At 53.0% G+C, this 120969-nt stretch overlaps 1 protein-coding gene across 5 annotated transcripts; it reads left to right on the forward strand.

Annotated features, from left to right (window-relative positions):
• The first annotated feature begins 27230 nt into the window (after positions 1-27230).
• On the forward strand, positions 27231-90688 carry SHF (Src homology 2 domain containing F). Of its 5 annotated transcripts, none has more exons than XM_074965980.1 (7): positions 27231-27650; positions 54514-54643; positions 62269-62487; positions 65978-66115; positions 74353-74506; positions 76178-76297; positions 89586-90688. In XM_074965980.1, the coding sequence occupies exons 1-7, from the start codon at positions 27231-27233 to the stop codon at positions 89770-89772; spliced, it is 1368 nt and encodes a 455-aa protein (XP_074822081.1). In that variant the 3' UTR covers positions 89773-90688. The 5 variants fall into 5 exon arrangements, with proteins under 5 accessions (XP_074822081.1, XP_074822083.1, XP_074822084.1 ...); XM_074965982.1 differs by having other exon boundaries at positions 27327-27650; positions 90391-90688; XM_074965983.1 differs by having other exon boundaries at positions 27327-27650; positions 90394-90688.
• Positions 90689-120969: the final 30281 nt, after the last annotated feature.

Consider the following 120969-nt stretch of genomic DNA (forward strand, 5'->3'; position numbering starts at 1 on the left):
AAATCCCCTAGCTACCACCTGAGCTGGAACAAGGGTTGTACCAGGGGAAAGGATTGTGCCCAGACTAGGAAGGTGTCCAGTCTGTGAAAGAAACTTATTGAAACATCTCTGAGGGTGAGATTTTATCTGTATTCAGTTTTATTACTGTACTAGACTTAGACTTGCATGTTTTATTTTATTTTGCTTGGTAATTCACTTTGTTCTGTCTGTTACTACTTGGAACCACTTAAATCCTACTTTCTGTATTTAATAAAATCACTTTTCGTTTATTAATTAACCCAGAGTATGTATTAATACCTGCAGGGGCAAACACCTGTGCATATCTCTCTATCAGTGTTACAGAGGGTGAACAATTTTTGAGTATAAGCTTTAAACAGGGTAAAACGGATTTATTTGGGGTTTGAACCCCATTGGGAGTTGGGCATCTGAGTGTTCAAGGCAGGAACACTTCTTAAGTTGCTTTCAGTTAAGTCTGCAGCTTTGGGGCATGTGGTTCAGACCCTGGGTCTGTGTTGGAGCAGACTGGCGTGTTTGGCTCAGCAAGACAAGGTGCTGGAGGCCCAAGCTGGCAGGGAAAGCAGGGGCAGAAGTAGTCTTGGCACATCAGTTGGCAGCCCCAAGGGGGTTTCTGTGATCCAACCCGTCACACAGGTTTCTCCCTTTGTAGGAGCCTTCATCCTGGATCCCCAAAGAACTCCATAGCAATTAGCCTGGAAGTCTCGGCACATTACATCAAAATGCCTGGATAAGCTCTGCTTCCTTCCAGCCTGATGTGAGCCAGTGAATCTCTGTGGCAATGATTATGGAGCTCAGAATACTGTAAAACTCACAATTTCCTAACTGCTGTATGGATCAGAGTGAGGGCTTTGTAACTGTCAGAACACAGGAGTAAAGAGACCCTTCCAAATCCCACAGTTCTCCATGGAAGACAGAGATTAGCTGTAGGCAGATTTGTTTGCAGGTGCCCTGAGAGAGAAATTAATGGGAAGCAGAGAGCTGAACACCTCCAATCAATGCCCGCAGTTTAGGGGATCAATGTGTCATCTCTCCCTGGATCTAGTGTGATTAATGAAGCTCTCTGTTTATTATCAATTAATCCAAATTATAACCATCATCTTGCGCCTCAAGGAATGGTATTAAGCTTCCTTCATTGGTTTGCAGAGAGCAGTTATCCCTGCATGCATGAGCCAGGTTTAGCAGCAATTACAGCAAAGCCTGCATGCTTTGTTGCCAGAGGAAATCTGGTTAATGGGGCTTTGTCAGCCACATTCCCACCATGTGGTTGTCCTCCTGCCTGGCCATGGGAGTGCACAGCTCAAACTGCTCCTTCCCCTGGCTCCACCATCACTGGGCTAGGTTTGTGTCTGCAAAATCCAGGGGTCCGGTCCAGGGGGCTTTACACTGAGTTCCCTGCCTCATGTTTTCTTCTGCTGCACTGCTGAGAACTCACTGCTGAGACGCTGCCACAATATTTCATTAACAAAGAGTGAAGCCGAATGCAGGTTGTCATGTGGGCTGGTAACAGAGCTTCCACCCCAGAGAAAGATTCATGAAGGTGTGTTCTCTTTAAGAGCTCTTTAATACACTGCGGGCTCTAGCTCTGAGCAGCTCAGACAAGGAATGCTACACAGGGCACCACCTAGTGGCGAATGGTATTATACAATTTAGTGTGTCATTACATCCTCTCCCTTAAGTTTTACATTACTGCCATAGGTGGCAGGTATAATAGGACAAGGGAGGCTAAGCCGCCCCTGGCGCATCTGCTGCCGACCCGCTGCCAGTCGCCTGGGCCATGGTGGCTCTGCCTGCACTCCGCCTCTTCCCGTCTCTGCTCCGCCCCTTCCCCAAGGACCCGCCGCTGCCTGGCTGAGTCCCTCCTCTCCTCCACTCCACCCTACCCCTCACCTTTGGAGGTCCCCGCTGCTTGCCACATCCCTCCTCTCCTCCATCCCCCCCCCCCGCGAGGCCCTGCTGCTCACTGAGTCCCTACTCTCCTCCATCCCCTTCCCCCATGAGGCCCCACTGCTTGCCATGTCCCACCTGCTGCCCATGATTCCTACAATTTACAAAATTTTTCAAAATGTACACTCATGCTATCTTTGAAGTTCAGTATGTATCAGTCTATTAAGTGTCTCTGAATCATACTGGTTTTCTAATTACACAACCAGAAAGTGTAACAACTTTGTCATCTGGCTGACCATTAGTTGCAATGAAGGGCTGTGGTCATTTTGGAATCTTTGAATCTTCTTCTGCATCTATCATCTGTAGAGTTTGCTCTGATGGTTCTTTCTGAGGAACAAACTGTAGATGTGGACAGTTTCTGCTGAATTCTCCACTCTTGGTCTCAATCACATATGATCTGGGTGATGAATTCTTTTTCTTTGTGACAAAGCTGGTGTTCTCCCTCCATTTCTCCGTCCAATTTGACATGAACACAGTCACCAGGTTCTAGACCCAGCAGCCCTCTGAGTGACGTCTGTTGTAAAAGTGTTCATACGCAATTTTTGCCTTTTTATCCAATTTGGCTACACTCTTCGTGTCTGGCCACTTTGGAGATTGGTTCTTGTCCCAAATCGTAACAGTAGTTCTGAGCTGTCTTCCCATCAGGAACTGTGCTGAACTATACTCAGTAGCTGTTATCGGTGTTGATCTGTAGCTCAGAAGAGCAAGGAATGGCTCTTCCTGTCGTAGGATTTTCTTGGTTGTCTGTATACCTCTCTCAGCCTCACCATTTGCTTGTGGTTAATGTGGGCTGCTAATAATATGATCAAAATCATATTTCATTTGGAATTACTTAAATTCCACTGCAGGGAATTGTGGTCTATTGTCCGTCACTAGTTGTTAAGGAATGCCAAAGTGAGCAGAAGTGCACTTCAGTTTCTCTATAACACTGTGATGTGTTGTGTGTTTCAAGTACATTATTGCTATATACCTGGAAAAGTAGACCAATGTGTTCAGGTAATGATGTCCTCTGAATTCACTTACATCTGCAGCTGGTGTCTTCCAACATCTGTCTGGTAAAGGTGTTGTTTTTAAAGGTTCTTCGTATTATGTTGATTTGTTAGTTCTGCAATATTCATCTGCAGATTCTTTATGTCCTTGCTGATGCCTGGCCACCACACTGACAGAATGGCCTGTTCACAGCAGTCAGTTAGTCTTTGATGTCCTTCATGGAAGAGGTTTAGGATTTCTCATTTAATTTTGAAATTTATGAGGCACTTGCCTTTAATCATGAGTCCATTTGACTTGCTTAATTGTCCATGTACCGCAATTGTCACTTCTTGAGATACTTGGGCCAGGTGGCTCTAATGTAACTTAGAACTTCTTGAAGTTGTGTGTCAAGGTTGTTTGTTGTACAGTAACTCCTCACTTAACGTTGTAGTTATGTTCCTGAAAAATGCGACTTTAAGTGAAACAATGTTAAGTGAATCCAATTTCCCCATAAGAATTAATGTAAATAGGGGGAGTTAGGTTCCAGGGAAATTTTTTTTGCCAGACAAAAGGCATTATATACATTTTAAACAAGGAATTTAATACAGGTATTAAACAGGCTGGCCGCCCCCCTATCAGCTCCCCAATGCCCCCCCCAACGCCTCCTGCCCGCCGGCGGACCCCGTGGATCAGTGCCTTCCCCTGCTACCCTCACCCCCTGCCTGTGGCAATCAGCTGTCTTGCAGCGTTGGGGAGGCTGGGGGGAGGAGTGAGGACGCGGCGTGCAGCCTCCCCCCTGCCTCCCGCCCATGGCAATCAGCTAATTTGGTGTTCAGGAAGCTGGGGAGGGATGGGGGAAGCTGTGCTCCACGTCCTCGCTCCTTCGCCAGCCTCCCCAATGCTGCAAGACAGCTGATTGCCGCAGGCAGGAGGCAGGGGGAGCAAGGGGAAGGCGCTGATCCGCGGGGTCTGCCGGTGGGTGGGAGGCACTGGGGGTGGGGCACGTGGGGGGCTGCCAGCCAGGGACAAAGCTGGCGGCCAAACGACGTTATAGGGGAACATTGCATGTTCTGTAATGGAGCAGGGACATAAGATGGAAACAACATTAAGCAAGAAGACGTTAAGTGGGGAGTTACTGTAGCTGGTGTAGTGTCTTTTGTGACACTGGTCTGGATGCATCTACAGCAGCCACATGTCTTCATGTCATCTTCGAGCTCACGGGTAGTTGAGTGCAATGTTGGGCTCTGTGACAATGTCTGCTATTACCATATTTTCCCCAGGAACATATTTAGCAATTGGGTTAAATCACATTAACCTTATTGATAGACATGGGCATCTTAGGACGTGGCTCAAGCACTGCTTTCCATCGATGAAGGTGATAAGCAGTTTATGGTCTGTTGTCAGTGTAAAGGAATCCAGTTCACACAGATATCTGTCAAATGGAATGTATGCCCTGTGCTTGACAGGCACTCCTTTTCAATCTGTGCATGTTGTATTTCTGTTTCTGAGCACGTGCGGGAGCAAAATGCAACTAACTTCCACTCACATCCATGTTGTTGCAACAATACACCACCTAGGCCATAGCTGCTTGCATCCGCACCAACAGTTGTGGGTTTGTTCACATCATTGTACTTGAGAACTGGAGCTGTTGAAATAATTTCTTTTACCTTTTTGAAGACCAATTTTTCCTTTGGCCCCCATAGCCATGATGCGTTGGACTTCAACAGATCATTCAGTGATTTTTGTCACTGTAGTAAGTTCTTGTAGATATTGACCAATGTAATTTACCATCCCCACTACTTGTCTCAGTTCTGGTATATTCGTTGGTGCATTCAATTCTCAAATTGCTTTAACTTTCTTGGGGGCTACGACTAATTCCATATTTGTTTATTGTCTGTCCTAAAAGCTCGATTTGGTATAGGTAGAAAACACACTTTTCCTTGTTCAGCTTCAGTACAAACTGACCGATTAAGCTTAGAACTTTGAGGGTTTTGTTCTGTCCCCTGGAACAGCCCAGACATAAGAACGGTCGTACTGGGTGAGACCAGTGATCCATCTAGCCCAGAATCCTGTCTTCTGACAGTGGCCAATGCCTGACGCTTCAGAGGGAATTAATAGAACACGGCAATTTTGAGAAATCCATCCATGTTGTCCAGCCCCAAGTTCTGGTAGTGGGAAGTTTTAGGGACATCTGCAGCATGGCCCTAATCACCTTGCCTATTAGCCATTGATGGACCTATCTCCATGAACTGCTCTATTTCTTTGTTGAACCCAATGTCATGGATCCAGAAGGATCTGTGCTATGCCCCAGTTTTTAAACAGCCTCTGGGAGGAACCCCTTTAGTGTGCCAAGGAGTCTCACACTTCCTTCACAGTAGGCCACCCCTGCCTTCTAGACTTTGCTATAGGGCTCCAGCATCCCTGGTTCATGCCATCAACTCTGTTCAGCAAGTCCAGCAGAGACAGACTTCTGGTAGAGTCTTGTACACTCTTCAGGGCTTAATTTGTGCCAGGGCTTAGCCCTGGGACCTCTAAGCTTGGCAGTTCCTAGCCCTGGAACCTCTAGAATTTGCGCTTGCCTTTGGGCTTGCCACATCAGTTATGAAAGTAAAAAAACTTGCTTGAGCCCCGGCACCTCTTTCGTAACAAATTAAGCACTGGGACTAACGCCCAGGGCCCGCTCCAGTGTTTTTGCCACCTCAAGCAGCAAAAAAAAACAAAACAAAAAAACCCTGCCACCGAACACGGAGGCAAAGCGATGGTGCGGCCGTCGAATTCCCGCTGCCACCGAGGGAGGTTGCCGCCCCAGAGCCCGAACTCCTGCCACCCCTTTACATTTGCCGCCCCAGGCACCTGCTTGGTTCGCTGGTGCCCAGAGCCGGCCCTGCTAACGCACCCAGCCAGTATTTTCAGTGACACTCAAACACCATTTTCAAATCAGAGTAGGATTTATTAGTCCGCTGGAACATGGCACTGGAAGTCCTTAGGTTAGGATAGAGAAATGAAGGTTAAAGCATAGGCCATTCTGGTCAAACCAGAGCAATTCACTAGCAGCTGTAGTGAACTCCATTTTCAAGTTCTGTGTCTCTCTCTGACTTCCTTAGTCAGTCCAAAAAAGAGCAACCTATTTCTTCCAGAACCCACGTTTTCACTGCTGGACACATCTGCCCTTTGCTCTCCAGGCAGGGCCATGCTGAGTTCACAACCCCCCTTGGCCAGAGCATCCCGCTGTTGAGTGTTGATTCATAAGTCATTGGAGGTTGCATTGTCTCTCTGGACCACTTGTTCATCTTGGTTGATTTCAGCCAGTTCTTTAATGACTCTCTTCATTCCACCCAGACAGGGATGCAGGTGACACACCCCCACGCCTCTGAGACTTTGTCTACACTACCAAGTTTTGTCGACTACACTTATATCGACATCCAAAAGTCAACTTAATAAAAATCGGAAAAGCTTGTTCACACTAGCCCCTCTGGCGACAGATCACGTCCACATTGGGGGCACCATCATCAACAGTGTCAGTAATGCACTGTGGGTATGTATCCCACAGTGCAGGGTGACACCTTCTGTCGCTAAATGTTGTGGGAAGGCGGAGTGGATTGCAGCACATCTTGGGACCGTGCTAAATGTCCCATCATGCATTGCTTTGTGTCTCAGCCCTCCATTGGCTTCCGACTTTCTTTTGTGCCAGTGGACAGCTTTGCAGAGATGGATTTCCCTAACTGGGGAGGGGCAATAGATGGCACACTGTGACTGGGGTCCTAGTGGGGAGCCAGCTGTGGTCACTCAATTAGGGTGAACTGCAAAGAATGGGGCACACAATCCCCATAAAGCTCGTGGATATTCTAATACTTAGATTCACCAAGCCAGCATAAAACAGCTTCTTTATTACATTACTGGTTACTCAGAAGTCCAAACAACACAGTTCCCTTAAAGTGATCCAGCCTCAGGCCTCCATACAGGTACCCATGTCAAACATGATGAAAATTTCTGTAAATCTTATTTCATCATATAAAAGAAAAGGTTCTACCAATCCCAAAGGATCGGACACATTACCTCCCACGTTAATGAATGTTTCAGATTTTACCCAAATACGTGCTACAGCCAATTCTTATTAACTAAACTAAAAGTTATTAAAAAACAAAAGTGAGAGTGTATGGTTAAAAGATCAATATACATACAGACATGAGTTCAGTCGACTGAGGTTCATATTCACAGTACAGATGATGAGCTTTGTAGTTGCAAAGAGTTCCTTTAGAATTCAGTTCATAGGTCATAGTCCAATGTCCAAATCTCATATTCAGGATGTACCAGCATAACCGGGACCTCAGTCTTGCAACTCAAACTTCCCCTGATGAAGTCTAAGCAGTCTGAGATGACAGACTCAGGACCTAAGGATCTTTTATACAATTTCATGTCTTTTGACAAGTTGAAATTCCTCAGGGAACAAAAGGTAATTAGGACGACTTTGAAGAAGATCCATCACTCGTACTTAGCTATACGAATTAACATACGGCCATTTGCTTGTTCCTCCACCATTCACAGTACATTTCAAAGAGAGATGAATACCAAGATATCCCATGTTTACAATTCATTTAAATGATAGGATGTTCTTTTGACCTCTGAATTATCAGAATACAGCATAGACAGGGACTGTTGATTACACTGTCGACCCTACTCATACATATGTAAATACACAAAAACAAACATTATCTCCCCACATATCTTTTGAGGGTGATTTATTTTGCAGGATGTTTAACCCTTTCTAGCCATGCTTCTCTCACACACATATTCCAATTTTAGCACCAGACCACCTTGCAATAGGGTACATCAATAGGAAGGCGTACTTCTCCATGGTGTTGCAGGTCCTTGTGGATTACCGTGGGCATTTCACAGACATCAATGCGAGGTGGTCTAGATAGGTGCATGGCACATACATCTTCAGGAACACCGGCCTGTACAGAAAGCTGCAAGCGGGGACTTTCTTTCCAGACCACAAGATTACAGTGGGGGATGTAGAAATGCCCATAGTGATCCTGGGAGACCCAGCTTACCTCTTACAGCTGTGGTTCATGAAACCTTACTGGACAGCAGTAAGGAGCATTTCAACAACAGGCTGAATAGGTGCCGGATGACAGCTGAATGTGCCTTTGGCAGATTAAAGGCATGCTGGCGTTGCCTTTATGGCAGGTTAGACCTTAATGAGGAGAATATTCCCATAGTTATAGCCACATGCTGCACTTTGCATAATGTCTGTGAATCTAAGGATGAAATATTTGCTCAGGGGTGGAGCGCTGAGGCAGAGCGCTTGCCTGCTGGGTTTGAGCAGCCAGATACCAGGGCTGTCAGAGAAGCCCAGAGGGCGGCAATTGAAATCAGGGACGCTTTGTGGAAGCACTTTGACAATGAGCAGCAGTAACGTATATCTTTCTTAGAGTAGCTTCCATGGTGCATTCCATGTTTTTTTCCTAGAGGCTATGCTGACATTTGGGGCCGCATATCCCAGTAAGAAAATGATTAAAATGCCTGTACATGTACTCGTAGTGATTGCAATGTGAATTTGTAGAAAATAAAATAAAGATGATTTATCATTATAAAATTTTGCCTTTATTGATAAAAAAAAAAAAGCACAGTGACATTCACCAAAACACAGATATTTGCTGGGAAAGGAGGAATTGGGAAAGAACAGGCCCTCACAACTGTGTGTAGGTCCAGCTATCATTGTGAAAGTAGTGGAGTGAAGGGGAAACTGAGGAGTCCCAGAAAGTGGAAAGGAATGTGCAGGTGGACTGGGGGGGTGGGGGCTGGTAACAAATTGTGCATGTGCTGCAGTGGAGGCCGAGTCCGGACCTGCTCACTCTGCAGCATTATTAAAGACTTGAACATTTCTGTTTGCTCCTCATTACTTTTATCATCTGCTCAGTTGTGTCCCTAGCAAATGCTTGATTGTCATTTCTGTCCTGCCTTTTGGCTTCCCAGCACTCCTTTCACTCCCTTTTCTCTGTACTGGAGCACTGCAGGACCTCCTGGAACATGTCTTCTTTGCTGCGTCTTGGCCTCTTTCTTATCTGGCGGAGACGCTCGGCAGGGGTGCATGGGGTGTTCTTCAAGGCCACATCTGGTGATGCACAGGGGACGATGCACAGAAGTGGGATTGTTAAATTCAAGTACATCATTGAAACATTTCACTTATATGCACCTTTTGCAACATACCAATCACTTTCTCATGGACCCTTGCCAGGCACGTATCTCTGCAAGCACCCAAATCCTAGTGAGTGTTGGCCAGGGGAGGGGGGAAAGGGGTCTGGACCCGGACAGAAGAACATACAGGTGTTGTGATGGTTTTTGCAGGGGTTGCAGTGCAGCTTTACAGGGAAATAATTTTAAAATTATCCCACACGTTTCCACAGGCAGGGATCATTCTAGCAGACATCTCACTGCTGGGGGTAAGCAAGGAAACCAGAGTATATCTACTCCATGTTTGTGGCTTCCGTCCCACTCTATATACAGCTCACCTATGTGCCGCTTTGGTCCTTGCACAAGTGATTGCTGAATGGCATGGGACAGCATCCTACAATGGGGGAAGGAACAAAGCTGCACTGCCATGCAACCTGCGGCAGAGAATTACCGAGTACCTCCAGGAAAGTTTCCTGGAGATCTCTCTGGAGGAATCCCCTGAGATCTCAGCATGCATCAACACCCTGTTTCGTCATACCAATTAGCTACACAGGGAAATGTCCAGCTCACAGAAACACAGCCAGCCTCCCACATTTCTATGCCCTGAACCCACCTCTGCACTACACAAGCCACAGCCACTTACCAGGTATCTCCTCTCCTGCTTCTTGCTCACCGGAGAGCAACTGCTGAGACTGGCTGGGCACCTCTGAAATGGAGAACAGTTCCTGGCTGTCTGCCCCACCGGGCGACCCCTCCGGGAGCTCCACATCCTCGTCTAGCTCCACCTCTTCATCAATAACTTCATCCTCCAGGTTAGGTCCTCTTTCTGCCACCTCCAGGCCCGCCGAAGTATCCATGAGGCTCTTGGTGGTGGAGGTGGGGTCACCACCAAGTACACCATCCAGCTCCCTATAGTAATGGCAGGTCTTAGGTGCAGCACCGGAGCGACGGTTTGCCTCCCTTGCCTTATGGTACACCTGCCTCAGCTCCTTTATCTTCGCTCTGCACTGCAGTGTGTCCCGATCATAGCCCTTTTCGCACAAGCCTCAAGAAATATGCCCATAGGTATCCCAATTCCTATGGGTCAAGTGCAGCTGGGACTGCACAGACTCCTCTCCCCATACACTGATCAGATCCAGCAGCTCCGCGGTGGTCCAGGCAGGAGAGCGTTTGGTGCCGTGGTCACCTGGAAAGACACAATGAGATCTTCCCATGCCGAGCCAGGAAGCAGGAAATGGAATTTAAAATTCCCAGGGCTTGCAAGGGGGAGGGGTGGATTGTTGTTTACCTGGCTGCAGGGCAGCGGAGTTCAAACTGCTGACCAGAGCAGTCAGGATGGGCATTGTGGGACACTTCCTGGAGGCCAAATAAAGTGATTAAAGCAGGTGTGGTGTCTACACTGGTTCTTTGTTGACATTAAGGGAAGGAAAAAGAAAAAAGTCTCTCGTAGGGGTGGAAGTATTTTGTCATTAAAACCGGGCATTTTTCCCAACAAAAGTTGCATCACAGTGTGTATGCATTCACTGTTTTGTCGCCAAAAGGCAGTTTTTGGCAACAAAACTTGGTAGTGTAGACAAAGCCTTAGTCTGCCAGGAGAGCAAATGTAATCCTTTTTTCCCACACTGGGTAGCAATGCAAAGTAATGGGGAGAAACTAAGGCATGCATAGGATTCATAAAAATATTACAAAAAATTCCCACTTTGTCACACCCAGTTATAATTTTGGCCTTGGCTACAAGGCCAAAGGTATCAGGTATATTTAGGATACAGAGGTGAACTAGAACATTAACTAATGTCTTAATACAGGGCCTACACGGCCAAACAATAAAGCTAATTTAGCTCCCAGAAAGGGATGTAGGAGGTGTGATATAAACAGGCTCTCACATTTGTGAGCCAGCCTATCACTCCCAGTTCAATGTCTTTGATTAAGGGAAGTCAAAAGGACTTAGTCCCTGATCTGAAAGCCCTGCAAAAGGAAAATAAAAATATTGTAAAACCAATTCAGCGGTTAAAACCTCGGTGTAGATGTTCCTTTTGAAAAACACCAGGGAACTTATTAAATCCTCCAAACTGATTTTGTAGGACCACTATCTCTTGCACAAAAGGTATGCAAGAATGTATCTCTTTTTCAAAGTGGGTAAAAACTTTTCCCTTAAAGGTTAACCCAGCTTCTGCCACTGCTAAGGTTCTGATGTTTTCTCTCTGAGGTGTCTCATCAAATATAACATTAAAGAAAAAAAAAACCTCCCCACTTAATTGGTTAGAATATCATTTAACAAAAGTTCTACTTCCCTTATCACCAACAGTTTTCAGAGATAGTTGAAAGAACAAATCCAATTATCAAATTGAAAGATGATAAATGACCGTGGCAATTTAGGGTGTTGGAATTCCTGTCATTTTAATGGCTTTTAGAGTAACTCCTGCTGCCTCACTTGGCCGATCACCTTTTTGAGGTGACGACCAAAAAAAAAAAAAAATGGAATTATGGCAAACCAGTGATGTCCAAATTAAGAAAATGGATACATACTTGCAATCCTCACACAAGGGGGTGTACAATGTGCATTGGTATGTAGCTGTTTAAAATTGTGAAAATCCAAGAGAGTCAAACTCCTTCTTTGATAAAAAACCAGTGAGGAGTTGGAGATCTAGTCATGCCTTTATCACATTAGTGCCAAAGCATGGCTATGTAACCGATGGAGAGGGCTTTACCACATCATTGATAAACTCATTTCCTCAGTGTATACATTCAGAAGAACAGGTGGGAAAAGAGAGGTGGATAAAATCTACCATGCTAATTAGCTAAAGTTATACCAGGAAAAAGGTCTTTGCAGGTCTCTAACAACAATCCAAGGTACTCTGAGGAGGCCAAAGTCAGAATTGGGTCACAGCAAAAAGTGCCTCGTGACATTGTTCCTCCTCTGCAGAATCCTAGATGTCCTGAGAGATGCGTCCATGCTGATGACGGGTTTTGCTCAATAACGATCCAAACCAATACGGACCGACGGATGTTCATTTTCATCATCTGAGTCAGATGCCACCAGCAGAAGGTTGATTTTCTTTTTTGGTGGTTCGGACTCTGTAGTTTCCACATCGGAGCGTTGCTTTTTTAAGACTTCTTAAAGCATGCTCCACACTCGTCCCTCTCAGATTTTGGAAGGCACTTCAAATTCTTAAACCTTGGGTCGAGTGCTGTAGCTATCTTTAGAAATCTGATATTGGAACCTTCTTTGTGTTTTGTCAAATTTGCAGTAAAGGTGATCTTAAAATGAACAACTGTGCTGGGTCATGATGATGTGCTGGGTCATCATCCAAGACTGCTATAACATGAAATATAGGGCAGAATGTGGGTAAAATGGAGCAGGAGACAAATTCTCCCCCAAGGAGTTCAGTCACAAATTTAATTAATGCATTATTCTTTTAACAAGCATCATTAGCATGGAAGCATGTCCTCTGGAATAGTGGCCGAAGCATGAAGGGGCATACGAATGTTTAGCATATCTGGCACGTAAATACCTTGCAATGCCGACTACCAAATTGCCACACGAAAGCCTGTTCTCACTTTCAGGTGACATTGTAAGTAAGTAGTGGGTAGCATTTTCTCCTATAAATATAAACACATTTATTTGTCTTTGTGATTGGCTGAACAAGAAGTAGGACTGAGTGGGCTTGTAGGCTCTGAAGTTTTACATTGTTTTGTTTTGGAGTGCAGTTATGTAACAAAAAAAAATCTACATTTGTAAGTTGCACTTGCATGATAAAGAGATTGCACTACAGTACTTGTATGAAGTGAATTGAAAAAATACTATTTCTTTTGTTTATCATTTTTCCAATGCAAATATTTGTAATAAATAATAATAATATAAAGTGAGCACTGTACACTTTGTATTCTGTGTTGTAATTGAAATCAATATATTTGAAAATGTAGAAAAAAATCCAAAAAATATTTAATAAATTTCCATTGGTATTCTATTGTTTAATAGTGCAATTAATTGCGATTAATTTTTTAAACCACGATTAATTTTTTTGAGTTAATTGCATGAGTTAACTGTGATTAATCGACAGCACTAAAAACAACTCAAAGTAATTTTTATATATATACACACACACATACATATTTATCATGTATATCCCTATGCTTCCATTTGTCCCTCACGAAACAACCAGCACTTAATATAGTCATGTGTGATGGGGTTTTTTATAGCTAATCAGCCCATCAAAGGGGACAACTTGTAGCCAAGGATAAAAGATCAGGTATATTGAGGATATAGAGGTGAAATATAAGTATTAATTCATGTTGTAACACAGGGCCTAGAGGTCTTAGTCCTGTAAGATATTTAGTTTAGCCAAATTAGGCTTTAGGATTAGGCTAAATTAGCTATATTATAAATATAAATTAAATTAATATCTGCTAAGCATGGCTGTTTGTGACAGATTGATAGTTTGAAAACAGCTGCTGAGTTTGGATAATAATGTCTACTAGAGATCAGTAGACACCATAAGATGACCTTTGCAGATGGGGTGAAAAGTTGGAAACTTCCTCGAGGTAACTGCCTATTACTATGATGATAAGGGAAGGTAAATGTTACTGAGTATAAGGGGAATTAATGAGTTAGCCTATGAAAAACAGAGCACCCCAAAAGCAGTGGGGTGTGGAAGTTCAAATAAGGAAAAGGCATCAGCATAACACATTATCAAATCTGTATCCCAGCCTGTGTGCCTTGGGAGGGATGATGCCAGGGTGACAATCAGTGGTGGTGAGAATGATGACTAAGACTTCAGGTTTTTCTGCAAGGCGTGGTGTGAGTAATGCAAATACTGTGCTTTCTGTATTGGTCTCACTCTCCTTTGCCAGCTTGCAGTGTGTGGTTGACTAATGAAAGTAATGATTATAGAAAGAGCACTATGTAGTCTCTGTTGCATGTCCTGGTGTCCCCCTTCTATTGACTGTCTTCCCTGAGTGCTCCTTGATCACCTCCATTGTCCAATAGCCCCACTGACTCTTTGGCAGGCTTTCTGCTTCTGATGTACTTAATTTTTTATTTTTTTTTTATTTTTTGCTGTTAGTTTGTGCCTTTGCCTAATAGCTCTTCACATTCTTTCTTGACCTGCCTTATTATACCGTGACACTTGACTTGCCAGAGTTCATGTTCCTTTCTAGTTTCCTCAGTGGGATTGGACTTCCAATTTTTAAAGGACACATTTTTGCCTCTAGCCTCCTCTTTTACTCTGCTCTTTAGCCATGGTGGCATTTCTTTGGTCCTCTTACTGATTGTTTTTTTTCATTTGGGTGATACATTTAGTTTGAGCCTCTATTATGGTGTTTTTACATAGACTCCAGGCCACCTGCAGGCATTCCACCTTTATGACTGTTCCTTTAAATTTCCATTTAACTAAGCTTCCTCATTTTTGTGCAGTTCCCCTTTTTGACATTAAATGCTACTGTGATGGGCTTCTTTGGCCTTTTCCACCTACAAGGATATTAAATTTAATTACATTATGGTTGAAATTACTGAGTGGTACAGCTATATGCACCTCTTGGACCAGAACCCATGCTCCACTTAGGAATATATCTGTCCTGTACACAGGCCTCATGCTGCCTTCTGACCCAGGGATGTCATTCTCACAGAATTGCAGCTAGAACGCACATAGCACAGCTGTAAATTGCAAATACCAGTAACTTGTGGTTCTAAGTCTGCAGGGCTGGGGATGGCAAAGTGCCAGTCCTTCCCCATCTTTCAGATAACCGGTGCCTAGGATTGCCAACTTTCTACTCACACAAAACCGAACACCCTTGCCTCGCCCCTGCCCCGCCCCTTCTCTGAGGCCCTGCCCCCCGCTCACCCCATCCCCCCTCCCTCTGTTGCTCGTTCTCCCCACCCTCACTCACTTGATCATTTTCACTAGTCTGGCTCAGGGATTTGGGGTGTAGGAGGGGGTGAGGGCTCTGGCTGGGGGTGCTGGCTCTAGGGTGGGGCCAGGGATGAGGGTTTTGGGGTGCAGGAGGGAGCTCCGGGCTGGGAGGTGAAGCCGAGGGGTTCAGAGTATGGGAGCGGGCTCCAGGCTGAGGCAGGGGGTTGGGGTGTAGGAGGGGGTACGGGCTCTGGGCTGGGGTTGTGGGTTTGGGGTGGGGCAAGAAATGAGGGGTTCAGGGTGTGGGAGGGGGCTCTGAGCTGGGGGTTGGGGTGTGGGGGGGTGAGGGCTCCAGATGCGGGTGTGGGCTCTGGTGTGGTGCGAGGGATGAGGGATTTGGGGTGCAGGAGGGGGCTCTGGGCTGGGGCAGAGGTGCAGGGGTGTGTGAGGGCTCTGGCTGGGGGTGCAGATTCTGGCATGGAGCTGGGGATGAGGGGTTTGGGGTGTAGGAGGGGAGGGGGATCAGGGCTAGGAAAAGTGGTTGGGGCATGGGAGTGGGTGCAGGCTCTGGGCGGCGCTTACCTCAAGCAGCTCCCGGAAGCAGCAGCATGTCCCCCTTCCGGCTCCTATACGGAGGTGCAGCCAGGTGGCTCTGCGCACTGCTCCATCTGCAGGTGCTGCCCCAGCAGCTCTCATTGACTGTGGTTCCTGGCCAAAGGGAGCTGCGGAGCCAGCGCTAGGGGCGGGGGCAGCGTGCAGAGCCCCCTGGCTGCCCCTACATGTAGGAGCCAGAGTGGGGACATGCTGCTGCTTCTGGAAGCCACACGGAGCCACAGCAGGCAGGGAGCCTGCCTTAGCCCTGCTTTGGCACTGACCGGACTTTTAACGGCCCTGTCAGCACTGCTGACTGGAGCCGCCTGGGCCCCTTTTTGACCAGACGTTCCGATTGAAAACTGGACAACTGGCAACCCTGCAGGTGCCTGAGACTGGGCCTGAAGCCCCAGAACTGGGCAGTCTGTGACAGGGAAAGGCCAGGCCTGGAGCTCCTAGGATGGGGCAGTCAGTGACCAAAAAGCTGGGCCTGGAGATTCAAAAGTTGGGATGGGGCACTCATTGAATGGGAAAGGCCGAGCCTAGAGATCCAGGATGGGGCAGTCCCCTGTAGCAACCCTGACCCTGGCACTAGCACCTGCTGCAGCTGTGATGCAGCAGCACAGAATGCTGTCCTGGGGAGAGAGATGGCCAAGGAGAGGGCAGCTCGAGCTGGGGGCACTTGGAATCCACTCGAAGGGGCAGCTGGAAAAAGCTGTTTGAGAAGGAGAGGAATCGAGATGCTGAGCTAGTAGGGGAACAGGAGCCTGGGTAGGAGGTGAGGTGGTAAAATAAAAGAAGAGGAGAATAAAATGTAGGGGACTGGGAAGTGAGAAGGAGGAAAGAAGGAAAATAGGAAAAAATTCAGGTCAGGACAAGCAGGTCACCGCACCCCTCAGGGAGATCACAGCCAGAGCAACCACAGAAGACTTCTGGTGTTACTTTGTCCAGTCCTACAGCTGCCCACAGACCAAGGCACGCCCTTCAAGTCACAGATGTTCAAAGAATTGTGCTGTCTGCATGGTAGCCCCAAGCTAGGGACAACAGCCTACCACCCACAAGGCAACGAGCGAGCCAACCAGACACTGTTAGTGGGGCCGACAACTCTGTCAGAGATGCAGCAGAGATACAGGCCTTCCTACCTGCTGGAGCTGACCTACGTGTATGGTGCACCCCGCCACTAAATACAGCTGCTACTTCCTGAGATTCGGCAAGCAAGGCTGGCTGCTGATAGACATCACCCTGGGCATCTAACTGGGGACTGCAGGGAACCAGAGTCCAGGGGCCCCAGAATAGGTCCATGGGGATCACCAGTGCTTTTGTAAGCCAGACCAGATCTTAGCCACTAATGTGGGCCAAGCCCGAGACAGACAGAAACAGAGCTATGACAGACACGCTGGAGCCGGGCCATAGGCACTGGGGGATCGGGTCCTATTCAAGCAGCAGAAGCGCTCCAAATTGTGTGCAGCATGGGGCTGCAAACCGCACGCTGTCTGTGGGATCCCTACCTTAAATGGCCAGTATGCAGGACCCGAGCAGAGGCTGCAGCTAGGCTGGAGACAGTGGTCCACTGGAACATGCTCAGGCTGTGCCACTTTGACCCCAAGCCAGAGAACAGAGTCAGGGAAGGAGATTGTAGTCACAGTCACCAGGAGGCAGGGCCAGGAGTCACTGGACTCCCACTAGTGGGGTGGATTACCCTGGAGGGATCCCACCAGAAGCATCCTACTCTGATTCTGGCCCTGAGGTGGGGGAGGAGCAGAGTAGGCAGGAGGCAACCAAGCCTGACCATGGGGCAGAGGCAGAAGAGAGCAATGAGGCAAGAGCACTCCAATGTTCTCAAAGGCCAAATGGGGGGACCCTCCACCTGACTGACACAGCAGTGCTGAGGGTGGCCAAGCCATGGGGCATGCCCACTACCTGAGGACAGTGGTGGCAGCTGTGGAGCTGGCGAGAGCGCTCCTTCCCCTTCCCCCTTTTCTGTCTCCACAGCAGGCTATGGCACACTTGGCCCTATGCGGGGTGCTGTCCTAGTCAGGAGGTTGGATTGGCACCCCTGGCCTGGCCCACTGTGGCAGTTTGGTCCAACACTCCCATGTCCCTTCTGTCCCTCTGCAGCCAGAGGGAATCCATACCCTTCCAAAGGAGATGGCTAGATGGCACCTGCTCAAGCTGCCACCTGGGGGTGCCACTCTCCACTCTGGTTTGGTCACTGTGGAGAATCGGGACACATGCATTTTCCTCCAGCAAGTCTGGAGCCATCCCTGCCCTGTTCAACTCCCACATGTCCAGAGCCCTGGCAACCTGGTCACTCCAGTGCAGCATTGAGGCCCCCTGGTGCCATCTACGCTTTCTTGTGTGTCATTATTTATAACCCTCGTTCATCAGGCCCACGTCAGGGCACCCATTAGCTCTTGGAAAGATACGGGGTGTGTGAGAGAGGGATTGGGTGGCTAGCTGGCTGGTGAAGCAGGCAGTAGCCTAGTCGTTTGGTGGGTGAGTGTGATGGGGTGGACTAAGTCCACAGACCCCTGCTGGAGTGGGGGCCTGCCTCACCCTGCCCCAGAAAAGAGCAAAGGGGAAGTCCTCCAGGCAGCCTCGAGTGGCTGCAGAGGAAGCAACTAATCAGAAAGGCTGCAGGGAGCAGCCAATCAGGGCCCAGGAGGGCCCTATGAAAAGGAGCTGCAGGGCTAGCATAAGATCAGTTCCTTGCTAGAGCTAGAGGAGTACAGCTGGTGCTCCTGGCTGGCTATAGGGAACTGCAGCACAATGGACAGCTCAGTGCTAGTAGGGACCAGGGGAGTGAAGAGGGAGGGCGGGAGTGCCTGGCTGGCTAGCTGGCTGGCTGGCTGCTGGGCCTGAGCTTAGAAAAGCCCTGAGTTAAGGGTAAGGCATCAGTGAAGGCTGGGCCTATGCGGAAGCTGCCCAGGGAACTGAAGACAGTTTTGCTAAGTGGACATGGTGGTGCACAGCTGCTATTATTAGGGTCCCTAGGCTGGGACTCAGAGGAGTGGGCAGGCCTGGATTTCCCCCCTGGCCATAGGCCTTTGGGGAAGGGCCTACAACTGGACAGTAGTAACCAACACCCTCTCCACCCCCGTGAAGGGAACTGAACCATCAGGAGGCCCAGCTGGAGAGCTGGGGCCAGAATGGACTAAGAGGGTGAAACCACTGCCTCCTGGGATGAAGCCCTGGGGGTATGGCCTGAGACCCGGGCGGGGACTGGTTTAAAGACTGCAGATACACGTGATGAGAAGGGATGCTTGTGGCAGGTGTGTGCCATGCTGTTCCAGAGGGACAGTGTGTGCGCAGTGGGTCTGTCTCAGTGGGTGGGAGGGGAAGCAAGCAGCAGAATTCTGAATGGGAGAAGAAGCGGCAGAGCCTAGGGAAAGCCCATCTGGCCCTGGGGGACAGGGTGCCCATGCAGAATTCCTCAGCCATGGGCATAGAGTCACAGATTCTAAGGCCGGGAGGGACCATTGTGATCATCTAGTCTAACTTCCTGTATAACACAGGCCAGAGACCTGCCCCCAGATAATTCCTAGAGCAGATCTCTGAGAAAAACATCCAGTCTTGATTGAAAAATTGTCAGTGATGGAGACTCCACCACTACTCTCAGTAAGTTACTCCAATGGTTAATGACTCTCGCTGTTAAAAAAATGTACACCTTATTTCTCGTCTGAATTTGTCTAACTTCAGCTTCCACCCATTGGATGGTGTTAGACCTTTGTCTGCTAGATGGAAGAGCCCATTATTAAATATTTGTTCCCCATGTGGGTACTTAGACTGTGATCAAGACACCCCTTAACCTTCTCTGTGTTAAGCAAAAACAGACTGAGCTCCTTGAATCTATCACTACAAGGCAGGTTTTCAAATCCTTTAACCATTCCCATGGTTCTTCTCTGAACCCTCTCCAATTTGTTAACATACTTCTTGAATTGTGGGCACCAGACCTGGACACGCTATTCCTGCAGCTGTCACACCAGAGAAAAAATATGGAAGTAAAATAACCTCTTTATTCCTACTCAAGATTCCCCTGTTTATGCATCCCAGGATCACATTAGCTCTTCTGACAACAGCATCACAGTGTGAGCTCATGTTCAGCTGATTATCCACCATGCCCCTTTAATCTTTTTCAGAGTCCCTGCTTCCCAGGATAGAGTCCCCCATCCTGTAAGTATGGCGTACATTGTTCCCAGATGTATACATTTACATTTGGCTGTGTTAAAATGCATATTGTTTGCTTGTGCCCAATTTACCAACTGATCCAGATCCTGTCCTCGTCTCTAATTACCACTGCCCCAATTTTTGTGTCATCTACGAACTTTATCAGTGATGATTTTGTTTTCTTCCAAGTCATTGATAAAAATGTTAAGTAGCACAGGGCCACTAAAAACAGACTCATTAGATGACAATTCCCTGTTACATTTTGAGACCATCAGTTATCCAGTTTTTAATCCATTCAGTGGGTGCTATTAATTTTATATTCTAGTTTTTTAAATCAAAATGTCAAGTATGCCCCCATCTTTTGCTGCAGTTGCTCTGGGGAGAACACATGGCAGTGGGTTTGCCCCGTGTGAGCTGGGCTGTGTTCTTGGCTATGTGCTGAATGATGCCTGTCTCTCAAGGGATGGGGGTGGTGTGAGCATGGGAAGATGAGGGGGAGGTGCTGTAACAGGAGGGTAGGAGTGCTCCCTCACCCACATACATGCCTCCTGGGGCCCTGCAAATCCTTGTTCCTGCGTTCCTCCTTCCCAGCCAAGCTCCAGAGACCTTCATAGTCTGGGGTGCTGAGCCTGGGGAGACAGGGCTCACCAGCTGCCTGGAGCGTAGTTTTCTCTCTCTTTGCACCCCCACTGCTGGCATTGGAATGAGCATGTCCTCTCAGCATCTAGAATCATAGATTCATAGAAACAGAGGGCTGGAAGGGACCTTGAGAGGACATCAATTCTGGCCCCCTCACTGCCTTCTCCTAGCTCATGGCCACACACCAGGTCCTGTGCTGGAGCAGGCTGTGCCCATGTGGAGCCGGCTGAGTCAGGGCCTCTCTCTGCTCAGGCTGTGGAGGTGCTAGCTTCATCAATGCATAAGCACAGTCCCTGACCATAACCATGCAGGGCTGGGTGGTGCGTGGCAGGTCCCAGGGGAAAGTCTGTGCACCAAGCTGCCTTCTGCCTGGGCTGGGGCAGGTGCAAATAAGGATGCCTGGACCTGGCAGAGAATGGAAGTAGGTTCTGCAGTCAGTGCAGTCTGGTCCCTCCATCTGACTGGGGCATTAGTGCTCCTCAGTCAGGCAGGGAGCACAGGCAGCCTCCTCCTAGTCCCTGATTACCCGGCCCATGCCGCTCCACCTTGCCCCATAGGCCCTTCCTGATTCCCTTCTGCTCCGAGCCTGGTGCGGAAACTGTCTCCCCCCAGCCAAGTCTGTTAGTGGGAGCTACTGCAGCCTATCCCAGATGCCTGAAAGCTGAGCCCCCTCCAGGGGAATGAACCACTGCCAGCAGCACCTCCCCCTTCTGGTGAAATTGTACTGCCCTGGCATTGGGAATTGTGCCCCTGAGTATCCTAGCCAGGTGGGGAGGGCATTGGAATCCAGGCTATCAAACCCGTTATCAAACGGGGAAACCTGTTATCAACCCCGCACCAACCCCAGCTCCGCCAGTCTCACTGAGCAGCAACGCCTACTGCTTGGTGCCGATGGTCACCCTCCCCAGCAAAAGGTGGCCACTGTGGGGCCCCTCGGACTCCCCACCGGGGCTCAGATATCCAGTCACCCCCTCCCCGTAGGCTCAGATACCCGGCTGTCCCCGCCCCTTCTGTGGGCTCACCCAGCTGTCCCCCTGAGGGGCAGGCGGGCTCGGATACCCAGCTGTCCCCCTGAGTGGGAGGAGGGCTCGGATACCCAGCTGGGAAAGAGGGAGGGAAAAGCAAAGCAGAGAGGGAATTTGGGAGTAGGGTGACGTGGGGTTTGTGCCATATCAACTCTCCTGGGACCACCTCAGCCAGAGCTGCACGCATCCCCTCCACCGCAAAGTTCCCGCCAAGGGATCAGAAACTGAGTGCAGCTGGAAACACGACCCATTCCTGTATCATCACTGATCGTTTCCTGTGTCCCACAGCCCCCAACCAGGATGCAAGCAAGCAACACCAAAAGGCGCCTGCCAGGCCAGGCCAGGCCAGGCCAGCACCTCAACCATCCACGCAGGAGTCACTCAGGACAAATCCAAAGCAGTGACCGGCACCAGGTCACTACCCAGAGCTGTCACCTTGCCCCAGTGATGGGCAGAACTGAGGCTGGCACTCACCAGATACAGACTCAGGGATACCCCAGAGGTGGGAGAGGGAGACACAAAGTGCAGCACAGGCCCGGGGAGCCACTGCGCAGGCAGGGCCACTGAGACAGAGACAGCATCCCAACACAAGGCACTGCAAGAGTGAGCAGGAAAAGCTGCATCCAGCCTTGGCATGTGGTGCTGCACTGGGGGTCACCTGCTGCCAGGTGAAGGACAGGGGCCAGTGACACCTGGACTGGGGATCAGCCTCCAAGGGCAGCAAATGACCAAACGGGGGTAGCGGAGGCTGACAGAGGGTCTCTTGCTTTGGCGGCACTTGTCTTGTTTGCTTTGCAGTCAATATAGTCCCGCTGGGCTGAGTGAAATTGGCCAAAAGGTGGCAGTGTGACTGTGTCACCTGCACATGGGGTTTCCTTGCACCTCTTGGGTCTGTCTCAGGGTGGGCTAGTTACTCTTGAAATGCTTCAGTGCTTCAGTGTAGACAGTATCTAGGCTGACAGGAGGGGCTCTCCCATTGGCATAGGTAAGGCACTTCACTGAGAGACCGTAGCTAGGTGGATGGAAGAACTCTTCTGTTGACTAGCACTGTCTACACTAGGGATTAGGTTGGTTTAATTAACTCAGGGGTGTGAATTTTTCACACCCCAGTGACATAGTTTAATTTAATTTTCTAGTGCAGACCAGACCAGTATGGTTACGCTTCGAGGTGGAGGTGTAATTTCCAGCTCAAGTAGATATACCCACTAGCTTTGATCAGTACCAGGTTTACCGTGGCTCCATGGCGCCAGGCCCACACTCAGAAGTGGCCCCAGTGTCCGGACTTTGGTCCCACCTCTCCAACCCGCTCTGCCTGGGTTCTGCCCAGACAAGGCCCCACCCACCGCTCACTCCTCTTCATCCCTCTCTCTCCCACGTAACCCCTGGGGTGTGAGTAGTGGGCTGGGCCTGGGCCAGGCCCCTCCAGGCATGTGGGTCCTGAGGGAGCCTGGCTGGGGCAGGCCGGGCTCCCGCTCTGTCCTGGTTGGTCGAGCCTCTTCCGAGGGGCCAGAGGGATCAGTGACCGGCCCTAGCAGTGCTGCAGGCTCAAGTAGTCGCTTCCAGCAGGCCGGTGAGTGTGGCTGGGTGGCAGGAAGGGCGTGGGGGAGCGGGTCTCTGGAGGGTCTGTGGGGGGGGCACTGGGTAGTGGGGTACTCCTGGGGGAATGAAAACAGATCCCCTGCAGATTTCTTTGCTTGCCTTTCAAAAGTGACCGAGAAGCAAAGGGATGGGGATGGCAGCTGAGAACGCCCCGGAGCTTAGTTTGGGGGGCAGTGCCCCCAAACAGAGGCAAGGCATGGGGCCACATGGAGTCACATGCCACTGCCTCCCCCGCTTTCTGCAAGCAGCTGAAAGAAAGAGGGTGCTGCTCAGAAGATGCCACTTTCTGGGTCCTAGTGCTGATTGAGCTCCCCTTCTGTGTGCTGGGAGCCATCCTGTTTTCTGTACAACAGTGAGTGCCTATGGTGGGGAAGGGCTGGGGCAGGCTGGGGCTCGGGGGAAAGAGGCAGTGGGGAAGGAAGGGGATGGGATGGGGAGGAGATGGAGGGTGGGGAACGTTCATGGGATGGGGAAGAGAAGGGGACGGGAAAGCAGGGGCAGGGGGGAAGGAAGGGGATGGGATAGGGAGGAGATGGAGCAGTGGGGAAGGGGCATAGGATGGGGAAGAGAAGGGGATAGGGGAAGCAGGGGCAGGGGGGACACTGGAGCCCAGCATGCGGCATCTCCTTGGCAGAAGCTGGGGCTCCCCTGTTAAGCAGGCCCATCGAACCCTCACCCTGACAAGTCCCACCACCCCTGCATCTGTACGATCCTGATGAACCCCCGCCCCAGACATCCTCCCCACTGAGCCCTAACCACCTGCACCCCCACCCAAATGAACCCCACCTCCCCTGCCTCTCGACCCCCTTCCCCCTGCTGAGCCCCAAACACCTTCACCTGGATCCCCTGCAGAGTCCCATTACCATTGCACCTGGAACCCCGCAATGAGCTTCTGTGCATCCAGATCTCCCACTGAGCTGCCCGCACCCAGCTTGCCCCACAGAGAACTCTCTTACCCCCACCTGGATCCCCCCACACAAAGTCCCTCTGCACTTGGATCCTGCTCCCGGGCTGAGCCTGCTCACCCACATCTGGTGCGCCTGGCATAGGGGGGCAGGGCCCCAGGGTGTTTCTGGGGCAGGCCTGGCCCTTGCACTGTGTCAGGGTCGGGTGCAGCCTCACTGCCGAGTCCCTGTCCTGGGGTAGGGTTGGGGGAGGCTGCAGGGTGATCTCCCACCTCCATGCAACCAGTGGCCTGTGCTCCCCACTGCCATGAGGGAGCCTCCACATTTATTTATTGACAAATAAAATGTGCAGAATTTTAAAATATTGTGCACAGTATTTTTAATTTTTTGGTGCAGAATCCCCTCAGGAATATGGGGTGCTGTGCAGCTGTGATGGCGGGCTGTGAGGAAGGTGGTGGGAAGTTCTATGGGCGGGGGGCTCTGGGCAAGCGGTGTGGTGTTGCAGGGTGCTGAGCAGTTGTGGTGGGAGGCCAGCGGGGGAGGTCTCTGGGAGGGGTGGGGGCTGGGCACAGAGATCTGTGGTGGAGGTCTCTGGGCGAGGAGGCACTGGGCTAAGGGTGGGGCACTGGGCACAGGGGAGGTGTGGTGCGGGCTTGCCCTCAAGGGGAAGGGGCTTGCTGGTAGCATAGGGCTGGGCAGACCAGTGTGCCTCTGGCAGCTGCAGATTTGTAAACCGTGCCCTCCTGCTGGGCTGCACGGAGTGGGGCTGCTCCCGCCGCGCTGTGCTTCATTTCCCCCCGCCTGCCCTTCACTCTGGAGACCGACCATCCCACCCCCCTGCACCTTGCCCCATGAAGGCCCACAAATATGTTTGGCACCGGGCCCACAAAAAGTTAATCTGGCCCTGGCTTTGATCGAGGGGGCACACTAAAAATAGAAGCGTAGCTGCTGCGGCACAGCTGGTGGGAGGGGCTAGTCACCTCCAGTATGATCCTGACTCGAGCTGCGAGCCCCTGTCCTGAGAATCAGGGGGCTCTGGCCGTGCAAACTACCCCGGAATAGCTCTACTCAGTCCAGCTCCTCCACTGGGACAGTGACTAGGGAAGGGGACTTTTTAAACTCAAAGGAGGAGTTCCAGTTTCCCTGGAGGGTCTGTAATAGCAGCGCCTCACTCCTGAGCCAATTCTTTTAATCTCTGCCCTGTATGCATTGCCTGCCCTGCTACTCCAGCCCTAGGCTCCCATCCATCCAGCTCTGCCAGTGCTCCTCAATCCAGATCCACACCCCCTCTATTATTCCAGCCCTGGGCTCCCGCTCAGCTCCGCCAATGCCCCTCAAACCTCCCCCACAGCCCCCCCTTGCAACCCTAAAATGCTGCTGATGCCCCATCTTCTGCAACATCTGCTGTTTCAGTTCTGGGTTTCCCTTGTGGGAAGACGCCATGTGCCATTGGTGGCAAACAATGGTATTCTTGCAGACACCGAGCAGAAGGATGCCATCAAACTGATTTTCAATTGCGTCTCGAGAAGCACTTTTAAGGCAGCTCTCCGGAGAGGCACACCCAAGGGAGTTCTGCTGCAAGCCAGTGCCTCTGCAGAGCCCCACCGCAAGACTGTGTGCCTTGGCAGGTGGCCACAGAACCCATTTCAAAGCAGTTAGCTGGTGTGTGTGTGTGTGTGTGTGCGCGCGCGCATGCTCCATGACTCCTGCATTCTAGAACTGAAGGAGAGACAGGGACCCTGTACGCTGTGGCCAATGTGACTTCTGTAGTGGGACCCCTGGAGTCTATATTCTGTGGTGCTCCCGAGCAGCAAATGGCATGCAGCTTTGGGCAAGTCCACAGCTGCACGTTGTGGTCGAACTAAATATGCAAGTGACTGATGCAGTCAGTGAGACTTCCCTGGTGTAATCTGATATGCAGGCCAATTATTTTGATGCTGCTCCCACATTTTCAATGTGTTGCAGATTTATGCATTGAGGTGCAGCGTGGTACAGGGGGTGGCCCTGGGAGGCTGTTTGGGGTTGTGGGAGAAGCATGTTCTGCTGTAGTGTTCAGCAGCGAACTGCTAGTTAACTCAGTTGACGTCTCCATCATTAGGTTTCAGAATAAACGCCCATCAAGGTGACTAAGACAGCGTTTGCTAGGCTGTTGGCAGACTCAGGTAGGCATCACTGGAGCAGTTACAGAAGCCCTTCCAAGTGAAAACTGAGTGTGATTCAGAGACCTACATTCTTGGTCCCTCACTCACCAGCGTGTTGGGCAAGTTAGGTGTTTTCCCAAGGATTAGGGAACAGCGTCATGTCTTGTCTGAGTCACCAGCCCTGCCAGCTCCCCAAGGCAACAGCACCTGGAGTAACAGTGATCACCTCAGGGGCAGGGGACAGAGGAGTTGCCCAGCCAGAACCAGGACCCTTAGATAGCAGCTCCGGTGCCAGCTGCCCTGCATGGGGCACACAGTGGGAGGGGTGTTGTGGCAGAGGGAGCATTTCTATGCATCCGATGAAGTGAGCTGTAGCTCACGAAAGCTCATGCTCAAATAAACTGGTTAGTCTCTAAGGTGCCACAAGTACTCCTTTTCTTTTTTCTTTTTACGAATACAGACTAACACGGCTGTTACTCTGAAACATTTCTAACACTGTGAGTTCACCCCACCCCCTAGGACTGTCCTTGGCCCTGTGTGGCCCTGGGTAGCCAGTGACCCTTGTGCCAGGGCTGCACCAATCGTTGTTTAGATGGGGTGCTTTGGGTTGAGGGGAGATGTGGAGGGGGTGCCAGAGTGCCCAGTGTACGTGGATTCAGGCAGGGGGCACACAGAGCAGTATTTGAGTACAGAGCATGTAGGGGGCCACAAGAAGCCGGGTGTTGGCGGATGCAAGGATGGGGCACAGCAGGGTACACGGGGACCAGAGGGTTATAGGTCAGAGGTGGTAGTGTGAGAAATGGGTGTTGTATAGATAGGACACACCCAGAAACTTGGGGAGGGGGCAGGAGAGTGCACTGGGGTGTACGGCATGCAGGGACCAGTGTGGGGCACAGGTGAGCCTGGGGGTACAGTACGGACGTGCAGGGAAGTACCGGGGTGTGGGAGCACGGGGGGGGGGGGTGTTAAGGATGCAGCAGAGGAGCGCGCGGGAGGCACTGGGGGGCGCAGGAGCCCGGGGACGCAGGAAGGGCTGTGCGGGATACGAGGGCGCAGCGCAGGTCGGTGCAGCAGGCGCCACGGCTCCGGCAGGTGGCACTGGCCGCCTCCCCTTGGCCGCCTCCCCCGCTCTTCCCCCCTCCCCGGCCGGCGCCGGGCTCCGGGCTCCGCCGCCACCGCCTCGGCGCTCTCAGTCCGCCCGTCCCGATGCTGCTGAGCGGAGCCGCGGCCGGCTCGGAGCGTGCCGGGCCCGGGCCCGGACCCGGACCCGGACCCGGGGGGGCCCCGCAGTGCGTGGGCAGCATGGCCCGCTGGCTCCGGGAGCACCTGGGCTTCCGCAGCGCCAAGCCCGCGCCGCCCGCGCCGCCCAAGCCCGACTACCGGGCGGGCCTGCCCCAGCCGCCGCCGCCGCCGGGGGGCGCCCCCGCCGCCCCGCTCTGCCCGGCCGCGGCCCAGCCCGACATCCTGGCCGCCTACAAGCTGCAGCGGGACCGGGACTTCGAGGACCCCTACACGGGGGCTGGCCCGGGGGGCCTCGCGCCCGACGCCCGCTACGGCTCGCCCAAGCACCGGCTCATCAAGGTGGACGCGGCGGAGAAGGCGCCGGAGGAGCCCGCCCCGGAGCAGGTGAGAGCCCCGCGCCCTGCCCAGGATCGTCCCGTCCCCGGCTGGCTCGCCGCTGAGTGCGGGAGCGGGGCTCGCTGGCTCTGAGCCCCTGGCCAGGGGCCAGGCTCGTGGGGACGCGGCGCCCGTGGCTTCCCGCAGCCAGCCTGCGGTGCCGGGGGAGTGAGCCCCTCGCGGCGCCCTGTCCAGGGGCGGAGAGTCCCTGCGGCCGGGACCCGGCCCGAGCGAGCGCCCTTGGGTGACCCCGCTGCGGTGCGCGGCCGGCGGGGAGCTGCGGGAAGGAGGCCGAGCGGGGGGCACGGGCTAGGCCACATGTTGCTCTGCGCATTTGTTTACTCCGCTCCTGCTCCGGCGCGGCCGGGCGGCGGGGTCCCGTCAGAGACTGCAACAGCGGCAGGATTGCTTAACCCTTTGCTCGCCAGGCAGAGCCGCTCTGAAGCAAAGACCCAAGAGCTCCACCGACCTGCCAGGTGCTCCTAGCATGCCCGCCCAGGGCGCTGGAGCAGTTTATCTAGTGGGGGTGCTGAGAGCCATTGACCCAAACTGTGAACCCTGTATATGCTGAAAACCACTTCAAACCAGGGTGTGTGGCTGCACCCCCAGTTCCAGCACCTATGTGCCCGTCCTGGAGCCAGACTCCGCCAGGGACACAGGTCTTCTGGCAGGGGCAGAGTGGGATAGGTGCCACACATGGGTAAGCTATTAATGGCTACTTGATACCGCAGCCTGCAGTTGATCTTGCACAGAGGGGCTTTGCCAGATAGGGGCTGAGAGTGAGTCATTGCTTGATGACGTGTGGGCTTGGTGGTTGGAAGTGATGCACGGGTCTGCCCGTGGAGGTGGGTCCGAGAAGGGATTGCAACAGCCCCTCCTTATCAGCTTAACTCCACAGTCGCTGACCAGTCACACCTCTTCATTTTCTTTGAGGCCAGCCCTGTTTTCGCATGGGCACTCTGTGAGTGCAACTTTGAGCTGCCAGAGCCCCCTGTGCCTGCTGTATGCTGCTGAGCGCAGCCTGGAGTACAGGAAGGTGGTGGAAGGGGCATGGCTTTGTCTCTTTCAGCTGCTGACCTGAGGGCTGTTGCCCTGGCAGAGAGGCTTCTCCTGGCCAAGTGGGGTTCCTTTTGGCAAGCCGAGAGCTGCCTTTCCACAGAGGGATGCTGCCTCCCATTGTTTGCGATCTCATTTAGAGCTGCACTTGTGCAGAAATAGCTCACAGCATTATGTGTGAGCTAAGGCTGGAAGTGTCACGCCTTCCATCCATTGTCCTGACAGCAAGAACATGCCACTCAAATGTCAACAGCAGCTCCCTGTGTGAGGGAGAAGTGGCTCTGGCAGCCTCCACCACCTCCTCGCCTTAAACAGGTAGATTCCCCAGAAGGGTAAGTGTGCTGGATGAAATGCAAGTGCCTTGGGCCCGTGGCCCCCTTGCTTAGTGCGGTGGCAGACGAAGCCTCGATTTTTGCATGTGCTGGTCCCCTTTACCAGCCCCACTGTATTCTTGTTTGTTTCCAGCAGTGTGCTCAGTGCAAAGACAGGCACTGTCCCTGCCTGAGTGCTGGTTTCCACCCTACTGCAGGCTCAGCGCCGCACGGTTAGCTCTGTTAGCATTATCCCATGCAGCGAGCCAAGTGGCCTGTCACACTTTGGTTCTCCTTTAATCTCTGCTCGGTAGCACAAGAGCTTCCCCGTTTTGTCTGTGTCATGCCCCATCTGCCGGTGCTGTGGGGCCATGTTTGATCCTGACCGGGAGGGTGCGTTAGTGCTCTGTCCAGGCAGGGTGTCAGGGGCGCGAAGCAATGGGCAGCCTCATTCGCTACATTGTCCTGTGTTGTACTTCATGGCATTTGTGCCGGTTCCTCAGGGATTGGAATTAGGCAGGACGTCACCACTATCCCACCATCTTCACTCTGCCTCCTTCTACGTACGCTCCCCAGCAGTGTGTTGCCACTGCCCGGAGGGCAGCCTCATCTATTTCTGATCTTACAGGGACTGCCCGGGCTTCCATCATTTTCACCCTGCTCTGCACCATGGTGCTCAGCAGGAGCTTAGTGCAGAGCCATCTGGTGCCACAGCAGGAGCAACAGAATAACTCTTGGGGTAACATGGGAGGGAGCAGAGAGGCTGCGTGGGGGAGAAATAATCCCAGGCTGGGGAAGAGAGAGCCTCAAACTCCTGGGAGAGCATGGGAGGAGACTTGCTGAGACTGGCCACAGTCATGCCAGTATTTAAGAAGGGTAAATGGGACAGGAGCTGGGACAGCCTGCCACCAGTCTTGGGCTACACAGTGGAACCGCTGACACGGGATTTCCCCCAGTAAACGGAACTAAAGCCAATCAGCACAGCTTCACGGGAGATAGCTTTTGTCAAATGAACTTGATATCTCCCTTTGACAGGATGACAAGTATGGTTGATAGAGGTAACTGTGTGGATGTAATAACATGCTTGGGTTTAGCACCACATACCATTTGGATTAAACAAGCACTCTACAAAATCCAGAGGGTGTATTTTAAATGGAATAAAACTGGCTAATTGATAGATCGCTCTAATTGGTTGTTAACGAACAATCAGCAATGAGTGCGAAGTTTCTTGTGGGGCCTTGCAGGGGTCTGTTCTTGGCCTGGGGCTGTTCAATTTCTTTATCAATTATCATTGCTGAGGAAGTTTGCAGACACACAAAGATTGGTTGGGTGGTAAATGACAAAGGGGACCAGTCCCTGTGACAGAGCCATTTGGATTGCTTAGTAAAGCAGGGTGCAGTCAAACAGCATGCATTATAATCCAGCCAAATGCAAGATCGGGCTTCTAGGACAAAGGGGTGCAGGCCATATACCAACAGGATGGGGACTGTATCCTGGAAAGCAGGGACTCTGGAAAGGACTTAGGGGTCATTGTAGATAAACAACTGAACATGAGCTCACCATGTGAATCTGTGGGGAGAGGGGTGGATTTTTTTACCAGAATACTGAGAAGAGATCACCTCTGTATGTGACACTAGTGAGACCATTACTGTGTTCTGGTTCTGGTTCTAGGAGCTACACTTCACAAAGAATGTTGAAAAATTGGAGAGCGTTCAGCAAAGAATATCTGCCTTATAATGCGAGACTAAAGCGCAGTCTGTCTTGTCAAAGATAAGGGTATGAGATGATTAACTCATGGTCTATAAGCACCTGTGCGGGGAGGAGACTTTCACTAGCAGAGGGCTCTTTAATCTAGCAGCCAGAGGCAGAGCAAGGCTGGTAGTTGAAGCTGGACAATGTCAGACTGAAAATACAGTGCATATTTTTAGTGGTGAGTATAATTAACCATGGGAGCAGGGTTGTGGTGGATTCTCGATCACTTGGAGTCTTTACAGCAGGTTTGGGTGTCTCTCGCTAAAAGATCTACTGTCACTCGCCTACCAGCTGTTGAGCTTGATACAGGGTTCACTGGATAAGGTTGTCTGGCCTCTCAATGCAGGAAGTCAGAGTGAATGATCAGAAATGTTTCAGACTGCCGCTGTGGCTGTGCTCGGAGGCCAGCGCGTGCAGGACTGTATCACGTGACGGCATGGCTGCAGTGTTGCCCGGAGGCCAGCGCGTGCAGGACTGTATCACATGACGGCATGGCTGCAGTGTTGCTCGGACTGCAGGTATCACAGGTTGTTCTCCTGAATCTGAGCTTTCTTTTTAATAAACTAACCCTTTTTAGTCCTGGTTGTGAAGAGAATCTTGACAAGGTACCCTGAGTGCTACATGTTCAGTAACATCTGCCTGACTTTGCAGAGAGCCTGACACAATCGCTCTGAGACAGGGGAGCTGCCTCGTGTCTCTAGATAGACAGTTTAAGTCTCTATCCTAAAGATGACAAATTAATTGTCAACATTAACTATTTCAGTGCTGGTCATTGTAGCAGAAACATTCAGCTAAATTTCCTCCCTGGTTACCCCATGACAATTGCTGCGGTGTAGTTAGGCTGTGCAGTATGAATGTGTGTGTGTGTTTGGAGGATGGGGAGACACAGGGTAAGAAGCATTCAATTTAATATCCAAATAACATGAGGGAGTGCTCTGCCGATTGCATTATTCACCTTCCTATTTAATTAAAACCTGGCACTTTGATTTAAATGAACCTGCCACAGGCTCCCTGGCCTGGTGCCCCAGAGCGCTGCAGAGTCTTGCTGCAACATGTAGGGCTCCCCTGCTTGTGGGGATGAGAGGGGAGTCCCTGGTGATAGGCTAGGACGAGGTCCATTTGTCTACGTTTCCTGGGTAGATAAACCCAGAAACCAGCTGGAAGATTGGAGTGGAAAAGTCTCCTCCATGCATTAATGAAAATGAAATCCCGTCCTTCCCAGGCTGGTTTGTTTATTAAGGAGGAGCAGTGGCGACACGGCAGGAAAGGAGGCAGCAACGTTTCTGCTGAAAGCCCAGTTTTCTCCCCACTCCAATCTGTGTTGCATGTCCGCTTCAGTTAGCAAGTTGGTGTGGCAGCCCGAGGGCTGGGACAGAGAGCCGTGTGAATTGGGGTTGTTTGGTCAAGGGGGTCCTGAAATGCAACATAGCCCCCTTCCCTCCTCCCCGATCTATTTTCTAAGTTACAGCTGCCTGTGCGGCTTTCTTGGGGCCACGTAGGGCAGCAGAAGGCAGTGCCCATGGAAGGCCCTGCCTTTGCTAAGATCCAGTGCCAGACACCAAGAACCAGCTCCAAGACCTTCACAGTGAAAAGCTGTTGACTCTGCAGGGCCAGCTGGGTTTGTAGCCACAAAGAGCTCTGTGAGTGCCAGCGAGACCAGTCTTGCTCTACCAAACACCCGGGAAGGTGCTCCAGCCTGGGAGCCCGGAGAACATCAGGTCATGTCTCCTCTTCCCCTCTTCTGTACAATCACAAGCTCTTATTAACCAGAGCCTCCCGTCCCTCTCTGTGTGCCACTCCTGGTATTGATATGTACGGCTAGTGCCAGCACTACGGGACTCGTGTGGGTCATTGCATATCGTGTCAGAAGCCCCAGATGAGAATTTCCAAGTAGAAGTCCTGTTTGAGATGTGTTCTCAGTGTGACTCCTGGGCCACAGTCCATCACAGGAACCAGCAGGGGTTAGGAATGCAGGAAGACATTACCTGGATTTCAGAGACTGGGAAGCTGCAGGGTTAAGGTGATGCGCCCCACAGCATCAATGCTGCCCCATCCACTCTGACGGATCACAGCACCCCCACCGGCTCTTTCACTGCAGATGAGGGCTGGGAGTTAGGACCTGTACTTAGGGCTGAGGAGAAATGGGAGATTCCTTCATGTCTTTGGGAGGAGGGGTCCTGCCTGAATCCTACTCTCTGGAGCACAGTGTTACCAGTCACAGGAATTCCCGGAGGGTCACTCCAGATCCCCTCACTGGGCTTGGTCACTTGGGTACCTGTCCAGCACAGCAGCTTCTCACCAAGGCAAGACCATGGAACATGCTTTGGTGTGGGTCGATCCCCTGCACAGCTGAGCCCACTGCCCAGGGCTCTAACCCCAGCTCTCTCTTCTACAGGGAGAAGAGGCTGTAAAGCCATGTGAGACACCAGGCAGACCAGCAGGAATAAGGGAAATGGGAAACCAGCAGGGGATGGGGCCTTGGCATGGAGCCTGGGACCACATTCCTCCTCTCGGCTTCTCCCTGGACTGATAGGGCTTTGCCCTCTGGTCAGCAGGCAGGCTAAGATCAGTGTGACTGTAATCCTGGGTGGGGGTGGAGGCAGTGGCAGGATCTGTCTTGGAATTGATGCAGTGAAGGCTCTGGGCTTTCTGTTTCTGGAAGGTATTTATCTGCCCCCGTTCTCAAAGTGTCTGAGCTGCGCACAGTCTTTATGCATTTACCATTGTATAGCGCTGCCCTTCCTCCCAAGGCTGGAGTTCCCATTTCACAGATGGGAACTGAGCCCCAGAGAGACTAAGTGACTTGCCCAAGGTCATGCATGATGTCTGTGGCAGAGCTGTGAACTGAACCCAGGGCTCCTGTGTCCCAGGGCAGTGCACTGGTCCATCCTCCTTGTCTGCCAATGGAAGCGTTCCTTGATGTCCTGAACGGTCAGTGCTATGTCCGGCTCCAGGACTTTGGCTCAGAGGCGAGGAAGCAGGAACAGGCTGAGAAGAGCTGCTCTGGCAGATGGAGTCCAATCAGCTGGCCTGCGAGCTCAGAGGTGGGATGAAGCCAGCACGGTGCTAAAGGTAATGCTTGGCATTCACTTGGCGAGCTGCTGCAGAGGTCGCATGGAGCTCGCTTGGGGCATGTTTAACACCTTTGTTAAGGATCCGACAGAGTGAGCTGCTCGGTAATGAAATTCACAGGTCTGCTGAGCAGGGAGGACGGGAAGGGACCTGAGGAGGAAGCTGGGCTGTGTGTAGGGAGTGATAATCACAAGCACAGGTGGGAGCGGGGCTGAGAGGCCTGGCTAAGCATGGCCAGTGCAGCCGCTTGCAATGCTGGGGCTGCAGGAAGAGGCCCAAGTGGTCTGGGAGCTGTGCCTTGGGCAGGTTGGTGAGAGCACTTTGGCAGCACTGGCTCTGCTGTGATTGCATAGGGCGCACTGTGCCACCCTAGGGGCCATGAGCAGGAAGTGCTGGTGGGGAGGGACAGAACATCTCAGGAGCGCCGTGTGTCACTACCTAGTGAGTCACTCTGTGTGTCACTAGTGATGGCGTGTGTGTGCATCAGCAACAGCTATGCCCATCAGCCCTTGGGGTCAGGCAGTGCTTAATTTGTAATGGAAGAGGTGCCGGGGCTCAAGCAGTTTTTTTACATTGATAACTAATGCAGCAAGCCCAGAGGTGCTGAGGCTCAGCGCTGGCACAAATTAAGCACTCCGGTTAGGGGCTTCCCAGGAGCCACAGGGTGAAGGGAAGAGAGGGAACTGGAAAAGTTACTGTTCGGGATGTGCGTGGGGCCAGGGGGGTTGTGTCTGCAGGGCAGGGCTGGCACCCCCAGTGCTGGAGGTGGCAGAGATTTGGCTGGAAGGTGTGTAGTTGGCAGTGGTTATAGAGAGGCTTCTTGGGCCTTAAGGTATCTGCTTCCCTGTGGAGGTTGATGGGGAGAGGGCACCAGCCGGGCAGCCTCTCTGTGCCCAGCATGTGCTTTTCCGGGGAATGCGGTAGCTCGCCCACTCTGCCTGGTGAGCTGGGAGCAGGGTGCAGTTTCCTGTCCCCAGGCGAGCCGCCTCGCCTCCCTGCATAATGCAGAATTACCGGTAGGACTCTGTGCTTGTGTGGGATGCAGCCTGTCCTCTGAGCTGCAGGGCGGGCTTTGCAGGCTGCTTCCTGCTCTGCAGCTCGGAGCAGGCCCTCAGCCTCCCTCAGCTCTGCATGGTCTGCCAGAGACACCTTCCATGCAATGGGGAGGGGGAGCAGGGGGCCTGGCTCGGCCCAGCTCCAGTAACAGGGGGAAATTTTTCTCAGAAACACATGAGGCCTTTGAGATGCTGGCTTCCTTGGGTGCTTTCTGGGCTGCTGACAGCAGCTGCCCTGGTAGGCTGTGAATAGCAGCTTGGCTTCTTGGTGCTGCCCACAGGGGATGACTCTGCCTGTCTGCAGGGACAGGTTTATTCTGCTTGTCTCTAGCCCTGCCCCACTGAGGATCTCAAAGTGCATTGCAAGCGTTCCTGCAATCTCATCGTGCTATGGGGCCAACGTCATGGGCCCCTTTGTACAGATGAGGAAACTGAGGCACAAAGGAGTGAAGTGCTGCACCCAGGGTCACACGGTGAGTCGCTGGAACAAGTGGGGATAGCACCCAGGAGTCCTGACTCCTTCTCCTAGCATTGGTCTATTCTGTTTCCCTTGATGGCTTGTGGTCTGGTGGCCCTGTTGGAGAAGCTACGTCTCAATACCCTGCTGAGCACTGGGGATGCCTGCCCTTGGGGAGCGGGGCCCTCCCAGGCTTGTCTCCACTAGACCTATTTCTGTGAGGTCTCCCCTGGGGGCAGCTCCCTGGAGGTAGCAAAGGTGGGAACACTCTTGTAGACAAGGGGCTGGCATCTCTCACACTGCGTTGTGCAGACCGGTGCTGAGCAGGCTTAGAGAGTGCTCTGGCGGCTGCTGGAGCCTGTCTGCATTAGGACTCTGGTGCTGGGGGGCTGAGCACACATTCCCCTCTGTTCTTGGCTTGGAGCAGAGCTCACTACAGTGCTGCTCCCTTTCTGCCCCTGCTGGGGAACTTGGCTGGCTGGATTTGCCCTGGTCACCTCACTGAGCTCAGCCCCTTGCAGAGGGGCCAGGATTAGTCCTGGAGCCATGCAGAGAGGGAGGGGGACAATGGCCTCTGGCTGTCCGGCCAGTCTCTCTTGTGCTGCCCCGGGGCCCATGGGTGCCACAGGTGAACAGCTGGAGTAAGGCCCAGCTGTGCAGGGATCCTTGTGACTGGGTATGCAGCGATGACAACAGTGCGCTGTGTAGGACCTGCTTGGGGAAGACCCAAGCCCAGTCATAGGGACCTGCCAGGCCATCACTCCCATTCCACCCGTACCTGCTTCTGTGGCGGCTTCATTTTAACCGATAGGCTCATGTGACTTCATCGGCCGATAGCTGAGCCCCACCTGTGACCCAAGCTTTGGTGATTTGTGGTAATGGTACCGGGGCAATGCTCCTCTGCACCCTTCCGCTCTAGAAGCCATGTTGTGTGGAAAAGCCGGTGTCAGGGTTACCTCCCACTCTGAACTCTAGGGTACAGATGTGGGGACCTGCATGAAAGACCCCCTAAGCTTATTTCTACCAGCTTAGGTTAAAAACTTCCTGAAGGCACAAATTCTTCCTTGTCTTTGGAACGGTATCACTGCCACCACCAAGTGAGTTAGACAAAGATTTAGGAAAAGGACCACTTGGAGTTCCTGTTCCCCAAAATATCCCCCCAAGTCCCTTCACCCACTTTCCTGGGGAGGCTTGAGAGTAAACAAGGTGAGCACAGACCAGACCTTTGGGGTTTTAGGACACTAAAAACCCCAGTCAGATTCTTAAAAACAGAGCTTTTATTATAAAGAAAAAAAAGTAAAAGAAACACCTCTGTAAAATCAGGATGGAAGATAATTTTACAGGGTAATAAGATTTAAAACACAGAGGATTCCCCTCTTGGCAAAACTTTAAAGTTACAAAAAAACAGGAATAAACCTTCCTCTAAGCATAGGGAAAATTCACAAGCTAAAACAAAAGATACTGTAACGCATTTCCTTGCTATTACTTACTATTTCTGTAATTTTAGTTGTATCATTCAGTAGGAGCTGGATTACTTGCTTGGTCTCTCTCTTTGTCTCGGGAGAGAACAACAAACGCCCAAACAACCCCCCCCCCCATTTGAAAGTATCTTCTTTCCCCATTGGTCCTTCTGGTCAGGTGCCAACTAGGTTAATGGAACTGATTAACCCTTTACAGGTAAAGGAGGGATTTTATGCTACCCTTAGCTGTAAATTTATGACAGCTGGCCTCTGGCCTCCTTCACAGCTGAGCTTTACCTGCCCCCAAAGTGAAAAGCTGCAGTTCCTATGGCTCCCCTGCCCTGAGCGTGTGTTCACTATGTGATCGCATAGCACACGCAGGAACACTAACTGCTCCAGGGGGACCACTGCTAGAGACATGGCCTTTGGAGCAGACAGCAGCTTGGGCTTACATTTCCCCAGCTCTGAAAAGCTCAGCGGCTTCTCTTCCGACTTGCCCCTGTGGTTCCCCTTTGGGCTAAGGCTGACAGTGACAAATGTCAGCCCCAAAAAGGAAGTGTCGGAGACAGTTCTGAAGAGCCGAGGGCACTCTTGCCCGTTCCTCAGGGATATAAAGCTGTGGGAGTTGCTTGGTGGTTAGTGCTGTGTGCTGATCCCCTGACATTACAAATCTGACTGCCCACCCTCCTGGCCAGCGTCCTTAAAACAAAATCCTGCTTTCCATGCGAAGGGTGACTGTATCCGGGGCTGCCTGGACTGGGCGCCAGGTGGGTGACTGTCTATCAGGGAACTGGCACGGACTTTTGGAGGTAGCAATAATTCGGCAGAGAGCCGGCAGTTAGAACATTTTTAGTTCAGATTCTACAAACAACCTTACCTCTGACCTCTGCCGCTAGGACACAAAGCCCCCTACTCAAGACAGCTGCAGCCCCATGCACCCCTGCATGATCTGCAGCCACTGCACACTGGCGCTCTTCAGCCCACCACTCCGTATCCCCTCTGCAGGCCAGACTTTCACACAGACCACTTGTTCACAATTAATGAGATTCTTTTATTTGAGTGTTTGCATAAGTTTGTATGTCGGGGTATGTGCACAACCCTGGTGTGTGTTGAATGTAGTGTGTGTGTGTGCACACGCACATTAGGGCACTACAGTATACATGTACCGGTGTGTTTGGGTTGGATTGTGCCTGTAACCGCCTGGTGAACGCGTGGTCCATATCTTGCTCTGTGCCGATCCACACAGGATGTGAGTTATTAAAGCCCCAGCTAAGGAGACCAGTTCTCTAGCTCAAGTTGTAGCAGCTCTGGAGGTTCCTAGTTCAATTCCCAGGTATTGATGAAAATAGTGCCCGTCACGTGCACAAACCAGCCTGCTTGTGTGTGTTAGGGTGACGGGATGTCTGTGTTGTCATGTGCACAGGCCCAGTGTGTGTGTGTGTGGTAGTGTGAGCCTGTGCATTTGTGTCAGGGTGCGTGTGTGTGTGAGATACACATTTAATGTTCAGTCTCGTCTCTCTCAGTCTGGTTTGGTTTGTTCTTGCACACAGTGATCATAAAGTACCCCAGCAAGACGAGGCTGCCTGTTGTACTAACGGAGCTGAGCACACGCACGTTTATACACCATAACACAGACTGTGTGTGTTGTTTAGAGAGTGCCTGAATGACATAGGAGCCCAGCTACTTGTCCTGTGGTACCCTGCGGGCTTGTCTGCACATGGGGCTGTCCTGGAAAAGCCAGTGTGCTTTAAGCGCACCTCCAGCCTTAATCCCAATAAACGTGCCAGTCGACAATCCTGAGAGCCAAGGGGGCTCTGTGGAGAGCGGTCGTCACCTTCTTGGTCCTGTCTACATCGGGGGGGGGCAAATCCTGCGCGCCGCCCAGAGCCCGGTGTTCTCCCTGCTTGGCTGGGAGCCAGATTGGGTGTGAGGGCATCACGTCGCCCTTGTGCGGCTTTGAGCAGCTCCCATGTCCCTGCCGCTCGATGACTGTCCTGGCACGGCTGCAGGCAGAGCTGTCCTGGGGCCAGCCCTGTCCCTTAGCCCAGGAGCTCCGTGGCCGGGCCAGCTCTGGGCACGCTCCCCGAATAGTGGCAGGGCTGGGCTCAAAGAGGAGTGTGGGACTGTTCTAACCGTGTGTTGTGTTGGGGAAGGGCTGGGCTTTTGTGAACTCCCGCAGAGCCTCCTCAGCGCACTCCAAATCATGGGAGCTTCTTGGGCCGAGACAGCATCCCAGCACCAGCAGGAGCTGAGCCTCATGCCACCACGTACCAATAACAGGAGGCAGTCGAGTGCAGTGGCCACTTGGGAGCTGAGCTATCTGGACCTCTGCCATCCTGCGCGGCGGGTCAGTGGAGTGACAGCTCCGCTCCAGTTCTTCGTGTCTGCATGACGTCTTACACGCCAGCAGTGCCGCATGCAGGAAAGAACGCCCTGCCAGGCACAAAGCCCTAGGGAAAATGCCAGTTTTACAGTTATCCAGGCAACCTTCTTTTGACCCCCTTGTGTGTCAGAGTTGTGATATGGTCTGTAACTGGTGGGACCCCTACCTCATCCAGCACACAGGATGGGCGGCTCTCAAGGAATGGGGCTGAAGCTCAGGATTTCTTTGGATCTTTAACATGTGACATAAGACCCCTGCTTTGTGTACTGCACCCCCTGTGAACCCTGCATAGAAGGGGGATTGTCATCCATTGTCTCCTGGGCTTCTCTGGGTTGCTGCTCATCTGTGAAGGATCGGAGGAGCTCAGGTGTTAATGGATGTAACTTCTCAACACCCGTGTGCGCGTGTGTGTGTGCGTGCGTGCGCACACAAAGGGGGGGGTGGGTTTGGATTCCTCCAGATGGGACACTGGCAGAGGGAGATTCAGATGCATGTTTTCACTAAATTTGGGGCCCTCAGTGACTGAGTACCCAATGGGTGGCATTGAGGGCCTGGTGTCAGAGCAGTGAGCAGTTCCACGCCCTATATAGGCAGAGACTAATTAACCCTCACATCCCCAGAGGCAGGTGAGGAAGGGCCATCTTCATTTGACAGAGGGGGTGCGGATAGATAGGCAAAGTCAAGTGCATGAGGCCACAGAACAGGCCAGTGAGAGGTAGGATTCGAACTTGGGGCCTCCTGACTCCAAGCTCTGTGCTTGTTCCTGCAGACCTCCCAGGTGTCTTGAGCTGAATGCCCATAAATGAGGCGCACACAACCAGGGGTGCTAGAACAGGGGGAACCAGGGGGTCATGGTCCCCACACACTTTTACTGGCCATAAGAGTGAGCGATGCCGGGGAGGGGACAGAGAGGAATGAGTGGGGAGCGGGGTCTTGAGGGGAAGAGGTGGCATGGGCGCAGGGCCCCGGGAGAAGGGGTGATGCTAGGGTAGGGGCTTAGGGAAAAGGGGCATCACGCGGGCAGGGCCTCAGGGCAGTGTAAGGGTGGGGCCTCAGGGGAAGGGGCAGTATGGGGGCCAGGGCCACAGTTTGGATGCCAGTGCCCCCTCCACTTTTAGGGACCTTCTGTCATTCGTGCACACAACTAGTGATCACCTGTGAAAAGTTTGGTGCAAGTGACTTGCCCAGCGTCGCACAGGAGCTCTGTGGCAGAGGCAGGGATGTGGTCCAGTTCTCATTAGCATTCATCTGCCACAGCCATGAGGCCATCCTTTCTCTTCTTCAGTCCTGCACTTGGTTCACTACATGCCTTGCAACTTCTGCAACAGATGTGGCAGGGGTCCTACAGGACACAGCCTCCTTCACGACACAGCCCTGATTCATCCCCACAGCAGCTCCAGCCTGCGTAGTGAATGAGGCAGGGGGCCTCTGCAAAGAATAGTCTGTGATCATGTAATTACAGGATGTCATAATGCATACAAGCAAGGCTTTTGAATTAAAGTTCAATGGGCAGCCTACATTCTGGCATTTCCTAACTGCGAATGCTCGGCTTTGCAATTTAAATAACTTTTTAACAGATTTTGTGTGTAATTTCCTAGTTTAAAAAAAATCCCCCCCAAAACCAAATCAGTTTCTGGTGCAGCTGTAATTCCTGCTCCCATCAGTAAGGCTGGTCCTTCTGGACCTTCAGCATAGACTTCTTACCACTGGAGATACAGCACGGACTCCAGTAGCTGGCTGCAGGAGTAGACTGTTATCCTCTGTGGATCAGCTGCTTCAGGGGAGGTGCACAACACATTGACTGGGTTACATCTGCACAAGTAGCCCTCTTTTACCTGCAACATAGCCCCGCCCTTAGATTTGCTGTCTGAGACACAGGGTGGTTAAGCTGCAGAGAGTGGGCTGCCGTATTAGGCTCCTGGACTCTCTTCCCAGCTTGGTAACTGCTCAGTGGCCTATGAAGTCTTTGCTCAATTATAAGGGTTATGAAGAGCTCCGGAGGTGCTCTGTGCAGCTCAGTGACCGCGTGTGTGCACAGGTGTGCGTATGTGTGCGTGTGCAGGGTTTATAGAGTCCAGGGGTTTTGGCAGCAAGCCAAGTCCAAGCTATAGTGGGCACAGTGCAGATGAGAAATGGTTATTTTCATCAGCTGGTAACTCAGCCCAATCTGTTTGGATTTAGGTGGGCTCAGCAAATGGCACCTCCCTGACCCCAGGGCTATCCCTCTGCTGAATTTCATAGCCATGGAGGCATCAGAGGTGTTCAAAAATACTGCCTGAGGAGTATTTACGGTGAAAGTGTTAGACAGCCACTCCTCTGGTCACACTTAACTTCAGCAGTGACTTCGTGTGCTGTCCTGTCAATGATATCGACCGACTGCCCCACAGTCTGTGCGGTGGGGACGTAATTCTTTCTCCTGCTGCTGAGGGCGCTGCTACAGTTTTACTTTGGAGTGACAGTCTGCAGAAGATGGGATCCGGATTGCCATTGGGGATGAAGTGGAAGGGCTGGAGTGTGCCCTCAAAGGGGGTGAGGAAGCCATGGTCTTTCTCCTTATATTTATGTCTCCCTGCTGTTGAGGTTCTGGGGGGATGGGGAGTATCATGCCACGGTTGCTGTGACTGAAGATTCTGGAAGTGAATCGCTGGCCGGGTGAGTGGTGCAGGGTGAAGGACTTCAATTGTGTGGGAATTGATCCACTTTCTAGGGGAAGGGGGCTGTATAGGTTGGATGGCCTCCACCTCAGTAGAAGCGGGACCAATCTCCTCAGAGGCAGGCTGTCTAGAGTAGTCAGGTGTGGATTAAACTAATAGCAAAAGGGGAGGGTAAGAGAGGGAAGAAATGGGCACTCAGCACAAAATCAAGATGTTGAGAACAAAATTTAGGAACCAAAGGACACAAAGAGAAGAAATTCTTGAATTGTGTGTATGCCAATGCCAGGAGCCTGGGTAACAAATAAGAGAAATTGGAATTGCTCATTTATGAGCATTAATTCAATCGAGTTGGTATTGCTGAAACCTGGCAGGGTGATTCGCACAATTGGAATGGTCAAATCAATGCTTATAACCTATTTATGAAGGATGAAGTGGACAAAAGGGGAGGGGGAGTGGCACTCTGTGTCAAAAGTGGCATCACCGTTTCCAAGTCAGTGATAACTTGAAAAAAAAACGATCTTGAATGTCTATGGATCAATGCCCTGACAGGTAAAGCACAAGATGGTGTCCTGGAAGAAAGCTGATGTTGTGCCAGGGTTTTAAAAGGGTAAACAGGATGACCCAGGTAACTGTTGACCTATCAACCTGATGCTGATCCTGGGCAAGATAATGATGCGGTAGGGACTCGATTAATGGTGAACTAAAGGAGGGTGATGTAATTAATGCAAATCAACATGGGTTTATAGAAAATAAATTCTGTCAAACTAACTCAATATCTTTTTTTTTTTTAATGAGGTTTGGTTGATAAAGATAACAGTGTTGACGTAATAGATTTAGACTTCTATGAGGCGTTTGACTTGGTCCCACATGACGTTCTAATTAAAAGAGCTAGAACGATATAAAATTAACACGGCACACATTAAGTGGATTAAAAACTGGCTAATGGATAGGGTTCAAAACGTAACTGGAAATGGGGAATTGTCATCAAGCCTTTGTGTTTCTGGTGGGGTCCCACAGGATTGGTTCTTGGTCCTGTGCTATTTAACGTTTTTATCAATGACCTGGAAGAAAACTGGTAAGGTTTGCAGATGACACAAAAATTGGGAGAGTGGTAAATAATGAAGAGGACAGGTCTCTGATTCAGAGCGATCTGGATTGCTTGATCAACTAGGCACAAGCAACCAATGTGCGTTTTAATACAGCTAAATGTAAATGGATACATCTAGCAACAAAGAATGTTGGTCATACTTACAGGATGGAAGCTCTGTCCTGTTTCAGTGACTGTGAAACAGACTTGAGGGTCGTGGTGGAGAATCAGCTGAACATGAGCTCCCAGTGTGACCCTGCAGCCAAAAGAGCTAAGGCGTCTTGGGATGTATAAACAGGGGAATCTTGAGGTGGAGTAGTGCTGTTATTTTACCTCTGTGTATTTTGCACTGGTGGGACTGCTGCTGGAATGCTGAGTCCAGTTTTGGTGCCCACAATTCAAGAAGGATGTTGATAAATTGGAGAGAGGTTCAGAGAAGAGCCATGACTATGATTAGTGGATTAGAAAACCTGCCTTCTCGAGAGAGACTCCAGCAGCTCAATCTGTTTAGCTTAACAAAGAGAAGGTTAAGGGGTGACTTGATCAAAGTCTATAAGTACCTCCAAGGGGAACAAATATTTACTAGTGGGCCCTTCAGTCTAGTAGGGAAAGGTCTAACACCATCCAATGGCTGGAAGTTGAAATTAGACTAATTTGGACTGGAAATAAGGTGTAAATTTTTAACAGGGAGAGTAATTCTGGCCTTTGAATCTGTGTACCTCCGAGTCTGTGCTGTGGTTTGCATTTGCCAGTGACACTCGATGCTCATGATGGGTTTGAGGCTGGCGGGCCTGTTCAGAGCAGCTGTCCAGAACATCCCTGAGGGGATGGGGGTTCTGAACCTTATTGCTTTTAGGTGGGCCTGGAGCCTGCCTGCCTAGACACTGCATCCCCTCCCCCACCCTGCTCACAGCTAAGCCCCTGGCCTGCCTTCCTGGCTTTCACGCAGCCCAGCTCGTGGTGACCCAGCTCGTGGTGAAAGGAAAGGCTTTGAACTTTCAAGAAAACAGATGTGGCTCCTCTCCCTGCTAGGAAGCTGCCTTATTGGCTGTAACTTTACTGCCACCATAAAGAGCTCTGAGGTGCTGCTGTGGCCTGGGTGAGCCAGACAGCCTGAGCATCTCCCACAAAGCAAATGCAATGCCTGTGCTTCAGAGCCCCCAGGGTGCTGGGAAACCCCAGCCCTGCGCTTCCTCTCGAAGGCTGATCAGAGAAGATTCACTCTCTAGGAGCACAGGCAGAGTGTGGGTTGTGTGTAAACGCTTGCTTCTGGGAGTGTCTGTGTTTGTCCATGCCCACCTGTGTGGCGTGCACATGTCTGTAAGTCTGTTCATGTCCACACGTATGCCTGCCTGTTAGAGCGTGTGCATGAGTGTGTGCACACTGCAATCGGGGTGCATGATTACAGCACGGGTAGACATCTCGTGTGTGTGTGTGTAACAGAGGGAGGGGGATTGTGTCTGGGTCTCTGTGTATTTGCACATCTGATTTGAACGGGATGCATGTTTATAAGATATAACTCCCCACCCCTGAATCTCAGCCCTGTTTCTAGGGCTACAGGAATTGCCAGACTGGATCCGACCCGAGGTCCATCTAGCTCAGTGGCCTGCGCCAGCAGCTGCAGAGGGAGTGCACCAGATGTGGGGTAACCTGCCCCCATGCTTGTCTCACTGGCCCCTGATGGTGAGAGGGTGGATCAGCCCCTGCGTGTTCTTTAAGGATCTGTGCTCACACATTCTGTGTGGCTGGCGGGTCTCCCCACCTCATGCTAGTGACTTGGGCTTTGGCCTCCAGGGGTCAAAGTCTGACCAGCACCAGGCTTTGTCCTGCTGACTGCGAAAGAACCAGCACCACCTCAGGCCACCCCTTGTCCGTGGAGCAGAGGCAGGGACACGCAGGTTCCTCTGTCTGGACACAGTTCCCTTTGCCCTAGGTTCTAGGCACTGCTGAGTACCCATGGTGTTTCCTGTGCAGTGGCTGGAAGCTGCTTGACTCTAGCAGTTTCTAGTTTGGCTGGGGAATGCGCCCTACGGCCCATTTCTGCCCTGCCCCCATAAGCTAACAGTGGGCCCTACTCCAGCTCTGATTGTGGTGAGTCAGTGGCTATGGTCCCAGGGCCCAGCAGCTGTGGTAAACCCGGTGTCTTCTTAGTGGCAAGCTGAGCCATGGGTTTCCTCCCCATGTTGCTTTGAGCTGTGTGCTGCTCAGCTCTGTGGGCTGTGCTCAGCTCTGTGCTGGTTAGCCAGCTGGGAGCCCAGCATTTAGGAAATGGCTGTAAATAGAGCGTGGCTGGGCAGGCGCTGTGCTAGGAAGCGCCGTACGCTGCTTGTTCCTAGGATGGCTTTGAGCTGCCAGAGAACAATGATAGCAAATTTCCTGCCTCCTGATGCAAGCCAGAGGCTGGCTGTTCTTGGAGAGCTAGCTCAGCTTGCTGGCAGAGGGCCAGGCTGGATTGATTTAAATCATTGTTTCCATTTGTGCATCAGTTACTTGAATAAAGTTATTTTCTAAAGAACGGTGCATGCTCAATGGTTGCTGTAACTATCCAAATGTGTTGACTTACAGCGAAATAGAGCCTTTACGCTAGATTTGGTACAGCTTTTTACTACCTAGGAGAGTACACTATAACGATATACATTTATTTAAGCAATTATATAGCTTCATATTTTCATTCTTATTAACTTTTTTAGTTATTTTTTAGTATGTTAGGAAATGGTATATTGCTTATTTACTAGATAATGAACTTTTTGCTCATGATATCACATCTAGCTGCATTAGCATGGTAACTGGAATTTAATTAAACACACAACACAGCATATAAAATGTATTTTTAAGTAAAACAACCTTCAGTGTTTTGGATACATGGACTTCTCTTATCAAAACATGTTTCACATTTACAACTAAATGATTTATGAAACAGAGAGGTTAACTGTAGTCAGTGAATTAAACTGATTAATTGAGGTCAGCCTGGGCAAATGTTCAAATATGCCAGAGTGAAAGTGACTGGAGCTTAAATTCCTAGTCTCACCAAAGTCTCTTGAAAATGAGACAGACTGCAAAGTTATGTAGGCTGACCTATGCGCCCTGTTTATGAAGCTTGACCTCAAAAGTGAGGTGTTTTCCCCCCAATTCTTTTTTTATATAGAAAAGCAGCTTTCAACTCAGTGTTTTCATAGAGGCTCATGGATTCGTTTTTTTTTTTTTTTTTTTAATTACATGTTTTAAGAGGTTATAAGAAGTTCAGGCCAAACCATATTTTGTATTAAATTCTGATTTCATTTTAAACAGGTTTATTTTTAAAAAGAAAAAATTATTAGCATTTAAATGACAAAATAAAAAAATCTGATTTAATTTTTTTTTTTAAATCATTGATTTTTATTCCCCCTGCAGAGGGCCCTGTGTGCTCAGGGCCAGGAGGTGCAGGCTGCTGGAGATTTCCCCTTCCCCTCTCCTCCCAGCAAAGTTGCTCTCAGCCCCAGAACTGACTGACTGGCCTTGGTAGCTGTGTCTGCTTGTCTCTGTCACTGGGGGAGTGGGTGATGGGCCAGGCACAAAGGGGGCTGGGAAGTGCTGGTGTCTGAACATGGGGTGGCTCCCTGGGCAGGTGGAGCCCCTTCCCCTCGGGCTTGTGGCAGGTTTGCTCTGAGGACTGCTGGGTAGCTCCGCCTGGACAGTCCAGCTCCCTCCTTGGGGGAGAGGCTGGGTGAGGCTCCATGGTAAGTTGCACCCCTACTGCTTTGTTTCCAGTCAGGCTCTTGGAGGGCTGCAGGGCCTGGGGGTCAGTCACTTCCACTTCCTGGCACCCGGGTGGCCTGTGCCAGGCAGGGTGTTTGCCTTGAGGCAGGGGGGCAGCTTTGAGATCAGCCTCAGCTCCTCAGGCACTCAGCCTGCCCCCTCCCTCCTGGCCTGGTCCTGCCTGCTCGGCCTAGCTTCAGGCTCCCCAGTAGAGCAGCTGCTGTGGTGCCCCCGCCCCAGGGACCCTTGGGTGCATCTGGGGTTCATAGCCTGGCTTGTGCAGGCACTGCCCAGGGCAAATGGAGCCCCGTGGGCCTAGACAGGAGGCGCCCTGCAGTGGCGGGTGTGAGGATTGCTCTGCCTTTGGCTTGCCCCTCCGCTAGTGTTGAAGGCAACAGGCAACTGCCCTGCCGAGCACCTATAACCCCCTTTACTCTCATGCTGTCCCGGCTGTTGCTCCCAAGTGCGGTGGCCCTGATGCTGACGCAAAGCATCCCTTCACTGGATGCCTGCTCACACCCCACTCCCTGGCTTTGCTCGTGTAAGGGACTGGGGCATAGGCAGTCTGGCCTAATAGGCACAGCTGGGCTGGTGTCCACAAGTCGAAGGCCATCACGAGGTGGCAGTAAGCAAGCAGGTAATTGCTAGAGCCAGAATCAATAGGCAAGAGTCAGGTTCAGAGTCAGGCCAGGGTCGGAGCTGGATATCTGAAAGTGAGGTGAGATCTGGCATTGCTGCAGACTAGAAGTCTGCGTGGATGCCCAGACAACTTCCTCCCCCCCCACCCCTTAAATAGTGAGCATGGGCCAATCGGAATGCCGCATGGCGCTGTCCCTCTGGATTCTTTGGGCAGTACTTCCTGCAGCGCCTAATATCACAGCACTCCTTGGATGCGGCTCTTCATGGCTTCCTCATGGTGATGTGGGAACATCAGCTATGCCAGGTTCGGGAGACTCGGGTTCTAGTCCCACAGATCCTTGCTTTACTCACTCCCTTCAGGGGTGCCTTTCCTCTGGGTTGGCCCCAGGCCTGGTTTGGCCAGATGGTCTTGATAAAACCTTTTTACCAGGTCCGGTGCATGGACATGGGCAGCAGGTTCCCAGGAGCACTCTTCGCTCTTCATCCCTCCCAAGAGATGAGGTAGTAGTCTCCCTCTCTGCAGTTTAGAGTCTAGCATAGCATGGACTATGTTCCTCATGCCCTTGGACATAGTATGGCAGGGGTGGCTGTTGGAACCAGCTGGGAAAGGAATCCTCCATGTAAGGCTTCAGAAGGGACACATGAAAAGCAGGATGTAGCTTAAGGAACCGAAGGAGCTGCAGTTTGAAGGTGACAGTGTTGATTTGTTGACAGATCCAGAATGGTGTGAGGAACAGGTGGTCTAGTTTGCGTGACGGCCTGTTTGTAGGCCAGTGTTTGGCTGCAAACAGCCCACTGTAAGGGCCTTCCCGGTGTTGACGGTTCACCTACTGCTTGTAGTCCTTTTTCGCATCTTCGAGGTGGTCCTTAAGCGCCTGAATATGATGAATTCATTGGATCCAGTTGGTGGCTGCTAGGTTCGGGGAGGCTTCTGGCAAGGCCGGGCGGAAGCCATAGTGGAATCTGTAATTTGCAAAATAAAATAAAAAGATGACGACTGTTCTGCTCCTTGGAGGCCTTGTTGTATGAGAACTCGGCACAAAGCAGGAGGGAGAACCAGTTATCTTGATGGCAGTTGATAAAGCACGTTAGGTATTGCTCTAGTGCTGGTTTCTCTCTCTGTCCATCTGTTTGGAGGTGGTATGCAGAGGATTTTCATGCCAAAACGCTTGAGACAAACTGGATCTCAGTCCAAGTTGTCATGGCAGAGAAGTGAACAAAGCCGAACTACTAGGTAATGGCGACCATAATGTAATTAAATTTAACATCCTTGGGCAGGGGGAAATACCGAAGAAGCCCACCACAAATGGCTAGTTAAATGGAAATTAAAAGGAACAGTCACAAGAGTGAAATGCCTGCAAGCTGCATGGAAACATTTTAAAAACACCATAATAGAGGCTTAAATTAAATGTTTACCTCAAATAAAAGAAAAACCGTAAGAGGACCGAAAAAATGCCACCATGGCTAAATAACAGCATGAAAGAGATGGTTAGAGGCAAAAAGCCATGCTTTACAAATTGGAATGTGACATTCCTTATGAAAATATGTTTATGATATGAATGACGTAACTGAGATATACTTCATGCAAGATGGCTCATGTAAGGTATCCTTGGAAAGGTTATGATTTACTGAATGTGATTATCCAATTATCCAGCCTGTATCATTTCTGTATCTGAAGTTAGGAATATTAACTACGTATCAGTATTTCAAATGTGTTACTTTGGGTGTCAACCCCAACCAGCCCTTCAGGTACAACAATGGAAAAGCCAGACTGGGCTAATGGGCCATTAGCAAAGACAATGGACTGTGAAAGAGCTTAGTCTTCCTGTGGACGCTGGAGACAGTCTACGAGCAATGGCTGCCACGGCCATTCAGAGACCAGGGTCCAAGTCACCTGGTACTGGATACCCCTCTTCCCCTTTTGGAATGCCAGTGGTTTTCCACTAGAAGACAAGGGGTTCCCACCTTACACAAGAGTTATATAAGGCAGGAGAGTGACATCATCATGGTTCTTCTCTGCCTCCTCATCCAAAAAGATGCTGAAAAAGACCTGGAAGCAAAAACTGAACTGAGGGGTGAAGGGTTGACCCAAGCTGGAAGGGCATCTAGCTTGTGAATAATAATATCTGAGGTCTCAAGAGGGAGACCAGTGCAGCTGCCTTTCAGGACCTTCTGTAATCTGCCTGCAACAATATCTAGGGTGAGAAATACTATTTATAATCAATTTCTTTAGTGAAACTAGTTTAGTTTGTGGGTTTGGTTTCATTTGCTTAGTAATCTGCTTTGTTCTGTTTTCTACCCCTTTTACCACTTAACATCTGCCTTTTATAGTTAATAAAATTTGTTTTGTTTATAATATAACCCAGTTTCCGTAATTTCTAACTGGGGGAGGGGGAAAAATTGTGCATACCCTTCCTTCACATTGAGGGAGGAGTCGGATTTCATAATATACCTTTGGGTCTGCACTCCAAGGGAGGTGGACACCTGACTTAGTAAGTCCCTTAAGCTGAGTCTTTCCAGAGCTGATCTGCAACTGGGTTGTGTGTGTGTTACAGGAGGCTTTAATAGCCTGGCTCAGCAAGACAGGTTAAAGGGGGTCCATGCTGGAAGAACAGGTAGACTCAGTGCTATCTCAGCACATCAGAGGGCATAACCTGTCACATGGAAGTCAAATCCTACTGAGGAAAATAGAAAGGAACATAAACTGGCAAGTATAATTAGGTAGGCCAAAAAAGAATTTGAAGAGCAACTAGCAAAAGACAAAAACTAACAGCAAAATTTTTTAAGTACGTCAGAAGCAGAAAGCCTGCCAAACAATCATGGGGGCCAAAGGACAATCAAGATACTAAAGAAACCCAAGGCCATTGCAGGGAAGCTAAATGGATTCTTCGCATTGGTCTTCACTGCAGAGGATATGAGGGAGATTCCTACACCTGAGCCATTCTTTTTAGGTGACAAATCTGAGGAACTGTCCCAGACTGAGGTGTCATTAGAGGAGGTTTTGGAACAAATTGGTAAATTAAACAGTGATAAGTCACCAGGACCAGATGGTATTCACCCAAGAGTTTTGAAGTGAAATCGCCGCTTCAGTCCACCAACAAACAATGGGGGTTCTTCCTGCCAATGTTGCTTCTCTGGATAGAGACAGAGTGAGTCACGGATGCTCTAGATCCAGAGCCTGTCGCAGCTGCAGTTCCATCCGACCACTTTTGGCCATGCGGCTGAGCCACAAGCTTCCATTCTGAGGTACGTGTGGCCAATTATTCAGAAGTGTTATTCACTGCTGGAGATCCAGTGAGCACTGCGGGTCTGGGATGACAGCACAGAGCTTATGCCGCAGGAGATCCAGTGAGCGCTGTGGGGCTGGGGTGACTGTGCAGTGATGATACTGTAGGAGATCCAGTGTGTGCTGCACCTGGAGATGAAGAGGAGAAGTGGAAATGAAGCACATCATGCTCGGGGGACCAGTGCAGGTGGCAAGGCAGGTCAGATACTGCTCTGCACAGCTCGCAGGGACAATGGAGAATCAGGGAATCTGGGAGGATGGGGGCACAGTCCCTGAGGTGGGAGGCGATGGGGTTTGATCTTCTAGAGAGGGAGGACAAGTCGTATTCATGGTGTGGGAAGATGAGGCAGGTTTGGGTCAGGGTAGGGTTTCAGACTGATGTTGGGGCCATCTGGGCTCAGGATTGTGTGGCCCTTTGGCCCTGGGACTGGTCACTTTTTGTTGGGTTCTTCAGAGGCATCCGGTCATGAGATAAAAGGGGCCATGGTCCTGACAATGCTGAGCGTGGGCTTCTGACTGAAGGAAGGCTCTGCAGGAAATGGGACTCTGAGCACAGAGCCCTGGCCTGTGCTCGGCCCTGGAACGAGCCAATGCAGCATCGTGTGTGGACTGGTGTGACCCCTGTATCCAGCCTCTGCCTGGGACGATGGGAGATCCCAGTGTCAGGTGTCTGAGGAGGGGGGACTGCGCGCCAAGTCTGGGGGCACTCGCTGGCACTGCCAGCCCAGGGTGGATACGGGCTGAAGAACCAGAGTTGGAATAGACACATCAGCTCCCACCCTGGGTCCTGGGCAGGCCGGGTCCTTACAGTGTGTCACTGCAGGTCTCCTGTGCTGGGGACATGGGTGGGGGCTTCAACCCTTTCCTGGGCAGCGGGGTGGTGGTGGTGGTGGTGATTCCACAGCCCAGCCCAGTTCATTGTCAGGGCTAGGCTTCAGCCTGGCTAGGCTAGAGTTTGGCAGAGGGGTGTAGTTGAGTTGCCTAACACCATTGTCAGTGCCGGTCGGGATGCGCCACAGATACTAGATTCTGCTCTGGGCTCAGCCACACCCACTGAGGCTATAGCCCAAGAGGGTCTGGCTGCTGCTCAGGCCCCATGTGCAGGGGCTAAGCGGACGAATCCGCCTTCCCATCCAGGGCTGCTCCAACTCGCTTCTTGGCTGTGCCTGCCCCTGTGGTCCTTAGGGCACAGGGCCTGGGCCCTGCCCTCCACCCTGTAGGCCCGCCCCCAGTTCTGTCTCTTGGCAAAGGCCTCTGTGGTGGGGGAGTTCCCAGTGGGCCTGTTGCTCCATGCAGCAGTTTGCAGACAGACCTTGGCAGGGGGGATCCTGTCTTGTGTGCGCTGGGCGGCGGGTTCTGCCAGCCTGTGAGAAGAGGGAGATGGGGGGTCTGCAGCCTGCAGTGTCGAGCAGAACCGCATGTCTGCAGCTCCTCGTTCAGCTCGGGGTTTCCCTGCCCCAACCCAGGCTGCATGTGCCAAGGCACGGATTCCTCTGTCTGCTCTGTGCAGCGTCCCTCCCTTCAGGCGCAGTGTTGAGCGGAGCTCTGCGAGAGCCTCGCCCGTAGGAGAGCGGAGGGGACAGCCAGGGCTTTCAGCCCCAGCCAGGAATAATGCTGGGGCTCAAGCTCCTGTCCCCTTCCTCACACTAAGATAGCATCTCCCCTGCCTCTGCATCCAGGAGCGAGGCTTGTGGCCCCCACGCCCTCAGCTCTGCCTGGGCTTGGCAGCTATTGGTTTTGTTGTGCAAGCGACAAGCGGCAGCTGGCCATGTTCCACAGCTGCCTGAGGGGCTAGTGCAGTGGTGCCTGCTCTGAGTAGCAGGTGATGCCTGAGCTGGCCAGAGCCCAGGGCAGAATCCGGCCTCACAGCACACTGGCTTGTCTGAGTTTAAGAATCCCAAGCCGTGGGGCTTCCATTACTTGCCTAGAGCAGTTTGTCTGCAGCCTCCTGGCACAGAGTGCCCCTTGCTAATTAGTCTAAAGGTTCCCAGCTTCAGATCCATCCCATTAGTCCCAGTTAACCCCCTTGTAATTACCGTATCTCTTGGCTGTTTTTGCCCTTCAGGTGCTGCTAACAGTGCTCTTTGGCCAGACTCTGTCTATCCGGTTCTTTGGCTCTGTCCCTGTAATTTGGCTCCTGGGTGTCTCGCCATCTCTTCTGTTGCTGATAAAACTCTCGGACTGTCTTTGTGAATACCTCCCCTTGTGGGCTCTCTGGTCTGTGTTATCCAGAACTCTGGGTCTGGGAGCTCCCACATCCCCCACCTTCTTGCTGCCCAGGGACGCAAATAAAAACACATTCATGGGCTCTGCTGCCTTTGTCATGAGGCCTATTCATACCTATTTGTCCCAAAATGGTGCAAATGCTGGGATATTCATAGCTGATCTGGAGGGAGCCCTAGAAAATACCCAGTGAGAACATTGTTGACCTGCCACTTCTCCTAACCGGTGTTTACAGTCTTCTTGATTTGGGGCTGCCTGTCCCACAGTGTGTGCAAGAGGAGTGTGCTTTGTGTCAGTTGTGGGGCAGCAGCAAGGTGTGTGTGCATATGTATCTTTCCAAACTTGCACATAATAACTCTGGGTAGTCCCTGGGAAGCAACTTGCCCAGCTCCTGGTGCTGCAGCCCCCCATGGTAGGTCAGTCAGTAACCCAGCCTTGTGCACCCCCAGGCAGGTAAGCGCTGTAGTGAGTGTGCTCGGGAAAGCCCAGTGCTGGTGCTGTGTGATTGACAGTTGTATCATTAGTGAGCATCTGATTAATAAAAGCACCTTAATCTGTTTGGACTCCCAAGTCCGATTGCTAGGGGACAAAGACTGGATGGTTCCCATGGCTGGGGCCTCTGGCTGGCATCTGGGAATGCAGTCTGGCTGCAAGGTGTCCTGATCTGCCCTGCCGCTTGGTTCTTGGAGCCAGCCCGGCTCCTGGCCCAGAGCCAGAGACAGGTGGGAGCGCCCCATTTGCCCAGATCAGTGGGTGATAGGTGTATTCTGCCCACAAATGTACCTGTGCTCTCAACGGTTCCTGTTAGCTCCCTGATGCGCTGAGCACTTTGCTGGCCATTCTCCAGGCCATGCATCCCTGCCCAGGCCCCCTACCGCCTTTCATTCACCAGCTCACTCCATGCTGGGCAGAGGTTCAGTCTGCTCCAAGCAGGGCTTAGCGACACTCTGGGCATTTGGCCAGTTACTTCCCTGGGGCCAGGATCGTGGCTAGTGGTGTGAGCCAGGGCCTCTCTCCAGCAGGGCTCCCCACATCACTAGCACAGGAGCGGCAGAGCCAGTGGGAGTGACCCAAGCCCTTGGGTAGAAGCTCCCTGGATTTGCAGGGATGGAGAGAGACAAACACATTAATGTGCAGGAGACAGGATGTTCCAAGGCTTTTCCTCTGTCCCCATCCCCCTGTGGGCACTGAGATACTGCAGGGAGGGGGTTCACCCTTCTGGATACTGACCATTTAGAGGCCAGCCCCTGTCCCTCCTCCTCTCCAGGGACCATCCCCGGCAGCTAGCTGCCTGATTCCATGTACCGTCAGCAGGGCTGGTATGAACCTCTGCTGGCAGCATCTCTCATCCTACACTGCACATACTGCCCCACCCTGCTCGGTTCCCATGGCGGTCGGGAGACCCTGTGGGCTTGAGAGGCAGGGGCAGGTTGCGATCTTCAACAGAGAAATGCCAGGCAGCTGGAATGGAGCAGGAGATGGCAGCTGCCTAGCTGCCAGGAACTGACTTGGACATTTCAGCAGCTTGCTGACCAATGGCCCGTCAGCGTATTCTGTGACCTGTGCAGGCATAGAGAGTTTACCCAGCCTGAGGGTAAACCCCACCTGGCCTCTCCTTGGGGAGTGTCCATGCTAGGCAGAGTGGAGCAGGCTGTTGCGGGGTCCTGGTCTCTAACCCTTCTTGTCTTCTCCCTGCTGGCAGGTGATTGTCCTCGAGGACTATGCGGATCCCTTCGATGCCAAGCAAGCAGCCAGCGGCCAGCCAGGGCAGGAGAAGGTGGCAGAAAACGATGGGTACATGGAGCCCTATGAGGCCCAGAAGATGATGGCTGGTAAGGGCAGTGTTTTGTAACACTGGAGCAGTGCTGCTGAGCTTTGCTGGCTGCAGGCTGTCCCCGCTGACCTCTCTTCATGCAGCCTGGGACAAGGGCCTGTGCTGGGCTGTAGGGGAGAAGGGTCCTTGGCATTGCATAGACTTTGGCCCTCGCTGCAGGGACGTAGGCCTGGCCGTGCAGCGAGGGCTGCACTGGTCTGGCGCACGGCATTCCTATCATGGCTATAGCTAGCCTGATGGGCAGAGCCCGTGCTGCCAGGCATGCCCTGCTCAGCTACTCCGCACGGGGACTGCTGTGTCCATGCAGTGCGGTGCTGGTTTGATACGGGCACAGGGCACTCGGAGTGGGGGGGCAGGAGGCTGCTTCCAGGCTGTGCGTTCTGGGTGGTTTTCACACGTTCGGGGGTGCTTGCCGGCGCTGTTTGGGACTCTGAGACAAACTCCCATTGTTCCTCCTGCTGCATCCCATCATTCATCTGGTTCCCAGCAGCCCAGGCCATGTTCAAACAGCTGCAAGCAGCACACAGGAGTCTCTGCTGGGCACTGGGATGCTGACCCCTGCCAATCTGCAGCTGGGTGGCGTTGGGTGAGATTGTCGATCACCATGACGGTGCCACCCCAGGCAGCTACCCCCAGGGGAGACACATGCACCCAGGCAGATGCTCCTTGATGTATTCCTAGACCAGCTGCAGTTGGTGGAGCAATGTTTCTTGGCCTGGGTGACAAGCAGGGGTGGGCTTGGCAGGCTCATGGCGCAGAGCTGGGATGAGCAGCAGGGGCAGGGCCGGGGGGACTCATGGGGGCAGAGCTGGGATGAGCAGCAGGGGCGGGGCGGGGGGGGCTCATGGAGGCAGAGCTGGGATGAGCAGCAGGGGTGGGGCGGGCTCATGGGGGCAGAGCTGGGATGAGCAGCAGGGGCGGGGCGGGGGGGCTCATGGGGGCAGAGCTGGGATGAGCAGCAGGGGCAGGGTGGGGGGGGCTCATGGGGGCAGAGCTGGGATGAGCAGCAGGGGCGGGGCGGGGGGGGCTCATGGGGCAGAGCTGGGATGAGCAGCAGGGGCGGGGTGGGGAGGCTCATGGGGCAGAGCTGGGATGAGCAGCAGGGGCTAAAGAAGGCCACTGCCCTGCACGGCTGTGCTGTGCAGTGCGCCTTGCCCCGCCCCACCCCACCCCGCCTCGGAGCTGCAGCTCCAGGCATCAACACAAGGGTCCTCCTCTGTGAGGGGCTGCGCATGGCTGTTACCGTGATGAAGCCCCAGCTCCCAGTTGCTCCTGGTCAGTAGCCAATTGCTTTGATGTTGGTAAAACAGGTATCGGGGCTGCTGGCGGGGAGCGTGGGCTGCTGCCCAAGCAATGCACAGGAGGGTGGCAGTTGTGAGCTCTTGGGGTTCCCAACGTGTGTAGGGGAGTGACACAGACCTGCAGGATCTATATTACCCCTGGATCTAGCTGTGTTTTCAGTGTGTGACTGAAGGGGCTGGGTGGGGTCTCTGCTGAAAGCTACAACAATTTTAGAGGTACATAATGTAGAATATCTCTCCAGTTGACCCCGGGTTGAAGGACAATGGTCCGTCACTGTGTCAGAGGAGACAAAGAGCATAAGGCGGTATCCACTGAGGTGACTGTGGCAGCGAGGGCAGGAACGGTGGCTCCCAGCCTCCTCACCGGACAAGCGCTGTTTAGAACCGGTTGGGGTGAGAAATCCCGGAGTATACAGGAAAGGAACTTGTTAATAAGAGGAGGCGCTAGTGTGTGTCTTACATTTTTCTTTTACTTGGAACCTGATTTGTTCAGATCTTTTCCTTGCCTTTATTTTGAATCTGCACTTGGCGCTCTCTTAAGCAAATGTCACTAGAGACATGTCTGAGTGCCTCGTGCTGAGAAGACGTTGAACTGAGCTGAAGTTGGCGAAGTGGGGTGCACTGCTTCTGCAGAGACAGCGGGTCGGTGTACCTTGCGGGCGCCCAGAAGAAGGGGGACTGGCCATGCGAGTGTAACAGAGCGGGAGCAGGTGTACATTGCTAGCCTGCAGACAGAAAGAGTCGGGGTTCGCAGAGCCTGGAGTGAAGTGCCTGTGTTGCCCGCAGCCAATGGCTGGGGAGAGTTTCCTTTTGGGGGGCACAGACGGGCTCCCTCCTGCTATGAGCAGATGGTAGCAGTTTGCCTCAGATCTGAAGTAACCCTGACAAGTGTCACACGGGGCCATTGCTGGGACCTAGATGCATGTTATTTTCTCCCCCTCCAGGCTTTGGAGTTCATTTACAGAAAGGGGTGTTGCTCCATGTCCTACCAGGCGTGGCAGGTTGCCTGGGCAGGGTCATTAACATGCATTTGGCCCCTGATGCCAGGAGCTCAGAAACTCACCCACTTCATGCCATGAAAAAGGGCAGTGGACGTTCCCATGGATGTTAATGGTGTCGTGGTTCCAGCTGTGGTCGCTTCCACCGGATAGGGCCCCTCGTGTGGCCAGGAGAAGGCGCTGTGAAGGGACCTGCAGAATTGCTGGCGAGGGGGAGGTGTCTGAAAGGAAGGTGAAGGTGTCTCGTCACAGCTGGAGACCTCCGAGAGATCTGCCTTGTGTGACTGGCGCTGGGTGTGTCCCACCCGATGCTGCCCCGCTGGCAGTGGCAGCATCCCCTTCGGACTGGTGAGGGATGGGTGCTCAGCAGAGACTAAAGGATGAGGTGCAGCAGGAGGAATGATGGCAGTTTGACCCTGAGTCCCACAGTCACGGACCACTGCTGGCTGGGGTTGGAGGTGGATGGACCCTCCTGCTCCTTCTGAACAGCCAGAAGAGGGGCCACCAGACCCCCAGGAACAAGGGTCAGGGAGGCTCATAATTTGAGAGCAGGGTTCAGGAGAGGCCAGTGGGTGTGAGACCCCTTATGGACAGTGCTCATCGCATGCTGGGCCTGCGCACCAGAGTGTATTCCAGCCCTCCTCGCTGCACTGCAGTCAGGTGGCTTCCTGGCCCCCCACGGATTGGGAACAGTTGAGCTGCTCCTGGGAGGGGAAATTGTTTTGTGCTAGCGCTGGCGAGATGCAGCGGGGGTGCAAGGATGGGACCTGGAGGGGGAATTCTCTTCTTGGCAAGCGCCCCAGCATATGTTCCTCCAGGGAAGCGCCGTCTGTTCGCGTTCTCTGATTCCAAAGCGTCGGCCCTAGCTTTTCAGGAAATGGGACCGCGTGCCAACACAGGCAGTGACTAGGGTTCCTTGAGCGGTCTCGTTTGCGCAGATCGCCCTTGAGGTTCAGGCGGAGCGGGCGCCTCTTGAGTGGGAACCAAGCGGACGCAGGCTGGAAGAGCAGCGTCGTCGGCTATTTCACTGGGTCAGATCCAAGCTGTGCAGAGAACCAGCGCTCTCCTGGTGCTCCCGTGATGCCTCCTGCACCGTTGGCGTGACCGATGCTCTGGCAAAAAGGAAGAAGAGAATTTGCCCTCTCCTGCCCTCCCAGCCAGCTCTGTTCAGCCAATGGCTGGGAGTGTGCCGCCTTCAGAGCAGCAACATGCCACAACCACACAACATGCGGGTGTTTGGGTTGTAATTGTCCTTGCGGCGTTGGATGGGGGGCACTATCTGCCCTGTGTGGTTGTGGGAGTGACCAGGGGCACCTGGTACCCACTCTGCTTTGTAGCACCTGGCTTGTTTTGGGGGCTGGGGCCAGATCAGAGAGCCCCGTGTCCTCCAGCGAACGGGTCTGTCTGGGTCACTTCCAATGTCCTTTCTGGCACGTCCCCGTTCACCCCTGCCTGGCCCTCCACCTTGGTCCCCCGTCCATCTGTCGCTTGTGCCTGTCTGGTCCCATGAGCCCTTTCCTCTGGTCTTCTGCCCTCTTTGCCATCTTCTGGGATTGTTCACTGCTTCACTGCCTTCCCCACTCCGGGAACTGGCCAGTAGGAGTGCGGAGCCGGTGCTCAGGGCAGGGACAGCCTCGTGGCTCCCACACCTATGAGCCGGACCTGCTGGACCCTTCTGGGGTGCAGCACAGAGCCGAAGCTGGAGGTAGGGACTGGCCTGCCTTAGCACCATAGCAGCACCAAACGGACTTTTAACAGCCCAGTTGGAGGTGCTGACCAGAGCTGCCCAGGTCCCTTTTGGACCAGGTGTTCCCAATGTCACAGTCAGCAGTGACTCTCAGCCAGTGTTGTAAAACAGAAGGTTTATTAGTTGATGGGAACACAGCGTAGAATAGATCTTTTTAGCACAGAAATCAGACTGACCCGTTTCCACCAGCCCAGCCTCAGTCATGCCCCGCTGCCCCGCCTTCATCCTTTGTCTCTTTCCAGGGCAGCCAGGTCACCTGGTCTTTTTGTTCTCCAACACCTTCCGCTGGCTCCTTGCAGAGGAGGGGGGCCGGCCATTAGTTGCTGGGATACAGAGTGTTGGCCATTCTCTGTGCCCAGGCAGCCAGTCAGCAGTCACACCTGCTCTCTTGGGGTCTCTGCAAGGATCACACCCCCTTATCCCACCACAGATACTTGAGTAATACATAGGGGAAACTGAGGCACACACAGGCTTCAGAGAAAACGTTAAGAACATTCCCACTTCGTCACAGGGCCCCATGGACCGATACGCTGCATTGCGATGTACCAGGATGGTGCGGCAATGAGGGAACCCCATTCCATGGGCAGCCCTGGTGGTTATGCTTATAGGAAGCACACCGAATCTTTTTAAAAAGGGAATAAGGCAATACACCGGGACTGGCATCTTATTTTCTCACTCCCTTCTTTTTGCAATTAGGCCCATCTGCTCAGCTGGCCTCTCTTATTTACTCACACCCTTGCATACCTCACTCATACAAAGAGCAACGATACATCCGTCTACTAAGCAATTAGAGGAAACAGCACAGAGACTGTTGAATACTTGTCTAACAAGCAGCCCTGTAACAGCGCATCATGATTTTGAAACAAACCCATCTCATTTACTCCTTTAATTCATAAGACAAATTACCACTAACTTAATAAATCAGGGCAACTTTGTCAGCGATTTTTATTGGGGACGCTTTGGCTAACATGGTCAGTCAGCGCTGCCTGGTGACATGTGGGGCAAACTCGACTGTTGCCTTTGCCCGCAGTGCTCGGGTAGGGAACCGGGGGAGGGAGCTGCATTCGGGGAACTGCCTGGCTGGCGATGGAGACAGCTGCTCCGTGTTCATTGGGTCCCTCTCACCTGTATGCACAGGCCTTTTCTCACCTGCTGCCCCTACCCAACCTGTCTCCTGCAGCCCAGACGCACTTCTGGTTCCACTGGGGTGAAGTTGCTCTGGCAACTGCAAGCGCGCTGGGGACATAGGCCCCTCTCCTCCTCCCTGGCAGAGCTCTGCCCCTTTGCGCTGAGCTGAGCAGCCTGGGCTGGGGGCCTGCTTGGTACTGTTTGCTCCTGGGTCACTGTGCCCCAGATGCCCTGGAAACGGGGGCAGCCTCTACACGGGGACTTTTGCTCTGCAGTCTGAGTCCTTGCTGTGTTGTTGGCAGGGCCAGAATTTCTTCCCTATTTGAACCTGCAGCCGCTCCTGGGCCTAGTGCGGGGTAGGGAAAGGCAGAGGGGCACTTTGCTCAGCACGGCTACGCCTGCCCACCCCGCGGCTGCCCACACTCCATAGTGGGTGCATGTGCCATCTCTGGCCTCAGGGAGAGAACTAGGGCCAAGGACCACAAGTGTATTTCAAACCCCTGGTAGCTAGCATTTGCCCTGCATCACAGGCAGATGCTGGAGCTCGAGCTGTGCCCCTGGCCCTGTTCCCAGCGCCACAGACAGGTGGCATGCTCTGACACGAGTGTGTCATTCTGCACGGAGTGATGCCAGGGCTGTCCCATGCTTCCGCCTGGAGAGCCAGGTTCCGATTCACTGACACTGGCGAGAGCTGGGGATTGCTCACTGGGTAATATAACATGGGTTTATGGGAAATAGATCCCTGTTATACTAGCTTGATATCTTTTTTTTTTTTATAAGATCATAAATTTGGTTGATGAAGGTGCCAGTGTTGATGTTAACATGCTTAGACTGCCATAAGGTGTTTGACTTGACATCACACGACCTTTGGATTAGAAAGCTATAAAATAATGTGGCACACATTGAATGAATTAAAAGCTGGCCAACTGATAAGTCTGAAAAAGTAACTGTAAACGGGGAATCGTCATCAGTTGGGTGTGTTTCTAATCGGGTCCCTCAGGGATTGGTTCGTGGCCCTTGGCCCTACACTATTTATCATTGTTATCGATAACCTGGAAGAAAACATAAAATCATCATGGATCAAGTTTGCAGATGACACACACGTTGTGGGAGTGGTAAATAAGAGAGGACAAGTCACTGATACAGATCAATCTGGGTTGCTTGGTAAATTGGATGCTAGCAAACAATATGCATTTAATAGGGCTAAATGTAAATAGATACATCTGGGAGCAAAGAATGTGGGTCATATTTATGTGATGGGGCCTCTCTCCTGGGAAGCAGTGACTGAAAAAGATTTGGAAGGTGTGGTGGATAATCCGCTGAACATGAGCTCCCAGCATGATGCTGTGGCCAAAAGGACTAATGTCCTTCTTGGATGCAGAAATGGAAATCTCAGGTAGGAGCAGAGAGGTTATTTTGCCTCTGTGTTTGGCACTGGTGTGACTGCTGCTGGGATCCTGGGTCCAGTTCTGGTGCCCGCAATTCAAGGAGGATGTTGATAAATTGGAGAGGGGTTAGAGAAGAGCCGGGAGAATGATTACAGGATTAGAAACCTGCCTTCTAGTGATAGATGGAAGGAGCTCAATCTGATTAGCTTAGCCAAGAGAAGGATAAGGGGTGACTTGATCACAGTCTATAAGTATCTACATGGGGAACAAATATTTAATAGTGGGCTCTTCTATCTAGCAGAGAAAGGTCTAACACCATCCAATGGATGGAAGTTGAAGCTAGGCAAATTCAGATTGAAAATAAGGTGTACATTTTTATCAGTGAGAGTCATTACCCATTGGAACAATTTACCAAGGGTCGTGGTAGATTCTCCATCATTGTCAATTTTTCAGTCAAGACTGGATGTTCTTCTACAAGATCTGCCCTAGGAACTATGATGGGGCAGGTCTCTGGCCTGTGCTATACAGGAGGTCAGACTAGATGATCACAGTGGTCCCTTCTGGCTTAGAATCTATGGGAAAAAAACCCTGTATCTTCTTCCAGGGCCAGTCGTTCCTCTCTACGGTTCCTGGCTTCTCTGGAAGGTGTGTGCAGGGTTCTTTGCCTTGCAGGCTGGGGATTATGGGACGCAGAGTTGGAGCATGGGAACTCTGGGATCAGGGGCTGGGATGCGGGGCACAGGGATATTCTGGGCATCCCGCTAGGTGGGGCCCAACCCCGGCACATCACAGGTAACTCTTATGTTCTGGGACTCAGTCTTGTTTAGCGAAACGTCTCCAACGCTCCAGAGAGCCTCTCACGCCGTTTGGGTCTCTGTATCCAGCCCCAGCCCTGGCACTGCAGGTGGCAGCCCTGGCCCAGCATGGAGGGGGCTTGGCAAGCTGTCACTGCAGCTGGTGGTGGAGCCCTGTGCCATGCGGGGCAGGGGGCTCAGCCGTTCAGTGACATGGTCAGGATTTGGAAAGGAGCTCATGGTGTTCTCCCTTCTCCCTCCTGCCAGAGATCCGCCTAAAGGGCTCCCTCGAGGCCCCTGCCCAGCCGCTGCCCCTGTACGACACACCTTATGAGCCAGTGCCCAATGGGCTACCCCCAGACAGTGAGCGCCCATCCTGTGTCCGGCCCAGGGAGTCGCGGCTGCCCCAGGACGATGAGCGCCCACCCGAGGAGTATGACCAGCCCTGGGAGTGGAAGAAGGAGCGCATCTCCAAGGCCTTTGCAGGTGAGGGTGGCAGGGACAGGGTCCTGGCATAGGGTTCAGCTGTTTTGGCCTGGCAGGGGCAGCCTTGCTGGGTCAGCCTGGAAAGACCTCACATTGCCAGTACCCCCCTGGGTCTCGTGCTCCAGGAACCCCATCCCTAGGGGTTCCCTGTGGCCCCCCCTTCCGTGTGGCATGGGGCAGTTCCAGCCTTCCCTGCCCTGCCCCGCCCCTGGGCTCACATGCGCACTCATTGCCTTCTGCTGCCTGACTCAGTGTCCAGGCTTCCTGGTGTGGCTCTGAGCCCTCCAGCGGTGGGGCATGGGCACCCGTGCCGCTCACATGAGAATTCTGGACTTGGGCCCTGGCAAGGAAACTTTTTGTCAGTCTCTGCGGTGAAGCTGCCCGTCTGCTCTGGGTCTCCCTGGGAACCAACTCCTGCCTGTTCTGCCTGGCTGATCATGGACCCCAGAGTTTCAGCCCCTGGTGCTGGGGGTGGGGGAGTGGCAGATCCCTAGGGCCCTGCTGGCTGCCATGTTATTGTTCCCTTCTTCCCTGCATAGTGCTCCTGCCCCAGGGACAGGACCTCCACAGTTCCACCTCCTGGGCTTCCCTGCCCTGGAGCCGCTGCCCTTGGCTGTCTCTGGGCCTTCGGCTTGGGAGTCCCAGCCCCCTTCCCCCCCAGCCATTTATCTCCCTGCTGGGGATTGATCGCATTTGGGCTGGCTAATGGGGAAATCCATGCAGCACATTAGCGCCCGGCTCCCCCAGCAGCACTCGCTAATTGCCCGACTCTTATCTTAGCTGCAGTTTAATTGCAATAGCTCAGCTGTGCCAGGGCATGTGAGTGAGTGATGGGGACCAAGGCTGCCTGGGCACCCCTCTCTGCCGCGGGGTGCCAGTGGCATCGGGCATGAGCCAGGGTTGGGGCTCAGCACCAGCCGCACTGATTCCTGATTCCTTGGCTTCGCTGGAGACTCCCCAGCTTCCTTGGGTTTGCGTGAGAACCCCATCCCCTTCCCTCTGGGTCCACATAGCCCGTCTCCCTGGCGGACACCCACTCTTTGTCCAGACCTTGGGGCAACGCCCTCCCATTAGCACTGGGCCTGCACCTGTCCCACTCCCCATAGCATGGGGCAGAACAGGTGCCTCGCTGCATGCCCTACCCTGGAGCTCCTGGCTCCTGCTTGGGATGGGGATCTGCTCTGCTGGTGCCCGGCAATCACAGCCCTCTGCTGTCACAGCTCTGGGCTCCCGCTCTACCTCCCAGGTCTGCCTGGGTGGTCTCAAAGCCCTGTCTCGCCATCTTTCCATCAGGCAGCATGCGTCCGTGGGGCAGGGCCCAACCTCACCAAGCTGGTACTAGTGCTTAATAAATCAATCCTGGCAGCATGAGACCAGCAGTGAAGCATCCCACAGACAGTGTCTGAGTGGCCATTGTTAAGCACCACAGTTAACATGCGGTCAAGGCCGGGATCTCACTCCGCAGGCAGGTGCTTTGTTATAGGTATTGTTAAGAGGGGCATCGGGGGTTGAGTCCCACAAGTAGGGGGAGGGGGAAGGCTGGCCTGCTACTGAGGATATAACCTAGTGCCTGTCCTGCCCAATCCCACTCCCCAAGTCAGGCACTTCCTGCAAGCACCTCTTCCTGTGCGCTGCGTCGGGGCGGGGGACATGGGGCCTCTCCCTCCCGACCAGCCAGCCATCGCAGTGGAGCTGGGTGTGGCCTCCATGTCCCTTGCTCATCATGCCAGCTGCAGCCAGGGGGCTGGGCGAGTGCACTCCACCGCTCCCCGCAGTCCTGTCAGCCCAGGGGCAGGAGGGAGCTGTGCCCCACTTGCCTGTACACCCATGCCCCAGTGTCCTGGAGCAGTGCCCCCCCAAGGAAAGCCCCCTGCAGAGATGTCAGTAGAAGGGGTGGGCGGTTTCCCCTGTGCCCAGGCTGTGCAGGGGCTGGCATCCTGGGCATGGGCTGGCTTGCTGCTGTCCCTGATTATCTGGAGGAGTGATGTGGGGCTGGCATGGCACATTGTAACAGCACCCTGGGGTGGCAGGAGGGGATTGGTCCCGTGCTATGCAGAGTCCCCTGGGGCTCTGCTCGCTCAGCTGAGCTCAGTGTGTGTGATAACGCTTGCTCCATGCTCACTCCCTTAGCACCAGGCTCTGCACCCCCATGGAGCTGAGGGCTTGGCACTAACCCCGAGCCATCCCACGGGCATGGCCCCATTTCCTGGGCCACTGCGCTGTCCCTGGAGGCGGGGCACCATTCGGGCCTGGGGTGCAGCGAATTCTGCTGCCCACTCTGCTGGCCCGCAGCAGCCATGCACCAGCCATGAGCACCACAGCACAATCCCCCTTGGCCATCTGGGAGTGCTGGGGTAGGAAGAGCCTGGGAAAAAGGGAGGCCAGCCAGGAGATTGAGGAGAGGGGGACATGGTCATGCTCTGAGGTAGGATTCAAGAGGTGCTGAGATGGAATTGAGTGGGACAGGCCAAGGAGAGGGAGCCCAGGGAGTCAGGTGCCCCCCCTTCCCCCTCAGCTAGGAGCCAGGGACCAGCCTGGGCTGCAGGCAGGAGGGGCAGACAGGGGTGCTTCAGGGGCTGGCAGAATTGGGAGCTACTGAGCTGTGGAGGGGGCAGAACCCCAGGACGGGGAGCATGGTAGGAATGTGATGGGCGCCAGGCAGGAGGGAGGAGAGGTGGGCTTGTGGGAGTCTGTGCAGAGCTCCGGGAGAGGTCACAAGGCTGTCATGGGGAGCTGGAGAGCGCCTGCCAACGAGGACGGGGTGACTGGGAGGGGTGGGTGCAGCGCTGGGGCTGTCCAGAATGGGCTTTAGGTCTGGGTGTCCCCTGCTCTCTGGCAAGAGCCCGGGTGGATGCGGGGGCACAGCTGGGGGCACTGAGTCTGAGTGGCCAGACGCTCCCGTCCAGGGGCCACAGTGCTGCGAGAGCCAGATGTATGGTGTGCTGGGATGCTGACAATCTGTCCCTGGCTCTTCCCTGGCCCAGGCAGCCCCCTACTCTGGTCTGTAGTGGGGCAGCTGCTGCCAGGCTGTGGGTGCAGCAGGGCTGTTTGCTGAGGGCTGTGCCCCCAGCAGAGCTCCTCTCGTGTGTGTAGTGCTGCCCTAGCAACTGCCTGGGCCCCGGCCCCACGGTGCAGCAGGAAGATCCAGGTATCTCCCGTGACTCACCTTGTGCCTCTCACCCTGCCCCATCTGGGCACTGCCCTGCACACTGGCATCTAGGGCAGGTGCTGGTTTGCAGCCTTGACCAGCCTGGGAGTGCCAGCCTGCAGAGAGGAGCTGGAGACCAAGTGTGGGGCTGGGCACATGGGGACTCAGCATCTCCCCCCATCCTCCGCTCTCCCCACACCACTTCCTGCCCACCTCCTCTGGACCCTGGGTGCCGGGACAGCTTCAGCCAGCTCACGTGCGCGCGCGCGCTCTCTCTCTCTCTCTCTCTCTCTCTCCCCCTCCCTCCCTCCCTCCCCCCCCGCCCCCGCTGCTTCTGTCCAGTTGAGATCAAAGTGATCAAAGACTTGCCGTGGCCTCCCCCTGTGGGACAGCTCGACAGCGGTACAAGCCCCCCCGATGGCGAGGCCCATGCCCCTGCGCACCCCAGCCAGCCCCAACACAACCACGAAGACACTAACGGTGAGTCGCCCTCAACTGTGCCCAGGGCCACACGCTCCCACAACCTGGGGGGCTGCTGGGAAGCTCCAGCCAGTGCAGCGCATGGCTCCCTGCCCCACATGGGTAGCTGCATGGGTTCCCCTAACACACACCCATTCTCAGTGGCTGAGCGGCAGCAGCTGCCTGGCATAGGGGCTCACTGGACATCCTTAATGGTGCCAGCAAGAGCAGGGCCGGATTAACCTTTTGTGGGCCCGGTGCCAAGCATATTTGTGGGCCCCCATGGAGGCAGTGGAGCATGGCACGGGGAGGTCAGTCCCCAGAGCAAGGGGCCAGCCAGAGGCAATGGGCATGGCATGGCAGGGGCGGCCCTGCTCTGCCCAATGCAAGGGCACTATTTATAAACTGGCAGTTGCCAGACGCACAGTGGCCTGCCCAGCCCTGTGCTGCCAGCATGCCCCTTCCCCGCGGGGGCAGGCCCTGCCACACCACACAGCCCCCCTCTCCCCCGCCCAACACCCCCCGACTCCCTATGGCCAGAGACCCCCTGGATCCACTATGCCGAGCACCCCACAGCCCCACCCACAAATGCACAGCACTCTGCACAACACCACCCCTGCCCACAGCCCCACCACAACTGCCCAGCACCCCCCACAGAACCCCCATTCCCTAGTGCCCCAGTGCACACAGATCTTCCCTGCCCCTTCACAGCCCAGCACCCCCCTAGACTTCCCACAAACCCACTCCCCCAAGCCCTGCCTCCTGGCCACACTCACTGGCCCTGCTGGGAGGTGACCTTGTCTTCCGGGCTGAGCCGGCAGCACAGCCAGGGCTGGTCCCTTGGGAATGGTGCGATCAGCCAAGCCAGGACCTGCCTCGTCTGGGCTCCCGCAAAATGCACTGTCCGAATCCCCCAGAATGCACTGTTCTGGTAGCTGTGCTGGGAACTATGGGGTCGGTACCCAGAGGGCATGGCAGCGGAGATGGATTAGGGCAGCTTGAGCGTGGCTGCAGGGCCCTGCCATGAATGAGCCAGGCTGGTGCAGAGTGAACCCCGGTTGCACTGGGCAGTGTGGACAGGGGCAGTGTTTGTCCAATGCCCCAGCAGAAAGGCAGGAAGTGGGGGTTAGTTCCTGCAGGGGGGTGTGGGGAACCTGCCGTGCTGTGCTGGAGGATGGCAGTGATGGAGCAGGCTTCCCAAACCCCGCTCCGAGTGGTGGTGGAGGAGGCTAATCCTGTGAGAAGTCCCACTCCCTGTGGCTCTGCACCACTGGTGCGGCTGCCAGGACCAGTGTGTCAGGACAGTACAAAGGGGAATCTTGCCATGGCTGGATGATCAGTAGGGCACCTGTGCAGCAGGGCTGTGCTGCTGAGTAACGATAATGAACCCTCAGGAGGAGAGGGAAGCAAGAATCATCCTGTGAGGAAATAATATCCACTAACAGGCCGATCTCTGGGGTGTCTCTAAGCTCATTCCTGCCTCTCTGATGCCCAGTGGGGCTGTCAGAAATGTAGGCAAAAAGCTGGCTCTGGGCTGCATGGGGCAGTGGGTGCAGAACAGCTGCTGTACCCCCCCGCCCCACACACACACAAGTGGCAGTGTGCTGGCAGGGAAAAGTTATCATTCTGATTTGTGTTGCCCTAGTGCCAGTCACGGGCCAAGACCCCGTTGTGCTACTTTCTGTAACCCAGTCTAATGCTTCAGGGCTTCAGCCAGTCGCTGCCAGGGGTGAGGAAGGAATATTTTCCCCACATGCACAATTGGCTCCATGTATTCTGGATTTTATTTCACTTTCTTCTGAAGCACCAGAGATTGGCCACAGCTGGAGATGGGGCACAGGATGGGGTGGACCAGCATTCTGAGGTGTCACAGAGAATCTTCTTTCTTAGATGCTTGGGTAGCGGGTCTTGCTCACATGCTCAGGATGATCAGATTAGGGTCAGGAAGGAATTTTCCCCCAGGTCAGATTGCAAGAGACTTTGGAGGGGTTTTGCTCTCCTCTGCTGCATGGGGTGTAGTATCATCTGAGCATATCCCACCTAACCAATTTCCTGCCATTGCAGGGGTCTTAGGCACTGTTTCACCTCAGCACTCCTGTTCTCTGCCTGTGGCTCACAACCGTTTAGTCTCCTGAGGGCTGAAATGTTTTGATCTAACTGTAGTTCTTAGGCTCAGTGCAGGGGTAACTTTCTGTGTGTTATACAGCAGGTCAGACTCGACAGTCCAATGGTCCCTGAGATGCTGTGAAAGTAGGAGAAGATGGTCCCTATCCTGCACAGTTACAGACTAAGACAGGAGGTGACAGATTTGTGGATTCATAGCATTTAAGGCCAGAAGGGACCATTCAATAGCTAGACTGACCTGCTGTGTAACACCAGCCATTACATTTCCCCCTGTATTGAACCCCATAACTTGTGTTGGGCTAAAGCATCTCCCAGAGGCCCCAGTCCAGATCTGGAGACCTCAAGAGATAGAGACACCAACATTCCTGTGCTGGTTTGTTCCAGTGGCTAATCACCCTCCCTGTTAGCAATCTGTGTCTGATTTCTGATTTGAATTGGTCTGATAGCTTCCAGCTATTGGTTCTTGTTCTGCCTTTGTCTGCTAGATTCTAGGGCCCTTTAATATCCAGTCTTTTCTCCCCAGGAAGGTACTTATACACCGTAATCAAGTCACCTCCAATCTTCTTTTTGATAAGAAGATTGGGATCTTTAAGTCTCTCCTCAAACAGCATTTTCTCCATCCCTTTTGTGGCTCTTTTCTCCCATTTTTCAAAGTCCTTTTTCAGATGTGGGCTCTAGAATTGGATGCTGTATTCCAGTGTCTGTCTGACTAATGCTGCGTACGGAGGTAAAAATCACTGCCCTACTCATGCTCACTACTCCCCTGTTTATACATCCCAGGATCTCATTCACTCTTTTTGCCACAGAATCACACTGGGAGCTCACATTCAGTTATTGTCCACTACGATCCCTAAATCCTTTCCAGAATCACTGTTTTCTAGGATATAGTCCCCCATTCTGTAGCACTCATTGTTCTTTGATATATAACTTTCATTCGGCAGTATTAATCATCCCATAGTTACCTGGCTCATCCTGCTTGCCATTTTTGAATACTGGCACATTAGCACTCTTCTAGTTTTCTGGAATTTCCCCAGTATTCCAAAATTTATTAGAAATTATCAGCTGGCCAGAGATCCCCTCAGCCAGCTCTTTTGGAACTCTGGGGTTCAAGTGATCCAGGCCTGCTAGTTTAATAATGTTTATCCCTAGTAGAATCGTAGCACTGGAAGGGACCTCAAGAGGTCTTCTAGTCCAGTCCCCGGCACTCAAGGCAGGACTATGTAAATATTATCTAACATCCTCCTAGATTACTAATGGACTAGAAAGTATTTGGTGATTCTGCTTCTTTCCAAAGAGAGAGAGCAGCAATATTTGTGGAACGCTTCTGCCTTTTCTGCATGATTATAAAGAATGTTCCCATCTCCAGCTAACAATGGGCCCATACCAACGCTAGGATTTCATTGTTGCTAGTATAGTTTAAAAACTTATTTTCCTTACCCCTGCCAGCCATGAATTTTTCCCTAATGCCCTTAGCTTCAATTACTAATTTTCTGCCATTGCTGCATTCTAACTGATATGGATTGCTGTCTATTTCCCCCACTTACTTTGGATACTAACAGACCAATGAGGGAGCACAAAGAAACAGTGAGATTGTATTGGTCAGCACAATGGGCAGTGAGCTCAGCACACCATGGTCTGGCTGTTGTCTAGTTTTCCGTAGGTATCACGGCAAAGGAGAGTTTTCAGGAGGGATTTGAAGGTGGATAATGAGGGAGCTTTGGGGGATGTTTATGGGGAACTACTCTGTGACAGCCAGACTAGTGGGAGGCTGTGTCACCCCTGCCCTGCAACCTGGGGTGCCTTGCTGAAGTGGCTTCCACCTGGGCCACTCAAACAGCCTTTCAGCGTGCAAGCCACACCCTGTGTGTAACTGCAGCACAACACACCCCACCCCCAGTCCCAGATTTCCCCCCAGAAATATATGTCCTGTATTGCCCAGCCCTCTGCTAGACAGTATACATATTTCAAGTCTGTTATTCCTTTAAGGGAATAATATACCAGTTTATTATTTTAAATAGTGTTACCCACTTACTTCAGTTTAAACACACTGGATTAGATAAAACAGTAAAACAAGTTTGTTAACTACAAAGAGAGATTTTCAGTGAGAACAAGTCATGAGGCACAACAATCGGAAGTGGTACAAGAAAAATAAAGATAAAATGCTTCCTAGGCCCTAATTTAACAAACTATATTGAATTCAAGCAAAATTTCTCACCACATGCTTCCATCAAGGTTACCAACCAAACTCTTTAAGTCAGAAACCACCCCCCTCCAAGTCTAATGGCTGTTTCCTTTTGTCTTCTCAGGTGCAGAGAATGCAATGGGCAGGGAGTGGGAGGGGTCTCTTGGGATGTTTGCCCCATCTTTTAATAGATTCAGTCCCTCTCTTGAAAAAACATTTCCAACTGGGCACTAGGAGACAGAGTCGGAAGGATGTTCCCTGGTGTTTTTTTCACCTGTTTTGAGCTTGCTTTGCTTTCCCTTCCTGCTTGGTGACTCTGTTTAAATGCAAATTAAGGCAAACACACACTCCTCTGGCCAAGACAGGCCTGCGTGGCCAGTTTGGTGCTGCGTGAGTTTTGAACATCATACTGGGGAATCTTAGAACATCACATACAATGTTGCCACACACATTTTATTGGAGTGATACTTACCAGGAAATTAGTTTTCAAATGCTACCATGTGCAAAGATCATTATACTGCTGTGAACACGGGGGTGCAATTCCATCACAAACTCCAAAGAAAGAGGGGCACCAAGTGACTTGTGTGAAAATGTAACAAGTGGTGCAATGGAGCCTGGCATCATGGAAGCGGGAGCTGACATCTTGCTAGAGAATGAGAGCTTTAGGTGGTGCAGGGCCTTGAAAGTGAAGACGAGTAGCTTATTTTTCATGTGATAGAGAAGGGGCAGCCCGTGGAGGGATGCAAAGACGGGTCAAAGCGACAGGCTGGGAAATGATCTTTGCGGGGGCATTTGGAATGGCTATGGGAGGGGCGAAGTTGCATGGGGGGGTGAGCGAGGCCGCGGGGAGTGGGGGCTGAGCTGTGGCATTGAGTGTGGCTGGAGGGAGCTGTGGGGGGTGAGCACGGCTCGAGGGGCCTGTGTGGGGTGAGTGTGGCCGGAGGGGGCTGTGGGGAGGATGAGCCGTGGGGGTGAGCACAGTTGGAGGGAGCTATGGGGGGCGTGTACGCAGCTGGAGGGGGCTGTGGGGGGGTAAGCATGGCTCTTGGGGGCAGTGAGCTGTGGCGTTGAGTGTGGCTGGAGGGGACTGTGGGGGGTGAGCACGGCTCGAGGAGGCTGTGTGGGGTGAGTATGGCTGGAGGGGGCTGTGGGGAGGATGAGCCATGGAGGCTGAGCACGGCTGGAGGAGGCTGTGGAATTGAACTGTTCTGGGGAAGCTGTCGATTCCCCACTCTGGCACTTCGAGTGCAGGAGGTGGGGGCCTGCAAAAATTCTAAAAATTAATACTGGCCACTCCAGGCTTGTATTAAACTCCCAAGGTTACAGCTTCTCTCTGACCTTGGATGGGTAGATGCTGCCACCACCCAAGTGCAAAAAAACCCTTTTAGAACCTAGGAAGGCGCACTTGGGAATTCCTTCCTGTGGGGTACCCTCAAGCCCTTTCCCCCCCCCCCCCCCGGGGAAGAGCTGAGAAAGAAAACAAAGGAAATCAGCTGTTGCCATCAGCTAATTAAACAACATATGCATAAACCTGTTAGATAAATTTTATTTAAAAAACAAAAAGGAAAGAAAATATATTTGGAACTTAGACTTTTTGCTTGATTTTAAAAAAACAATTACAATGATTAAGCATCACGATAGCTCTCTTGAGATCCAGCTTAAAGGTTACAAGCAAAACAGAAGCACCTGGGGTTAGCACAGAGGAGTCCACAAGCCATAAAGAAATAAAAGAGATAAACCTAATTGCGTCTTCCTAGACATTTCCTGATTTCCTTACATACCTGGGGTTTCAAATGAGTAGTTTCTAGGTATGATCTGGTGATTTCATACCTGGCCTACAGCTTTTTACAGCATCGCTCCAGCCTTGTCTCTGCTCTGTCCCCTCTCTCCGGAGAAAAACAGACAAAGGGGAAGTTTTTTCCCAATTTTAAAAAGTTCTAGCCTTCCCATTGGCTCTTTTGGTCAGGTGCCCACTCCCTTCCTTTTACCTATGGACTTTTTTAACCCTTTACAGGTAAAGCAAGTAGAGAACAGCCACTAACAGGGATTTTATGGCTGGCTGGGTGTCCATAAAAGGGAGCTACCCTCCCCCCCTCATTTAGGGGGGTGACGGGGGGGCTCAGTGTGTCCCAGGCAGGGAGCTAGTGAACATTTCAGGCTGCGGGGGGGGGGGGGGGCTGATGGCTCTGGCAGCTGCAGATCCCTGCAGTGTTGTGCCAGTGCCATGCCCTGCTCTGTGCTGTGGGGGCTGCGCCAGCCCTGGCCACAGGTCTGTTCTGCACACTGGCTTCGTCAGAGCCCGGCATGGGACACTCAGGAGTGTGAGGGCAAATTAGCTTCTGGTGCAGTGACCGCGCCTCAACCCTGTGTGGATGCTACAGCAAATTATGGCTGCCGACTGCTGACAGAGAGCACCCCCCAGGGTTACTGTGCCCTGACTGCACATCACCAGGCAATGCCACTCAACTTGCCTGAGTGTCCCATATAGACAAGCCCCATGGCAGACCTCTCTGTGGGGCCTGGTGGGCATTGCCATGGGGCTGCGTGGAGCTCAGCTGGGCGGGTGTCACCGGGGGGCTGTGTGGAGCTCAGCTGGCCGTGGGGCTAGGTGGGTGTTGCTGTGGGGCTGCGTGGAGCTCAGCTGTCCGTGGGGCTGGGTGGGCGTCCTGGTGAGGCTGCATGGAGCTCAGCCAGGATGCGCTGTTCTGGGTGTGACTGTGTTAAGAGGCCGGGAGGGCAGAGCGCTGCTCATGCGTAGCCCCTGGGGTTGTGGGCAGCACTGGGCAGGGAGATTCCCACGTTGGGACGCTGGCCCAGATCCTGGTTCTTGCTGTCTTTGCCCAGGGCCAGGGAGCCTGTGCTCTGAGAGGGGTGAGTTGCAGACTGCCTGGGTTGCCCTGTTGCCACTTGGGTGGGCCTTGCAATGGGCAGGAAACCTCCCTGAAGAGCACTGGAGCATTTTAATGATTGTATTGGGACTATTTCCTGTGTCCCGCAGCCAGGCGCCTCAGTGAGGCCTCGTGGGACCCTGGGAAATATTGCCTCTGTTCCCCAATCCATCTGCCACATTCCCTCCCATGCCCCCTCTCCTGAGCCAGCCACACTCTTTCCCCCTTCTGAGCCCTTGTTTGAGCTCACCACCCAGCCCAGGCAGTGCTAGCACTGATCTCCCTGCTCAACAGCCTGCGTTCCCCTGTACCCCACGCTGCGCCAGCCCTCTGCCTGCTGGAGCCGGGCTGCGTGGAGCCGACGCCCCTCAGACAGCAGCCTCTCAGCAGCGATATTCCTTGGCGTGCCGCACTGTGCCATGCTGCCCACATGCTGACACGGCGCTGTTCAGGCTGCGGGGGCTCACTCCCTCGCTCCAGTGCAAACTGCGATGTGGGTGCAGTGTGAAACCAGAGCAAGGGCACGCCTGGCCTGGCACGGGGGACAGCTGCACTGCACCCCCTCAGTGGTGCACTGTGCAGGGTCTGTGTCTCCCCTGTGCCTGCAGGGAGGCTGATAATGGCAGCATGTCCCTCCACCCCAGACAGGGTGAGCAGATGTCCCGATTTTATAGGGACAGTCCTGATATTCGGGGCTTTGTCTTATATAGGTGCCTATTACCCCCCCCACCCCCGTCCTGATTTTTCACATTTGCTGTCTGGTCACCCTACCTCCGCAGCACATCTCCATGGGAACTGGCATGCATGCGCCCCAAGGCCTGTGTGGGGTTCGTGCCCCCAGGCCCGGTGCAGCACTTGGTGTGTAGGGGACGCCCAGCAACGCTGTCCCCACTGGGGCCTGTGAGCCAGAACTGGCAGGCTGGCTCAGTGCCCCAGCTGTGGGAAAGCAGGGCAGGGCAGCGGGACACAATGGGGGGGAAGCTGGGCAGGGCAGCAGGACGCGGGAGGGGAGCAGTACCCAGTGCCTGCCAGCTGCCCCTTGACACTGCGTCTGTCTCTCCCAGGCCATTGTGAGGGGCCAGGGCACGGCCACTCGTCGCCCAGCAGGGAGGAGAAGGCCCGAACTGCGAACAGACACGTGAGTGGGAACCCCAAGACAGAGCCCAGCCCGGCCCTCGGGGAGAGGATCAACCCCACCCTGCCTCTGGAGAGCCAGTGGTGAGTCCTGTACCGGTCAGGGACGCCACCAGCCCCCCAACCAGCCCTGCTCATCCTGCGGGCCTGGCCTCTGGGTACTGGCCAGGCCATTAATCCGTCATGCTGCCCCTAGCGCCCCAGGCCATGGGACCATGACTGAGCACAAGGGAACCATAACAGTGGCCTTCCACCATGCTCCATTACCTCCCCTGCCCCCCGTGTCCCACCGCCCTGCCCTGCTTCCTTCCTGCCCCGCTCCCCCCGCCACCCTGCCATGCTGCCCACCACGTCCTGCCGCCCTGCCTTGCTTCCCCCGCAGTATCCCAGCACCCTGCCCTGTTTTCCCCCCCTGCAGCCCACAGCCCTGCTTTGCTCCCCCGCTGTGTCCTGCCACCCTGCCCTGCTCCCCTGCTGCATCCCACGCTCTGCCCTGCTTCCCCCCCGCGTCCCGCTGCCCTGCCCTGTTCCTCCCACCGTCCTGCCGTGCTTCCTCCCCGCCGCCCTGCCCTGCTCCCCCCTGCATCCCGCTGCACTGCCCCACTCCACCCCACCACTCTGCCCTGCTCTCGCCCTGCCATGCTTCCCCCCGCCGTCCTGTCCTGCTTCCTGCCCCATTCCCCCGGCCCTGCCCTGTTCCCCCCCGCTGCCCGACCGTGCTGGCACTCCTGCCGCCCTGCCCCACTCACCTCCTGCATCCTGCCGCCCTGCCCCGCTTCCTCCCACGTCCTGCTGCCCTGCTCCCCTGCCACTTCCAGCCGCCCTGCCTTTCTTCTGTCCCGCTGCCCTGCCCTGCTCCCCACACTCATCCCACTGTCCTGCCCTGCTCCCCTCAGCTTCCTGCCGTCCTGCCCTGCTTCTTCCTCGCTGCCCTGCCCCGCTTCCTCCTGTGTCCTGCTGCCCTGCCCTGCTCCCCCCCCACTGCGTCCCACCACCCTGCCCTGCTCCCCCCACTCATCCCGCTGTCCTGCCCTGCTCCCCCCACCTTCCGCCGCCTTATCCCGCTTCCCACTGCCCTGCCCTGCTTCCCCTCTACGTCCCAGTGCCCTGCCCTGCTCCCCCCCGCTCATCCCACCGTCCTGCCCTGCTCCCCCCCACCTCCCGCTGCCTTACCCCGCTTCCCACCGCCCTGCCCTGCTTCCCCCCTACATCCCACTGCCCTGCCCTGCTTCCCCTCCAACATCTTTCCATAGTCCCTTCACTTCCTTTCATGCCCAGCCCCACTCCATGTTATTCTCTATTTCTGGGAACCCCAGCAGTCTCCTTCACCCGTCTTCACAGCCTGTCCCCTTCCATGCATCCTTCCCTTCTGCCTCCCTCAGCCTGTTGTGAGACTAGAGAATCCCGCTGCCAGCCACCCATCCATCCTTCCTGGAGCTCTGCAGCACTCTCCCTAGCCTTTCCCAGTCCGCTGCCCCCCAGCTCTCCTCTCCTTTGCGCAGCTCACAACACGGGGCCTGGGCATCAGCATGCTTGCGAACCCACCAGGGCACTCACTGACATGGCTGCTGCAAGTTCCATGCAGAGAACCACAGTGTTCTGCAGCAAATTGTTCCTGCTGCTTGCTGTGGCTTTGGCTCGCCTGCCATCACCGCTGGCTGATGCCTCCTGCTCGCTCCTCCCTGGATAGACATTGCCGCTTGGTGCTCCGTGCCCGGGCAGTGCCCCTGAGCCAGGCTCTCTCTCCCCTGACAGCTGGTACCATGGGGCAATCAGCCGGACGGATGCTGAGACCCTGCTGAGGCTGTGCAAGGAGGCCAGCTACCTGGTGCGCAACAGCGAGACCAGCAAGAACGACTTCTCTCTCTCCCTCAAGTGAGTGTGCTTGGCCAGGCCATCGGGCAGGGCCTTCCCCCACTGGAAGTGCTGGGGCAGGGCACGGGCGGGGGTGGGAGGCTGCAGGACCAGTGGCTGGCCAGGCTGCTGCTGTGTGTACCAGGCTGCATCCGTCCCATGTGTGGGGAGGCAGCAGGCTGAGGGCTGCAGGAGGGGAGGGGAAGCGAGGCTGTTGTTTCCCTTTCCCGTGATGTTGTCCTTGCCCTTTGCTGGCAACTGTCCCCAGGGTGGCGCTGTCTCAGAGTGGCTGGGTGTGTGGAGGCACGTGAGAGCACGTGTGGCTCAGTGAGCTCCCAGGAGAGTTGCTGCTTCATGCCTGCAGGATGGGCCTTTCTGCACAGATACCGCCAGCGGCACCTAGCGCCTCTGGCAAGCCAGCAGTCACACCTGCCTCTGCAATGATCACACACTCTCATCCCACCACCTAAACGCTTGAGTAACACATCGGGGAGCCTGAGCCACGCACACAGTATTCAGAGAAGACATTAAGAACATTCCCCCTTTGTTACACACATGCACACCCCCCGGGACACTGCATCCTAGGTCGGGAACGCTGCTGCTCTGGGGAGTGAAGGAAGCCCCAGAACAGATGGAGGTATGGGTGTAAAGAGGAGGGAGGGATCAGAGAATGACACACTCAGTAAAGCAGGAGGCACGAATGAATGAGCGTGTATTGTTATTATTGACACGCAGTTCCACGTGGAGACATGCACGGACACGCATGCACACAAACGCATAGACACATGGATGTGCACACACAGACAGCTTTTTCAACCATCCCTGGCATCCCTCCCCCGCCTTCCTCAGGCCTTTCAGTTATAACGCCCCCCCCTCCCCCCCGGCTTTAGCCGTCCTGAGGGGCAGTGAGCTCAGCCCTTTGCTGGGTGGAGAGGGGGCCATGCCAGGTGGCTTTTAGAAAAACATCCAGTCGTGATTGAAAAGTTGTCAGTGATGGAGAATCCACCACACCCCTTGGTAAGTTGTTCCGATGGTTAATTATTCTCACTGTTAAAAATGTACCCCTTATTTCCACTCTAACAACGTTGGGATCCGGGCAGCACCTCCGACAAGACAGCCAGGGCCAAAACAGCTCTCTGGATCTGCCTGCTTAGGGGGCTTGCTGAGTTCCCTTGTGACTGGGCCTATCACACGCAACACGCACTCCATGAATGGGGTGGAGAAAGTGCATGAGGAAGTGTTATTTACCCCTTCACATGACACACAAACCAGGGGTCACTCAGTAAAATTAATAGGCAGCAGGGTTAAAACAAAAAAAGGAAGTACTTCTTCACCCAGCGCACAGTCACCCTGTGGAACTCCTTGCTAGAGGATGTTGTGAAAGCCAAAACTATTACTGGTTTCAGAGTAGCAGCCGTGTTAGTCTGTATTCGCAAAAAGAAAAGGAGGACTTGTGGCACCTTAGAGACTAATGCTCAAATAAATTGTTAGTCTCTAAGGTGCCACAAGTCCTCCTTTTCTTTCTGCGAAAACTATTACTGGATTCAAAAAAGAACTCAGTAAGTTCATAGAGGCTAGGTCCATCAATGGCTATTAGCCTAGATGGTCAGGGATGCAAAACCATGTGCTGGGTGACTGCCGGATGCTGGGAATGGGCAACAGGGGATGGATCACTTGATAATTACCTGTTCTGTTCATTTCCTCTGGGGGACCTGGCATTGGGCACTGTCAGAAGACAGGGCACTGGGCTGGATGGACCATTGGTCTGAGCCACTCTTATGACAGCTGGGTGTGGTATTTTAACAGCACGTCTCTGAAGTGCTCAGTTCCCTCCCTTGCATGCAGCCCAGGGCAGAGTGGCCAGCACATGGTCTCTTGCACCCCTTGGCCTCACGGGGGACTGCAGGGGGTGCTTCCAGAAGTAACTCACTGCTGTCAGTGTTTGGGTTTCCTATTTCCACCCCAGCATCCCTGCCTGTGGGCTGGCTTTGCTGCTTGGATCAGGGTCTCTGGTGCCACCAGCCATGATGGAGTCTGGGCAGAGTGATCTGAAGCACAGTGCTGGCTCCCTTGGGGAGGGCTCCCTGCCCAGCCTCGCTCCCCATCTCTACAGCAGGTGCTTTCGCAACAGTGTTTTCCCCAGGAATTGAGATTAGGGGGGTGTTCAAATTTACAGCAGGGCGCGGGGGGCAGGGCCGATGAGGGGTGAGACCGTGAGGGTGAAGGTGGGCTGTATGGCACCATAGTAAAAACTGAAAAATGTTTCATGACCATTTTATTTGATTTTAAAATCATCACACGAATTAAAGTTGGCTACTCAAGCCTTCTGTGAAGCACTACGTCTACATCCTTCTTGGTTTCTTGTTATAATTTTGCACAACTCTGTTAATGAACTTCTTGAATGCAGTGCATTCATCTTTGGTGGCTTCTCGTGTGTCCAGTACTTCCATTCCTTCAATTGATATGCTCATTAGTTCATTCACATAATCAGGCAGAAGGCGACTTCTTTCAAAACACAAAATTCTATTCAATGATGAAAAAGAACACTCAACTGTAGCTGTTGTGACTGGGAGTAGCAAGAGATGAATTCCTACTTCTTTCAGCCCAGGAAACATAAACACAAAGATCCGTTCAAGCCACTAGTGACGGTAACAAAGAAGTTGAAGTCAAATCATTCATTCATTCATTCGTCGTAGGATATTCCACTCTGTGTTCAAATTCTCTATTCTGTCCTGATCCCATGGCAGCCCCATTGCTGGTAGTGCCTCACTCCACTCAACTGTCGGTGTTTTATAGGACAGGGATCTGTAAAAGCTACGCAGAGGTTGAGTAGAATCTAGAAGTCGCTGTTGTAAATGTTTAAGAATCAAGTCTGTACTTTTTCAGTTGTCTTAACAAACGCTTCTTGTCCATTTCACTTAAGGATTCAATATAAATGCCTTCATTAGTCAACTTGTGGACTGAAATCTTTGCGTCTTCCAGTACTTTTTCAATGGATAGCTCTCTGATTGATCCAAATGTAGCTTCTATTGCTGGACAAAGATCTACTACTGTTGTAGCAGATGCCTGGATGGCATTGTTTAATGACCCAAGTGGTTTCAACAGTAGACTTACAAGAGAGAGAATGGCAATAGTCTTCTCTGAACGTAGTAAAAAAAGTAATCCACCAGCCTCACTACTTAGATCCATCCCATCTTGGTAGATACTTTCCAAAGCCAGTAATAATGGCTGGAGTAATTTTAAGACAACAGCCAAGGATCACTCATGAGAAAGCCAGAGGGTTTTCCCAGGTTGGACTAATTTGAACTTCAGTCCCAGTGTATCTTCTATATTTTCCAAGATATTCTGTCTTTTTGGACTCTTGCTGAAAAAAGAATATAATGAAGACATTAAATTTATAGCTTTTTAATGTCTTTTGAAGAGTCTGCAGCTCATACTAGCGCTAGTTGGAGTAGATGGCCTCTGCAGTGTGTATAGGAGATATTAGGGTTACACTTTTCGCTGAGTAAAGCTTGTGCTCCATCATGTCTTCCAGAGAAGTTTGCAGCTCCATCAAATGCACAAGCAGCCATCTGTTTGGGATCCAACTGACAAGCATTTAACTCTTCTAAGATGTGGGTTGTCACAGATGCAGCCATTCTGTCTTCTATAACTTGAACATCTAGAAATGCATCCACTGGCCTACCACTGACATCAAGATAACGTACACAATGACCTAATACTTGATGACCATTTGCATTGGTGCATTCATCAGTCATGTATGCAAATTTTTTGAATGTGGTGGGAGTTTTTGACTTTTTCAACTGCTGAGTCTTTCACTGTTGCACCACATGCGTCTAGCCAGTCAGTTGAGTTTCTTGCAGAAAGATAGTGAGCATTTGCTGGTCTTGTTCGGAACCAGTGTTCAACTTCAGGATGAACAAGTGACAATGCACTTAACATTGGCCTCCAGTTTGTAGTTTGTGGTATCTCTTGCTTAAATAGAAAGTACGATGCCACGGCCATGTTTGTTCGCATGAACTGTGTTGTGTCTCCAACATTCTCAACAGCCTCATTAATACTCACCGGTATTGTCCTTGGTCAGTGGAGACTCAGAGGTGCTTTTGCATGAGTTCATCTCCCAGGTAGGGGGCAAGAAGGCACCTTGCTCGTTCCTCCAGCTGCTCACTGTTCGCTCTGGCCACTGTTGTTCGTTGTGCCACTGTTCACTCTATCGCTCTGTTGCCAATGGCCCTGGGCCATCACCTTCTGCTGTCACCTGCCACTGTGATCTCTGCGAGTTGGTCTCTTGAGTTTCCACCAGCTCTCAGTGATTTTAGCTGAGCTCTCAGTGGGGGAACCTCGCTGCTAGGGCCATCTCTTCCACAGAAACACTGATCCACAGCAGGTCTAAGCACTTAGACCTGATCATCAGTGATTTCAGCTGTAGTGATCACTTAACAAAACAAAGACTATCTATGGAGTCTAACCACTCTGTCTTTAAACAGTGGAGAGGGGCAGGTCTAATAGTACCGGTGACTCAGGCAGACCATCAAGCAAAACACCTGTCCCCTCTCTCCCTCTCTCTCTCTCTCTCGATGCCCTCCATCAGCACAGACTGAGTACAATTCTGCTGTCCTTTACTCGTACAATAAGAATAACAACATTTCATTATCCCCCCTCCCCCCCCACATTCAAGTGATTTGTAACCCAACCCCAGCCAAAATCTATCACTTGGGCAACACAGCGCTGTTTGCTGGATACCTAGGTAGATTAGGTGTGAATGTAAATACAATCTGGTCCTGAAGCCTTCCCCCCCCCAACCCCCAGCTCATCACTAGCTGTCAGGGAGAGCTCATTTAGACTTTGCTTACAAATCATAATTTGAAATTATTAGGTTGGCCAACATCACCGAAATGAATGCACTGACATTGTCATAAACAGCTGTACAAGGAAGCTAGTCGATGTTCATACTTTTCAAATCTATTACACTTTTTCAGATATATGTATTTTATCATACACTGTATATGCTTTTAAAGTGTGTATTAATGTTTCAATTTCAATTCAGATTTCCAAACAATCACTAAATTGGCAACACTGCATGTAACTAGTTCACAAAACTGGGGGGGGGGGAATTCAGGAGGGGTAAACACCCCCATAGGGGGGTGTAGGGAAATCCCTGTTTCGCAACCTTGTGGCACTGTGCAAAGTAGCTCTGGCTCCACGACCTGCCTCCCCTGACCCATGGCTGCTGTGCCTCATGTCAAGGAAAGCAGTGGGACTGGGAGTTCTGCCGGGTGGACAGCAGAGAGAGCAGAACAGCACTGGACCTCTCTACCAAAGAGCAAACAAACAAGAGACATTGGAATTGCTCATTTATGAGCATAATTTTGAGTTTAGTTGGTATTACTGAGACCGGGTGGGATGAGTCACACAATTGGAATGTTAAAAGTCAACAGTTATAACCTATACAAGACGAATCAAGTGGGCAAAAGGGGAGGGGAAGGGACACTCTGTCAAAAATGGTATTATCTGTTTCCGAGTCACTGATATCTTGGAAGAAAATGATCTTAAATGCGTATGGATCAATGTCCTAACAGATAAAGCACAAGATGCGATGTTAGTTGGTGTCTGCTACAGACCACCAAATCACACTAGAGAACAAGAGGACCGGCTCCTTATGCACTTATCTACAATGTGTAGGAATAGCACTTGGTGATCATGGGGGACTTCAGTTTGAGTGACAAATACTGGAGGTTTCATGGTCCCAGTACTAAAACATCCTTGGAATTTCTAAACATTATAGATGATAATTTCTTAACTCAGAGAGTATTACAGCCAACAGGGGGGAATTCTGTATTAAACCTCATCTTGACAATTCAAGACAAACTGATCACAGAACTGAGACTTAATGGTAGCTTAGGTGTAAATGACCGTGACTTGATCACGTTTATAATGATAAGCAAAATAAAGTCCAGACAAGTGATATATATATTTGGTGCTTTAATAGGGTCAGTTTCACAGAGCTGAAAACAATTATGAGCCGAATCAGCTGGGAGGAAGAATTTAGTCAGAAAAATATGACTGATAATTGGGAATCATTTAAAAACACCTGACTAGATGCTCCAAAAGCCACAATCTCACAATTGAGGAAAGAAGGCTGAACTGGTTAAAAAAAATAACCCGGTTTAGAGGGAAAGTGAAGGCAGCTGTAAAAAATTAAAAATATTTTACAGCTGCCTATATAAAAAAAAAACAAATGGAAGAAAGGAGTAGTTGATAGTAATGAATATAAATCAGAAGTTAGGAATTATAGAAAATTGATAAGGGAAGCCAAGAGACGCAAGGAAAAATCTATGGCCAGAAGAGTTAAGGACAATAAGAAAGAGGTTGTTTTAAAACAATATTCGGAACAAAAAGAATCCTGACAATGATATTGGTCCATTACTAGGTGGAAATGGTAGAATTATCAATAATAATGCAGAAAAGGCTGAGGTGTTCAATAAATATTTCTGTTCTGTATCTGGGGAAAAAACATGATATAGTCTCATAGTGTGGTGGTGAGAACACTCTTTCCATTCCACTAGTATCTCTGGAGAATGTTAAACAGCAGGTACTAAAGTAAGACATTTTTAAATCAGCAGGTCCAGATACTGGGTATCCAAGAGTTTGAAAAGAGCTGATTCAGGAGGTTGCTGGACCTTTAATGTTGATTTGCAATAAATCTTGGAGCATAGGGCAGTAAGCTGATGTTGTGCCAATTATTAAAAAGGGTAAACAGGATGACCCAGGTAATTACAGGTCTGAGAGTCTGAATTGATCCTGGAGAAGATAATGATGTGACTGATACGGGACTCGATTAATAATGAACTAAAGAAGGGTAATGTAATTAATGCAAATCAATATGGGTTTATGGAAAATAGATCCTGTCAAATTAACTTGATGTCTCTTTTTGATGAGATTACAAGTTTGGTTGATAAAGATATTAAAGTTGACATAATATATTAAGATTTCTGTGGGACGTATGACCTGTGGCTGCATAACATTTTGATTTAAAAACTAGAATGATATAAAATTAACAGGACACATTAAATGGATTAAAAACTGGCTAACTGATAGATCTCAAAATGTAACTGTAAACGGGGAATTATCATCGAGCAGATGTGTTTCCAGTGGGGTCCTACGGGGATCAGTTCTTGGCCCTATGCTGTTTAACATAGTTATCAATGACCTGGAAGAACACACAAAATCCTCACTGATAAAGTTTGCAGATGGGACAAAAATTGGGGGAGTGGTAAATAATGAAGAGGACAGGTCACTGATACAGAGCGATCTACATTGCTTGTTAAACCAGGTATCAACAAATGATGTGTTTTAATACAGCTAAATGTAAAAGGATACATCTAAGAACAAAGAATGCAGGCCATCCTTACAGGGTGGAGGATTCTATTCTGGGAAGCAGTGACTCTGAAAAAGATCTGGGGGTGTGGTGGATAATCAGCAGGACATGAGCTCCCAGTGCGACGCTGTGGCCAAAAGATCCGATGCAATCCTGGGATGTGCAAAACTGGGAATCTTGAGTAAGAGTTGAGAAGCTATTTTACCTCTGTATTTGGCACTGGTGTGACCACTGATGGCATCCTGCATGCATTCTGATGCCCACAATTCAAGAAGGATGTTGATAAATTGAAGAAGGGTTCAGAGAAGAAACATGAGAATAATTAAAGGATTAGAAAACCTGCCTTCTGTAGATGCAAGGATCTTAATCTGTTTAGTTTAACAAAGAGAAGATTAAGGGGTGGCTTGATTACAGTCTATAACTACTTACATGGAAAACAAATATTTAATAATGGTAGTCCGATCTAGCAGAGAAAGATCTAACACCATCCAATGGCTGGAAGTTGGTTAGACAAATTCAGACTGGAAATAAGGCGTAAATTTTTAACAGTGAGAGTCATTAACCACTGGAACAACTTACTGAGGGTTGTGGTGGATTCTCCATCACGGGCAATTTTTCAATCAAGACTGGCTGTTCTCAAAGCTCTGCTCTAGGAATTATTTTGGGACTGGTCTCTGGCCTGTGTTGTACAGGTCAGACTAGATGATCACAATGGTTCCTTTTAGCCTTAGAATCTATGACTGTACTCGTAGGGCAGGTGGGGTCAGTGTGGTGATGGGAGCATGACAGAGCTAGGGGGCCTCGTGTGTGAGGCGAGGGGCTCCGCATGCAGTGTCTATTGAGCCCCATGCACTGTGCCATTGGCAATACGCTGCAGGGCTAGTGCTGCCAGCTCCTGCAAGATTGCCTGCTTCTCATATTGCCTCAGTGCCCCAAGTCAGGGGAAACTCCCAGCTCCTGCTGAATGAGGGATATGGGCTGGGCCATCCCTAGACATTTTAGTGCCTTACGCAGCAACCCCCCACCCCCCAGGGAGGGGGCTGGCCCCAGGCCTCCGCAGGGGAGAAGGGGGCTGCACCCTAGGTCTGTGAGGGGCAGGAGCAGGCTTGGGGGGCAGGGGGGAAACCACCCCCCCCCCAGCACGAGCCGGCAGAGCAGAGCGGGATGGTGCCGGGTCACTCCACTTCCTGCTGCCCGGTGATTGCAGGGCGGGCCCGACCCCACACTCATGGGGCGGTGGGAAGTGGAGTGACCCGGCCGAAGCCCACTCTGCTCCCCTGGCTCCCAGCCTTGGGACTTGGAGGGCAGGGGGAAACCACCCCCTCCCCCCGCCGACTCACCGACTGTGACTGGGAGCCAGTGGAGCGGAGCATGCTGGAGCTGGGTTGCTCCACTTCCCGCCGCCCAGTGAGTGCAGGACGTGCCCAACCCCTGCTGCAGTCCCCCGGGATGTAGCTTAGGGGAAGGGGTGGAGCAGGGGCAGGGCTGGGGCAGAGCAGGGGTGGGAAGAGGCGGGGCGGGGGCAGAGCAGGGGCAGGGGCAGCTTTCCTGGCCGGCTCAGCCAGCTGGGTGATGGCGCTGGCCGCTGGAGCGGTACACAGCTGCGTAGGGCACCAGGAAATTTGGGGCCATTTGGTGCCCTACGCAGCTGCGTAGTTTGTGTATGGGTAAGGAAGGCCCTAGATACGGGGTCTGAGTGTGAGCAAACGGCACCGAGCACAGGCAGCCCCGAAAGACCCACCAATTGTGGCCTCCTGAGCCTGAAGCCAATCAAAGGGTTCGGGGGCTACCTCCGATGTTTGCATGGGGCAGCGCAGCTCCCCGGGCACTCACCCCGCTGCTCCTCCAGGCCTGGCGTGGTCCTGCGAGCGGGGAGTGAATTGGGGTGGGAGCGGAGCTGGTTAGCATCAGGAAGGCTGCAGGCCTGCCCAGCCCCATCCAATGCTGGGGGATGGTGACATCATGCAGGCTGGGGAGCAGAATAAAGCCACCCTGCCAAGCTGCATCGTTCTGTTCTGGCTGTTGCGGGGCAGGCAGGGGAAGGAGCTCCCCAGAGGGGTTGAACTCCAGGTCACTCCCTCCCTGCTCGGCTGCTTGGAGCATCAGAGCTGGCCACAGCGTGCCCACATACCAGGAGGACTCTGGTGTCGTTCTGATCCGCTTGCTTTGGTGAGTCAGTGTGATTGGCAGCAGCAGGGCTGTGGCATGCCCTAGAGAAGGGCCCAGATCTGCTCCAAGAATGGATTTGGGGCAGGCCCTGTGGCCTGTATTGGGCAGGGCTCGGATAAGATAGTCACAATGGTGCTTGCTGGCCTTGGAATTGCTGAGTCTGAGCCACCTGGGTCCCCCTCTAGTTCCTCCCAGCAGGCCTCGTTCGGGATCTCTGCAGCAGGATCTCTGCCTGAATGCCCATGTTGTCCGGTCAACACAGGCCCGTCGCTGCAGGGCTGGGTGCCTCTTCCTCTAGCTCAGTGCCCTGAGTATCAGAAGCAGTCTCCAGTGTGTGCCCTGGATGTGTTACCCTTCAACATCTGGCTGTGGCTCCCTGCCTGCCCAGTGAAATCCCTTTCCTCCTGCCTGGAGTGCCTATGGCTGTATAGAGACCCCGGTGCTCAGCGCTGTCCAGGATCAAGGCCACAGACTCTGGCCACCTGCTTTCCAGGCTGCACCACTCCTCTCCTCTGGCCTGACTCTTGCCTGGAGCCCCGGGGCATTCGGTGCTTGGATTTCCTTCTCCCCTCTGGCTCTGGGGTCAGTGGCAGGCTAGCTGAGCGGGCCCCTACCTGGGCAGTGAGTCTCTGCAGAGCCTGGCGAGGGACAGCGGGGCTGGTGAGGGTCTTCTGGCAGTGGGAGAGATGGGAAGTTGCTCTTGTGACCAATTAAATGGTCTCTAGCCCTGACCCCGGGGCATTCCTCCATGTGCCCCCAGCAGGGGATCGCCAGGAATGCTCCCCCTGCTCAGCAGCCAGTGCCTGAGCCCTGCTTTTTGCTCCCTGTGTTAGTCCCCACGGAGGTATCTGGTAGTCATTGTGTGGGATGGCTGCCTGCAGGGCTAATCCATTGCCTTCCATTCCCCTCTCTCCTCCATCAGGAATTAAGCAGGCAGTTTGTATGAGCCATTTGGAATAACCCTTGTGGTTAGCAGGAGCCCATGTTCTCTCTCTCACACACACTCTCTCTCTCTCTCTTCCCCCACCCCATGCCAGAGGTAGGCATTGGTGCTGCCTGCCCATGTCCTGGGGACCCTCTGTGCCATGTTTGCCAGCAGGGATCCAGGCATGGGTGGAGGGTGGTTGGGGTAATGTCTTTGCTGAGCCAGGCATTCTGGGCTGGATGCAGGGCTCGCTGGGGACAGTCTCTGGTTGGTCACAATGGTCGCTTCTGGCCTTAACATCTAGGAATCGGCTCCAGCTGCCGTAGGTGTTGGTAGGAGTGTCTCCCACACACCCAGGCTGGAGTTGGGCTGCTGAGATGGGAATCGTTTCACCTCTACGAGTGGGTTTTATTGTCTGCCTCTGGGAGCCTCCCAGGGAAGAGGAAGGTCCGCTCTGGAGGGAGGGTGGGCGGCCAAGAGCCTGCCCTTTGCCACCATGTGACCTGGCACAAGTCACTATTCCGCTCCGGGGTCAGTTTCCTGGTCGGGGTGGATCCTGGCTGCGAGGAGCTATTAGGGCAGGGATTGCTGCTGCCGGCTCCTGGAGGGAGCACCAGCGATTCTGCAGTTACGGCTGTGCTCTGGGCTCTGTCGTGGGTAAAGTTCCCATACTCGCCTTTCAGGCTGATGTTGTCCAGGCTCGGCTCCGAGCAGCATTGGTTGGAAGCTGCAGCTGTTCTGACCTGCAGGAGAGTGGCAAAATACCCCTTTGCAAACCGAGCATCCCCTGCTGGTGGGCAGGGGCTGGGACTTAGCACCTTCCACCGCACTGCTGGGCTGCTGCTGGGCATGCTCAGTGTGTTCACACGAGGCTCTTGCTGCTGCACTCCCACTGCCCTGCCGCAGCACCAGTGGTTTGCAGGAGAGTGGCTTGCCAGGTGCATGGGGTTGGGTTTCCCAGTGGTGCCCAGACACCTCCCATAGTGCTTTGCATGGTCTAAGAGCCTGGCTAGGGAGAGTGGCTCTGCTCTGCCCTGCAGCATGGGTGAGTCCCCAGGTGGCAGGCTCTGCTTCCCCACCTCCCTCCTCACAACCCCTGCCCACAAAGGACTGCGGCAGTCCCCAGCTGGCACGCAGTCCCTCGGGGCCATGCCTAGCTGGCACAGCTCAGAGCAGCCCCCAGGCTGACTGGGGCTGGGCAGATAGCAGCCAGCATCAGCTGGAGGCACTGCGAATGCGGACAGGCAATCAGTGCCTGGAGCACTGTAATGATCCACAAGCGGGCAGAGTAGAGGCTGGGCATTAGTGCTTCCTGCAAGACTGGTGCAGCCCCAGCTGGCGCAGCGCATGGTACAGAGCTGGGCTTCACCTCAGGCCCTTCCTGCCTCCCCTTGCTGGGAGCTGCCTGCCTCAGCTCAGTCTCTGCAGCAGCACAGCCCCCACCCCAGAATGGCTCAGCTCCTGAGCTCGCAAATGGATTTGAAACCCATTCCACTAATGCAGCCATCAATCCATCGCGGGCACGGCCTCCGCTTGAGTCGCAGCTGCTGCGCGGCAGCGGCATGGGGGAGGGGACTGGCCGCAGCGCAGAGCTGGAGACGGCTCAGCCTAGCCGCCGAGGCTGCTCGTAAGCTATCAATATTTTGTGGTAATGTGCATTCCAGATGCTGCAGACAGGCTGTGGCGCTCCTCGGAGACACAAATTAATAGCAACAGGGCCATTAGCCCGTCACTTGGAATCAGCGGCTGTGGCATTATCTTCCCATGCGGCTCAGCCGGCGCTGGGCCTCGCTGCTCCTGAGGGAGGCTGATGGGATTTTGCGCAGGCCTAGGCAGGAAGCGGAGATGGGACGGGACCTGCTTTCTGGGTCAGGCTGAGGCCCAAAGAGAAGAAGCCGCTGCCCTGGAACGGGCAAGGTGTTCCTGGCATGCGGGTCTGAGGCTGGCAGTGACAGACTGCGCGCTCCCCACTCCTACCGGGTGGGTTGTGGGCAGCAGGTGAACGAGCTCGCAGAGAGCTCCCTGAATGCTAAGAGAGCGTGTGCCCGTCAGCGTGCTGTCCCACAGCAAGTCAGGACCCAGCGGTTCTGCCGCTGGGCCATACAACTGCCCGTGGGTCTGCGGAGCCCTTCTCATAGCAGGGAGTGGTGTCTGGCCAGTGCCCAGGGCCTGGTCCTCAGTGGGGCCTCTGGGAGCTACTGTAATCCAATCACCAACGGGGGGGGGGGGAGCAGAGGGTTGTGGGAAGGTGCCAGGAGATCTTAGATTTCCTTCCCCCTCCCCCCCCCGGGGGATCCAGACAAGGGGATTTGCCGCTTTCCCAAGTGCTGCTAGCCCTGTGTTCCTGGCAAAGCCCTGCTCCCCAGCACCTGCTGGGGCTGCCTGGCCGCCAGGCTGTGCAGATTGTGCCTGAACCCAAAAGTCCCTTTTAGTGCCATTGGCACACTAAGGCATCCTCCGCTCAGACAGCTGTTCAGCAGGCCTGGCACGAATGAGGAGTGGCCCTTACTTGGACCCAGGACCCTGCTGCAGGGGGCCAGCAGGCAGGAGCTCCCGATAACTGGGATGTTTGTTTTCTGCATTAGTTTAGTGCTGCGTGGGGGCTGCAGGTGTAGCAGCCGGCCAGGGCTGAAGCAGCCTGGTGTGTGGAGCTCGGCAGCCCCCTGATGCTGAGTGCCCCGGCACCCCCTTGCACTACGGTCCCATGCTGGAGGGCAGGGCCTGCTGGCAGGTGGCACTAGTGAGCTGTGTGGAGGGCATGCTGCGCCAGCGCTGGGCAGAGCAGGGGGGTGGCACTGCACCCCTCTAATCCTGGCTTTGTCTCTTTGTCCTGACAGGAGCAGCCAGGGTTTCATGCACATGAAACTCTCCCGCACCCAAGAGAACAAATATGTGCTGGGCCAGAACAGCCCCCTGTTTGACAGCGTGCCCAAGATCATCCACCACTACACCAGCCACAAGTTGCCCATCAAGGGGGCTGAGCACATGTCCCTGCTCTACCCAGTGGCTATCCGAACCCTATAGCCTGCTGCGCAGCAGGGAGGTGTCCATGGAGCACCCAGCTTGGGCCTGGCATGTGCGCAGCTCTCCCAGGGAGGCCCACCATCAGTCCTGGCTGGGGCAGAGCCAGGGAAGGGCTCCGGACAGCTGGCCAAAGTACAGACTCACTGGTACAGCTGGCTCTGGGCCCAGCGCTGGGAGTGGCCGGACCACTAGCTGCACTCTGGCTTCTTGCCAACACAGTAGGACGCTTCCCAAACCCTAGGGGATGCGCCCCTTCTCTGGGACCAGCTTGTGTACATACCCCCATGGAAAGACCCAGGTCCAGCTACCACTGTGTCCACCACCCCCTCGCCAGTCTCCTGCCTGCAGGCCTGGCCCAGCTGGCTCCCATGGTTCCCGTTGCCAGGGCTGGGAAAAGAACAGGGGCCTGGTGGAGTCCCAGGGACCAAGGGGGGAATTGGGAGATAATTTATTGCTAAGGCAGGTAAGTGGCCCCTTTCCAGAAGTGCCGAGACCCCTGGCAGTGCTGGCCTGCCCATAGGCAGTGTGAAGGAGCTGAGGGGATGTGCCCATTGTGTATGCCTACACACACACCCACACCCCGATATCACAGAAAATTCCTAACACATTTTTCCACAGCAGGAATAAGACCAGGGGCGGGGGGTGCTATGCCTGCTCCTGACCCGCCCCCGGCCCCCATTGCATTAGAGGGGGCAGTGAAAACCGGATTGAGCCTGCTGGGCTGCTGCTGTGAGACTGTTTCACCATGGAAGAGGTTGTTGGAAGAGGACCACGCCGTGGGACAGGCCCAGGTGGCTAGCTGGCGCAGCTCACTGCAGAGCTGGGTCCATGGGCCCAGGACAATCCGCTACCCTCCTTGGCCAAATGTACACACTGAGTGTGCCGTACCAGCACCCAATAAAGTCATGCAAAGCTGTCAGCCACCCTCCCTGTGAGACGCGGTGCTCGCGTGCACCTGTGCAGCTACAGCTCATGGGGTCTCAAATGATGGGGCTTCCCGGGGAGCTGGGCTGGGAGGGGATACCTGTGAGAAGGTTACTACCCCTCTCCCGACATTGTGTGGCAGTCTGTTCCCTCAGTTTGGGGCTGGGGGGGATTTATTCCTGCAGCATCACCTGGCCAAGAGGAAGGCTCCCAGCCCTTCCCTTTGGAGGGTGGAAAGGCCTGGGTCACCATCAGTGCACATTCGGCCCCATAGTGTTGAGGGTCCTCGTCCCCAGGACCGAGGGCCAAGCTCCTCCAGCTGTTCCCATTGTGAGGATGGAGAGGAGCCAACAGGCTGTTGGCCAGGAGACCCAACTCTGGACCGGAGGCAGCCTGGACACCTTGCAGCCTGTCAGTGGGATTGAGCAGGAGCAAACTCCAACCTTGGGCCGAGCCAGACTCCAGCCAGGTCCATGCTGAGGAGCAACCCCCAAGCATGGGGCAGAACTGCAGGTATGTGCATCTGGTGCAGGATTTACCCTGGGTGTGTGCCCAGCCTGGCCTGGGGAGACAGGGCCCAAGCTGCTGGCTGCTGTGGAAGCACCTGACCACATCAGCCTGACCTCTACAGACAGCCCCCAGTGAGTTCTCAGGGCCGGAGGTTGGGGGGCTGAGCCCAACCTTTGCAGCAACTGACACCTCCTTGCATCTGCTGGCTCAAGGGTCCCACTCCCCATCCCTTGCAGCACTGCACCTCCAGACACCCCTCAAGATGGGCTTCCCACCCCATGTCCAGCCAGGGTCAAGATGGCACCAGTGGGGGTGCACTGGGAGGCTAGGGACAGTGGGGGGTGAACTCCGAAGGGAACCCACTCAGTCTCTGGGTCTGGGAGATGCAAAGGGGGTTTCTGGCCTGTCTCCTGGGCAGGGCATTCCTGGGCTGGCAGATCCCAGGGCTGGGCACATCAGGGGTCTCCTGGCTGTTGCACTGCTGCCAGTCTCCTCGCCACTGCAAGCTCGACTCTGCATGCAAAGTCACGGGCAGTGCAGGGGTCCAGGAGGGGCTGTCTGGTACTGACCCCTGCCCTGCCAGAGCCCTGTGCTGGGGCAGGGGGTTCTCTGCCCACCCCACCCCCATCCTGCAGCCACCCCCCACAGGGCAACAAGTTAGCCCTCACAGTGCTCTCCAGGCTCGTCCTCACCGCCCCGCTCAGCTAGTGCTCCCTGCGTAGGAAGCTGATGAATGGCAATGAAGCTGTCTGGCTGATGGACCATGCTCCGATAGATACACAGTCAAGATGGGCAGCTTGCTCATCACTGGTACAGCAAGCAGTAAAGCCGATGATTGTTTCTGAACACAAGCATTCATCTAACTGCTGTGCAAGGACCAGGCAGAGACGGTGTGGCCAGGGGCACACCCACCTCCATTACCATGAGCCCACAGGGACAGCTGGTCCGTCATCACCAGGCCTGCCACAGGGCCTGTGTCCTTCTTCACTTACTGTCCAGGAGCAACTAAAGTTTGTGGGACAGAGCATGCACGACTGCCTGCTGAAGCAGCTGACTCCAAACATTGTAGCCCATGTTACCTGGAATAAAAGCCAGCTGAGAGATCCCCAAACGTGGCCAATGGGGAATCGTCAGCTGGGATGTTTTTGGTGGTGCCTCCCAGGGATGTGTTCTCAGCCCAGTGCTATTCAATATCTTCATCGATGGTCTGGAAGGAAACACCAACTCATTGCTGGCAAAGGGCGCAGCTGATGCCAAGATGATAAATAACAGCAAGAGCTGGCCAGTTCTACTGAGCCCAGCAAGCGGGACACAAATGTGTCTCAATAGGGCTAAATGCAAGGTCATCCATCTAGGAACACCAGCCATCCCTGCAGAATGGGGGCCTGTAGCCCAGTCACCGGGGACAATGGAAAAGAGCCATTGTTGCAAACAGCTGAACATGAGCTCCCACTGCCGGGAAAGCTGGCTGCACTAACAAGGGAATGCTGAACAACAGCAGGGAGCTGGTGTGGCCTCCAACCAAGGGGTTAGGGAGATCAGTACTGGGGCAGGCTGCTTGGAAAATAAGACCACTGCTTCATAAAACACATTGAGGTTTTGTTCTGCATCAGAATGAAGCAGCCCTTTCAGAATTTGTCACAGCAAACAAACAAAAACAAAAACCACAGCATGGCCACTAGCCCCGTGAACACCCCTGAATCAGGCAGAGGAGCAATTTAAACCTGCATCTTCCATATCCCATGTGAGTGCATGCACCCCCAGGCTATAGAGCCAAATCTTTCTTGTTGAAGCTGTTTCCTGTGTAAATTACTCTATAGTCATTGGCCACAAGCAAAAGGCAGCAAGCAAATGATTCTGCAGCCCAGTACTTGCCTGGGACATGGGAGCCCCAGGTTGAAGGCCTTACTCCAAGTCAGGCAGAGCTGTTGGCTCATCTGGGGTGCATCTCTCTGGTTTTGCCCACAAATTCCGTCCCGGCCCTGAGAAAGTTTGGTTGAAACAGAAAGTTGGTTTTGACGAATCACCATTTCCCAAGGAGAGAAAGTTTTGATGCCAACCTCCATGCAGCTCCATGTGGCACTTCAAAGAGCACTGGGACAAATTGCTGAGGGAGCCGTGGGACTGAGAGGTGGTGGGAAACCAGACTGGATAGGAGGGACTAATGAAGCGCCAGCGGGTTAGCTCAGCAGAGACATGTACCCACATAGGGAAGCTTTCTAGCAGCTGAGGGCTCTTTAATCTCATGGCCAGAGACAGAGTGAGGGCCAGCGGCTGGGAGGTGAAGCTGGATGGACTTGAACAGGAAACAAGGCCCAAATGTTGAACAGGGAGGGGAATTAAACACTGGAGCAGCTCCTCTAGGGACACTGGGAGTCTCCATCACATGGGGGCCCTCAGTGAAGACTGGGCCTCTTTTTAGCACTTGGGGGGATGTAGGAATCCCTGGGGAGAGTCTCTGGCTTGTGCTGGGCACAGCCTAGATGATCACACTGGGCTTTCTGGCCTTGGTATCTAGGAAAGAAAATGGCAGAGAATCCCAGGCAATGTTCATGAGCCCCCACCCGCGACCATGCGTTGTGGGGCTGTGCGGGCATTAGTGAATACTCATGGCAGCATAGCAACAGCTACGTGAGGAAGCAGCCAACCTCATCTGTGCTCAGAAATCCGTTAGGGACACGGGGCGGGGCAGCTGCTGGCGTTCTGCCTGCGAACGGGCTGTAGCGTGTGAGCAGGGCAAGTGTCCATGGCAGGCACGCTGCATGGCGGAGTTCTGCTCCATGTCCCGTGCACAGAGTCCTGCTCTGGTGAGGGTGCCATGGGGGAAGACAAGCAGAAATACAAGCGGCAGTCACAGCCCCCGCTGACCCTTGCACAGCCCCAGTCTGGGTGCCCAGCACATGGGGTGGGGGGCAGGACACCGGGACAGAAATGCAAACTCCTAGGCCAGTCAGTCCCTGACCCCCCACCCCCAACCTAGACCAGTTAGTCCCTCCCCCGCCCCATGTGGGCCAGTTAGTCCCTGATTCTCTCCTCCCCCCCACCAACCTAGGCTAGTCAGTCCCTGATTCTCACCCCAGCCAGGGCCACCCAGTTACTGACACTCCCTCCACCAAGTCACTGACTTGCTGACCCACTCCCACTCCCGCCACACACGCTCACAGCTGGGTCAGGCAGCTGCAGAACCCCACAAGCAAATCTTGCTGGTCTGCCTGGCGTTAGACACCCGTGGCTGGCCCAGGCTAAGAAGCTGTTTAATTGCCATATAAATGTTCCCACTTGGGCTGCAGGCCGAGCTCTGGGACCCTCCCACCTCGCAGGATCCTAGCACCCGGGCCTGAACGTCTACTCGGCAATGAACCAGCCCCCTTAGCCTGAGCCACCCAAGTCAGCTGGCATGGGCCAGCCACGAGTTTTGAACTGCAGTGTAGACATACCTTGGGTGTGCAAGGCCATGGGCCAGGCTACAGAATGCCCCAGCTGTGGAGACTGATGGTTCCCTTTGCTCTCTGGTGGGAGTCTGGGGGTGTCGCTGCGGGAGAGCCCAACAGATGGCAGTGTTGGGACACAAGCTATCGCCTGAACCAATATGCAAATACCGTTCCTGACACCAGTACCTGGATTTACTAGTGATACTGAGTGGGCTGTGCTACTGCCCTGGCCTTCCCTGGGGGGCCAGCCAGTGCCAGGTGTCCCAGAGGCATAAGGGTCACCAGCCAGGCCATTCCAGAGAGGCTGAGCCATCACCAGCCCCAGAGCGCAGTGTTTTGGCCAAGCCAGTCCCTGGAGCTGCATGACAGGTGCTGGTCTCAGGTGCTGTCTAGAGGCTGGGCACTGTGCTCACAAAACACCCAGCTGGAGACGTTGCCAGCTCAAAGGGCAAGCCTGCCCATTCTCTCGCATTGTCCTTCATTAACGTAGCATTTGCCCTCAGCACACACTTCTAGTCTTCTTGTAAAATGAAATCAGGGCGAAACCTCAGTGCTCATCAGCAACTCTACAATAACAAACCTGCGTGCACAACCCAGGGCTCCTCAGCATCCCTACAATAACAAACCTGTATGTGCAGCTTAGAGATCATCAGCAACCTTACAATAACAAACCATGTGTGGGATAAAGAGTGAACAGTTGGCTCTTAAAGGGCAGTGGACTCCAGCTGCCAGGGTGCACTGTCCCTGCCATGGCTGTGGCATTGGAGGGGCATGGGTTGGTGAATGCACCCAAACTGCAGGGAGAGGCTCAGGGAGCATGCCAGCAGGGGCCCCGCTACAGCTGGGCAACACTTTTTCAGAAAAATAATTAGTCACTGAAAAATGCATCTGTGGCTATCTCAAACTGTTGGCAAATTTGCTGCATAGTTTCGGCCTCAAGAACATGTTTTGCCAGGTAGTGGCCTCCTTGGGAGCCTTTAGCCCCATGGTTAGAGCACTTACCTCACATGTGAAGCCACAGGTGTAATTCCGTCCTCTGCCTGCTGTAGACTAGCAGATCTGAACCTGGGTCTCCTACCAACCACCCGAACACACTGACCCCTGAGCGTGAGACTAACTTGGTGGCTTGTGGCCAAAGCTCGTGCTGCTGATCCAGGGAGCAAGGTCTTGGATTTGGGTAGACAGGGAGGCACAAGGCGGAATGGGCCATGAGCCATCCATGAATCACTGGGTGTCCCCTGTGGGTTCAGCCCTGAGTGTTGGATTGGGTACTGGTGCACGCATGGGATGGGGTCTGGCTTTGGGAGTGACATAAGGGGGCCGCTCCATGATCGCCACAATCAAGGCAGCAGCTAGCAGGTGGATTTGCTGCAATTGCAGGGAAGAGAAGCTGACCTCACTGGGATGAGTCAACCTCCCCGCCCCAGGACCCACACCCTCCCAGGAACGGAAGCTGATCTGATGGCAAAGAGCCAAGGAGCCAACACAAAACCAGCATGTGGATGAATCACACTGTGCACCCCAGCTGCCGTGCATGGACGTGAAGGGGGCCATGGGCTCAGCGCGGTGTGTGTGTTTGTGAGGGCTCTGGGTGCTGGGTAGAGATTGGGGGGCCAGAGCTGCAGACACTGAGCAAAGGGCAGGGAAGAAGGAATCCCAGGGGGTTCTATGTGTAACTGTAAACTCATTCATCAGGAGAGCAGGATCTTGGGGGTGGTGATGGGTCCTAGCAATGCAAAGTGGTCAGCCTAGGGCTCCTCCCTGGGTGCCTGCAGGCTGCTGTAACAACCCCCACTTCCTTGAGGGAGCATGGACAGACAGATGCTTTGGGGCCAAAATCCCTTGGGGGCCCAGGGAAATGGCTTCTGCCCACCCAGCCAGGTGCAGTCTGAGCCACAGGAGCTGCCATAGCATTTTGGAGGCTGCACAGGGAGAGGTCAGGTGCAGCAGGGTTTGTGCTAGGGCCTGCCATGGGGCCAGGGGACCAGCAGGCACCCCAGTATGTAACAACTCTCAGAGCAGCCCTCTGGTGGCACCAGGGCCCTTCTGCCTTCCTGGGGCAGCTCCCAGCTTCAGCCACACACAGAGGTGGATTACGGTTTCCTGTGGCCCTGGGCCAGAGCCCCTGGCCCCTCCCCACCCCTTCAGCCTATGGTCAGGCCCCCATTCCACCCTTTCTGCCTGTGGCCCCACCCCTTTCTGGGGCCTGTCCCTATTCCACCCAGTGTCCCCCCCATTCTGCTCCCCCCACTGTGGCCCCAAGACCATAGAAGTTCTGTCCCCACCCCCACCCCCCTGCCACGGCCCCAGGCTGCAGCACGGATTGAGATCTCCCCCAGCCCTGAAGCTGTGGCAGGTAGAGAAAGAACCTCCAGTCTTGGGGCCACAGCAGGGGTCTGGGTGCTGGGGCTTCCCCTGCCACCCCCAGCGCTTCTGTTGGAGAGCGGGGTCGGGTGTGGGGGCTTCCCCTGCAGCCCTGCGGCTTCTGCTGGGGACAGGGTTGGGGGCACTGGCGTCCACATTGGTTAGTGCGTCAATCTGAAAAAAAAAGGCCCTGCATCTGCCAGGGCCGTTCAGATGAGTAGCAAACCCTCCCTGACAGCTGACGAGCCCCAGCCTGCCTGCTTCTTCCCTGCTGGGCTGCCAATGGGACAAATTGCTTCATCATGGGGATTCTTCGAACGAGTGGGGAGCCCTCTGAGTCAAGGCTCTCCGAGCTCCTCCATGGCCAGCCCTGCCAAGGACACTCTTGGCCTCTCCGCGTCTTCCCCCACAATCGCGCTGCAGTTGCGCACAGCCACCAGTGTGAGGCGAGCTGCTTTCATCCCGCCCGAAGGACCGAACAGGACCTCGTGGCCCTGAGGTCAAAGGGAGCTGAGCTGGAGCCCAGCCGAACTCCCACGGGCCGGGCTGGCCCGTCAACTTCACTGCGCAGCTTCACGGATAGGTGGCGCTGTGGCCATGAAGCTACCCAGCCCGGGGTGAGGCGTGTGGGCACACAGGGATGCGCCGCTTGGACTGGACAGAATCACAGAATCCTAGAATCTCAGGGTTGGAAGGGACCTCAGGAGGTCATGTAGTCCAACCCCCTGCTCAAAGCAGGGCCGACCCCCAATTTTTGCCCCAGATCCCTAAATGGCCCCCTCAGGGATTGAACTCACAACCCTGGGTTTAGCAGGCCAATGCTCAAACCACTGAGCTCCCCCCCGCTACAGCTGGGGTTGGCACCGGTCTTTTCCCTGCTCCCAGTGCTGAGTTGGGGCCCCAGGACCGATTCAAAGCATTCTCGGTCCCCGGTGAAGTGCAGCGAATTGGGGGGTGCTGCAGCTGGCCCGGCCCGTTTCTCCCCCGCAGTCCGAGCGCGCCCCTGGGTTGCTCCTGGGCGCGGGGACGGTCCGGCCCATCCCGCTGAGGAAGGGTGTCGGCTGCTTTCGCGACGAAGCGACGCGCACGCCCGGCGACCCCGGCCCGGCGCTCACGCTCCCGGGACAGCGGCTCCTGCGGCTCTGCTGGCCCGGAGCCTTGAGCCCCCTTCAGCAAACAGGGTCGGCGCTTGGGAGCCGGTGACGGAGCCCAGTGCTGGGTAAGGAGCCCCCGCCCGAGCAGGGCTGCGCAAGGGGCACGGTTCATATTGCTATGGCAAGGTAGCAGGTATAAGAGGAGAGGGGCGGCGAAGCCTCCCCTGTGGCCCCGCCGCCGCCCCGCTGCTTTTGAGCTCATGGGCGCCTGGGCTGTGGTGGCCCTGCCCGCGCTTCACCCCCAGCCCCCCGCCCCCCCAGCTCCACCTATGCCCAGCCCTGCTCCCCACCTCTGCTGAGGCCCCCGCCGCTTGCCGAGTCGCTCCTCTCCTCCACTGGGGGCTCGGGGGGGGGGGAGGGATGCGGTTAGCAGCAGGTGCGGGGGGGGGTCTCGGGGGTGCAGGGGTTGGAGCAATTCAGCGGGCGGGGGGGGCCTGGGGGGAGGAGGGGAGGGATGTGGCGAGCGGGCAGTTGCGGCCTTGAGGCGGGGGGGGGGAGCGATTCGGCATGCGAGGGGGCCTTTGCGGGAGGGGTTGGAGGGGAGGAGGGATGTGGCGAGGGGGGCGCGTGTAGATGCGGCCTGGGGCGAAGCGGGGGTGGAGTGGGGGCAGGGCCTCAGGGGGAAGAGGCTGAGTGGGGGCAGGGCCTCGGGGGGAGCTTCGAGCCCTCGGGCCAGCCTCCCCAAATGCTGGAGCCAGGCGCCACCCGTGCATGGCAAGCTTCATTCTGAACTCCCTGGACTTTGGCAACTGAATCCCTCTCTCCTACAGAACGGCTCTGGCTCCCTGGAGAGGGACGGGGAAATGAAGAGGAAGGAACTCAGTGGTCCTTCTCTTGGCCTGTGATGGGGGAGTGGCCCGTGGGGCTGCTGTGGGGACAAGGGCATTCGTCAATTTCCACTGAGTATCTTTAAGCTCCTCACCAGTAACAGCTCCTGCTTGCATGACCTACTCCTTCACTGTGTGCCTAGCCGGAGTCCCAGCCGGCCAAGCTTTGGCCCAGAGTCCCAGCCCCACCTCTAAGCCTATGCCTGCATGTCTGAGCATGCAGAGTTTTGTGTATGCACAATCCTTGCATTTTCACATGCAAAGAACACTGCAGACTGGGAGCCAGCCGTCCAGCACCCTGGATCCAACGAGCTCCTACATGTGCAAGCAAGGCCAGGACAGAGTGTGCAGGGTCACAAAGTGCTGTGCATGCAAAACTGGGCCAATCCGCTGTGGGCTCTCATCCAAAAAGTGTGTCTCTATTTGTGTTCTTCCCCCCACTATTACCACGTTACAGACAGGGTGTCAGAGGGAAGTGTATGGGGAGATTTCTGTGGTGCACTGGGTTGGGCTCAGCAGGAGAGACAAATACACTGGAAATTGCTTCTCCATCTCTCCTTGAATTCCTTAGCCACTGCATTGCTGTGGCTAGAGTTGTATGGAAGTGGAGACTGGGACATACACTCTCCTTGGACACAATATATCTGCCTCATGCCAGCTCAGGGCCATTATGGAACAGCTGACGCTTCTCATCTGCTCCTGTTCTGGATGTGCGTGTTATGAACAGGACGGGATGCCAGGTCTGGCTCTTCGCGCACCAGGGTGGCATTTCCCATCAGTTAAATATCCCAGGGTGGCAGGGAGCAGTGCTCAGCAGGGCTCGCACAGCCACGCCCCAGGGATATCATCCCCCAAGAAGGGTGTCCCGGAGTTGGAAGACAAAGGGGAGAACAGAGAGAGCGAACCAGACCTGGAGTCCATCGCAGCTTGGATGGCCCATCATGGCACTGGTTTGACCAGGCTGGACTGTGGCTTAACTTCTGCCTCTCTCTGCTAACCCAAGGGCCATCAGATTCTCTGGCTAGGTGACTGATAAATTGTTCCCATATTTTGCAAAAGCTTCCTGTGTTGCTGTAAATACTCCCTGAGAATATATCACCCCCTGAAGGGGGACCGTACACGTCTCCCGCAGGGGTCTGGCTTGGCTGGATTCGCTGCAGGGAATGCTGGTGCTGAAGGCCCAGTCTTGGAGGCCACCAGCCTGCCCTAGTGGAACCATAGGGCTAGAGGGGTCACTCTCAGGAGACTGGTGACAGACTGGGGCATAGACCAGACCCTGTGACTCTGTGACAACAGATATGGCGGGCGGAACCCAGATCGTGTTGCTGGGATCCTTCTGCATTGTCCCTCTTGGACAGGTGTCAGGGTAGGGGGCCAAGGTAGATGGGGCTGCAGGAACGGTCATGGTCGAGCAGAGGAGGAGATGTGACTGGGGCGAGGCAGGAAGGGCTGTGTAGGCTGGAAGAGGATCTGGCCAAGCAGCTGGCCATCCAGATCTCAGGTAATTTCTAGGTGAATAAACTAAATCAAATCTGAGCTAGTTCCAGGGGACACTGGTCCCAGAGACCAGCTCTCTCATAAAATCCCCGTCCCCACCAATGGCCTGGAAAGACCATGGTACTAATACACCACAGTGACTGAATGCACTCCTGTATTCACACTCTACACACTATTGTAATAATCATTGTACCAAATATGCTTCGTACATCATCATCTGAAAACTATCAACCCACTGGTCAATAATATCATGGTGAAAGGGCATAGCAACATTGTGTGTAAAGTTATGAAATCCCCCCTGTATAATATTAAAGGGGCATGTTCAAACTCATGTAGCCCTGATTAGGCACAACTGGTCAAGCAGGTCTCAGACAAAGGGATATGTGGTTCTCTCAACTGCCATACAAATTGTAAACAGAGTCCTGAGACAGCGAGAGAGAAAAGAAAGGAGACAAAGAAAATCTGAACCGCAGCACACACCGGTGAAAGAAAACAGCAGGAAGCATCTCTCCTCACTAGACACCATGGCTCCTGCTCAGCTGGATAGAACTGTATGATGGGGCTGAACTATAAAAGTGAGCGGCAAACATGCTAAGGGATCACTCTCCCCGTCCAAAGAAACAGCTATTGGACTTTGGGGGAGGGGCCCTGGCCTAAAAAGTGTGGCCCATACTTTCAGTCAAGTATAGTTTGCTAAGTTAGGCACTGGGAAGTGTTCTATCTTTATTTTTCTTGTAATCATTTCTGACTTTTAGGCCTCATTCCTTGTACTCACTTAAAATCCTTTATTTTATGAATAAACTTCTTTTATTGTTTAATCCAGTCCAGTGTTAAGTTAAATTGTCTGGGTCACCCCATTTCAGGTGGCAAGGTGTGTATCGTTCGCTTAGAGCAGTGGTGCTCAAACGTATTGTATTGGCAACCCCTTTCACACGGCAAGCCTCTGAGTGCGAACCCCGTTATAAATCAAAACTACATTTTTTATATTTAGCACTATTTTAAATACTAAATGTATACCCCAATTGTTTAAAATGACGTGACCATTTCTCACCAATTTTAAATTAAGACAAACACATTTTTATCAAATGATTGTTATAAGCAAAACAGTTACTGTTTAAACCAGTTAGTGTTTAATACTGGGACCCCATGAAGAAACTTTGTCAGTATCACTTTTCACAGGAGACTGAGCGCCCCATTGCCACCCTTCTTTCTGCGCTGCTGCTGGCTGCTGTGAACGCTGCGCTAGCAAGTCTGCTGTGAAAAATGATACTTGTATGTTTGTTAATATAACTTTTCCCAGCCTCCCAACTCTGATGGGTTGGACAGGCAGGGTGAGGGTTTGGGGGGAAGAGGGGGAAGACATGGGATGGACATGGGCACGGGGGTCTGGAGGGACAGAGGGGTATGGGATGGGTTGGATGTGGGGACAGGGGTCTGAGAGCAGAGGGGTAAGAGATGAGTTGCACGTAGGGGCGGGGTCTCAGGGCAGAGGGGTGAAGGATGAGTCAGATGTGGGGGTGAGGTCTGGGGGCAGAGGGTGAGGGATGGGTGGGACATGGGGTCGGGGGTCTGAGGTGCAAAGGGGTAAGAGATGGGTTGAAGATGTGGGCGGGGCCTGGGGCAGAGGGTTAAGGGATGGGTTGAATGTGGGGTCAGGGCCTGGGGGGGCAGAGAGTAAGGGACGGGTTGGACATGGGGGCAAGGGTCTGGGGTGCAGAAGGGTGGGGAGGTGGCTCCTCAGACTCTGCTGCTTGCACTGCCCGGAGCAGCCTGCAGTGCAGCAGGCCAGTAATAAATCCTGTCCCTGCCTCAGGATCCCTGGTGCCAGGGGCCTTTTGACGCAGCTTCCTGCACTTCACGTGTCTTGGAAGAAGTTTTATTGACCAGGGACGCATCTTGTGCTGCATCCTCAGCCCCAGGCTCCAGGCAGTGGGGTCCGAACCCTCCACATCAGAGCAGATTCAGGCTAATGATTATTAATGCCCATGTGTCATTAGAATGGATTAGTTATTTGCTCTGTGCTTATCCCCTAAACCCTGGCCAAGGGGCGCCCCCTAGTGTCATGTCAATGCAAAGGACTGGCACTGTGATAGCTGTTCGCATTCTTTGTTCTTGTGGATTTTCATTGGCCTCAGGTCAGGCTGGCAGCATGCCTGGAGGGACGGTTGCCCGCTGCATCCCATATAAGACCCTGGTTTCAGTTGCTTGTAACTTTGCCAAACTCTTAATGTTTGGGCTCATGTTTTCCATGCCTGGCATCCATCGGGTTGAGTGTGTATTTGGGGAAAGAGAAGGGCGGCAGGGGTGGGGGTGGGGTGTTGTGCCCTCTTCTGCTCTTTGTTCCTGGGGGAATTCTGCACCAGAAAAATTAAAAATTCTATGCTCAGTATTTTAAAATTCTGCAGCTTTTATTTGTCAAAATAACACAGTATAATCACGCCAGTTTCAATTATTTTGGTCATTTATTTCAAAATACCCGTCAGCAAGTATGTCTGTAACAATACAGATGACAAAACAGATTTAGGAAATGTTTTTTGACAAATAGATTCTGTACTAGGCATATTAATACAGAGCTTTGAGTAATAATTAATTTAAACTACAATACAGAACAGGATTTCCCACACTCCTCAGAAGCAGAGCAAAGGCTTGGGGGAGTCAGAGGTAATGGAGGAACTGAGGGAGAGGGAATTAATTGCTGGGAAGGATCCTGGGCATGAACCTGGAGGGTTGCTGAGTGTGGGTGGGAGAAATATGGAACAGGGTTTTGTTTTTTTTTGGGGGGGGGGATTGTTAGGGAGTTGGGGAGCTTCCCCCATACAGACCCTGGCTGATCCCTAGCCTCTCCCATTCAGTCAGGCACATCTGCCCCTGTCCCCATGTGTCATAGAATCACAGAATCATAGAATATCAGGGTTGGAAGGGACCTCAGGAGGTCATCTAGTCCAACCCCCTGCTCAAAGCAGGACCAATCCCCAACTAAATCATCCCAGCCAGGGCTTTGTCAAGCCTGACCTTAGAAATATCCTAGGAAGGAGATTCCACCACCTCCCTAGGTAAGATGTCCCTGCACCCCCCCCCCCCGATGTGTCCCTGCACCCCACTCAGCCACCCCTCCTCCCCCATCCCCATGTGTCCCTGTGCCCCCTCAGACACCTCTCCCCCCCAGCCCCATGTGTCCAAGAATCCCCCTCCCTCCATCCCAATGGGCCCTGCACCCCCACTCCCATTTTGCCCTGGCTCAATGCTGTCACCCCCACTAGTTCCTGTGACCCCTGCCCCAGTCTGTCTTCCCACACTCGCCCTTCTGAACCCCGTCTATGTGATCCCCCAGCAGCACCATGTGTCCCGCTCTGTCCATCCGCCCCATATCCCATTCCTCCTCACCTGGCCCCATGGGCAGGACACTATGAGGAATGCAGCCTCTCCTCCTCCTCCCTCCCCTCTCTGTGGCTGGCTGCTCTGGCCCCAGCTGCCCTCTGTTCTGGTGCCACAGCAGCCCCCGGTGGGTGAAAGGTGTAACTGCAGCACCTCTCTGTCAGAATGCATTTTCTACTGAGAAAAAAAAAGTCTGCCGGGGGCATGAATTCTGCACATGCACAGTGGCACAGAATTCCCCCTGAAGTAGCTCTTGCAGTGAAGAAGCCAGTCAAAGACATTCTGTTGGCTCGCTGCTTTTAGCTAATAAGCACACTGGTTCAGTGTGGGACACAGTGTGGTCAGAGGCTGGACTGGCCAGTCGCTCACTGGCAGGGTGATCATCCTTAGAAACCCAGGAGCATCAGCCTTCCCTGTTGACCCCCAAAGATGAAGTTCTTGACCTTTCTCTTTAGTTTTTCCAGGGCATGGCTCTTCCCCATTCCCCTTTGAAGAAACTCCTGGCCAAGTCCTCTGGCAAATCCAGTGCAGGGCCCTGGTGAGTCACGCAGCCCATTCAGCATGAATTAAACCATCTCTATGGAAAGCTTAACATAGCGGTTGTTGGCTTTGTCCTCGCTCAGCAGTTCTTGAGACACAGCAGATCTGTGGCACGGAGGTGTGGATTGGGTCACATTCTCCAGGCTGCTTGTCCAGTAGCCCCATCCAATGCTCAACCCAGGAAAACATTCTCTGAGCAGCTGGCACAAGCTTCTTTGGGTTCTAAGTCCAAAGGACACATTTTGAACTAAATCCAAATCAGAACCAGAAGCCCAATTTCACGATTCCTCTCCTGTGCCTAAACCACTAGAGCATGCGTCCACTCTGCATCACAAGGTGTGCTGTGCTGCCAGTCATGCTGGCATAGCCCTTTGTGTTGCCAGCTTACCCACCAGCCTGGCTTGGCTTTTGCATCATGCCTGTCTAGCAGATCATGTCCAAGTTGTGTAGGGGGGCCGCAGCTGACACTCAAGAGCTGGTGAATGGAGCATCAGTGCATTAGTCCAACAGCATTTAAGAATGTCCAGCTCAGTTTTCAGGGGCAAATGCATGCTCCCAGTCCTGGAAGGGGGTGGGGGGAGTTACACAAGGCCTGGTGTCACCTTCAGTGCAATCTCTCCAGGAGATTTGAGTTTACTCCTGAGTTAATGGCAGCTGAGCAAAGTGGCACCCTAATTCGTTTTCCTTAGATTCACCTGAAGCAGCAAATATCTTTGTATCTTATCAACACAGCAGAGAAAAATGAGGCCATGTTTGCAAATAACCGTCATGGTGTTCGACCCACAGCAGGAGTCTCCCTGCGAGATAGGGGAGCAGGCAGATACTGGGCACAGTGTTGGTATATAATCCACAAATACTCTTTATTGCTTACAAAATAAACCATTCACTCCACATTCATAACCCAAGCATACTACACCAGCGTCTGATGATCAGAACTGAAGTCCTGATGGCCAGTCGACGTTAGTCCGCTCACAAGACACAGGGATCCAGCATTACCACATCTTAATCCAAACAGGGCCCTGGATCCACGAAGGACTCCAAATTGCGAGTGTATCGAACATCTCTTATAATCCACTCCCTCCCCTTATCAGTTGTCTGGGCAATTTCAAAGAGTACTGGGCAAATTGTCAAAACCCAAGATGTTTAGAAACAGTCCCAGGCCCAAGATGTTCCTCTTTCCCCAGTTCTTGTTTATAACTGCAGCAGATACATTGCAACAGGTACATTGTCATGGCAATACCCCCAGTGTTATTGCCTTATCTGGTGTTTCTCCATCTTTCTCAGAACAAAGTTATTTTTCACAAACCACTCTTGATGGCTTAAAACCGCAAATGCTTGCTTCAGTTGTCAACACGCAACTCAAGTCAAGCACATTTCATCCTCACTAGGCCTCTAACATATTACATGGATGTATGGATTATGTATGGAGATAGCTAGATCTATGTATCCCAGCAATGGGTTACATAGAAAGGCAAATAACAGCTGGCCTGAAATAAACCACATGGATGAGGCCAGTTAAAGAAAAGTTGCAGAGCAGAGGCTGTCACAGAGAACTAAATTCCTTGCAAGAACTGTTGGCTCTAGCAGCAGGAGTGCAGATGGATGGGAAGATGCTGTCCAGGATAAGTGCCGACTCTGTGGGTGCTTCGTGGCTCAAGCGCCCATGGAAAAAAAACAGGGCGTGCTCAGCACGGGGCCGCCAATCAGCTGTTCAGTGGGTGGTGGGAGGCACTGCAGGGAGGGAGGCGAGTAGCAAGCGTGGGTGGGTGGGACGTCTCAGGGGAGGGGGCTGAGCAGGGGCGGGAAGAGGTGGAGCGAGGGTGGTACCGCAGGGGAGGGGGCGGAGTGGGGTGGGGGCTACCGGGGAGCAGGGATGGAGCACCCACCAGGAAAAATAAAAGTCAGTGTCTGTGCTGTACCGGCAGCTTAGCAGCAGTCCCACGGGGAGTGCAGCCGGATACTGATGAGGCAGAGTGCTCAGCACTTCATTCCTGCTTTGTGCATGGCAGTGATGGGCCAGCATTAAGGCTCTGATTCAGCAAAGCACTTGTGCAGGCACTGAGCATTAGCCATGTGCTTACAACTGGCCCTGCTTAGTGTCAGTACGTGCTTAAAACGAAGCACCCGCTCCAGTCCATTGCTGAGTTGGGGCTTGCAAGTATTGAGTTCCCTGAATGCAGTGCTCACCCAGAGACCGGTCCTGTCTGATAACGAAAGGCAGCAGCTCTGGGTAATATCTTGCGACAGCACTGCCTAGCCCGACAGCAGCCATTCACACGGCTCCTGTTAGAACAATAACCAGTCCATGTGTCTTTTGCCATGTTACATGAGACAGGGACAAAAGGTTTGTTATTTGGGAGAAGGGGTGGGATCTCTTCTACACTCATAGCAGTTATACAAAGCATGGGTAGGGTGACCAGATGTCCCGGTTTTATAGGGACAGTCCCGATTTTGGGGGCTTTTTCTTATATAGGCACCTATTACCCCCCCCATCCCGTCTCGATTTTTTACACTTGCTAGCTGGTCACCTTAAGCATGGCCCCCCCCCTAAATGGTCCATTGTCCAGCATTTATTCTGAGAGCAAGTGCATGCAGGCCAGCGGACTGTAATGCCATAGAAGAAGGGACAGTCCTATGCATACTTTTTGTTACAGGAAGTTTATCCAGTTATGTTTGACTAGGCCTACTAGCACTTGCCATGCACACCCCAAACTCTGATTCATCTGAATGCAAAAGGCTAAATTTTTCCCTCTCTGCTTTGTTTATTCTTTCTGGAGTTTTTCCAGCTGTTTCATCTACTACATGCCATGGAGAATGAGGGGCTGAGACTACAGGATTCAGCGGCGTCTCAAGCCAAATGGAAAGTAGGAATTAATTTGCATTTCCCTCTGGCATGAGCGTCATTTCATCTCAGCGCTCCTCCGAGATTTCTCAGAACACTGAAGGACTATTTTAGGCAACAGCTTCTGAGGTAGACTTGTTCAGTGTTTGTTTCAGGGGGAGGGTTTACATTTGCCATTATGTATTCACTGCTTTAAAATTAGGTGCCGATCGAGCTGTGCTGATTTATGCTGCTGAGAAGCTGGCCCATAGATTAAGGAAAACTAAACATGCTATTTTACACAAAGCCCCTTGTGACGCATGGCTAGAAAGGGTTAAACATCCTGCAAAATAAATAACCCTTAAAAGACATGTAGGGAGATAATGTTTGTGTTTTTGTGTGTTTACATATGTATGAATAGGGTCCACAACGTAATCAACAGTCCCTGTCTATGCTGTATTCTGATATCATTTAAATGAATTGTAAACACGGGCTATCTCGCTATGCATCTATCTTTGAAATGTACTGTGAATGGTGGAGGGAAAAGCAAATGGCCTTATGTTAATTCATATAGCTAAGTACCAGTGATGGACTTCCTTCAAAGTCATCCTAATTACCTTTTGTTCCACGAGGAAAGCCCAACTTGTCAAAGAGGACATGAAATTTTATAAAAGATCCTTGGGTTCTGATTCTGTCATCTCAGATCTGCTTTGACTTCATCAGGGGAAGTTTGAGTCGCAAGACTGAGGTCCCGGTTATGCTGGTATGCCCTGAATATGAGATTTGGACATTGGACTATGACCTGTGAACTGAATTCTAAAGGAACTCTTTGCAACTACAAAGCTCATCATCTCTTCTGTGAATCTGAATCTCAATGAATTGAACTCATGTCTGTATGTATATTGATCTTTTAACCATACTCTCTTGCTTTTGTTTTTTAATAAATTTTAGTTTAGTTAATAAGAATTGGCTGTAGCATGTATTTGGGTAAGATCTGAAACATTCATTAACCTGGGAGGTAATGTGTCCGATCCTTTGGGATTGGTAGAACCTGTTCTTTTATATGATGAAATAAGATTTACAGAAATTTTCATCATATTTGATATGGGTACCTGGATGGGGGTCTGAGGCTGGATCACTTTAAGGGAACTGTGTTGTTTGGACTTCTGAGTAACCAGTGAGGTAATAAAGAAATTGTTTGTGCTGGTTTGGTGAATCTAAGTACTGGAATATCCACCTGCTTTATGGGGATTGTGTGCCCCATTCTTTGCAGTTCACCCTAATTGAGTGACCACAGCTGGCTCCCCACTAGGACCCCAGTCACAGCCCTGAACTCGGAACAAAGCAGGGCAGGGCAGGAACACAGCACTTTCCCAAGAGCACTTTGGTGAGTGCTTCACACCTGGGACAACATGCTCAGACCCAGTCCTGCCCTGCTTCTAGTGCTGGCCCCTCCCCACTTTTGATTTGCTGTATTCCCTCCACCAGGTGGAGGGGTTATTGTCACAGGCTGCTGGCAAACAGCAGGAGACCTCATGTCCTGCAGTCGCCAGCGTTTTGCCAGGGGCTGAACTGTTAGTCCCCTGTCCCCCTCCCCCAGCAGTGTTCCTCCAAATTTCAGTAACAGCCGCCCCTTCCTAGGGGACAGGAAAATGGGGGATGAGAGTGGGGTTTGCTCTCTGTCAATGGCTTCCCCCGGTCTCTGACGCTCACTGCCACGGTGTGGTTTTTTGCACTGTAGATGTCCCGTGCGAGGCTAGTTCTTATCCTAGCTCCTGTCATCTGTTGCGCCATTTCCTGCTGCCGAGCTCTGCCGAGTTCATGTGTCCCCATTTCAGGAGCTTCCCATTGGCAGTTGTTCAGTCACTGCCCCCTTCCCCCAATTGTCTTTCCAAATGCTCCATTGATACGGGTTGATTTTAGCCAGCCCTGAATGCCCCATTGCGATCACCCCAGACTGGCGTGTGACACAAACACGTCTCCTGCTCAAGCAGCCTTTATCACCCTTTTGCACTCACTGGATGTGTGCCTGGGAAGAGCCCCTTTATGCCAGTTGAAGAGCGCACTGCTAGGTACCAGTAAATCTCAGCATGGCTGACAAACTCACTACGCCCAACACACTGTCAGACTATTTAGCCAGACTGGGTCTGGTAAGGTAACATGGAAACCGGCGACACACTGGCCATGAACAGCATGGGGCGCACTATGTACAGATGGTGCATAAAGCGTTAGGTACGTGTGCTGGAAATAGGTTCCTAAAATAGCTCCTGGGGGCGGCTGATAAACAAGGCTGCCTTAGCCAAAGGAATGTGGACTTACCTGTCTGCCTGGACCACGCTAACAGAGGGATGAGCAGTGGCTGATTTAGAGTTAGTGGGGCCCTGTGCGCAGCTTCATTTTTGGCCCCCCCCCCCCCCCTCGGGACCCAGCCAAGAAAAATAACATACTCCTCTCAAGTTTTAGACATTAGAAAGCAGGTTTTCTTTTTGTTTCACTTGGAACCTATTCTCTTGGCTCAGTGTCACTTCGATCTCTGCTCTTGGTTAATACAGTTCATTGTAGTCTTACCCTAAAGTCGGCACAGTGCTGTGACATTAAAGTGAGACGGGAGCCCTGTGTGACCCCACTAGCAACCCCCCACTAAAGGATGATCCCATGTTAACAGCTGCACGTAGAGATCTAGAAGTTAGCCACATTCAGTTCATTGCTATGGGCCGTACTGCTATGATAGAGTGACGCTCAGTGGCAAAGACCTTGTCTCAGGGACGGGGTACATCTCCTGGGCACAGGCCTGCGGAACAGACTGCAGGGACGCATTGTGCAGAAGCAGTGAGAAATGATTCCATGGGGTGATGTGTGTGTGTGCACGAAGGCCCGGTTGCAGGCACCTGTGGCATGACGCAGCTGCCGCTGTGCACCTGTGGAGTCACACACAAAGGAGGGTAGAAAAAAATCAGCCCCTCTCTCTATTTCCTCTCCCCCTGCTCTGCTGAATCCCGCCATCACATAAGCGCATGGGAAGTTCCTGAAGTTCCCTGCTACCCTTTCAAGGACTACGACTCTAATTCGGTGCAACCTGCACAAGCTGCTGAGCCTCGCTCAGCTCCATTTCTTTTCTGCTCCTGAAACGTATGGTTCTCCTGACTGAAGACAGAGGGACTGGGGCATTAATTAGAGACAGATGCTCCCTGGATGTCAGCGCAGTGGGGCTCACTGGAAACAAGCACAGAGAATGGGGCTTTTCTTTTCAGAGAGGGTGGTTGTTTTTTTTTTTTTTGCTTCAGGGGTTTAGTCTTGAATGTGCTGGGCCAGCCCCCCTCCCTGCTGCAACGCTCCGTTTGTGGTCCAGACAGCAGCTGTCTGCTTTAACAAAACCCACTGCCGTCAGTAACAGTTTGGGGCCTGGCGTGGCTTGGCTATGCTGCACACTTCACATTCTTTTCCTAGGCTTGAGGTCTCATCTCCACATCTCCCTCCTTCCTTCCCAAGCCAACCAGACACAGCTTGTCCCTTCTCTGAGCCTCAGCTCCTGCTCTTCAAACCAGCTTCTTCGATGGATGTTAACTGGGATGAGATGCACAGGGCTGGCCCTCTCTCCTAGGGGCTGCCTGGCTGCTCTATTCAAATTTTCACAGGCCACGCACAGGCACAAACACGACCAGAATACATCACTCCTCATCTGTCCTGGTTAGCTCTGAAACTGACAGAGATCACCCAAGGGACAAGGTGGGTGAGGTAAAAATCTTTTGTTGGACTAACTTCTGTTGGCGAGAGAGAAAAACAAGCTTTTGTGCTTACCCAGAGCTCTTCTTCAGCTCAGGTCTTCTTCAGTCTGATCAATCAGCCCAGCCGAGACCATCACAACCAATAGATTTCTATAATGGAGAGAGTGAACTTGGGGCGGGGACAGAGTAATCAGAACTCATGAGCATGGCTTCTAAAGGGTTCAACATCTGGGTTGGGATTTGTGCAGTGGCGGATTTAGAGTTAGTGGGGCCCTGTGCGCAGCTTCATTTTCGGGGGGCCCCCCTTGGGACTCAGCCAAGGAAAAGAACATTCTCTAAAATCCCCCCTATTTTTCATTCTTTTTTTCTTCATCCTCCTCCTATATTATAAATAATAGGAAGTAAATGAAAATAAAGTGAGGTACCTTGATTGGGGCCGTGGGCTGGGGTGCAGGAGGGTGTGTGGGGGTCAGGCTCTGGGAGGAAGTTTGGGCGCAGGGTGCAGGCTCTGGGCTGGAGCAGGGGTATGGGGTGGAGAAGGGGCCAGGCGGGCAGCGCTTACCTTGGGCGGCGTGGCTCCCAAAGCGACCAGCACACCCCTCTGGTGGCACCTCCTAGGCGGGGTGGGCCAGGGGGTCTTGCATGCTGCTGCCTGCAGGTGCCGCCCCTGCTCCCTCCAATGGGAGCTGCGGAGTCGGCACTTGGGGTGGGGGTAATGCGTGGACACACACACACCCGCCCCGGGGCTGCAGGGACTTGCCGGCCGCTTCTGGGAGCGGCACAGAGCAGAGGGAGGCAGGCAGCACGGGTAGGGAGCCGCCTTAGCCCTGTTGCGGGCACGTCTTTGCGTGACCCTTGGGGGGAGGGAGGCAGCGGGACTCCGTGTGCTGCCTGGGGTGGGGGCAGCATGCAGAGCCACCTCCCCCCCGCCGGGGCACACAGAGATGTGCCAGCAGCCAGCCGCTTCTGGGAGCAGCGTGAGGCCACCGGCCACGGAATGCAAGCAGCTGGGCCGCCAGCCAGGACTCTGGGGCGGGTTGTCAGATGAGATTTGTCCTGCATTTTGGGCCTCCCCCTTCCTCCCCATCATTGGGGGCCCCGTGCCACGGCACTGTTTGTTTCATGGTAAACCCGCCTCTGGGTTTGTGCGTCTTCCTTCAACGTGATTCTCTCTCTGTTCTCATTTGGCCCTCCTCAGTGTAGTTGTAGGAGCACCTACAGAGAGTGGAACGTGGTTCAGTCGTTATATACCCTCTATTCCCCAGTCAGCGAAAGAAGCATGTTGCAAGCCTGAATAACGAAGGCAGGAAGTTTGTTCCGTAAGTGGATTCGTTCTGCTGGGAAGTACTTCGTCTTGTATCTTTGTCCGTCCTGGGCGGGCAGCTGGCCCCCAAAGCCGTGTGCAGCATTATCTGGAAGCCACCCTCCAGGAGGTCAGCCTGCTGTTGTCGAGCAGCTGTGCTTCCCCGAGTGCCCTCCAGGTTTCAGCAGAGCTGTGCTGCTGCTGGGCCAGCAGCCTTACTAACTCCTCCATTGTTCTCTTTCTTCGGTCGTGAAATCCCCACTTCTGGTACCTGGACACACTCACCTCTCGTGCACGGCCCCTGGCCGAGTGCATGTGCCTGCACTCTCTCCGATTGCCCCTGCTCTGGGATACAGCTCAAAGGCTCCCTCCCGGGAGATAATGTCTTCACCCTCTTGCGCTTCCTGGCTACATTACTCTGGGTCCCAGCCCAGGGACCTGTAGGTAGCAGCCATCTGCTGCGTCCTTTCAACGATGTTGCAGGGCTTCTCTAATTCCCTGGGCCACTTCCCCGTGGCGTCTTCACCTTTACCTCAGGGCCTTGTCCTAATGGAGTCCCAGCAACAAGCTCAAAGTTCCTTCTTGCTCTCTCTTCTGGCTGCACTGCCCTTTCCGGGGTTCTGTAGCTCCGTCAGCCAGCCACACCCCATCCACACTCCTACAGCTCCAGCAAGGAATGAACTCCCTTTGGCCCTGCCGCTCTTCTTATACTAGGCTGCTGGTCCCTGATTGGCTGTGTGGGGGACAGCCACACTAGGCAGCTTGGAGAACCTGCTCCGCTGCCCTTTTTTGGGCGGGGTGTGGCAAGGCCATGAGGCCTCCAGTAGGGGGCCTCAGAGGGTCCGCTATACCCAGTCACACTCCTCTTTTCCAAACTAAACATACCCAGTTCCTTCAGCCTTTTCTCATGTGGCTTGCGTTCCATCCCTTTGATCATCTTTGTCGCTCACCTCTGGATCCTTTCCAGTTTCTCTATATCCTTTCTCTACATTTGTGACCAAAACTGAACACAGTACTCCAGTTTAGGCCTAACCAGCACTGAGTAGAGCGGTACTATCACCCACTGTGACATGCATGCTAAGCCTCTATTAATGCAGCCTAACGCCTTGCCTACCCGACAGAGTTTGTCAAAAATAGTCAGCTTTCGTTGACAAAATAGTGGAGGTGTACACACTATAAGGCTCCTTCCACTGACAAAACTCTCCCACTTTGCCGACAAAAAAACCCATCTTGATGAGAGGTGTAGAGCTTTTTGTGACAAAGTTATAGCGACAAAGTGTCAGTGAGATCCCTGCACTTGATTATGTCACTGTAAATGGCCCCCAGGAGGTGTCCCACAATGCCCATCTGGTCAGCAGTTCGAACTCCGAGGTCCTGCACCCAGACATCAGCCCCTCCCTCTTTGAAGGCCCTGGAATTTTTGAAATTCCACTTCCTGTTTGCTCTGCGTGGACAGTTCACAGTGCATCTTCCCAGCTGACCATGGTGGCTCCATGAGCAAATGCTCTCCTGCTTGGAGCACGCCTGAGTTGTTGGATCTGCTGGTACTGTGGGGGGAGGAGGCTGTGCAGTCCCAGCTCTGCTCCATCCATAGGGACTTAGATACCTACGGTCAGACTTCCCATGGCATGTTGGAAAAAGGCTACAAACGGGACACACATCAGTGCTGTGTGAAGATAAAGGAGCTAAGGCAGGCATACCAGAAGGCAAGGAAGTAAAACCATCGCTCTGGTGCTGTGATATGTATTCAACCCTCACAAGAAGGACCAGGTGTCTGTGGTGAGTTAGTCGCTAACAGGATCTGGGTTCGCCTACATTTGAAAGCAATTTTGGATGAATTTGAGATTTTTCAGGACAAACAGCACTGATGAACTTCGGGAAGAACCCAAATTTTTTGAATTATCTGGTGTCTGATTCCATATTGACGCCACCCCTTTGGAAGCTCATTCACTCAAGTTCAGAAGGTGTCATTGTGCAGTGGGGTAGCCAAGGCTGTATCTTCTGTGCATGGTGGCATTGGGACGGCCTGCAGGAGAAGGCAAAGAGCTGGGTTCAGAGATCGGGCTCTATTCCTGGCTTTCCCCCCTGTATGACCCCGGGACAGGCCCTTTGTCATGCTGTTTATGCAATGGGGATAAAGGCACCGAGCAGCCTGTCAGGGGCTGCACACATTGTGTCTAGCAAGGCTCTGGGCAGCCCAGTGAACAGAATCACCAGCCATTCACGAATCCACAGGCAAAAAGTATCAGTGAGTGCACATGTGCATTAATCAGCAGTGTTGGGGACACTGGGGCATGGCCACTAGGTAACTCGAGGGGATGGAAGACCACGAGTGTCGATGAAGCCCCCTCGCACTAGGCCCAAGTGTTCTTGGCCCCCCCTCCCGCCTGGAGGCACTCGCAGCAGCTCTGCGTACTAGGCCCAAGTGTCTTTGCCCCCCCCCCCCCGCCTGGAGGCACTCATAGCAGTTATGCTGAGGATCTACAACAATATGTTGCAGAGTCAGACTTCCTGAAACTGAGCAAGGCCAAACAGGGCAGATATGGAAGAACAATGCTGAATAAAGCAGCTTTATGTATGGTTCAAGAAATGATACAGAGCACAAGGGCACTAGCTGGGAACTGGATTGGCTGGCTATATGGATACTTAGGGCAGCTTGCTATTGGATAAGTATGCTGGGAAAAAGGATGTATAAAAGCCTGTGTAACTTCCTGCTCTGTTTGCAGGATTTGAGATTTTATTCTCCCTGTACCTTTTTGCAGCTGCAAATAAACTTTTCTGCTTCTCCACCCCGTTGTGATTATTGGGTGTAGCACACCGGGTAGCGAACCAACTCCAGCTGTTGTTTAGCCTCTTGGCACTGGGTGCCGGCAACAGCTTTTGGCGTCCCTGGGTGGGCGACGAGGCTGCAATTTAGCCTTGCCCGGACCCCTCCTGGAGGTCGAGGATTGCGGCGAGAACCGACGCCCAGTGCACACCAGTGAGTTCATTGGGGCCTCGGAGGAGATGCGATTTGATCAACCCCGGAGGGCACAACGGTGCAACACACTCATATAGAGGAGAAGCAGCTGTGGGCGACGGTGAGGAACCGGTCCCTTAGACATAGGGGAGGAGCAGTTGTGGACGACAGTGAGGAACCGGTCCCTTGGATAAGGTAGGAACCTTTTGAAATCCAGATTGTATGCTCTGTTGGAACCTGGGGACGCCCAGAGTTACCCTGTAGGTATGGGACAGGGACAGAGATCAGGGGTTAGGGCACGGTGTACGCCCCTAGAATGCATTCTAGCAAACTGGAAGGTATTTGGTGCGGATCTGATGACTAAGAGCCAATTAAAACGATTCTGTACAGTTGACCGTCCTCAATATCAACTAGAGGACCAGGAGTGGTGGCCACCAGGAGGGTCAATTAATTACAGCACGATCCTTCAGTTACTCCTGTTCTGTCAGAGAACAAGGAAATGGAATGAACATATGTATGCGCATTTGTTTCTGACTTTATGTACTCGACCAGATATTTTACAGCGCTGTAATCTGACTCCGACTGGTTCGGTAGCAGCTAATGTTAGTCCCCAGACCCCCACCCCCACTGTAATGGCAGAGCCGGTGTCCCCTTTCGCCCCTACACCCACACCTTGTAAGTCCCCAATGGTTGGCCTATACCCCTTAATCACCGAAACTAAAGTCGCCCGGTCTGGATCGGACAGGCGTCCGGCCATGACTATGCAGGTTTATACTCATGTGCCCTTTAATCCTGTGGATTTGGCTGCTTTCAAAGCACAGGCAGGAGTGTTTTCCACCAACCCAAGCAGGTTTATATCAGTCTTTGAGGGGTGCCTCAGTAGTCACAAGCCGGACTGGGATGATTGTAACATCCTCCTGCGAACCCTATTGTCTGAGGTTGAAAGACAACAGGTTGTGTCCAAGGCAAGGGAGGAGGCGCAGAAACGGTACGACTGGGATCATATTAATGTCCCTGACCCGGATGCACAAGTCCCCCAAGCAGACCCCAGGTGGGATCCAAATGATCATGGGGATATGACCCACCTTACCTCCCATAAGGAGTTGCTTTTGCATGGACTCTGTCACTCGGCTGTCCGACATAATAATTGGGCAAAGACATATGAAGTAATGCAGGATTTAAAAGAAAGCCCAGGGGCCTTTTTACAGCATATTCGGGACACAATTCGACAGAACACTAGTGCAGATCCCGATGATCAGGCAACTGAGTCAATTATTAAGGGAATTTTTACGAGCAGAGCAACCCCTGATATTAAGAGAAAGTTACAAAAAAGGAGGATTTAATGGGCATGACCATGGCACAAATCTTAGAGACTGCAAACCGAGCTTATAGTCTGAGAGAGACAGAGAAGGAGAGAAAGCAAGTGAGACTGATGGTAACAGCGGTACAGGCCGGCACTAAGAGAAGTGGCCGGGGAGGAAGGGGCCGTGGACACGAATGTCCGGGCTCGCAGGAGAGACAACTGGGTCGCAACCAGTGTGCCTTGTGTCGACAAGAGGGACACTGGAAAAATGAGTGCCCAAAGAGGAAAGAAAAGGGGGGTGCCTCTGTGATGGCGATGGCGGAGCAGGAATAGGGGTGTCAGGGGAGACGGACCACCCTACCCCCGGAACCCCGAGTAAAGATGCGGGTGGGAAGCTCAGAAATAGATTTTTTAGTCGACTCTGGAGCGGGACGAACTACTGTAAATCGACCCCTTCAGTTGCCAGTAGCAGATTCCCTTACTGTGGTGGGAGCCACAGGCAGGGACACCAAGTGCCTAGTGTATGCCCCAGCGGAATGCGCTTTGGGAAACAGGACTATATCCCACAAGCTGGTATATCTCCCTGAATGTCCAACACCTCTGCTGGAACGGGATCTGCTTTGTTGCCTCGGTGCCACCCTGCATTTTACTGAGGATGAAATAACCCTTACCTTACCCCCTGAGAATGCATGGATCATGACCCTTGCAGTTGAGCCCTCAGCTATGCAAGCCCCAGAATGGAGCCCGTGGGAAGACCAGGTGTACCCCTTCGTGTGGGCATCAGGGATTCCAGGAAAGGCCACCCACCAGACCCCCATTACTATTCAGCTCATACCAGGGAAAGGCCCAGTGCAAGTAAAACAGTATCCAATCAAGAGGGAAGCCAGAGAAGGTTTACAGGAAACTATAGATTGATTCCTAATGTATGGTATTCTCCGGGAATGTCAGTCAGCCTGGAACACTCCCATTCTACCCGTACAGAAGCCTAATGGCACGTATTGGCTGGTACAGAACCTGAGGGCAGTCAATGAACGGGTTAAGACTCTGCACCCTCTTGTCCTTAACCCGTATACCTTATTGGCTTCTATAGGGGGACAGTATACCCATTTTTCAGTCTTCGATCTGAAAGATGCTTTCTTTACCATCCCAGTTGCCACCCCATCACAGGAGATCTTCTCCTTCGAGTGGGAGGACTGAAAAAGGGTTAAAAAGCAACTTTGCTGGACAGTGTTGGCCCAGGGATTTAAAAACTCCCCCACCCTCTTTGGCCAGGCTCTGGCCAGGGACCTAGAGGAGTGGGATAATGAGGAGGCCCTCCTTCTACAGTATGTAGATGATTTGTTAATTGCCGTTGTGGGCCAAACCCCCTGCCTTAAAGCCACCGTGAGCCTCCTGAATTTTATTGGATTCCGGGGATATCGGGTAGCACGGAGTAAGGCTCAAATCGCCCTCCCAGAGGTACGGTACCTCAGGTTTCACATACGGCAAGGGGAGCGTCAGCTTTCAAGCGAAAGAAAGGAAGCTATCTGTCAAGTTCCTACCTCAAGTAATCGTAAGCGGCTCAGGGCATTTCTGGGTATGGCAGGCTTTTGCAGGATATGGATCCCAGAGTTTGGACTGTGGGCTAAACCCCTGTACGACTGTGTAAAAGGAGCAGATCATGAACCCTTCGATTGGACCCCAGAGGCTGACAGGACATTTAAAATCCTAAAAAGAAAATTGATGGAAGCCCCAGCTCTGGGCCTGCTGGATCTCTCTAAGCCGTTTCAGTTGTATGTACATGAACGAAAGGGGGTGGCCCTAGGAGTGCTTACACAGCTGTTAGGAGCATGGAGACGTCCGGTGGCTTATTTTTCTAAGCAACTGGATCAGGTTGCAAAGGGCTGGCCAGCATGTTTACAGGCAGTCGCAGCTACTGCCCTAGTGCTTGAGGAAGCCGAGAAGCTAACATTGGGAGGGGTTATGCAAATCTATACTCCCCATATGGTCCGAGCCTTATTGGATGCAAAGGGAGGGCTTTGGCCACCCAGGCTCGGATTGCTCGGTACCAGGCTAAGCTGTTAGAGAACTCTGAAGTCACCTTACAGCCTTGCCCCTCCCTTAACCCAGCCACTCTCTTGCCAGAAACAGAGGAACAAAAACATGACTGTTTAGAGATCATAGATGCTCAGTACTCCAGCCGTCCGGATTTAAAGGATGTACCCCTCCCAAATGCAGATTATGAGTGGTACACTGATGGTAGCAATACCGTAATAGATGGGCAAAGGAGGGCGGGTTATGCTGTTGTGACCCTCCATGACACTGTGGAAGCTGAAGGTTTGCCTGCTGGGACCTCTGCCCAGCTTGCCGAACTAATAGCCCTGACCCGTGCACTTGAACTGTCAAAAGGAAAGCGGGTCAACATTTTTACTGATTCAAAGTATGCTTTTGGTGTGCTACATGCTCATGCTGGCTTATGGAAGCAAAGGGGAATGCTGACAGCCCAAGGCTCCCCAGTCAAGTACGGGCCCCAAATCCTCCGACTCCTAGAAGCCGTACAACTTCCCTCGGAAGTGGCGGTGGTACACTGTAAAGCCCATCAAAGGGAGGATCAAGATGTGGCCAGAGGTAACACCCGGGCAGATAGAGAGGCTAAGCGTGCTGCCACCCTGCCATCCCCTCAGACTGAGAACGCCCATATGCATGCCCTTATCCCATCAGTAGGGGAGCTTCCAACCCCTCAGTACTCTGGGGAGGAGAGACAGCTAACTGACAAACTCGGTCTCCGGGAAAAGGAGGGATGGCTCCATTCCCCGGAAGGGAAGGTCCTCTTACCAAAGGGCCTGATCCGGCCGGTGCTGCAGAAACTACATCAAACCACTCATGCTGGCAGGGAAGCACTTATCCAACTAACGGGAAAATACTTTATCACATCCGGACTCCGACCCCTGGCTGCCCAGGTACAAGCGGACTGCTTAGTCTGCCAAAAGAATAACCCCCGACCAGGACATCCTGTGCCACCAGCTGCCCTAGAACCCACTCCGGGCCCCAGACAAGTGTGGCAAATAGACTTTACTGAGTTTCCCCGGATCCAAGGGTTCAAATATCTCCTTGTCATAGTGGTTTGGTTCAGCGGATGGCCAGAAGCCTTCCCATGCTGTAATTGCACTGCCAGAACAGTGGCCCTCAAGTTTGTTAAGGAGATCATTCCCCGCTTTGAACTCCCCCGGTGGATGGAATCTGACAATGGGACACTTTTCATGTCAAAAATCATCCAAAGCATCTCAAATGCCTTACAGATCCCCTGGAAACTCCATACGCCCTGGAGACCGCAAGCCAGTGGGGTAGTGGAGCGTACCAATCAGACCCTTAAATGGCATCTCTCAAAAGTGTGCCAAGAAGCCTCACTGCGATGGCCTGATGCTTTGCCCCTCGTCCTACTCTGTATCCGCGTTCTCCCTAGGCGTAGATTATGGCTTAGTCCCTTTGAAATTATGTTTGGAAGGGCATGGCCTATGACTGGCACCCCGGTTCTGTCAGGGGAATGGGAGTTGGGTAATGTTTTTTTGTCACAGTATATGTGTTCCCTGTCTGCTGTTCTCTTGTCTCTTCACAGGTATACCAAGGATTCCCAGCCTCTCCCCTTGGACTCTCCCGTCCACTCCTTATAGCCCGGTGACTCCGTACTTGTTCGTACCTGGAAAGACGAGCCTCTCCAGGAAAAGTGGAAAGGACCCTATACCGTCCTGCTGATCTCCCATACAGAGGCAAAGATCGAGGGACACAAGAACTGGATCCATCACTCTCGTCTGAAGGCAGTACCCGCCCCCTCGTCAGCAGAACAGTGGACCATCCAACCTGCTGACTCCTCATCTAGTGACGATCTCGGGCTAAAGCTACTGTTTAAAAGACACAAATAGCGGGCACCTTAACGCTAAAATGGACCCACCCAGGTACTGGAGACCCTGGGTTAAAAAGACTCTGGTGATGATTAATTGGGTAACATTGTTATTCTCTGTATTGGTATTTCCAAACTGTGCATATTGGGAGCATAACTCCTTTGTTTCGCTTGCGCACCATGTTGCTACTTTAACAAACCAGACTGATTGCTGGGTATGTGCTCCAACTGCACTGTCCCCCAAAACGGGAATGCCCCTTGACATGCTGCCCTTGACCCTAGCAGAATTAGCCGCCACCAAAGAGCAGGAAAGAACGGACTCGCCGTTCTGGAATGAGACCTCTTTACAGCAGGCCACCTATCAGGACCAGGAGTATTCAGTTGCAGTACTCACTGAGGGAGTATTATGTTTTACCCGAAACCAATCTGATCACTATGGGCGTCCTGTGGGAAAAAGCTCCTGTGTTATTACACAGTGGGCTGATGGGTATTGGATAAAGACCAAAAGGGGAGGCCAACAGTGTGGGTGTAATGGTTCCTCCCCTTTTAGGGAAACTCTTACAAATACTCTTACCACAAAAGAAGGG

The sequence above is a fragment of the Natator depressus genome, chromosome 10 (genome assembly GCF_965152275.1).
Source record: "Natator depressus isolate rNatDep1 chromosome 10, rNatDep2.hap1, whole genome shotgun sequence".
Taxonomy (NCBI): Eukaryota; Metazoa; Chordata; order Testudines; family Cheloniidae; genus Natator; species Natator depressus.

Coding starts and splice junctions, on each gene's coding strand:
- SHF (XM_074965980.1), top strand. CDS start 27,231: ATGCTGCTGAGCGGAGCCGCGGCCGGCTCGGAGCGTGCCGGGCCCGGG. Junction 54,644..62,268: donor GGCCCAGAAGATGATGGCTG/GTAAGGGCAGTG, acceptor CCCTCCTGCCAG/AGATCCGCCTAAAGGGCTCC. Junction 74,507..76,177: donor CTGCCTCTGGAGAGCCAGTG/GTGAGTCCTGTA, acceptor CTCCCCTGACAG/CTGGTACCATGGGGCAATCA.